General features: G+C 42.0%; 5 protein-coding genes across 11 annotated transcripts; 2 read left to right on the top strand and 3 right to left on the bottom strand.

Moving 5' to 3' along the window:
• Positions 1–13206: 13206 nt before the first annotated feature.
• On the bottom strand, positions 13207–14761 carry ier2b (immediate early response 2b). The gene has a single exon (XM_082535509.1). The coding sequence runs from the start codon at positions 14597–14599 to the stop codon at positions 14048–14050; it is 552 nt and encodes a 183-aa protein (XP_082391635.1). The 5' UTR covers positions 14600–14761; the 3' UTR covers positions 13207–14047.
• Positions 14762–22580: 7819 nt separating this feature from the next.
• On the top strand, positions 22581–37565 carry stx10 (syntaxin 10). The gene is made up of 9 exons (XM_082537028.1): positions 22581–22686; positions 23197–23272; positions 24132–24225; positions 26349–26443; positions 28765–28827; positions 31887–31988; positions 33353–33459; positions 34164–34258; positions 34864–37565. Exons 1-9 carry the CDS (start codon positions 22652–22654, stop codon positions 34938–34940), a joined length of 744 nt encoding a protein of 247 aa, XP_082393154.1. The 5' UTR covers positions 22581–22651; the 3' UTR covers positions 34941–37565.
• A 2169-nt stretch (positions 37566–39734) lies between these two features.
• Positions 39735–77284, bottom strand: nacc1b (nucleus accumbens associated 1, BEN and BTB (POZ) domain containing b; the record flags this gene model as incomplete). Of its 6 annotated transcripts, none has more annotated exons than XM_082537689.1 (9): positions 39735–52941; positions 54215–54312; positions 54474–54771; positions 55864–56323; positions 59417–59638; positions 61374–61616; positions 63643–63793; positions 72479–72671; positions 76030–76427. In XM_082537689.1, the coding sequence occupies 8 exons, from the start codon at positions 72499–72501 to the stop codon at positions 52613–52615; spliced, it is 1824 nt and encodes a 607-aa protein (XP_082393815.1). In that variant the 3' UTR covers positions 39735–52612. The 6 variants fall into 6 exon arrangements, with proteins under 6 accessions (XP_082393815.1, XP_082393817.1, XP_082393814.1 ...); XM_082537691.1 differs by lacking the exon at positions 72479–72671 and adding an exon at positions 74700–74852 and having other exon boundaries at positions 76030–76425; XM_082537688.1 differs by lacking the exons at positions 72479–72671; positions 76030–76427 and adding an exon at positions 77052–77284.
• Positions 77285–80253: 2969 nt separating this feature from the next.
• On the top strand, positions 80254–99127 carry trmt1 (tRNA methyltransferase 1). 2 transcript variants are annotated; one of them, XM_082537696.1, is made up of 17 exons: positions 80254–80459; positions 80586–80642; positions 81367–81732; positions 85182–85371; positions 87617–87804; positions 88030–88145; positions 88865–88977; positions 91001–91149; positions 91415–91498; positions 91802–91871; positions 94848–94982; positions 95170–95255; positions 96351–96459; positions 96645–96721; positions 96832–96951; positions 98016–98130; positions 98852–99127. In XM_082537696.1, exons 3-17 carry the CDS (start codon positions 81380–81382, stop codon positions 98924–98926), a joined length of 1980 nt encoding a protein of 659 aa, XP_082393822.1. In that variant the 5' UTR covers positions 80254–80459; positions 80586–80642; positions 81367–81379; the 3' UTR covers positions 98927–99127. The 2 variants fall into 2 exon arrangements, with proteins under 2 accessions (XP_082393822.1, XP_082393821.1); XM_082537695.1 differs by lacking the exon at positions 80586–80642.
• Positions 99128–99512: 385 nt separating this feature from the next.
• On the bottom strand, positions 99513–113148 carry man2b1 (mannosidase, alpha, class 2B, member 1). The gene is made up of 23 exons (XM_082537686.1): positions 113016–113148; positions 112152–112254; positions 110214–110387; positions 109944–110137; positions 109377–109509; positions 109132–109277; positions 108395–108594; positions 108144–108264; positions 107547–107625; positions 107108–107217; positions 106835–106942; positions 104968–105084; positions 104593–104775; positions 104403–104500; positions 104198–104318; positions 103875–103993; positions 103309–103410; positions 103026–103113; positions 102509–102589; positions 102179–102403; positions 101406–101555; positions 101162–101264; positions 99513–100047 (listed from the first exon to the last, which is right to left on the bottom strand). Exons 1-23 carry the CDS (start codon positions 113124–113126, stop codon positions 99944–99946), a joined length of 2970 nt encoding a protein of 989 aa, XP_082393812.1. The 5' UTR covers positions 113127–113148; the 3' UTR covers positions 99513–99943.
• Positions 113149–114929: the final 1781 nt, after the last annotated feature.

Below are 114929 nucleotides of genomic sequence, written 5' to 3'. Positions count from 1 at the left end.
GTCTTTCCATTCAGCCCCCTGTAGCTCAATACTTTTCATTTCCATCAAATGATGTGGGATCCAAAGACATTACCCAGTTCATATAGGAATAGCTATCTGTCATGATTCTTTTTCTTACTGAGAGATTGCTCTCCGTTAACTTTTTCTTTAAATTTACCTGAGGACTTAGACGTCATTGATTCTCATTATGAAAAAACACCAAATAAATGAGGCACGTGACAACTCAGGGTTAAACCTTTAGCTTCCAGATCCCGAGAAGAACAACAGATGAATTACTCTGTCCGTGCGAGAGTTTTCTGAACTTTCAGGACGTATGTTGTACGATCACATGTAACAGGAGTAAATAAATTGTGTGGTGATTTAAATACGGGGACAGTGAGCACTGTAACCAGTGGCTCTTCTTCTTGTACTGTTTCATTACTAAACCAAATTATGGATGACAGAACAATGTTTTAGAAAAGTCAGTACAACAATTTTAAACTATTATATGCATTTTTAAACCATTTATGTTAGTTTGTACCAGCTGTCTACTTTATTCACAGTGTCACAGCAAGAAGACAGAAACAGACGTCACAAGATCAGAGCAACTTGGTATGACAGAGTAATATGTGAATAATACAGTGTTACACACTAACAGGATGACAGCAGACACACGTGCTCACAGTGAAACAGCAGGAATGATGTGGTGAAACTTTTACTTAATCTGCATTTAGTTTAAAAGCAACAAACAGTATCAGGGAAACTAAGTTTGTGGGATTTATTTACGCTCACACAACTTATATTTTCACACAAGACCACATAGCTTTGGATAGCTTTTCTCCCTTGAGAAATGAAATCCTCACTTAAAAACTGTATTTTGTATTAAGTGTAATGATAGAAATGATTTGATGAACTGAAACACTTAAGTGGGAGAAAGATACAAAAGAGGAAAAATCTTTCTCACAGCAAAAATTACTTTGAGCATTCATGTCTACATTGTGGTCATTTATAATCTAAGCAGCTATAAATGTAAGTGTTAATATAATGATTATAATCTTTTCATGCTGTTAGCTATGAAATGACCCAAATACAGACACTTGGAATCAAACTATAATCTAACAAAAGGCGAGCTGTTTATTTGTGGCTGGGAGAAAGTACAAAACAAAAGGCCGATCCACACTGAGGCAAAACTAACTAGAACTAAACTGGGAAAAACTAAATGCTAAACACAAGAGACAAAGAACAAAACATGAAGTTGAAAAAAACATGAAAGTGAATAAAGGCAGACAGAGGACATGTATACTTAGAAGAGTAACAAGGGAAGTAGAAACACATGGGAAACACAGCTGACACAAATGAATGATGATACAGGGGAAGCAAAACTAAACACACTGAACATGGAAACACAAGAACGTAAAAATAAAACAGGAAACATAATGAGATGAAAACTGTGACAACACGAGCTTGACAATATGACTTGGAAAACACAGACAGGAAACACATAACAGTCTGGGAGAAGGACTGATACACTAGAGGAACGTGAAACAGATAAAGGGAAACGAGGCACATACGTAACTAAAAATCACACATAAAGGACAAACTTACACAGGAAACCGAAAATTACACATAAACAAGGGAGCGTGGATGAAACCAAACCTAACTAAGACACACTAATAATAACACTAGAAATTACCATTACATCATAAGAAATCAGACATACATAATAAACTCAAAATGCTGGGTCACAGCCCCATTGCCCTGGCAAAAAACAGGTAATTTTGCCCATTGTTAGGTGGTTCCTAGGCAACTTCATGGCATATTATTATTCATTGAAATCATTACAATATATCGTGTAAAATTCAACTTTTCCAGATATAAATTAGTCGTTACTCTCTTGAATATGTTATAGGTGCATAAATGCTACAAATAAGTCAGTTTGGCCTGTTGGTAGGTGATTGCTAGGCAACATGATCTGATATCGATAAGAACCTTCAGAGATCTGTGAAGCACCCTGTGCCAGCTTTGGTTGCGCAGATCCGGATCATACGTGAGGAGTTTCCGGACAAACAAACAAACAAACAAACAGGCAGATTTATTGCACAATATTAGAAATTTAGAGTTTTGCAATTGCTAAGCAATTAAACTGCAATGATTCAACAGCATCTGTCATCCAAATTCTATCTCTTAATGAGTCATTCTTTTCAGATTCTCTTTTTTCTCTATATTAGCTTCATTTCACTGTGGAACCTGGAGAGGGCTTGATTTACTACCATCTCATCACTGCTGTCACTTTAATCACTATCAGTGTGATAATATATACGTCACTGAGATGTTCCTGAGTATCTCCTGCAAACTAGATCCCTGAATGGATGAGCGAGTTAGTGAATGAAAAAGTGGTCCATGTATGCAGCCAGCTCATCACAGGTGTGATTACCCTGAAAAAAAAAGCTGCCTCTCTATTTAGGAATTTGAAGCATGTTGAAATCAAACGCCCCCTCACCGAGCGTCCCCAGAGTGCCTCCCTCCTGTTCCTCCTCCCACTCTCTGTCTACGTCTGGCACTACGTCACTGATGGCAGCCGTGGAAGACACACAAACATACACACCTACATGTTCGCACACATGCAGCCTTTGCTGTGTCCTACGCTCCCCTCCTCCCCACGGAGTCACGTTTTATTGACATCCCTCCTCCCTTCGTCTCTCTGAATGCCTCTTCCTGGAGCCATCCTTCTTCTCACATCTATCCTTCCTCCTCCTCTCTGTCTGCCTGCGTCTCCACTCACATGGATGTCTTCCACCTCCTCCCACACACACACACACACACACACACACACTAATATTCACTGGGTGGCACGTGACAGATACCCAAATAGACTAAAAACATGAGAAGAGTTGCGTCTTAATTAGATTTTTATGAAAAGATACAATGATCTGTGTGCTTTAAGGACACTTAAAGCATACCCACAGGCCATTAGCCTGCCTACTGCATCAAACACACACACACACACAGTCACACAAGGCCAGATACATTAGAGCGCTTTGTCCTTCTCCTGCAGTCTTAAAATAGACTCCTCCTACACAATGTGTTGCCCGTCGGCATCATTTCCCATCTCTGCCAGCTCTGCTGCTGCCAGACGTACGCACGCACACACACACGCACACACACGCACGCACACGCAAACACACACGCACACACACAAACACACACAGGCTATCTTACTCATTCATGCTCATAGTTCCTCTGCTTTAATGAAACATATCAGTCAGCACTAATAGAGCGGGATATCATGTGTTCACAGCCTTTTAACATGGACTCATCGAGCAATCACACGCACAGAGCCGCAACTCCTAACTACTTCCTCCTCCTTCTCCTCTCTGGAGAAGCCCAAGGCCACTCACTAACCACATTTTGACAGAGCGGGACTCCCTGTTCAAAGAACTTTCTTCAGTTTGTTCAGCAGGGGGGTTTTGGAGGACAATGAAGTGTTTAAAAAGTCATGACAAGTTTTGGGAAGGTAATTTCCCCCAAAAATCCTGTCTTTGAATTACTCATATGGCTCATATGATCTCTTAATTGCTTGATGCTTCACCCTTTCATCGCAGAAACATTAAAAAAAAAAAATCAAGAAAAAAAAAGCTGAGGCCAGATAAACTTTTATTTCCTGCCAATCACGTGGGCTTCTGTTAAAAATGACCTGTGGACAGTTGTTTCTTCACCAGTAATGGAAATGCAGCATAAGGCGTAGGTGGTGCTAATTCTACCATCAGGTGTAATGAAACATTGCACAAGTAGAGCGTGCAATTAAAGTGGTAGCTATGAGAGGAAATAGCCATTTATGTTTGTTTCATTTGTTTATTTGAGAAAAAGACAGCTGATGTTTTTGCATGTTGCTGCGTTTGTCACGTTTCTACCATCATTTTCATTTGCACTTTCTTACTTCCATGATCTGCCAGTCCAGCAAATCCCAGTTGTGCTCTGTTTGACTGACATCTGGTGACTTTGTGTAATTTTCAAGAAATCGCTTTGGATTTATTTGAGTTGTGTGACATCATGCTGGAGGATCTTTACAGTGTGGTCATAAAGGGATGGACATGGTCAGCAGTAACACTCAGATACTTTGATGTTTAAATGAAGACAAAGAGTCCAAGGTGTGCCAGAAAAAGTCCCCCAGACCATTATAGCAGCCTGAGCTTTAGTGTGGAGGACCCAAGCGCAGACATATGGAGGCAAGGTTTCACAAAAAGCAAACCATTTATTAGATAAGGGAAGTAAAACCAAAAGCAAAACACAAGTCACCAGAATAAAGTAGGAAATGTGAAAGCAGATTATCTTGACCATGTGTCAATGCCTACATTCACTGAGTTGCTACCATGAGACTGGCTAATTAGATATTTGTGTTAACCAACAGTTTAACAGGTGTACCTTGTATATCTTATGCTGATTTTGTGACTATAACTGTAACCGGAAACTGTAGCAGCTAGTTATACTACTATACCTCAGTCATTATGTAACAAATAACATGCCCTCCTGTGCACTTAATTGTACTAACAGACCTTCTGAGGTGTCTGTAGCCTGTGACTGTATGATGTGCTAAGTGGGCTGAGTGACTGTCATGAAATCATTAATGTGTTAATGTGGTGAATGCCAATGTTTTATTTTAAGATATCAGAGACTGTCAGTTGCAGTTCTATCCCGCTCTGTGTCCTGCTAATGTTTGCACATGCATTGTTTTAACATGTCGATAGCTAATGTGCTTATATAAATGTCAGATACATTAATTGAAACCATCTAAGCAGTGTAATGCAGCGCTATAATGTGTAGAATATCTGTATTTACGCCCATGTACACGATCACACAGGTTATCTCCCACCATCACAGGCAGCGCGGCGTCATTGGACGCATGCATACATCCTGTGACATTTCCTGCCTGTTCTGTTTTTTTAGCTCCGAGCTGCTACAGCTCTACGTCATGCCTCTGCCTGGCCTCTGCACTCTGCATTTTAATCAGGCAGCTTCTTACATGGCTTTCACAAGGCAGCACTGATCCAGGGAATCCATCATATCTCTTTGCTTTGCTGCTGTAGCAACAGCGTGATATGTAAGAGCTGTGTTTACCTCATTCATTTTGAGAACTAGGCCTGGACATATTCTCTTATTATTCTTACCATCAAAATATAATCAATTAACAGTCCACAGAATGAACTGATCCTTTAAATGATCAGTGGAAATAAAGCCAAAAAATAGCTCTTTGCATAAAGGTCCAGTTGATGCACTATAAACACACAGTCTATTGTTTAATTTGTCCAGGTCTCGGTTACACAACTGCTCTGCCGGAAATGCTCACTAGAACAGCAAGCGAGGATTAATCTGCAGCTGAAAATAGTCCCCAACAAATGTACTGTTGTTTACTCCCGCATGAGTCATGGTTGCTAAAAATAGGTCCCAACTCTCATAGACAGTGTTTAGAAACGTTTAACTTTATATTCATGTATTTGAGGCATTTTAGAAATATAATATTAACGCTGGATCATTGTTATATCTTCAGTTGAAAATCAGCGAGAGCTTAGAGTTGAAAACTCATGAACGATACATAATATGACTAAACTGAACTGGCATTAAATTTCTCCTTATATTACCTATAAAATGTTTAATAAATAAAATAGTTACCTATAACATTCCATTAGTGTCAGCTTTAATTTGTGTTTATTGCAACACACTACGTGATGCCATAAAGTCTTATCCTTTAATATATATTAGCATGCTAATATATAGATATGCTGTATAGGTCTCCATTTACAAGACTGAAGCTTATTCAAACAAACAAATAAAAATTTAATTGAGTTTAGTTAAATTTTCATGTAATTAAATGAAAGTCTGAAAAAAAATTAAATGTTGCTGGGACCTAGCAGTGCTAATATACCCACATAGCAAGCTGGTCTGGCCCAGATCTGGTGTCAAGCCGGCACTGCTGACTGACCGGTAAGTGGTATGTCATCCAGATATGGGTCAGGCCTGACGTAGGTGGCATTTTTTTATGTGATGGCATGCCACATCTGGCCCGATTGTGGTTTGGTGTATGTGGCCCAGGCTCATAGAAAACAGGTCTGGCCCGGATCCGGCATCAAGCTGGCACTTCTGACTGACTGGTGTCATGGCAGGGTGTATGTCAACCAGATGTGGGCCAGGTCTGGCAATGATGGCACTATCTATGTTCCTATTTTCCTATTTTAGTTTGAAGACCCAAATTCCATGTTGCAATCAATGTTCCCTCTGCGCAATTGCGCACTGCTGGCACGGTCTCTGCGCACAGAAAATCTGCGTTGCACACACAAAAAAAAAATCTAACCTGAATTGAAATTAAAATTAATACTTTAAGAATTCTGTTTTGCAGTGTTAGTCAGTAAGTGACTGGCTGCTCCCGTATGGGATTAGAACGACGCCACTTTAACCTATAGTCCAGCCAATGATGCGATTCACACTCATATATACGCAGCTAATCAACGTCGTTGACAGGCTATGACAGCTTCCTTATGTGCTGACACTGGTGTTTTAGCTAGCAAAGCGGCGTGGCTGATGTGGAGTGAAGCCACGTTAATGACAACGTGTACAACCATTGGAGATGTGAGCAGAACAATTGACGGGAAAAGTGTGGACTTTATACCAGGCCAAGTAAAACCAGAGTTATGATAAAAATATATGCAATGTTTGGTTTTCTTCCTGAATACTATCATTCTTTATATTTACTGCAGGAAGAAACGGTAAAAACGGTGTTTTATAAGGAAAACCTCAAAAGCACTCTCCCCTGTGAGCAAAAACAGCCCTCCCAACTCCCCCAGCCTTTCCTATTGGTCGAAAAATGTACCATGTCGACCAATCACAAAAATGATATGGCAGTATGGCATTTAGTTGTTTATGCAGGGGGGAAGTTTTAGGAGTGACGGCGGTGTTTGAGATGTGAGAGATTTTCGATGTTTAGTGCAAATCTTGTGTAGTTAGTGTGTAGTGTAGTCAATAGTTTTGTTGTGTGTGTCAGGACAATGAGGCGACTGCTGAATGTTACAGGAGTGATACATCTCCTGTTGCCAGGCCTGCAGGTATCAGGCTGTTGTTCTCCTTTATCTCATAGTGGACAGAAATTATTTTTTGGAGTGACACAAATGATTTGTGTGGCATCAAATTTGATGCAGAACAGCTGATTGTTCTGTAAATATTTTGAAATGTTTATTTAAAAAAACGCCTTGGCTGCATTTTTAGGTAAACAGCTGCAAAAAACTTTGTTGTTTGCATAACTCAGTTACTTTATTGAAGAAGTAACTATATAATTAATTGCCCAGCATTGGTCATCATGTAGTGTATTTTGCAGACAGAGAGTTACAGGACCTTCTCCCTGACCACAGACTCATACTCATAATACAAGTCAGAGCAATATATATATATATATATATATATATATATATATATATATATATATATATATATATATATATATATATATAACAACACCCAGCACGCCCCTGCGGGCGGTTTATCCTTCAAGCTCAGGTCCTCTACCAGCCTGGGAGCTTGAGGGTCCTGCGCAGTATCTTAGCTGTTCCCAGGACTGCGCTCTTCTGGACACACTAGACCTTTATGACTAGAGAGAAGATTTTCTGGATAAACTAGACTTACCTAAGCAGACAGCTAATGCTAATCATTGGCTAACTCACCCTGATCAATCACCTCCATGTTTGACAGTTAGTTTAATCTTCCGACCAGGCTCTGCATCAGTTTCCTAACTCAAAGTTGAGAAAGCGTTTTAGAGTCATTTTATATAATCAAAGAACTCAATTGTTTTGTATCTCTATGTATCCCTCATGTTGGATAATTCATCTCTAACAGACAAACCTTTTAAAAGCCTAACTGGTAAAGTGAACTTTCACTCATTGGACAGTTCATTAGTTACACCCAGCTTGTACCAGGTTGGAACCTGCTTTGCTTTAGTTCATGGATTCAACAAGAAGCCAGTGTTGAGCCTGTATGAACTGCAGCTTCAGTGTCCTTACAGGAGTGCCATCGGGTGTCTTCTGCAGCTGTAGCCCAGCCACTTCAAGGTTTGATGTGTTGTCCATTCAGAGATGCTCTTCCGTATATCTTGGTCATAACAAGTGATTATTTGAGTTATTTTTGGTGTCCTATCAGCTCGAAGCAGTCAGGCAATTCTCCTCTGACGTCTGACATGAACAAGGCATTTTTGCCCAGAGAAACCAAAACCGTGCTACCTTCAAAGTCACTTAATTCATCAGAGTACAAATACACTAGCTTTAAAGACTAAAGGTTTAAACTGAATCTCTCTCAATATCAGGTTTTGATTTTATATGTTAAACCGTGATTTAACTGTGCTTGATTCTTTTCGCTATAGGTTAGAAGACTTCCTCTATTACTGTTGAGTGTATCAACATAATACAGTAATTCATTGAATTCAATTCAAGCTAAAACCTCTAAACATCCTGACTTAGGTCTTGAACACTAATAGGATTATAAAGCATTATCAGCTGTAATCCAGGACTTCCACTCACGGTCAAGTCAGACACTAAGAAACGAGCAGGACGTAATTACAAGGAACAGAAAATTGATGTTGATGGTCCTTAGATTGAGCCCAGTTTATTACCTTTTGAAGTGCTGGGTTTTTTAGAAACAAGCGGTACATTTGTGTACCAGCTTTTCTTGCAGAGGCACACTGAAAGGAAAGAGACAAAGAACTAAAAACATGCAGGTTCACTTAAAAGGAAGATTTGCACCTCTGACTCCATTAAGGCACCTCTCAGAACAGCGTGAACACACAAGCCTGCAAATTTATAAGATAAACAGCGTGTGAGGTGAAAATTCGATTTAGTTTGATGGAAGTACTTATTTCAGGCTTCTATTTTTTTGTTGTTGTTATTAAATGTGTGTAATGCTGTTTGATTGGAGCACACGAACTGTCCAAGGACATGTTATATTCTTCTTTAAGTGGCTAAAGTAGAACACTGTGTACCACAGCTGTTGTACGCAGCTGTGGAAAACGTGGTGTGTTCAGGTACGCATCCTCTGAGTAGAAGGTTTTTCTCTTGTCTAAAAAGTGAAGTTGCAGGTATTAAAGGACCAATCTGGACTGTGGTGGTGGCAGGGTGGTGTGTGAAGAGTTAATATGAGCCTCCATCAAAACTAAAGTGTGGGCAAGCTTTTTCCTGCCTCATACGGTATGATGAAACTATGACAAGGATTGAGAAATATGATGACTGATCAGTGCCTCGGTTAGTCAGCAGTGAAAAATGTGGCTGACTGGCATGACATGTAAAATTTTGGCGGGTATTTATGACAGTCAGAGAGCTAAGACCACACCTCTGTGGGGGGGTTTCATTCTCATGGAACTTCACTTACCCAATAAGTGGCATTGTTTTAGCCCATGTTTTAAATTACACAGAGCGAGTTAAGTCGTTGTTTCACATGGCGATAAACACACACACTGGAATTCACTCTGGCAGCATAATTATTGCAGCTTAAAGACGGATTTATACATGAAAGCGCAGAAAGCGTACACATGTAGGGTTTACTACGTATGGTTTGACCCAGATGTGGAAGCTGTTGTTGGCAGATCAGGGTCACTGTGATAAAACCCTTATCCGAGAGCTTATACAAGCATGCATATCTGGTGGCAAAAACACTTATAGTGTGATACTGAAGCTGCTGAGCCCTTTTGAAGGAAAGCAACTGTGATAGCTGTAAATATGAATTATTAGAAACCAGAGGGTCTGAAACTGAAGGTCCAAATTCTACCACAGAGGAGTGGTCACCACTTAATTAAGGACGAACACAGTTTTTTATATATTTTAAAGACTTTTCTTATTTTGTCCTTTTGTTTCGTGAAATCTTTTCAGCTATTAAAAAACAAACACCTTCAAATCACTCTGGATGATCTCAAGACATCAATCACAAATAGACGCTCCTTCTTTTTAGGGGTGGAAGATAAAAGAGATAAAAATGATCCCTCCATGTTTTTGATTTTGGATCTACTTGTGCTGAGCAGTTTAATGTGATTCACAGTTTGCAATATTAGATGTGTTTTTTACTGCACTCTTTCAGTTCATCCTCTGATTGAAACAAGCCATTTCAGCTCCATTACCCTTGCCTTTGTGCTAACTCTTTCTTCAGATTGGATGGACTATGCAAACAACAGGCCAGAGATGTGTGCTCGGGTGGCCAAATGAAGGATACTGCCTCTCTTTAACATCATAAGCGTAAACTCTTGGCTCACTTTTATATATGCTCAGAAAAATGATTTGAAACTATACCCATGTTTAATATGAGCACACACCATTATAGCACTATATTTATTGCAGAAAAATAAGAACAGTTCCTGTTAGTCCAAATCCGCTCACAAGAAAATAGCTGAAAGCAAATCGATCATTTCATTCATTTTTGAGGTGAAATGGTCCTTTCTGTTTAGACTAATTCATAACCGGGACGGCTGAAAGTAGCATGCTGCAGTCCTAAAATAATAACGATAATAAGAGCACTGAAATTATAAGTATACATTATAACACCCTTACATTAATAACAGTATTTTCTATATATTGATTTAATTTTCTTTGTTCTTTTTACACATTCTTTAAGAGGTTTGTAGTACAAAAATTGCATATCATTTGAGGAACATAGCCAGAATCAGACAAGTTTTGTCAAGCAACACTGCAGAGGTTCTTGTCCATGCATTTGTGTCTCAGGCCCTCGCTCTCCCGGGAAGAGTGATAGATGTCCCGGGCAGACCTCATGACCAGGGAGAGTAGGAGGCGCCGGTGAAGTGTCAGTCCTCCTCTCTGGGTCCTGGAGGCGTACAGCTCTTCTTTCTGGGCTACCAAAGAAACGTTTTAGAGGTCTACAGATGGTGCAAAATGCAGCTGCTCGCATTTTAACAAGAACTGGGAAATTTGAGCACATTACCCCTGTACTGAGATGTCTTCATTGGATACCTTGTCAGGTTCGAGCAGATTTTAAGGTACCTTCATACCTCCCTGACCTTTTACACCTTTATGTTCCATCTTGTGCTCTACAGTCTCAGGACTCTGGCCTTCTGAAGGTTCCTGGAGCCAGAAAAAAGACAACTGGAGAGCGTGCTTTTTTCTTTTCGTGCCCCGTTTCTGTGGAACAACCTCCCTCAAGATATTAGGCAGGCATGCTCTGTGGAGGTTTTTAAAACTAAGTTGAAGATGCATTTGTTCACCCTATCTTACATGTCTTAATTCTATGGCTTTTAGTTTTTACATTTTTACTGTTTTTAACTTGTATTGTGTTTTTTACTTGTATTGCTATGTGTCGCTTTTATTTTATTTATCTCTTTAGTTTCAAATAGTTGTACAGCACTTTGTTTGAAAGCGCTTTATAAATAAAGTTATTATGATTATGATTATTATTATTATTATTAAAAAACACATTTTGGGGTCAACTTGAAAGAGAAGTAGATGTGAAATGCAAAAGTGAGTGAAAAGTGGTGATATGTAGAACCCCCTTATATCATTCCCTATATGTTGTCAGTACAAACAATGGCATTATGAAACATAGCATTATTATCACTTTGACCTTGAGACCAAACTATTGATCTTGGAGGAGAGGTCAGAGGTCAAATGTGGCATGATATTGTAAACCTTCATGTGGTACTTTGAATATCTTGATAAAACACGCCACACTTGATACACCACACACGAATCATAGTTTCTAAGTGATAAGGTTATAAAGGTTTTTGTCAGTTTACAACCAATAAATCATAGAGTTTACCTTCAACACCTCGGTGGATGTAAGGTAAACTTACTCAAAAACTTTTGAGTAATTGTGTTTACAGACAAAAAGAATGACACACGGGTCTAATGTTTTAAGCTTAAGGTGTTCATAAACCTCATGTGGCTCCAGACTTAGCGGCTCTCTGGAACGTTGACAGCAGTGGAAAACGTTAGACAACTCTACCTTCGAATTACTTTCGTTTTTTCCAACGAATGAACTCTTCACACTTCAGGATGACATCAGACTGAAGGTCAAAATCTCTTTCTACTTCACCTTTTCCTCAACACCTTATAATAAATGTTCACAGTCATGTTAGTGCTCTCCATTGTTCTGCACTGTAGCTCATGTGTAATAAAGGAATGCCATGATCAGACTTCCAGGAACCTTGTTTTTCTTCACTGCTGACTTCACTGTGTACTAAATGTGGCTGCAACTATAATCAAACCCATGAACTCATCGCAATTGGTTTTTCAGCAAACATTCCACATACTGTGTCCGAGTCTTGTCAACAGGATATTTGTCACACTGAAGAATTACTCCAGTCTTTTACAAACAGCCTGGCTTATTTATAGCTCTGCCTCTCACACTTTGTTGCAGCAGTGTTGCCATCCTCTCCTACATTAGAACAGCATGTGACCCATAAGTGGAAAAAAATGGTAATGATTTGCCAGAACTACTAAATAACAGCTAAGCTGAGGAGTAAAAATTATAATTTTTCAGTATTTGGGGTCAGGGGGAGTTGTAATTGTGTGAGCTGTGTAAGTTCTTCTTTCATTTTTAATTCCTCTTCACCTCAGGTTCTGCTTCAATATGCGGTAAATGAGGAGGAAGTAGACGTGGGTGAAGGGTAATGTTAAAGGTGACAGGGATCTTACATGATAATGAGGATGATGACTGCACAACCGGAACAACCTGATCAGAGTCGCCTCCGTCGTTGAGTTTCGGGGTGTAGTTACACTCGAGGCAGCTGGCAGGAAGTTAATGATGAAGAAACCCTCAGGTTCTAAACACCACCTGCTGCTGTGTGCATTATTCAGCAGCGGCGTTTGGCCCCAGCTGCGATGTTGCGTAACTCTTCTAATACCCCCTCACCGAATCGGTGTCAGGTCATGTTGGTAGGATGTGATTCAGAATTCTGTCATAATCCACAGGAAGTGGTACAACCAGCGAAGCTGTTCATTTGTGTGTGCGTGTGTTTGTATGTGTTTTAGTGTAAGCACAAGATTAGTGACAGCAAGCCAGACTGGCGCTGGGCTGTACCATCCTCCTCCTGTTTTAAAGGATTGACCCTCTAAACTGTGGCCTAATGTTGACTAGCAGACCTTTTGATCTGAAAAGGAGGTGTGTGTGTGTGTGTGTGTGTGTGTGTGTGTGTGTGTGTGTGTGTTTGAAACTTTAAACGTCAGTCTATTAGAACAAAGATTTCAGGACAACTCATTAACCTTTCTACATGTTTATTAGAAACATTTACAACATTAATTCAGTCACATGAATTAAAGAGCAGCTTTGAATGTGAGGTAACATCATTTCACAGACGAGACATGAACAAGGTGGTTTCAATGACATTAAAACACACACAGTTTAAATTAATGGGCTTCCAACCCCACGTGGACAGCCATGTGAACACAGTATGTAGGACAGTCCCCCAAGCAGTAGTATCGATTTATCAAAGTCCACAGCAGCAGCAGCTGAACGTGCATGTAAATGTATGCGCAGCAGTGTGTCTGCCTCAACTGTCCTTCCTCTTAACAGTGTTTCAGTGTGATATCCGGGTGTAAAGGCCGGGAAATCCCTGAATGCCCGGTTTTGTGTGTATGTGTGTGTGTACTGGTTTATGGTCAACTGTTAACCACTTCACTTCTTCTCTGTCTGACTCAAGTCTCTTTCTGCTGATTCACACATACACACACTTTGAGTCAGCGGCAGTCACTTGTTTGGACTCATTAAACTGAAGGTGAATCACCAGGAAACAAAAAGCAACACAACCAGTTCCCCTTCGGGTTCTTCCTCAAACTTTCCGCCGTCTCTCTTGCCGGCCCGCTTCTTCTCCTTGTGTGCTTTGTTGTTATCTGTGGGGGCTTTACAAGCCCGGCAGGCACACTGTGATTGACCGGAGAGCTCGGACCAGTGCCCCGGTAATCCCACTGTCCCGGGACTGCTGATGTAGGTCAGCTCCGCGGTGCGCAAAGGGATCACAGCGCCCTTATAGGTTAACGAGGAGTAGAGAATCACTCCGCTCTAAAGTCCCCATAGGAGGCTAATTTCTCCCTCCATCTGTTCAGAAGGCAGGTATAACCCGATTTAGAGACAAAGTGGTCAGGGACTCCCCGGCGCGACAGCTGCCGAGTGGGACCTCATACCTCTCTTCCCCGGGCTCCAGCCTCGCCCTCTTACTCGGGAGGAAGTCAGGCGCCGCCGACGCCTTCCCTCGGCGTTTCCTGGACTGCTTGGCAGGGCTTAAGTTCTCTTTGTCCTCTATGATTTCGCTATCACACCCGTCCTCCGTGTTGTCAGGCTCCTCTGGAGCCGTTTCAGTTGAGTTAAGTACCAGCTGGGGTTCTGGCTGAGGCTCTGGTAGCCGGGTTTGTTCCCCTGGGCTGGAGCTGGTGTCCATCGGCTCCTCCGGAGCTGACTGCGCCCCGCTCAGGACCTCGCTCTCCCGGGAAGAGTGATAGATGTCCCGGGCAGACCTCATGACCAGGGAGAGTAGGAGGCTCCGGTGAAGTCTCAGTCCTCCTCTCTGGGTCCTGGAGGCGTACAGCTTGCTTATAGACACGGCCAGGATCCGCCTGGCTTCGATGTTCACTTCCATTGCTGTTGTGGCACTCATTGTTTTTCTGTGCGTAATTGCGCACCGTTGTTTTGGCACTTTAACCAAAGGCGAAAGGCAGAGTTTAACTTTAGTTTCTAGCTTGTATTCTATCTTAGCTCAGACTCCGGCTCTTCTCCGTTTGTTGTCATCTGAGAAATGAGAGCGTGTGAGTAGCAGGGTGGTGTTTTATTTCCTCTCTGACGTAATGTGGACTTCATTCCTCTGTAAGTGACAAACAGGCGCCGCCCACACCTGATGTAGCTGTAGCAGCAGCACACACACACACACACACACACACACACACACACACACACACACACACACACACACCATCTGTTCTGTCTAGCATTCCTTCCTCACAGTTTTGTCTTGTATTACTTGGATATCTTTCCCTTAGCTGTAATCAACTTGAATGGTGCTTTGGTTTCTAGTAACATATTTTCTTTTTATCATTTTCAAACTTTTCCATAAAACATTTTAAATATGTCAAACATGGTCTCAATGTTTGATGCATATTTTATTCAAAAATATTTTTATTTTATTTTATTATCATTGTAGGCTTAAATCGCCCTTTACTATCTATCTATCTATCTATCTATCTATCTAAAAAACTTGCTCGTGGCAACTTTACGAGCAGAGGTTTGAAACATGAGAGGCTATTGAGCACATCAGATGTCAGATGTGCTGCCTGGTGTTTAAGGATGTTTTTGAATGTAAAGTACCTTTAAAAAACAATAAATGAAGAATGGTAATTGAGCAGCGTGAGATTAACCGCTGTTTACATTCGGGTAAAAACCCAGGCAGCAATTCGAAGAACTGACGTGGGAAAAGGAAGTGTGTTCAGTTTCTCGTGAGTTTTGGCTCCTCCTCTATATCACACAAGCACACAGAGCAGCATACTCGTGACTTCAGAGGACATTCCGTTGACTTACATGACTAGCTGTACTGTAACCATAACTAGCCCAGAGTGCTTGTTGTCTAAACTTAGCCCCAGTCCCAAACTTAAACCTTCAGATCTGACCAACTTGTTGTGTGTTTGTCACTTTAGCATGAGCTTTAGGTCCCCACAACAGGAGTAACGCCTGGACCACACACTCATGCGCTCGCCGCGTCATTCACTCACACGTTCTGCCTCCATATATGGCTCATCCGGTAGCCTGGGAACGCGCACAGTGGAAAAGCCGTGACGCGAACGCGCAACCGCAGCCCTTCCTCCCCACGGTCCCCTCTGTCTCTGTGTGCCCGGTGGCGGTGGTGGCGTCATCTGTACTCCATATATGGAGTTATCACCGGTGTAAATAAGGTTACTTAGCAGCTGTACGACCGAAGTCAAACGGCAGGAGCCTTTCTGTCCGTGCTGCTTTCAAGTCCCATTGGAAATATGTTATCTTAGCCTAACAGCGCAGAAAAGCCTCAGATTCTGCAGGGAGAAATGCGTAATAGAAGTCTTTCCAGAGAGCAAACGGATGTGCACGCACTTTTATCAATCATTTTGTTATTTATCTCTCCCTTTATTTGGTAGGGACAATGAAATATGACAATAGGTGAAGGAAAAAGGCATAAAAGCTACAACGAGCTATTTCTTCCATTCAGATTGCAGCATCAGAGAAGTCAGCATGACAAAAGTAAATATTTTCACTTAGCCTACTTGTATCATAAACCTGTCTGAGTTTGCTTTGTTTTTTTTTTCTACAAAAACGCTTAAATGCAAATTCTGGGTATTTAGTAAAGGTCAGTTTAAGGTTAATACGTGGGGATGATGGACTGTATATAAAAGATGGACACAGCTTTGTGACATTATCAATATATTTGTAAATTTGTGTTTTAAACTAAACTTGAACTAAAAAGCAGAAAAATGAATTTCTTATACTTTGAAGCATCTCACTGTGTGTGTGTGTGTGTGTGTGTGGGGGGGGGGGGGGGGGGGAGGACAGAAATAGTAAAGCAATCAAACAAAATGAACTCATACACCTGAAATCAGGCAAATTCCATAACTTAGTACAACTACAGTTATGCCCTCTCGTCAGGCACTCATTTTCATTTTTTTTTACGCCCACACGTAACTCTGCCTGTCACACAACTGCAAGTCAGTGCAGTATAATCATTGGCGCGCCATCCCAATTACACTCGTTATCACTAACACTGGTAATCATCGCCCTCAAGTGCTGTAAAACATGCAAGCGGTAACCATGGAAACATTTCCCATCCCTGCTTTTCCTTCCCTGATGACGTGGACATGGCACCAGAAACACAAACAATATATTGGATACAGCTTGCACTGCATGCACTGTCTTCTTTGTTATTCCAACTATACAATTTACTGGACGTGTAAAAGAATAGGGGCAATAAAGTGGGCTGCAATAGCTGCAATATATTTTTATGACTTTGCCAACAAAACATTGTCGTTTTAGCTGGTTGCTTTACATTTGATAGATTTTACTTTACACTTGGGTAAAAGAATCGAATTAGAAGATCACAAAGATGTTATCAGAGATCGCTTTAAATGTTCAGAAAAGCAAATGATCAAAGTTTATTGCTACTTGCAAGAATGCAAGTAGCAATAAACTACTTGCATTCTTTCTTTCAACAATCACGTAAGTTTTTGGTCTGAATCAGTAAAAATTGTAAAAAAATAAACTGATTTGTTGTTAGCAGTTTGTTTTTGTTTTTTTTATAATCACATTTTACTCCTAGTATGCACGTTTAATGAGCTATATAAGCTGAGCAGATCTTAAGCAAAGAAAACAACTAAACATGACTTCACTTGAGGTCTGTGGATCCGTCGCTATGGTGACAATGTTATGTGAGATTATACTTACACTGCCTCTGCCTAAGGCCAAATGTGAAGCGGGGAGTGTGAGTTGGTGTGTGTGTGTGTGTGCGCAGCAGACTAGAGGGCAGGGCCTGCTTTTTCACTGCGCAGTAATTCTTTGTATAGGATACAGTAAACAGTGGTTGGTAGTGCTGGGAGATGACCTAGTTGGCAAAGCAGACTACAGGTGGAAAGCATAGAAACAGTTGCTACAATGAACATTATATAATGGCTGAGATTTTATTAACATATGCCTACATTTTAAAGCGCCATAGCTGCTATCGTCTATTTTTTAAGGACGGTTGTTAATGCTCTTCAGTAGGATATCCACAGTCAAGGGAAAGAGAAAGTACACCCTATTTTAATCCCAAAGTTTTACCTATCAGGACAATAAAAAATAATTTAGTCCTTCCCAAATTAAAAAAATATATATATAGATAAATACAACCTTAGATAAACAACAGTGCATGACACATATTACACCACGTCGTCATCTGACAAAAGCTGAACCAAAATGTGGAAGCAGTGTGTGAAAATCTAAGAAAAATACAAGTACACCCCATGACTCAATAACTGTTAGAAGCATTTTTAGCAGCAATAATTTGAAGCATTTGTTTTCTGCACGACTTCATCACACTCACACATTGTTGTGGAGGGCTTTTGGCCCGCTCTTCTTGACAGTGTAGCTTCAGTTCATTGACAGTTGCAGGCATTCATATTTACACAACTCTTTTAAGGTCCCACCGTAGCATTTCAGTCAGGCTGTTTCCTGTTGTAGATTTGCTGGTGTTCTCGAGATCATTGCCATGTTATATGACCCAGTTTTTTCCAACGTTTGCTGTCAGACAGATGTGACACTGCAATACTTTGGTAAACAGAGGAGTTCGCCGTTGACTCAGTGACTGCAAGGCGTCCAAGTCCTGTGGTTGCAGAATAGGTCTAAATCACCCCTCCTCCACTTTGCTTGACAGTGGAGGTGTTTATACTGATCTGCTGTGTTTAGTTTCCAGCAAACATTGCCCTGTGTATTATGGCTAAACATCTCCACTTTGGTCTTGTCTGTCCACAGGACATTGATCCAGAAGTCTTGTGATTTGTTCAGCTTTGCAAACCAAGCTGCCGTGGGGGGGTTTTTTGGGGTTTTTTTAGATAGAAGAGTCTTTCTCCTGGCAACCCTTCCAAACAAGCCATACTGGTTCAGTCTTTGTCTAAATGTGCTGTCGTGAACTTCAATGTTTCGCATACCGGCTGAGGCCGGTCTGAGAGTCTGAGATGTAGCTCTTGGGACTTTTGCAGTTTCTCTTAGCATTGCTTGGTCGGACTTTGGAGTATATTTGCTTAGACCACCACTCCTGCGGAGATTGACAACTGTCTTCAATCTTTGAATAATCTTTCTCATTGTAGAATGACAGACTTCATTTTGTCTGAAAATGCCCCATAACCCATCCCAAGCTGATGGGCAGCAACTTCTTCTTTAATTCCATTGTAGAGGTTTTTCCTCCTCGCCGTTGTGTTATCACACACCCAAATGCTCCAGATCAGCGAACTTTCAAAACCTCTGCTTTTTCTTAGTTGCTCACTCTTGCTGATGATCAGTTTGTCTTTACCTGATTTTAAGACCTGCTGAGAAACCTGCTGTAAATCCAAAAGCACACACACACTCTCTACTTATTAGGTTGCAGCTTTACAAACTCTATTTTTATTTGAGTGCAACTTTGATTGAACATTTCCTCCGGGTAAACAAAGTAATTACTTTAGGAAAAGATATAAATAAATCTTATAAAGTTTGTATCTGTCTTGTGTGAAACTTGTATGAAAAGCATACAAGAGTGAAAACAGATATAAGATCCCTTGAAAAATTATATAAATGAAACTTGTATGTTTTGGATACTTACTAAAACAATATATGAAAGTAATGAGAAAGTGGCCACTTTCATGAGTAAACCATATAAGCCTTATATGATTCAGTATAGGCCACATCTTATGCAAGTCTTTTATAAATTTTTACTATTTCTTTTCCATATGGGAAGCGGAAAATAAATCTGAATTGATTCTTATATGCAACAGTCGCACACTCAGGTGTTTCCTTTTTCCAGTCCCAGCATCTCTGTTGTGAACTGCTTTTGTCTGTTTCAGTAGGAAAGCTTCTATAGATTAGCACATCTCCTTCTGAGCTACACATTTCTTGTGAGGCCCACATGTACTGTCACTTCCCATCATGCGCTTCCCATGAGACACTGAAAACAACACACACAAAATAAAAAAATAAAGCAAAACACACAGTTATAAGTACTCTTGCAGTCTTCTGTGTAACTGCACTTCCTTTTCTTTGTGCTAGTGTTCGTAACAATGCAACAAAATCTGCAATAATACCTGCTTTCTCACGAGCCAGTGGATAAATGGCAGACGTTTAGACAGCTTTGAAAAGCAGATGCAGTTTCTCAATAGAGCTGATTTACACTTGGCTCTGATTCTTGACAAAGGATTAACTGTGTGATAACCAAGAAATCATTTTTTACTTTTTATTTTTGTTAATTTTGTAACCAAAAGCTGCAAACACCCTGTGGTTCCAGCATCCTTGACTTTAAATCAGTGCCTCGACAAAAACAAGTGGTTTAAATAAATCACCTCGGTCTGCGAGGAAGTGCGAACGCACTTAGCAGCAGCAAGTTGCATTAGGTCATTCTTACTGGGAGCACTTAAAGGCACCACAAAGGAATGGGTCAGACTTCTATATTTAGACTCGCTTCTCTGACTGTTTTTTCCTGCTTGTTGACTCTGAGCCAGTTTCCCTTTTTATACCGGCATGATTTGGTTGAGTTCAGATCTTGTTTTGTTCCGCTAAAGAAGATTTTCCTGCTACATCACGGTGTTAGGGTAAAAATGAGTCAAGGTTTCCATCAAAGGCAGATCTGCCTTCAGCTGAGCTGGACAGTACTGAAGCAACGGCGACAGATCGAGTGACAGAACGAATGGAATTTGTAAGAATCAGAAACGTGTCCTCGTATCAGTTTTTTATCAAAGGGGTTTTTGAAGGTATTTTCCTCTTATTCAAACAGAACGTCGAAGGATGGTGGACATGAAACTGTACAGACTACAACTAGTTTTAAAGCATATTTGTGAAAAGTTTGTGACTGTGTTGTGCTGTATAATCACTAACTGTGTGGCAGGGGCTCAAACATTTGTCTGCCTAATGATGGTCCAGAAATGTGTTTACATATGACGCACACATAAACAAAGAGCAGGGCTTCTAAATGCAACAGAGGGAGACAGTTTTCCAAACGACGAAAATGAAAGCTTTTTGGATAATAAAGGCATTCAAACTTTGATTCTTCTTTCTTGTGTGCGTGTGTTTACATGTGCAATGGTTACCTCTCTATTTGTTTGTGGAATTTGTAAATCTAGATAAGCTTTTATGACATCACATTTATGACACGCTAACTGAAAGCCTGGGATAGTACCGGCTATGCGAACACAACAGCACTTTAAATCAACTTGTGACTTGTGTGTAAATGTTGACTTGGTGCTATTACCCCTCAAAAACTTGGGGTCACTTACAAAAAACCCTGGTTTTAAAAGAGAAGATCTTTACCTAATATGATGTGAAACTGGTCAGAAATATTGTAGATGATGAGTAGTTATTACTGGAATCAGAATCAGTGATCGTATTCCATTGAAATTCTGTTTCAATGTGTTTATGATCCTCGGTGGAATATCTATGTGTACATAGGCCCGCTGTCTACAACCACTCCTGTGTTCCAGTGACACATAGCTAATGACCTCCCACAGCTAGTGGGAGGTCATCAAGTTAAAAGGCATACTGATAATCAGAAAACCCCCTTTTCCAACTATGTAAGCATGACTAAAACATGTTGTGATTAAAGATACAATTACTTGTATCTTTAAGCTTCGACGTTTGTGCAATTGATTGCAGTCGGAAAATGGACGATAAGAAGAGACTATTTTCTGACCTTTCACAATCAAATCAAATCTTCAAAACAAAGAAATGAAGTCTATTCCACAAGGGGGGAAAATACGATTTCATACTACAGTTTCATCTAGACGAGAACAGGATGCCTCACTGGTCTTTATTAAATGACACCTAGAAGAGCCAGATTTCAGTGTTTTTTAAAAAGGAGTAGTACACCATGTTTCCCAAACACAGGGGGGAAAAAACACACTTTTTTATTTTAAAAAATCTGGTGAGTTTTGAAAGCTCCTCACACCCTCCACTGATGATGCTTCAGATGCTTGACTGGGCAAATTTACTCCTCGTTTGATCAGCTTGGTAGTTTTCAGCTGTACTAAAATAAGAGTTTAGTCTTTTAAATAAGAACAGTCACCACGAGTTCAACAAAGTGTTGCAAACATTCCTCACAGATTTTGTTGCGTATCAACACGATAGCATCACACAGTTTGTCAGATTTGCAGATTTGTCATTGGCAAGCCGACAATGATGAGAATCAGCCGTGCCGCCACATTCCAAACGTGCTCCATTGGACTGAGAGAACCTGGAACAGAAGACGGGACATTTATAGCTATAGCTGTGAATTTTCTCAGGACAGGATGGGAGGAATTGGGGGAGTGCAGGATGACGACAGGAAGGAAGGAAGGAGCTGGGCAGGACAGGGTGGGCTTGAGAAAAGCCCACAGAAATAGAGACAAATGGGTGGGACAGGACGGAGGCATGCAAACACGGCTGTGGAGGATTTGCCGAGCATGCTTTTTTTCTCTCCCCTAGCAACACCCTGCTATTATCCCTTTTTTTTCTTTCACCATTTTCATGGATTGTCTCAAATTAATTTCTAATAGGACCTCCATAGTGTCCAATGACACATCAGCCTAGGTCAGATTTCCACACTGAGGTTGGCGAAAGCACTTTCCATGAAACTGTTGTCATCATCAGATGGACTTTGCCCCTCTTGCTCACAGAATTTTCCATTACCTTTTCCAAATCTGCAGTACATGGTCTGCACTTTGTACTTGAATCAATCAAATAATATATACTATGTCCAGCTCCCATACCTGTTTTATCTACCTGTTTGTTTATAACTGTTTTATTCTTGTCCTTTGTGTTTATGCTTGTGACGAAGTCCCAGCAAATAGAGGCTCGGACAGCGCCTGCATAGTTGTTACTGAGCTGAGTTATATAACTACCATACCACCCCCAACTCTCCACCTCCCCTCCCCGTCTTTTTTACGTCTGTGCGCTACCAGTGACGTGCGCATGCGCTAGGTGTGAAGAGGAAGGAAACAACATGTCGATAGAAGACCCATTTTTCGTTGTGAAGGGGTGAGAAATGAAAACTAAATGAGACGTGAAAGCTCGCGTTGTTATAAACTAACTACAGCTTTTAGCGTGTTGAATGTTAGTTACGCGGGGTTGTTGCTATTTTTCCCCTCAAAGCAAAGTTATATCAGAGAAGTTAGCCCAGCGGCTAGCTCTAGCTAGTTAGCATTAGTGCTACTGTAGCAGCTGCGCAGAGGGGCGCAGTGAGTTTGGGTTTTTTTTTTTTTATATAAGAGCGATGAACTCAGCACTCACTGAAATCCGTTTCTACCCACACCCCACTTGGCTGTCAGTGAAAACACGGGCCAGCTGTGGGACTGGCTGTGGTCAGGCACTTTAAAGTCGTTGCGAAGTTAGGAAGCATGGGAACTGGGGTTTGTTTTGGTTAACCGAGGGGCGTAGCTGCAGTGCTCAGTTCGGAAAACACCCCTGTACTTTAAATGATTAAAGGGCGAAGTCAACTGGCTATGATTTTCCGCGCTGATAATGTTCCTGTTGTGTGTTTTTGTTCAGGGAGGTGCAGAAGGCCCTGTCTCGAGCTCGGGGCCTGTTTGATAGATGGGAGGAGCTGTTGCAGGAGGGGACACAGGTGAGCCTCATGGGCTGACTCACGTGGTACAAACATGCTGCCAGGATGGCACACAACTTTTCAGGGTCATCAGGTGTTCATTATAGTTTTAAATATTGTAACTGGAAATAATCCCGCGTTTATCGAGCTATCATGGCATCTAATTCACTGCTGTTTGTGTGAGGTTTATTTTCTCGTGTTTTTAATAGGATGTGTATACTGCCCAAAGTTTTGCAGGGCCTTAAGGTATCTTGGACACTTAAATATTTCATAGGAATTAAGGGGAACTGGTATGCACATGTCCAATTTTTTTTTTCCATAAATGTTTGGACAAGTATTGCATTAAAATAACCTTTAAACCCCTGCCCCCCACTTTATTTCTGCGGAATAAAATTATTACTCATTCTTATTGATTCGACTATGAAAATGTTTTCTCTGTTTTTGTTTTTTAAAGTTTTTTCGAAGTATTAGTTTTATTTGTTTGTTTTTTAGCATTTTAACCCCCCTGTTATGTTGCGGATCAGATTGACCCAGAACAGAAGAGATGTCACATGTCATCTGCATCACTTCAGAAAACAAAAAAAATCAAAATTATAAAAGAATAATAATAATGGATTGCATTTATATAGCACTTTTCGGGGCGTCAAAGTGCTTTACAATTCCACTATTCATTCACTCTCACATTCACACACTGGTGGAGGCAGCTACAGTTGTAGCCACAGCTGCCCTGGAGCAGACTGACAGAAGCGAGGCTGCCATATCGCGCCATCGGCCCCTCTGGCCAAAAAGAAAATTGTAAAAAGAAAATTGTAAAATAATCAATGCCAGTGTTTCTGACACCTTTGGATGAGTAAATTTGCCCCGGGTCTGTTTGTTTCAGGTGAGTCGAGATGAACTAGACTGGAGCGCCAACGAACTGAGAAACTGTCTGAGGGCCATAGACTGGGACCTAGAGGACCTCAGTGAAACCATCAGTATCCTTGAAGCATGAACAAATGGCTTCCTAATGCCCCACAATGGCACTGTCATCATATGATGAGCAGTATTTTTAAAACAAACAGGTTCTTTGTGCACACTGTCTTCCTGTTTTCGTCCTGTTTAATCAGATTGGTCTCCTAAACTGGAACTATTTTAGTTACATAATAATTTACCATAGAAGTATTTGAAAAGTCGCTGTCAGCACTCAGGAACATATCAGGAAACACTGCTGATGGAAAAGAAGAGAAGGCAAGCTTTTATTAAATGCCTGAACTTCTTGTGGGGTTTTTGTCATCACTGATGGAGACGGATTAATAAGTGTGAAATGAATCCAGGGAGTCAAGAGGTTGTCAGAATACCTGAAATTTAATGCAATACCTGGTAGGGCTGAACGATATATCGCATTTGCGATAATATCGCGACATGATCAAGTGCAATTTTCTAACCGCAAAGGCTGCGATTATACTGCGATTATATTATACAATTCATGGGCTGCATCCTCCTGAGGCCGCATTTGTAGACCGATTACGTCACAGCGACGCGCCGAAGGCTGTCCAAATTACTACCATATCCCAGAATTCATAGCGCGGCCCAGCCAAACTCCAGTTTCCAGCAATGGCGGCCGCTACTAAGTTTTAAAATTACTCATACTAATCTTTCTGGGTCACAAAATAAACTTTTAACATATTTTCAGGCGAGAAAGTAGTTGTGTAAACATCAAATATCTGCTCGGTTTATCAAGATATCCCATATTTGCAAAAGTGCTTCGACGTTTTCAGAGGCGTCTGCTACCCACCAGCTCGACAGCTAGCCGGGAGCTCGAGGGTTACTGATGCGGCCGAGAACGGCACAACTCCCGGCACATCATTTTCAGATCACCGCGGAGTTTCGCTGCTCGCGTTAAACGTAATATATAAGTCACTTAGACAACCTAAAAATGTTATTGTTGGGCTTTTTTCAGTGTTTTGTTTGTTCGTGAGTAAATCGGTTTGGCTGAGATTAAAGTTATTAGATTAGATAAAATAAAACTTTATTAATCCCCTGGGTGGGTTCCTCCTTGGTTTTCACACAGCTGACTAAACGTCAAACAGAAAACTTATTAAACAGAAGTATGAGACAGTCGAGAATTTACACCAGTGTCTGGTTATATTTTAGATAGCAAGAAGCAGACGGCCGAGTTTATTAAACTCCACCGAGACAGCGGTGACGCTAATCAGAACTAGCCTTCTGATTCAGAAGGCTAGACCGTCCAATTTCACGCCTTTAAACTTTAAAGGCGTGTTTGTGTGTGTGTTTATACAATTGCTATTATGTTTGCACTTTATGTGTAATGTTACTGACTGCAGAGATCAGTAAGATGTGTGTATTTTTTATTTATTAGTTTTATTTATTTAATATTATTTTTTAATTGAATGACTGTCTAGTAGTTCACAGATGTCGAAAAACTGAGTGTGGTAAAGCCACTGATTTTTTTTATGTATATTTCTGCAATCTGCACATTGTACTGACTTTCATTTTAATGTTTACACCAGGGTTCCTTGTCAGCACTTTATGCTCAGATGTTTGTAAGCTAAAAATAAACTATTGTGTATGTTCAAATATACTGTTGTGATTGAAGAAGTTAAATAAAAATGTCAGTCATCAATTCATGCATCACCTCATGTCATCATAACAGAGGTCTGTCTTCCAGGAAAGAACAGTTTAAAATTAATGTAATATAGTATTGGCCATACTATATGATGTATTGCTTGTCTTTGTTTAATAATACAGAAGACAAATACCTTAAAAAATAATCGCATATCGCATCGCAATCGCAATATTGGGGCAAAAAATCGCAATTAGATTATTTTCCATAATCGTTCAGCCCTAATACCTGGTCAGCACCATAACACAAGTCCTTCTAGAAGCAGGTGTAATTGCACAGCAGTCATACCAAAACTGTCTCTAGACAGTGGTCACCTGAACATTCATGTATGAATCAGCCGCCACATCTGATTTTGGTGCTATCTTTGCATTTGTGAAATTCTCCACAAGGTTTGCGTTAAGTACCATGTATCACTCTTGTAAGAGATGTAGCACTGATTGAGCCGTTTTGTTGGTGGGTCCTTGACTGGTTCAGGCATCGTGGAGTCAAATCCAGGGAAGTTCAGACTGGGTGATAATGAACTTCAGGAGAGGAAAGATTTTGTGGAGCGAACCAGGAAGTCTGTCCAGGTAACTTCAACCTGAATTCATTTTTTTTCCTGTTTCCACACTCTTGTATATTCAGACATCAAGTCCTGTGGTCTTTTTTTTGTTGTTGTGTGCTCAATAAACATTTGTGAATGACATGAATAAAACATTGCAGATGACAAATTGTAGATGAAACAACATAGTTGTCCTCTTCTTAATTTATAGCAGAGCTATTTGATACGGTTGCTTTAAGTCTCAAAGGTGTACCTGATAAAGTGATATCTGCTTAAACATGATGATCTGGAGTTTTGTCAAAAGTCTCTCTGTATTTACCCTTGAATACAAAACATTTATTATCCAGCATGTTACACTGCTCACAAAAATGAAAGGAACACTTTAATCAGAGCACAGCATCAAGTCATTTAAACTTGTGGGATATTGATCTGGTCAGTTAAGTAGCAGCGGGGTTGTTAATCAGTTTCAGCTGCTTTGATGTTCATGAAGTTAACAACAGCTGCACTAGAGGGGCAACAATGAGACAACCCCCAAAACAGGACTGGAGGTGGAGGACGCTGAGATTTTTTAACGGTCAGTGTCATTACTGGAAGTATGAGGTGAGCCTGGACACTGCAGAGGTTGCACAGATAGTCCAGCTCCTCCAGGGTGGTACATTAATATGAGCCATTGCCAGATGTTCTGCTGTCTCCCAGCACAGTTTGACGAACATGGTGGAGACGTGGTGTCCAGGAAACAGGCAGTTACTCTAGGAGAGTTGGACAGGAATGTAGAAGGTCCGTAACACATTAGCAGAACCAATATCTGCTCCTTTGTGAAAGGGGGGACAGGACTATCACTGCCAGAGCTTCCAATGACCTCCAACAGGCTACTGGTGTGAATATCTCTGACCAAACAATCATGAGGGTGGCCTGGTGCAGGATGTGGTCTAGTGGGTCCTGTGCTCTCTGCCCAGCACTGTGGAGCCTGATTGGCATTTGCCTTAAAAGACCAGAACTGGCAACTCCACCACTGGCACCCTGTGCGTTTCACCCTGAGTACACGTGACAGACGTGAAAGAGTCTGGAGAAGCCAAGGAGAACATTACGCTGCCTGTAACGTCGTTCTGCATGATCTGTTTGCTGGTGGGTTAGTGATGGTTTGTCAGAACGTCTTTGAATTCAGCCCTTTGAAGGTTGATAATTTTTATTTCCATCAAACGATGGGGCGTCCTTTCATTCCTAACATGATACCCAGTATCAGTATAAACCCACATCCAGCAAGTTTTTTCTTGTTGAGATCTGATGTGTTTTAAATGTTCCTTTAATTTTTTTGAGCAATGTACTTCACTGTCCAAATTTTTGTAATTTCAGAGTTATTGTTCACTCTTGCCTAAACATAAAGCCCTTATCTAAATGAAAATGAGAAACTAGATTTACCAGTATTTTCTTTGCTTTGATGACTCATAAGTTGTGCTCTAATCTTCTGCAACATATTTACACACAAACACAGTATGACTAACAAACACTTATTATTTTGAACACACTGAGTAATCATTCAGTGGGGTTTTCCAAAAACTCCTTGGCGTCAGGTGATCTAGGCCTTATCTCATAAATGGTTCAGAAGTCGTAGTACTCCCAGATCCATCAGAAGCCTTTTTCAAAAGAATATTTTTCATCTAGTATTATAATAATAATTAAAAACAAGCTATTCTTATTTGATTTTAATTAACAAGCTTTAGCTTATACCTACGCTGAGGGTATAATGTTTTATTTTGAAATCGGTTTCCAGTAGCTACAAGTGTTCTTGATGGAGCGCAGACAGCTGCTTCCCTGGAAGGCCTCCGCTGTGTCTTTGCAGCTCCAGTGTTACCAATAAAGTAGAGGCAAAGTCAAACATTAGTCAAAGCAGCAGCTCCCAAAGCCGAGCAACACTTATTTATTCATTTTCCCTGTTTCTATTGTAACCACATACACAGTTTATTTCTACCTGTCGACATATTTAACCGCGCTGCAGCTGTTGAGCTCCTGACTTTTAATGAATTTAAATCAGTGTCCAAGCTGTAGGCACAATGGAAAACATGAGTCAGTTTTTATTACGACTTAACGGCAAAGGTGGCATTCTTAAAATAGGCCTGGAGAACTGAGTCACCGGAGCCAAACAGAAGAGCTCCGCTGTGAAGGAACAAAAGACTTTCTGACATTTTGATTTGCCTGACAGCGATTCTGGAGCAGCACAGAAAATCTCATTAATGAACATGTCTGCACTGAGGCAGCTTTTAAAAGGATTTTTCTGCTGCTATTGGGACAAATTGTGAAATGAGAGGTGTAATTATTTGTGTTTTGCTTTTTGTGTGTGTGTCTGTATAGGACATGAAGGATCAGTTGTCCAGCCCTTCTGCTGTGGCTCAGGCAGAGAAGAAGAACAGACAGGTTGGTGAAGATGTAAACATAAAACAAAACACACACACTGTGTACACATAACATATATATATTAGGGGTGCAACGATACACAAAATTCACGGTTCGGTTCGGTTCGATACTTTGGTGTCACGGTTCGATATTTTTTCGATACAAAAAAATGTTCATGCCTTTTTAATTTGTCATTTATTAAAATTATAAATATATATTTTAACTCAAAAGTACAGTTTTTAAATTTAACCCTAACCCTTGTGCGTGTTTTTTATTTTGACAGCGAATTCGCACCTGCGGACCACTTATGTGCAGCCCTGGTTATTTAGCTCGTCATATTGCAGCCACAGAAATTCTTTTGTCCATGAAACCATAAAGCTGTACTTTCTTTTTGCCTTATAGTCTGATTTGTCATAACTTCTCCGTTTTGTGGTAAGCTTTTCTTTGGCTGTCACTTCTTCACCCTGACCTGTCTTATTTGGCTCAGCAGAACTAAAATATATATATCCTGCTGCTTTTACACACGCACTCACATAAGCTCAGCGATTCTCTGCGCGATCAACCTCTCACATGTTTAAGCTGCGGGAGATTTCACTTGTCATGTTTGCATAGTAAGCTAACGATTAATAAGACGATGTCAGAGGAATTGGTGCACAAATTATCATCACTCACCAATCAGTGCTGTCGCTCTCTATACACAGTTCGCGCGATTGCAAAGTGAAAGCAAAAAACAAGCGCAAATTCAAACGCGATTTCAATATGTCACATATTGACAGTGGCTCACCGATGCCAATGACATAATTACCCAGCTACATTTCTGAAAGAATGCAAAAGCATTGACATATATTTTTCCTCCCTACAATAGCCCGACGGGCAGGGCAGAGATAGATTTTGGTAGCCCGACTGAAAAAATCGCTAGCTCCGGGACGTCGGGCTAGCGATATTGCGAGCCCTGTATCTGATTGAGGAATCACTCATCTTTGGAAAAGAGAGTTTATTACAGAGAAATGTCTCTTTCCAAAATAAAAGCTATACTATCCGCTTCTTCTGGGCTATATTCTCAGCAGCATAAGGAGACTCGTGTGCTAACAGCTGTCTAAATGACTCGGCTAAAGTTAGTAGCTTGCTTGTTGTTTTGGTCTTTGCACTAGGATGATGTCGGTGTAAATGTGCAGTCATATTCGTTGTGTTCCCACTAGTGCTTTCAGGTTAATCTCGTTGAAATGACCTTAACGCCACAACACAGCAAATCTCCGTTAACGAGCTACCGCCGATCGCCCCGTGCGTGGGGCTAGACGGCCAACACGTTAACGAGCTAACTGCGCTAACACACTAGTTCCCACCCATGTAATTGAGCATTGCATGGCACATCCAACATACTGTTTTACTTTAGTCCATGACTCGCTTACCTTCAGGGTCATATGTCACATGAAAACCAAAATAATTCCAAACGCCAGATCTGAATGAGGGTGGGGGAGGTCCATGTTGCAAGGGGAGCTTAACTTCTGTCTTGCTAGCTTGCCCTGCGCTCTTCCTTCTGACTATGCTGTCTGTGTTGAGCGCTCAGTGGATCTGCGCTCGACAGTGCAGCCTAGGCGGAGTAGTCGAACGCAGATTCACTGAGCGCTCAACACAGACAGCATCGTCAGAAGGAAAGTTGATAAAATAAATTACAAATTTTGTATTGTTCGATACATATGCGTACCGAACCGAAAGCACTGTATCGAACGGTTCAATATCGATACGAATATCGTTGCACCCCTAATATATATATATCCACACTACTGGGTAAAATGCAATTTGAGGTACAGGGTCTGAATTGTGGAACTCCAAATTAGCGTACTTCTACATCTACACCATCTGTTTTCACCTGTCGTGCACAGGACCAGGTAAAAATCTGCTCCTGTAATCTGAGCTACACTTCCCTAGAAATATGACTAAGCTATTGTGATTGTCTGAATCCTACATTGCATTTCCGTTTACTTTCTCACCTCAGTTTTTACCCCTCAGCCGTAAAAGGCTGATGGGGTATTGTCACCCGCTGGGTGAGCAGGTGCTTGGCCCGAACTCCCAGGTTTGAGAATACAATAACTCGAGAATGAGGTGATGTAGGATTTTGAACTTCATGTCATAGGTGCAGCTACTAAAGATCTCAGATGAGTTTAAATCTCAGTGACCTGGACCTCAAGGTCTAAGGTCAACTTCTCCAAAAAATCTTTCGAACACACAAAATAAATTGTGAAAAATCTCACCTAGGATTTTTAAATTGATTTCATAGCTGTATTTACTAAAAGTTTGCACAATTTGTCTTTTTGGTAACATAAGACTGAAGTTTGTTACACTGATGTAAGGCGTCTGCTCTCTCAGTGTGTAAAAATGTTTTTTTCATTTTTCTGCTTCCTTCTTCTGGTCCTGCTGTTTTTTTTCTTACTGTTTTTCTTTCTACTCTATTAGTTTCTTAAACTTTGAAAACAGGATGAACAGGCACACACAGGAAACAAAATTTGCCAGTGTCCAAATATCACAAATGTGCTGGTTTTACATGTGTGCTAATTCTTTGAAGAAAGTAAGAAGGTTTCTATGAACCTGGTAGTAAATGAAGTCCACTGCTAACTTTGGCTGCTGGAGCTTCATATTTACTTTCAATAACCTTGTTTTATGAGAGAGAGGACCTGACCCTTCACTTCAGTTTATTATGTTCTTAATGCCCATTCATTCATCACGAGCCGCACCTTACATAACTCACAAACGAGCCTCGCTGTAGTTCACGTGGACACCATTATCATGGAGGATTTCTTGTTTTTGTTCTATTGATGATAAGGCACGAGCTATATTAATGGAGCACAATGCTACTGCAAAAGTTGCTCTACATTAGCTGAGAAATCCTGACAGACAGATCAGTTTCCATCTGCCACAGAAAATGAATAACTGCACCATCTTGTGTTTTGAAAAGCTGTCAAACTCCTATTATTCCAACAATAATTCTCCTCTGGAAACTCCTACAGCACACAGACACACAAACATACACGTACACTCCCAATTTTCTGCAAAGGCTGAGTCTCGTGTCTGTGTTTGTCCAGGCTCTGCTGACTTCATCGGGCCAGGACAGGTCAACAGGATTGGAGGCTCATCTGGTGTCTGCAAACTCCAGATACATCCAGGAGCAGCAGGAGCAACAGCAGGTAAGAGACCAGCTGAAACTGAACAGATGTAGAGCCAAAAAAGAGGAAAGCAAAAGCCTCAGATGGGGGAAGCATGAGAAGAAATGAGAAGAAAAAAGGGAAGGGACTAAAGGAGATATTGTTGTGTGACAAATGATTACATGTAAAACGAGGATTCATGAAAAGTCCCATCGGAATATTTTGTTTGTTTGTCATGTGATAGATGACAGGAAAGCTTTAATCAAAGGATCACACAGAAGGAGTGAAAGATAAGCTCGTCAGTGAAGGATTGCTGCTGCAGCGTAGCAGTGAGGTGAAGGAGACGTGCTGCAAAGTATCACACTGTGAGTGAAGTGAAAGACAGTATGAGCTGTGGGTTTCTACTTCCTGCGGTGTGCGCTGATATTGGTGATGAAAGTGTGTGATCACACATCCTGTGTCAAGTTGTGGTATTTAGTAAGAAATAGTGTTTCTTCATGTCTTTTTTTTTTAATGAAAGAAAAGTTTGACCTTTTGTTTCATTACCTCAGCAAGGATGTGGTCTCCTCTGCGTTGACATCACTGCGGGGGGTTTGTAGCAGTGTATGATTTGATTCAATGAAATGATTTAGTGGAACTTTTTTTTTCTTTAAACGGTTAGTGTAGAGATTCTGAAAAGAAGCACCCTCGATACAAACTGTTCACTGAGACACAAAAAACATGTTTGTTTTTTAAAGGTTCAGATTTACCAAGCAGGGAAATAGAATTTCAATAATTCCCAATACTGTAATTCTGTACCAAGAGTGGGTCAGAAGCAGTGAGTGACTGAGGCTGAACCAGTGTGTGTGTGTTGGTTTTAAACTGGTATTTCTGTATGGAAACAGCAATGACATCCAGACCAAAGAGAGGCAGCGGAAAAGAATCAGTCAGTTCTGACACAAGAGTGAATCTTTGGGGGGGGGGGCTGCATCTTGGAGGTTGGGGCAGTTGTTCTCTCAATGAGAGCTCATATGTCCAAAGACATTCATTTAAATGTGGTATAGAACGGAAAATACAATACACGAAAGAAAAAAATAGTAATGATTTGTGATGTTTCAGAGCTCTGTGTTCTCGCTGCGGGTGGAAAACGTGCAAATGGAGGTTCTTCTTTCTCTCTGCAATTTTCATTCCTCAGAAATGTGATTTAAAAGAGAGCAAACTATAAAAAGTAACTAAACTTTACCGGGAACACATTCACGGCCTGTATGTCTTTCTTGTGTCCCCACAAGTGTTGGCGTCTACATCTAAGGGTGAAGATCTTTAGGCTAGGATTAGGTTCAGGTTAGTTGAAGGATTATGGAAAACCTTCAGTAAAGAGATGTAAGTCTGTCCTTTGAAGTGATGGGTGCGTGTATGTGTGTGTGTAGTTGATCATGCAGGAGCAGGATGAGCAGCTGGAGTTGGTGTCGGGCAGTATCAGAGTCCTCAAAGACATGTCTGGACGGATCGGAGACGAGCTTGATGAGCAGGCCGTGTGAGTACACATGCACACCTTTGAGAGCTTTTCCTCAGTTGGCTGAGAAAACACAATAACACATAAAGGTGTGTCCCAGTCATCATATGCTCTTTTTTTTAGATGCCTATAAAAAATGTCACATGTGTGACCGCTGAGTTAGGACTGAATACTGAATGCATTCGTAGCCCCACAGTGTTTACATCCATGTTAAGCAGCACTTCAGGATTGTGGGTTTTGAACACACACACACAAACACCTGACAGTCTAAACCAGGTTCAGGTTTTTGTTTGATGTACTTGATCTAAATCCTGACTGGATTACAGGCTCGGGTGTGTCCAACATCACCGAAAAGCACCTCTTCCACTAAACTTTTTACAGCTTTGTCCATTTATATAATAATGTCCTATCAAAAGCCTGCTGTAACTCGCTGTAATGAATCCAAATGTTTAAAACAAATCGCCAAAATTTGTTGAAACTACAAATGTCTTGAGCCGCAGTCCAGTTTGATCAAGACCAAGGTCAAATCTTTTGGTCTTGATCTTTCTCAAAAGCCTGTCGTTTTGCCTCAAATTAAGATGATATGCCTTTTAATCGCAAAGGCAACTTTTCATTGATCCTCTTATAATCTCGTCCACATCCCTGCAACAGCCAGGCCTTTGTGAGGTCACAATGTGCAGATGCTGATGTTAAAGTTCTCGCGGTATCGCTCGTTTTGTTTTTAGGATGTTGGGGGATTTTGGAGATGAGATGGACCAGACATCGTCCCGCATGGACTCTGTGCTGAAGAAGCTGGAGAAAGTGTCTCACATGACCAGCAGTGAGTTTACACACAAGCAGTTATATTTTCTACATTCACAGAAAATTTACCTTCAATTAATTTAGTTAAAGTGACACTGCCTGATTTATGAATTAAATCAGTCAGTGCGGGCTGTGAGAAGTGCATTTTAACTGTGACTCTGTAGACCCTGAAACATTGCTCTCAAAGTTTAGCCTATCTGCTAGTTCCAGTTTCTGCAATGCTGTTTAGCGTTGAGTGTTTCTCATTCATTTCATCTCCCCTGTTCTGTCTGTTATAGCAGACAAAACTGTGAGGAACACAGCTTGTGTCAAAAAGAGTGACAGCAACCACAGCAGTGTGTAAAAACAGAAATGAAATGAAGAAACAGGAAAGGGAAGCGCTAAAAGGCCAAAACATTTCCTGTGTGACCCTCAGTATTATGCTGGGTACTTGAATCAGCTCTCAATCATCAGTCGTAGCCCAATCAGACACAAAGCTAGTTGGAAAAAGAAAATAAGCTTGACAAAAACTTGAGTTCCTTCCAAAAAAGAGCGGTGTGTTTACTGTAATATTTTATGCTGCCTAAGGTCGTTTTAAGCTCTGCGACACTGTAGCGCAATGATGTCCTGTGCTGTGTCCATCAGGTCGGAGACAGTGGTGTGCCATCGGTGTCCTGGTCGCCATCCTAATCGTGGTCCTCATCCTCTTCTTTGCACTCTGACATAAGCAGTCTATGACCTCTCGACCCCGTTCACAGACTCCTCCCTGTCTGGATGGCTGGACGGTTACAGAGCCCCTCCCATCACTCCCTTTCTTTGTGCTGAGGGGAAGCTGGTGATCTGCAGGCTATAGTGAGGATGGATCCTCCACTCCACTTCAGCCATTCTAGTGGAAAGGGTGCTGCTGGTCTCTCAGCAGCACAGTTTAGCACGGGGAGGGGGGGGACCCTGGTGGTATTATGTCTTTTATTTTGATGCATTTTGGTTATCATTGGAGTTAGAGGGACTCGGGGAGGACCGCTCCTGTTGGGTTAAAATCACAAACCTGCTAAAGTTCGCTTCGTTTTAAGCCAACAGCAGTAGCATGGGGGAGGATTTTCAGTGTTGCCTTAAATCTATTTTTATACCATGTTGAAATGTGCAGTTTGTTTGTGTGCCTAGATGTAAATCATGCTGGGAGCTTACTCCTTGCTAGCAGTAATCAGCATCGGGCAGGTGTGCAGGTTTTCCCTCCACTGATGAAGAGTTTAGTGAAAAGTGCTGCTGAGCTGTGTGTGTGTGTGTGGGGGGGGGGATCTTATGGATCCTGGTTTTGCCTGTCAGATTCATTCCGAGTCTCTTTTACTCAGCAGACATAAATGATTCATTTCCTGCTCTGATAGTGATCTGCCACAGAGAGGCAAAGGCCACCTTCCTTCGCACCCCCGCAGACATTTGAGCACACGATTGGCTAAGGCTTTGTTACCCTCACTGGTTGAAGAGAGAAAACCTTGGCTTCAAGCGAATGGCTCTGCCTCTCTTTTTTTATTGAAAAGCTTCAGCTAATGAGCAGAGGAATAGTTGCTGGGCAGGATGTCCCCACACAGCCTAGATTTAGGCTTAGAGCTCCCTCTGCTGGAGCCTGAGGCTCATTTCTATTCTTTTGTGTCACGTCAGGCAGTACTACCCACACTGAGGTGTGTTGCAGCACTGTGTAAATGCTTTGACTTGCTTTTTGTGTGTAAATGGAAATTATTCTTGTACAAAGCATCTGATTTTTAATCCTGTGTGATCCAGATATCTTCACTCAAGCTTTAATCACCCAGTTAGAGAAAATGAACTCTTTGTTTTGTAGGTCAGAGGTCAGGTGCCTTTGCCTGTTGCAGGAGTGGGTAAGGCTGAAAGCACCTTTACTGCCAGAGCTTTGTGTAAGTTAATGTGAGCTCTTGTCCCAGCTTCAGAAGGGCAAGTAGCTCAAAAACCGGGAAACGTGTCAGTCTGAAACAACACGGAGGCGCATGAATGTAAAGGCACATGAAGGGTTTTGAACAGAGAGCTTCCTTTTACTGTTTCACTTAAACCTGGGAATTGTTTTTACATGATTATAATGTAACGGCACATCAGACAGGTGCTTGACAGGTTTCATGTAGTGATGGTGCTGAATTGATTGCAAAGCTGATTGTGCAATTACAGCACTGGTCATTGTTAACTAATCTGATCTGTGCAAATTGAAGTATTAGATGATCACTCCCACCGATCCTGGTTTTTAAAGCTGGGTTAGATGATATGGTTTTGGTTCATTACTCCAAAATAACTGTACAGCGTATTATAACTTGCAGGTAGTCAGAGAAGAGACTGGACCCGTGCACGTCCTGTAGTTGTGTTTTGTGCCATCAGGACACACGGGGGTAAGGAAGTGGGGAAAGGGACAGGAGGAATGAAATCTGTGTGGAAGTGGAATGTGGTGGACTTCTGTGAGATTACTGGATTTAAGCAGGGGACTTGGAAGAAAAGGGTGTGAGTCCTGTGGGAAGCCTCAACTCAATGTTGTCTTGTTTTTAACCCAAATGAAGCGCACACACCCGTGTGCCTCTCGTGGGAGGGGCTTTTGCCCAATGCAGCTTTAATGGTACTAGCAGTAGATTATTTCAGATTATAATAACTGCAGTTAACATCAGTGCTGAACTCCATCTAGCACACATTTACACTAATCAGCCACAATATGAGGACCCCCTCCCTAATATCACATAATATCACATAGACACCTTGTGCTGTCAAATCAGCTCTGATTCATCGTGGCATGGACAACGGGAGTCTGGGGGATTAGGATCTGGGGAGATTGAGCTTTTTGTTGCCCTCTCAGAGTATCAAAAGGTGGATGGCACGAGTTAAAATATCAGCCACACGAGCAGCATGGCTAAAGGTTTAAACACGATTACGTCAGTGGTTTTTACTAACCTTTGGTTCAAAACTGCTAATGAAAGTAAATATTCAAAGTGCCAAAGGTCACATTTGTATTTATTCTGTGTGAATGATCAGCTATTACAACGAGTATGTTTTGGATTTTTGGATGTAAATGTGTAAAATACAGTACTGGTAGCCATCGTGTCCTCTTTTTCACACATGATGTTTGAGTATGTCATTGTGTTTTTACTGCCTCTGCTAAAAAGAAAAAAAGGGCAACATTGGTGACAAAGTGTAAACTTTTCCTGTCATATACACTATATACCGTATGAAGAACAAGTGAAGGGAAAAAGCAAACTGCATAAAGTGAATCACACAATTGTTCTGTTACTGGCATCCAGAGATTTTTTTTAAAATTGCTGATTGTGGTTATAAGTTTCATTAAACTTGAAATGACCGAATAACGTCCTGAGTGTTTATCTTCTTTGAGGTGCTCGCTCGGCGTCTCGGCTGTGTGTCTCGAGGATGGCAGTTTGGCTTCCCTCTTGTGATTTGTTCCTCTGATAAAAGCTTTCACTGGATTGCAGATGTTTGAGTTTTAATTGAGAAGCACTTTGCAAAATGGAAACATCCCTGCGTGTTATTCTGAGAGCCACACGGCAATCATTATGTAAAATTACATTTACTTTAACTGCGAGGAGCGCGCTGCTACTCCCCGGAGGCTCTGTGAACTGCACACATCTCTTAAAATAACCAGACGGCAGTCGGGAGACCGACACGTTCGTGCGTGTTTCAGACATCCTGTGAAACTGGGAGAGGAGCTGATGGGTTTTATTAGTCAAGCCGAAGCTGCTCAAACTGAGCACATTTTTCTGTGACAAATGCTAAGCCACCTTTCAAGATGGTGTTATTTATCAATTGGGAGAACTTACATTTTAAAAAAAAAACACACAGGAAATGGGACACTTCAATGTTAGGGAGAAAAATATTGTGCCTGTTCTTTCCACTGTAAGAAGTGCATGTCCATCTCATGTGTATAAGTGCAGCTCCAGATGCTTTTCCACCAGCCTGCAATATTAAACATACAATAGCACTTGCTATTTATCATTGTATTTCCATGACAACGAGTAATAAAAAGCATTGCCCCTCATGTTTGTGTATTTCGGGGGGTGCAGCTGCTTACCTGTGCACACAAAGGCCTCCTCCCACTTCAGATGCATCCTGGGGCAGTTGCTGCTCAGATTGTTTATTTGAATTCATGTTTATTTTCAAAAGGCTGCCTAAACTTGGCTAAGAAATAAGGAGGAAAAGCCCTATGTTCATAAAATGTGTGCAAACAACTGAATTTTGTTGGAGAATAAGGTGTGGAGCATTTCTGTGGCGTAATGAGTTTAGTTTAGGGTTTATTTAAGACGTGTGGTAATAAAGTTGACCCCTTGGACTGCGTTCAAACCTCCACCCCGCAACTTGAATTTCATTTTCAGACGAGTACAGCGAAGGCCAGAAAACCTATGTCTGTCCAGTGTGCTCCATGCCTGCTCAACTAAATGCAGCTAAAGCGAATTGCATCGACTCTTCCCCTTCAGAGGCCTCACAGTGTTACACAACACCTCTGTGACAGTTTTAATTTAGCCACTGGACAAGTGTGTGGATCTGCTGAGGGATAGAACAGCTGTGAAGGCTGTGTTCTCTGAAGAAAGAAGTGGTTTGCACATCTGTGGGCACACATCACACATCAAAGAGTGCAGATAAACTCAGTTATTTTTCCTCCTCCCTCAGTTGACCACAGGGGGGCGCCATAGGCAGTCACATGATTGTGTGTTTTATTTGCCCGCTGCTTAAAAGTTCAGTGTAAAACTGACTTCATTAGCAGCTTTGGGAAAATAAATTATTGAATGTTTCACTACCCAATGGCAGCACATCTTCTGCTGTGTCTGGGAAACTATTTATTCATTTCAGTTTCATTTAAAGACCACACTAAGAAGTAAAACACAGCAGAAAAACAGTAAATAATCATGGATGTTGACCTCTGGTAGAGCAAGTTGTGATGTCATAAACTGTAGGTTTTACATCTGCATCTTGTTACTGTCGCTGTTACCATGCCCAGACTAGCATTTAGTTCAAAACGACCACTTTTACAGATGCACTCTCTCACATTATCTAGCACAATTGTTTGCTGAGTCTCTCACAAAACCCAGTACTCACATCATATTACTAATAAGTATTTACTTGATGGAGCATATTTCTGTTAGTTCACTACCTAAGACTCCAAGCTTCTGCTTTTATTTCTTATTTCTAGCCAAATGTAACCTCTTGAGCTGAGTGCAGATTTCTGTCTGCAGTTCCTCTCATGACCACTTGAGGCTCCCCAGTGACACCCATTATTAACTTAAAGTTTACATCCTGGTACAAAAAAAAAAGGTTTTAGTCTCTAAAGCTAATTTCAAATCTCATTTTATGAGTAAAAGATGAGGTTTTTATTTGTATGATGTGAATATGATAAACATGGGACCTGGATATACAGTAGTGGTCACACTGAATGAGGTCACATGTTTTTAAAGTAACCACCTTTTCAGATGGTGATGCATTTTGGACAAAAGTAAATCGCAGCAAATAAAGACACAACGCCGCTGTAAGGTCAGTCCTGTTTGTTACAAACCTTTTATTAAGATATTCAGATTTCTTCCTCATTTTTAATCAGTCTGGTTTCTTTTTCTCTTTACAGTAGTTAATGTGCAATTATCTTTATTACTGGGTCACAGTTAGGAATTCACAAAGTTATTGGCACTTGGAACACATGAGGGAAACACTGGCATGTACAAGGAGAGCAGGGTGGGGGGTGGGGGCTGATTCGAGGGAGCATCTGGGCAATCATCTGTATGGAGTTCAGGGGGAAGAGGGGGCAGGGCTTGGGTAAAGGTCTGTGGGGAGAGGTGTGTGTGTGGTGGGGTGAGGTTGGGTATTTTTCTTTGACATCAGTAGATGCTACTGCATTGTTTTTGTTATTTTTATATATTTATATATATTTTTTAAACTTCCAAAAGCTGTCATTTCACTTTTCCTTTTTTTTCTGGGCTATGAAGAATAATAAAGAATAATACCTCATGCTGCGAGTGCACATCTAACAATCAAACTTTGATAGTGCTTCTATGTCATAATGTACAGTTTATATATTTATATATTTATAGTGGAAGAAAAAAAAGGAGAAAAGAAAGATCTGCAGACTGTTTTCACCCAACAACACCAGAGACAAGAAATAAAACTTAAAAACAAAAAAAAGTCATTCACGGTTGCTATGATCATATGTAAGCCCCGCCCCCGTTTCTGAAGCATGATTCTGAGGTAAGACTGTGTTGACATGGACTCCCAGCTTGTGTCCCGTTTCTGTAAAAACCCTGCACTGTATGCATTCAAATGGCCCGAGAGCGCTCTGCTGAGGCTCCTGGGTTTGTTCCTGAAAAACAAAAAAAGTATGTACCTGCTTTGTAACGGCAGCCACAGCAGTTCAGAAGCTGCTCGCAGCACTGAGATATCTGTGGGGATTAAGGTCTGCTATGGCTGAGAGCTCCCGAGGTAAACTGGTACTTTTTCTTTTTTTTTCTTTTTTTTTTGAAAAACTGCATCAGCGACACGAAGACGCACACACGCACACGTGTCCTGCAGCACCTCCAGAGAGTGTGCGGGTGCGAGCTTCGGCATCTCAGAGGTTTGCCTGTTTTGTATTCATGTATACATATACAGTATATATATAGATATTTATGCATCTGTGAGCATGTGTGTTGTCTCTGGTGTGTGGGGATTTGGGGAAAGAGAAGAGTAAATGTTTCTGATAGACGACTACAGACCAGCAGACAGCAGGAAAAAGACTCGCGCAGCTCAAGGACCGTATCGGAGGTCGGGAGAAGGGGTGAGAGAGGTCAGGTCCGCTACGCCGAGGAAGAAGTGGAGGAAAGCTGGCTGAGCAGAGGGATGGAAGGCGAGACACAAACCAAGAGGCTTCACTTCAGGATTACAATCTTGTATAGTCTTGCGTCCACTTCCTGTTCACTATTCTCAAGTTTAGCCCGTTTTTAACCACACAACAAAAGTGTCGACCGTCTCAGCAGGGCCCCTACACAGGAAAAATCCACCCTCGATTTCTACAACTTCGACTTGTCAAGTGTTCAGACATCCTCTGTCTTTTGGGGGTGTTTTGGCCTTTTGTCCATCAGTTTTTGTTTTCCTTTCTGGAATATGTTATGGCTTTGTACTTTGGTTTTGTGAGTCTATAATCCATACAGTTTAAAAAGAAAACTTTGCTCTTCAGCATTAAACCTGCACTAGTGCAAATTTGTTCAAATAGTGACAAACCATCAGAGAATTATCTCCCTGCTGGGAAGTAACTTATTTAATACTCTACTTTTAAACTATTTAGCTTCTATTTTGTATTCTTGCACCACAAAACACTTCTTCACATTTACACTAACAGGTGCACTCAAAACTGAAAATGAGTAGAGACACCAAACATTTGGTAGCCAAGCGGAGGATATGTTGTTAGCACAGATAATGATGCTACGGCTAGCTAGCTAGCTAGCTTTTTCCCCATGAGCATTAACATTTAACGTTAACATCGCATGTGCAATGTTAATGCCCTGTTTGGTATTTATGTGTTAAATAGTCCTGACTGTAAAAGAATTTGGTTGTTAGCATCATTAGTGCAGATACTGACAATTGTGCTAGCTAGCTAAACAGTACTTTTTTTACTTTAATGCATTAATGACTGTTAAATTGTTACAGTGACTGTAAAATAATATCATTTTTCAGCATTTCAACTATTTTTAAATATCTTTTTAAAAATATTCGACATATCATGGCAGGTGCAGTGAAACACTGGAATCATCATTTTTGCTCACAGCCCAGACACAGGCTTTGTTTAGCAGTTATAAAGCCAAAATTTTCAAACAGTAGACCAAAACCAAAGCTAAGAAAGTTGGCACAAGGGAGGATTTTTCCTTTCGTATTTTGACCGCACATTAAAAATTTGTTGAACAAAAAGTGAATACAAGTGTCAAAAAGATAATACAGTGTCCATGCATCAGATAAACTGGATGGAATTTTTAGCCCAAAAAGACACTCGAGTACATCTGAAAAAAATCACTTTCTTAAAAAGTTCTTAATAATTTGAATACATATAATTGGTTTTACTTTCAAGCTCAAAACTCTCGATTGACCCTGAACCAGTAAACCATCAAATTCTTATTGTACGATCGTTCCTCTATTGGTGATTTCTTTTGTTCATTTCCACTTCCATATACGTGTAGGAACCCTGTTTGAATCAGCAAGACCAGACTTCACCCTTTGTTGGTAACCCTCACCCAACTCCCACCCACCCACCTACCTACCCGCCTGCGTTCAATTGCAATCCATTCCCACATGGGTGAAGGATGATCATCATTTTTACACTTTACAAGAGAAAATAAACATACAAAATAAAAAGGGAAGTACAAAAATGTAAAAACAATTCAAATAAGCCCCCCCAACCCACCCCAAAAAACAAAAAACAAAACAAAACTCACATTACATCTACAATTGTCAACCTTACATCAACAAACGTCCCTCTTCTGATGCCGACATCCAAACCACAGACAGGAAGTGACACGGTGAGTGTGCTCGGAAAGGTGCAGAGGGCTTTGGCTCTACTTAACAATTGAGCTCTTGCCCAAAGGTGCTTTTCTTTTCTATTTTTAAGGGGAAAAAAGATGACTCCACTTTCTCCATGTCACTTTTGTTCCTCGCTGTGGATCGGACGCCGAGACAGAGATCAGGAATGAAAAACATGTGGAGTGACTCGTGGATGGAGGATGGAAGCAGGAAAACGGCTGCAGTGCTCTTTTCTTTTGGAAGTCATGTCGGCAACATTTCAATCTGCTGACAGCTTTTATTTGGCATCGCAGACATTTTGGCAGGTTTGAATTGGATTTGTAAAATGAGCAGCAGTAGCCTCCAGCAGGCCTGCTGTTAAGGTGCTCGGATAAAAACAGTGATCGAGACTCTTTGATTACAATCATAGCTTTTGTGGGATCACTGTTTCTTGGGATCCTGCCACCTGGTGGTTTTGGCACTTACTGCAGCTTCTGAGCCCCCCCTCACCAATTCTCTGAAGCTGCAGTAGCTGTAATTAGCCCCCAGGTGACGTTTTAAAGAGGAAAAAAAAAACATTCAAGCAACAATAGCTTATTCTTTGTGGAAAAGCTGGTCAAGTAAACTTACTTTGGGTCGATTTGTGGTGTAAGTTTATGCAGGCTTGGCAAAGACTCTGATCTGAATTATGCAAAGACAACAGCGAATAAGCTTTCATCCATGAAAGGACAGTTTTTTTAAACAGACATTCAGACGCATTGCCTTAAAATGATGTGAGCCCGCCACAGTTTTGTTTGCCTCAGCTCTCCATCCATTTTTCAGTCCGTCCTGATCATGTCCCGACAACGGCTGCAGTACAGTAAAAAACAAACATCTGGTCCAGCATTACACCGCCTCTCCAACCCTCCCCGCCCACAGCACCTCAATCATACAACAATCGCAATGCAAAAATATGTGGTTCTCTTTCTCTATTTTACAGCTAACCAGCTTTGACTCTTTTTTAACACAACTTGGCAACTCTACATACAGGTGTTAATGTCTTATTAGTAGCATCTCCTTTAAAAATAACTTTCAAAAACTACAGTACGCTTGCTCGAATGTAAAAAACAACAACAACAAAAAAACAAACAAACACGATGAAAAAAAAACCTGTAAAACTCAAACAACCAAGCTTTTAGCACTTTGCTCTGGCCCCGCTCAACCTCGAGTTAGAAAACTGTGCTCAGGCATAGCTGCCCTACAAAGGGGCAAAAACTACAACCGACTTTAAAAGGTCAAAGGTGACAGATGATCTTTAAATCTTATATGCTAAAGAAAAACGACAATAATAAAAAAAAAGATATTCTGTGATATACAGCCTATCATACTAGGACGTCCGAGGCTTACTGTTCAGGTTCATACAGTTTTTTTCTCTTTGCACGTCTAAGAGTGTTTAAAACTTCTGTCTCGTCTCTCCGTAGCACTCGGCTACTTGGTTGTAACATTCCCTCCAAAACGAAGAGTAAATAAAACAGATATGAATAAAAATATCCCTTAGCTCTGCTCGCTGGAAGTACGCCAACTTTACAGGAACTGTGAAGTTCTGGACCGATACCCAATAACCCATTCAGATATTTTTTTTCCAACTGTTAATGTTTTTTTTTTATTATTTCAATCTTTGTGCCAAAAATCATTATAAAACATAACTGCCCTCTTTTAGAGCCTTTCAGCTCTTCAGTGTCTTTTTGAACATCTTATCAATGGAAATTAATCGGACAACAAATAAACATTGATCACTGATATCTGCACCTGCTGTTACCAGTCAACAGGGTTGATATCAACCATTATTTGTATATTTTAGAGCATCCATATGAATCTATCTTGAGAATCCTGGTTCTGAAAGCCAACTCGAGCCTCTGTGCACCCAGCTGACTTCCCAAACCTCCAGATGACCAGGTCAAGCACCATCAGACAGCAGAAACTCCATCAAAAAGCTTCCCTCTAATCACGACTCCTGCACTTTGTTCTCCTGCCTGCCTCTGTGGAAAATTTAAGACATGCAGACTGTTGTGTTAAAACAACGCTGTAGGCTAACGGCTGCCTCAGTAGCTGCTTTTGGACCAAACCAGACCTACCAGTCTTTGATCTGGTTGCATTTGCACCAGTAATACAAACTCTGAAGTGATGTATTTCCCAGGCCAGTGCTTGGTAATTTCCAATCACCTCCTGTTGTGGTCTTTTCATTTCCTGTAATCCCACTCTATCTAGTTTATCACTAGGCAGCAAGTTGAAGGGAAATGCTAGCAGGGACTATGTATTCACATCATGTTCTTTGTTTCAGAGAGGTTCGAGACAGCCTGGACTTCACTGTCAGTTCACTTCTCTGCGTTTTGGTCCATTTTTAAGGCTAATATAAGGAGCTGTTCTTTACATGCCTAACCTTTTACCACCATTTACTTTTGCTGGCCCTGCATTTGCATGTTCAGCTGCTCAAAATACACTTACATCCTGACTAATCACATTACATTTCCCTCACTGAAAGTTCCTCGAATGTTGCGGAAGAACTTAATTCCCAGGAGGACATAAAGAAAAAAGACCTTAAAAATGGAGCTCTATGAGCGACGAAGGACCCGCAATTTGTGTAAAAAGTGGGGTACATCATCCGTTGTTCCCAAAACTAAGGTACAAAAGCAACTAGTATCTCCCAACCTATGACCCTGTGTAGGATGTTCTTATATGAAAAGGATACAAAACCTCTCTCTGCTACATAATTACACATATTATTGCTTTTTTCCAAATTCTGAATAATTCAAGGACTACGTCTAGAGTTCTCCTTTTTGATGCCACTTCTGGGACAGTCTTGATGTTTCTACAAACAATTTGGAATATATATATATATTTTTATCCAATTTGTGTCAGGAAAACAAAGAACTCTTCATTACAAGCTTTCAGCTTGCTATCTCATCTTTTAACATTTAGCCAGTGCAAGATTGATGGAACGACAGATAAAGATTGGCCGGTGCCATCGGGAAATGTCATCTTATTTGTGGATGGGCCAATGGCGGTCAGCAAGGCAAATATTGATACAGTGGTGCATCCAGAGCCCTTTAAACTGCCTTGTTCAAACAGTCCAAATATCCAATGATATTCAATTGAGCATCACCGAGGAAAGGACGAAAACAAGCAAATATTTACATTTGGAAGCAGAACAGAAGTGGGAACCAGTGATTCTGATGATTCAGCTGATAAACTAATTCATGCTATGGTGATCGATTGATCATGTCAGCTCTGGTTCTTGCACACAGTTTGCCATATAATGAAGATGGAGGTGATATTTTGCTTAAAGAGGTCACATGTAGAAAATAAAGTTGTGTTTCAGTGTACTGTGAAACACTGTAAACTCACACTGCCCCTTATTACGAAGCTCAAATGGTCTCACACTGTCACACCATCACACTGCAGTGCTTTAAAAGAATTCAGCCAAATCCGTTTCTGGACATTAAAGGTATTACTTAAATATTTAAAAAATTAGTGCAATTTTAACTTTGTGGGGTTAAAAAAAAAGGCGCTGAAAGGTCACGTCTTTATCTGGATCCCAGTCGGCGTCCACTAACTGGGTGCTCTTCTTATCAAGCCTTTTTAAGAGATTTAAGCAAATCTACCGTTTATTCATTCAAGCCCCAACCCCACCCTTCTGCAAAATGTCACGCTACATAAACAAACAAGCACCTAAGTATTTATCGAGGTGGCACAGGGCCACGGAGAGACAATCACCACATCCTCCTCCCTGTCATTAGTCTCCTCTCTCTTCCTCTCTCCTCTCACTCCTGTGTCTTTGTCTGGATTGAGGCTTTGCTCGTGTGACGGCAGAATGCCGCAATGCCTCGTCTGTCCTGGGAGATTCTTAACAAACATCTCCTCCTCAAGAAGAACAGCAGCACCGCCGCCGCCTCCCCCTCCTCCTCTTCCCCTTACTGCTCAAGTCTTAGATAATTATAATTATTTCTCACTTGGTCACTTGGTTCAACAGTCTGGTTGATATTCACCTCATGATTGGCTGCGTCTCTCATGTGGACACTCTGATTGGCTGGCCACAGCAGCCAAGGGAATATGGGGACAGATAGACCTTCCTCATCAATAGTGTGATTATTAAAAGGTGCGGTTAAAACAAAAGAAGACAGTCGGACCACGGCGTCCACGCGCGCACACATACACACACACACACAGCACTGACGTGCTCGGTCAAATGTACCTACGCCCAATTAGTTTCAGATTTGCATTCGAATAGCTCATATGTATGCACACACGCACGCATGCAGCAACATATTTGGCAGCCTGTTCTCTTGTTGTTATAGACAGCTCACCCACACACACACACACAAACACAGATTTACACACACAGACCCACACACAGAAGTGGATACAGATATACAGGAGGGGAGAGTTTGGCAGGGATTTGCATTCTGTGAAGAAAATGGAGTCGAGACAGAAATGAAGCAGTGGTCGATGGAAAATGATGGTTCACGTAATGAAGCAACAAGGGACCCACACTATTTAGCTGCTTCCTTTGTGTGTGTATGTGTGAGAGCGACCTAGGGCGGCAGCAAAGAAGAGAGAGAGAGAAATGTATACATAAAGAGGCGGCGAGACAGAAAGATGTAAACAAAGAGAATGGAAAACAGAGAGACAGGCGAGGACACGGAGAAAAGAGGGAGGGAAGAAGACGAGAGAAAAAACAATTGGGGAGATGAAGAGAGGGGTGGGGAGAGGAAGAGAGGGGGGTGGGAAGTGTCAGAGTCCTGGCTGCAGTTTTGCTGCTGTCCCATGCAGGAGTACAGGATGTTTAAAAGGCAGCAGCAACTGGACATCTGGGAGGAAATTTGTAGATTAAAAATCCCCTACTGCAAAAAAATCTGAGTGTTGGAGATTTGCGTTACTTATAAGGGATTTTTATGTTTTTAAAAAAATATCCAGGAAGAGTCGAGCTGTAGTCATGACATGCAGCGTGCCCGCAACACATCTGCACGTTTGATATCATACACATATACAGACTCTGTGCTGTGTATATGTCACTCTGCAGGTGTGTGTGTGTGTGTGTGTGTGTGTGTGTGTGTGTGTGTGTGTGTGTGTGTGTGTGTGTGTGTGTGTGTGTGTGTGAGACAGGGGGAAAAAGAAAGGTATGCCGCTCTCGGAGGCAGACAAAAACAAACAGCCACTCATCTCAACCTCTGTGCACATACCACCCACACACCCACACACACACACACACACACACACACACACACACACACACGTACAGACCTTGCAGAACTGAGCACCCAAACCACCCACACACAGTGACAGACATGCGCAGTCGCCCCATGAAGCCAGACACACACGTATGCAGCACATAGATCGAGACGCAGACCCAGCCTGGCATAGGCATGCGCATTACACACACACACACACACACACACACACACACACACACACACACACACACACACACACACACACACACACACACACAGTACCACTGTCAAAAGCTCTTTCTAGTGAGGAGGCAGACATTAACATGCCATAAATGGAGATAGAGGGAAGCGAGAGGAGAGGAAAAAAACTGCATACATACATTAATATGCGCACACACACACACATTAAAAGCACACCCACACATTCTGTTCGCCCACAGATACACACACACACACGCACACACAAAGCCTTTACAAACAGCTCCCCAACCCACCCTGCAAGAAACCACACACACACACACACGTACATACACAGCCGTATGCATGCATGCATTCACACCAAATCATCCGAGCGTCCCAGCCACCACCCTCCCCCCCTCTTCATCCGTCCCTCTTCTCTATGGAGGCTTACACTGTCCTCTCCTTCCCTCTCCATCTCTCCCAGATTCTTTTTGATTCCCTCATTTAAGACAGTGCTCTTACACAAAACACTGCGAATGAGCCAACGCACAGAAAAAGAAAGCAAAACAAAAAAAGTGCAAACTGTCCATCCCCCCCCCCTCCCTCTCCATCCTATATCTTTCTCTTTTTCTTTCCTTGTTCATGTCTCACACTTGTTCTGTCCCCAGGTATCGAACTTGGTAGAGTCTCTGTGGATCGTACCATGTGGTCCATCACAGAGGGTGGGGCAAGGCGCCTCCCCACTTCCTCCTCTTGGCCTTTAGGTGCTTGTCTCAAGACTAAGGGTTCTTTGACTAAAAGCATTTGATTTACATCTAAATATGTATATTAAAAAAAACAAACAAACACATAAACATCTTTCCTCATAAAACAGGTTTTAAAAAGCAGACAATTTTTTTTCATAACACTGATCTATAAAAACTGGTTTCGTTCAACGCGCCCCAGAGGTTGCTTTTTTTGGTTCCACACTAAGATCTTGTACAGGGTTGTTTCTGCGTTTCGCTTAAGAGACAGTCTGACTACAGACTCTTTGCTTTGCGTGTGCGAGCGTGTGTCTGTATGTGTGTGGGCGGTGGGTAGAGTCACAACAGCAATATGAAACTGTGACAATGATATTAAACAGTTCAAATAGCTCCACTTGCCCACTTCACTAGCATTAAGGTGCTTCAGGTTTCTTCTATCGCAAAAACACGGGCCACGTATGATTAGGAAAAAGAAATAAAACCTGTGTCCCGTTTGGGTTTTGCCGTGCTCAAAAAACAAAAAATCCACATTTTTGATGTGTTTGTCACAGTGGAAAATTGAAAGTAACGCACGCAGGAAGACAGGAATTAAGAAAGGGGGAATATTTAAAGTGACAAAAGATTTTAGCAAAGCCTGACTGACACTGGGATTTAGAGGAACAATGAAAACTGAGATCAAAGATGCATTAATCTGCTATTTAGGTTTGATTGTGGGCTGATCCATTTGGTTCCATTCTTAATTGCTCTGTGTGGAGGCATTTCGAGCCTGCTACTCTTAACTTTGACTAAATCTAATAAAAAGTTCTTCCGTCACTCTCATTAGGTTTGCTTTAACAATTCTTAGAAAGCTTTTATTAAACTTGGAGTAATGTAACAGGGTTATCTCCATTAACTCCATTAATATTATTTGACCTCACCTGTCTCTTGTCAGCACCAGTCGCAGCACTATTTCAGTCTTGATTCAGTCTCAAGACTGAAAGAGTAGCATCAGTGCACACCTGTGCTGTCTATTCAATTACAAGTTATAGCAGGATAAAGATTTTCACATATTTTTCTGGATGTGCAGGTATATACAGTCTCAGTCCTCTCCATTGCAGCACCAACTGTCATACTGCAGTTCACCTCACTGCCAACTTAGTGACTTTGCTGGAACATTTAGCGCCATTTACTGACCTTTTCCTCAAAAAAAAAAAAAAAAAAAACTCCTAGCAAAAAGCGCTACTTCACAGATCTTCACCACCTACAAGAACTCCCCTCAGAGTCAGATGCATCTCTCTCCTCCTGCTGCTTAGCGAAGCACCAACCAAAATCTGAGCTCTGCGTGATACAACAATGCATTTCACAAACTAGCACTGCGCTCTGAGACCGCTAAGAATATTGTAAACAATAAAGTGGAAGTCGCTCTTTCCATTTCTACATCGCTTCAAGGATGATTTTCTTTTTCAATAAAGAATAACATATATGGAAATACAGATTCATCTGTGATGCCAATATTGCCCAATCAATATGTATCAGTCAGGCTCTAGTTATTAGTTCATTGTTATTGATTGCCACTGCTTTGATTTGAACAGGCAAGATTAAAGGACTGAAATTAAAAGCTGGTTATAAAACACACTGAACATCCATTTCAGGCAGCACAGTGGCATTGATGATCAGAGTACCAGTGGGACTAAATCAAACGTTCCTCTGGACCTGCATTCAACTTCAAACTGAACAAGAGCAGAAAGCCCTTTCCAGGGTTTTCTTGATGACTGTATTCAGCTGCGTTGCCAAAGCTGAAGGCCAGTTTTTTTTAAAAGAAAAGATCTACTTCTGCACTCTTGTTCTTTTTTTTCTTGAAAGCTACCACTCACACACGCAAGTACCAAAAGCAACCATGACTGCAACGACTTTCAGGGTTGTTTCTATGCCAACATTTCTCTGACTTCTATCATTTAGCAGCTTTCCTTTTTTTGTCATTATAAGCACTTATAAAGCCAGGAATTTCACTTTCAAACAGACGCGCACAACTTTGAGCCACTTTTCTATCTGCTGCATTCTCCTCAAACACAAAATGTATCTGAAACGTATCGCTTCGATGCGATTCCCCTTTAATTCCCACGTCGCTCTGGTGTACTGTAGCCGATGCAGCTGACAGCCCCCAAATGCGTATTAGCGCATGTATGTGTGCTCACTGCAGTGATGGGTGAATGAATCGCCCAAGCGTGTGTGAAACGCTCTGTCTGGCCTCCCTCTCTCTCTCACACTCTCTGCGGCAGCACAAACTGTGCGGCCATTCAGACGCACACCTACATGCGCGCACGGAGCCGTGCTGCTCGCCATGTACCGCCGTCTGAATTAGCACCTTTGTCCGTGCCAGGCGAGCACATATCCAGGCGGGCAGAGCCTGAGGAAGCCCGTTCCGTTAATATTCTCGGAGAAATCAATTTAAACATGAGCTGACATGAAAAGAGCACCGCCGCTGTATCCTCTCTCTCACACACACACACACACACACACACACACACACACTCAATTTGTCACTAAGCTCACAGGCAGAAACTCGCTTTAAGACAATTCTTGACTTTCGTTCAGATTTTTTTTTAAAAAGGGGAGAGGGGGTGTTAAACAAACTTAGAGATTGGATTCTAGCTTTTTCTTATTTTTCTCTTTTTTGCCTTTTTTAAAATAAAGCCACACCGTTTTCTCAGTCCGATACATACAAAAACTTAGTTCGATTGTACTCATACCGCAGGAAATAACACAGTGCATTTATCACACGCAAACTCTTTTACAATCATCGGTAACAAATTTCCTCTCCTTCAGGAGTCTCGGCAAACATCACACACAAAGGTGACAAAAAAAACAGAAAAAGTAAACAAACTGATATTTTATTTTTTGTTTTTTTAGAGTTTAACGGCCAAAATGTGGGGAAGGTTTGGGAGGGGGGAAGGTTATTGATTAGGCTTTAAACTCGCTAACAAATCTGAACATATCACCAGCCAATCGAAAAGCTGCTGTCCAAGTCAGAGCATTTCTCTGAAGACCAGTAGGTCAGCTTCCCGGCATGGCCAGCTGGGGTTAAAGAGCAGGCTGAGGTCGAGGAGATCATAAACCATGCCAATATACATATTAATATTCATTTCAACCCCTGACCTCACCGAGCCCAAACACTCAGAGAAGCTTTCATCTGGCAGATGAAACAAAGCAAACCAAAACAACAAAACAAAAAGGGCTCGGCGCAACCTCACTCAGCTGCATCTCGAATGCTTCGCCACGCATACATTCAATATCAAAAACAACAGTGTTACCGAAGTTTGGAGAAGGAGCCTTCTCCAAACTGGATTACCCCTCCCCGCCCCCCTTCCCCTAGGGAATGTCTGTGATTATGGTAAGAAAAGGTTTTTAGTGACAGTACACACTCTTAAAAACATAAAAAAATAAAGGCTGAAATCAGGTTTCTAAAGGTTGCAGAAGGATGAGGAACTGGGGGGGAGCGAACCTCCTTCTGCTACCTTTCACCATCTCTCTCCACAAGAGCATTCAAGAACAAACTGCAGAGATTCATTCTGAGCTGTGGAGACAGACAGAAACGTGGACAAACAAAGGAAGGCAAGCAGAACAAACTGAAGAAACATATCCCCAAACATAAAGCGGGCTAGGGGAGGAGTGATTACTGTCAAGACCAGAGTGGCCATCGTTCTGTTCTCATCACCCCAGAGATATTCCACCCCTCCTTCCATCAATCTGTCCATTCTATCTATCTGTCCGTTCACTCACTCAAAACAAAGTGCTGCTATCTCCCCCCGCCCCCTGCAGGCCGTCTGCCGGCGTGGCTCCGCTTCCCGCTTCGCTGTTGTTGGCTGCTGCCGCTGCAGCCACGGCTTCCAGTGAGGCGGGGTCAAAGCCTTGCTCCGTCCCCAACGCGTCGGCCTCCATCTTCACGCTGTCGGCCAGGAACGCGGAGTAGGCGTCGCTGTCGGCCATCAGCAGTTTCAGTTTGGGGATCCAGCTCTTGCGGACGACGCGGCGGGCGTTGGTGCACATGTCGGCAGCGATGGCGTTCATTTCGCTCTCCTTGAAGCTCGGTGCGAAATTCTGGCAGTAGACTGGAGCGAGGCAAAGAGTATGTAAAGGGACAATAAGAGGAAATGATGGGAGAGAAAAACATATGGCAGAGAAACGCAGAAACGCATTAGAGCCTAAATTCTAAAGCTGCAGCTTTGCATACTGACATGCAATCACAGACTGTATATAAACATAGGCCAGTGTGATGTCATTGATTTGTAGACTTTAATTTTGAACAAAGGGGAACCTTTGGGTACATCATACTATTTATTCATCTCTGGCTCTCTTCCACAGCATGTTTTTTGTTCTCTCTTCCTTCTCTCACCCAAACTGGTCCCTGAGCCTGGTCCTGCTGGAGGTTTCTTTCTGTTAAAAGGGAGTTTTTCCTTCCCACTTTCACCAAAGTGCTTGTTCATAGGGGGTCATATGATTGTTGGGTTTTTCTCTGTATGTATTATTGTAGAGTCTACCTTACAATATAAAGCACCTTGAGGCGATTGTTGTTGTGATTTGGCGCTGCATAAATAAAATTGAATTGAATTGAACTGAACTTGAGGCTGGCTCCAAAAGCAAGTATCATAGACTCCCAAGCCCAATTTGTCTTCTGTAGCTAATGTACATTTTCATAACAACTGTTATAGTTTGCCCTCATATTTATTAGCGTTTAAAACTCTGGGTGTGCTTGCTTTATGTGACTAGTTGATGCTGGTAAAGGCGACTGTAGCTTCCAGCTCTCTGCTCGGCCTCAGAGCCACTAATTTGAGTCACTTAACTGGATGTCTAGACATGGAGTTTTGGTGTTGGTGTACTGTGAGGAAATTCTACTATAAATATCTGACAAGTCTCCTTGCTTTCTGTGCAGTCAATTCAGTGAATTGAGTGAAATTTTAGTGCGTTATTTGTAGGCTATTTAGCATTAATTAGCAGGTATCTGTACCTGGGCCATGTCAATGACAATCCTTTGTGCTAGCGTTAGCTTTTAACTGAGCACATTACCCTCTTCTTTAAATGTGGTCACTTCTTGCTTCAAACTGAAACAGACAGCGGTGACCAAAAAAGCTAACATACCATTTCAAAATGGCACTTCACAGCACAAAAGGTTACAATGGGTTGTGTACATCTTTTATATACAGTCTATGATGCAGAAGCCTGAACTTTGACATTTTAGTCACCAGAAAGCAACATGGTCTGAGGTTTAAGGCAATTTCATTTTGGCTTCACTTTTCCAAACCGACGGGTACGTCCATCTTCCTTATACAGTCTATGCATGTAACTCTCAGTATACATACACTGTACGTCTTCTGTATGACTCACATTTGACAGCGTGCAGCACTCTGTTGTCCAGAGGTTTACGACTGGGATCATTGGTTGAGGAGCGGATGCCGGTTCCACAGCTGTTAGCCAGAGTGCTCCTGAGCAAGTTAAAACAAAACAAAAATACACATCAACACATAAAATACTTGAATGGACAATGCACATCTTTGTCTGCTGTCAACAAGCGCAAAAATGATCAACCATAAAATCTTTATTATATCAGTCTTACAAAAATAACCCCCCAAAATCAGACACTGACCTGTCGAAGAACGCCGCCAGAAGGCGTCTGAGCAGCACTTTGTGGCGGGTGCCGGCGCTGACGTGGCAGTTCATGAGCTGGGCGCGGGAGATGAACACAGAGGTGCCGCTCACCAGTTCCAGCTTCTCAGCCGGGTCTCCTTCCTCATACAGCTTTGGGTGGCAGCGGTTTCCGATCTGGCTGATGAGCTCGGCGGGCAGCGATGCTAGTTCCTGCCGGGACCGCCCCCCTCTGCCCCCCCGCCCGCCCCCTGAGTCTGGGGCTAAGTCTGGCAGAGCCTCCACCCGCTCCCCGACAACTGAGGAAGGGAAAGATCGAGTGTTACCTTTCTTTTTTTTTTGCAATGAGGGTTAGGGATCATTTAAAAATTTTATATAGTAGCAACAGCTTTTCAGCAGTGATACAAAACTTCTAAAGGGAATTACAAAGGGGGCCAGCTCTCAGATGTTAAAAAAACTGGATGCAGGCCGTTCAATCATACACGTTAGCCATAAACTTTTAACATCCAGTTCTAAATGTACTTCTGTTAACCCTTGTGTGGTGTTCGTATTTTTGTTACTCAGCCAGTGTTCATGGGTCTGGTGGACCCGCTAGAGTTTTGGCTTTCCAAATTAACACTATCAAACAATTTTATGTTAAATTACTCAACAGATGTTTACTTCATCCCAATTACAAGACATATGAACAGCAAACATGGTAAATTTTTTCCCTTTACCTTTGTTAGATCACATTTATGAATTAATGTGCTTCTCGTTTTTCTTTTATATAAAATGTTATAAATAAATCAGTTATAATCAAGTGGAGTGAGTGGAAAGACACAACACATTTACACGTGAAAAAATAATTAATTGTTTAATTTTTCTTTTGAAAAAAACTGAACACGGGTCTCACAGACCCGAACACCATACAAGGGTTAATGGTCCTTCTTGTTTGAAACCACTGCATATTTACTGTAAGCACATGACGCTGCTCCTTCGAACTTTTCAGTCTCAAGTCTGATCCTAAAACATTCAATAAACAACAAACCTCGCTGTGCCCCAGTTTCCAATTCCTGCATGTAACAAAATACCGTTCGACCAACTTTATTCACCATCGTTCCATTCAAACCTCCATGTGATTGTCCTCAAACTAGTGATCAAGCAGACCATAAACAGCTCACAAACTTAAAGCAGGACCACAGCTTTCAGCGGTTTCAGTGTTTTGAACATTTCGCTCTCGCTAACATCCTCCACTATTGAGAAAGTTGGATAAACAAACTTTCCACCATTCGTACTCGTAAACACACTACAAGCGCTGCAGAGATCAGAGGAGGAAACTTTTAGACGGAGCTGCACAGTAACCCTGGAATGAACTCACCCGCTGATGCATTTATCCTGCTGTCAGCGCTTACCTGCTGCTCCGGCGTTCAGCATGCTGTACATGGTGTACATGTTGCAGATCTGTCTGTACTGCTCTTCAGTCTCATCTGCTATATCATCCTCCTCCTCATCGTCGTGGTAACTGATGGGCGAGTCGCTGGTGTACATGCTCAGGGTGCCCGGGCTCGTACCCTCTGGGGTCCCGCCGTTGTTGTTGTTATTGTTGTGGTTACTGTTGAGCACAGCTCCTCCCACTAAAGCGCTGCCTCCGCTGCCCACCAGAGAGGCGTTAGCGGCAGGTCCGCGGCCAGAAGCGTCCTGGGTTATTGTATTGGAAGAGGACGAGGAAGAAGAGGAGGAAGAATAGCGTGCGGCCTTCCTCAACCCGCCGCCCCCGCCCCCTCCTGACCCCCCTCCCCCATCACGGTTACCCCCCTCCCATAGCCGCTTGGCCACAGGGGTGCAGACCACAGAGTAGGGAGAGCCCTCCGGCTGAGGAAGAGAGAGAGGGAGAGAAACATGCTGGTTATAAACCAGCGCCTGACTGGAACACTCAATAAAACACAGTAATAAACAAATGTCATTTCATGGTTTCGTGGCTTAGAGTACAAATGGTACGTTTCCCATCTCAAGCAGCATCAAACAAATATCACTGGAGGTTCTGGCAGCACGTTTTTAATGCACATATATTGAACAGAGGTGCCGGCCTCAGCTGAAACAGAGCACACATGCTCGTTATTAGAAATGATTTGACTGTAATGAAGCGAGATGGGTTTGAGATAAAACATTCATTCAGCCACTCATTGTCAGTTCGTCAAATGCCTCCCACTGACCATCTCAGACAGGGGAAGATGTACTTCTTACAAGTACAAAATTCCAGGTCGCTATGGTCATAAGTTTATCAAAAAAGGATTTCAATAGATGATGGTGGGTTTTCTTTTTAGTACAATAGAATTCAGCTATGTAGAAATGATCTTCGGTGTCAAACTCAGGACCTTCTTTCTGTGAGGCAACATTGCTAACCACTGCGCCACCATGCTACCCTGCATCCCCGTTTGTAATTCAAAAAATCACACTGAGAAAATGACAATAAACACAAATCACAAATTCTGCATATATTATGAACTGAGTTGTTCTGGTACATGGTGTCATACCTGGGCAATGTCACACTGATGGTGGATGCTTTTTTCTCTATTCTAGCTTTAACCTCTCAAGCCTTTATCAGTTTTCAAGAATATTATATGCCTCGTGTGTAAGAAACTGTGAATTCAATATCAGTCATCTAAAGGCCCCCAGATCTGCTGATAATGATTGGACATCCTAATATTTTAGGGATTCTCCATACTCATGAAGACATAATACCAGCACCGCACCCATCTCTTAAAGTATTTTTTAATGACAGCATAGATCTGAAATTTTGCATAAGAAGAAGAATCTTTTCCCAGGAATTTTTCAGGTCAAGTTAAGATTTTTTTGTTTTGTTTGTTGCTTTTTTAATTGAGATGAATTGAGATGGAAGGGCAAAAAGGCACAATTTCACACAGCCAATAATATGTAACTGAGCTATCGGGAGTATCAAATATATGACCCAAAGGCCAGAATCAGCCTTCCAAGGGGGGGGGGGAATCCAGTCCACTGAAGGCTTTGCAGAGAATGAGAGCATGAAAATGAAAGATGCGGTTACATTTTCTGCGTGTAGTTTTGGCAGCAGAATGACAAAATGCAAATCTCAGGATGTTCATTTGCTTTATATAAAGTTTATTATTTAAAATTCCATCCATCCATCCATCTTCATCCGCTTTATCCGAGGCCGGGTCGCGGGGGCAGCAGCCTAAGCAGAGAAGCCCAGACCTCCCTCTCCCTAGCCACCTCATCCAGCTTATCCGGGGGAATACCAAGGAGCCCGAACCACCTCAACTGGCTCCTTTCGATGTGGAGCAGCAGCAGCTCTACTCTGAGCCCCTCCTGGATGGTTGAATTTCTCACCCTATCTCTAAGGAAGAGGCCAGCCACCCTTCGGAGGAAGCTCATTTCTGCCGCTTGTATCCGCGATCTCGTTCTTTCGGTCACTACACACAGCTCGTGGCCATAGGAGAGGGTAAGGGCGTAGATCGACCGGTACATTGAGAGCTTCGCTTTTACACTCAGCTCTCTCTTCACCACGACATACCGGTGCAGCGTCCGCAGCACCAATCCGTCTTTCGATCTCCGGCTCCCTTCTCGCGAACAAGACCCCGAGATACTTGAACTCCTCCACTTGGGGCAGGAACTCATCCCCAACCCGGAGTGGGCACTCCACCCTTTTCCGGCTGAGAACCATGGCCTCCGATTTGGAGGTGCTGATCCTAATTCCTGCTGCTTCACACTCGGCTGTGAACCGTTCCAGTGCGAGCTGGAGGCCATCATCCGATGAAGCCAACAGAACCACATCATCCGCAGATGATGTGGTTCTGACGAGTTTCTGAGGCCACCGAAGTGAAAGCCCTCCACCACTTGGCTGCGCCTAGAAATCCTGTCCATAAAAATTATGAACAGAAATGGTGGCGGAGCCCATCATCCACCGGTAACGAGTCTGACTTATTGCCGGCAATGCAAACCAAGCTCTTGCAACGGTTGTATAGGGATCGAATGGCCCGTAGCAATGGGCCAGACACCCCATACTCCTGCAGCACCTCGCACAGGACACCCCGAGGGACACTTATTATTTAAAATTAAAATTAATTACATTAAATGTGTCAATAAATAATCAAAATGTACTTCTTTACACTAAAAGAAAAATAGGAATATTTGTCTCAAATATGAACTCCAATGATGTTAACACTCCTGATTTAACAATCACATAAATAAATCATAACACAAGCTGTAACAGAAACTGATTAATTGGGCCCAACTTTTATTAAAATAATTATATTTAATAACCAGCCCTCTTGCTATTTTTCTAAATCGTCTGAAAATATCTGATGATCTGTTTTCTTGGCACTATTTCAATATTCAATATTTCAGTCTCTGTTTGTTTGTTTTTTGTTGTCTTTTTAACTGTGAAAACAAATCAGTGGTGGAAAAAGTCTGACGTCTACAGGTTAACATTTCACTTACAGAAATGTTAAGTGAAAATAAGAAGTAACATGCAATATATCAGCTTTAACAAGATCGCACGTCTCACACACAACTAACGTTAAATCTGCCACTGATGGGGAAACACTACACCTGACAAATATGATGATGTTTGCTTATCTATACCAAAAGTATGTGATGATGATCACACTGCCCCTAAAGAGATATGCAGATTAGCAGCACTTGACATCACATGAAAACTATTTTTGGAACTCACAACAGATGCTTTCCTCCATTTTCAATGAAAAGAAATGAACATATCCAGTATATATACTTCGTTATTAGGGTAATCTGACTCTACCTGAAGCTGAAGTAACCGAATAAGGAGTCTGACCTTTAAAAAAATTCATGTTCCTTCCTCGGAAAGTTTTTGGACTCTTACTTCATTTCAAGATTATGATTCATCCGCCAAAAAAGAAAGAAAAGACAAAAGCATGTGGGGTTGTGTAGCAAGGCCCAGACCAAACCTACCTGCTGTGGCTGTGGAGCTGGCTGAGGTGTTGTGGCTGTATGTTCAGTCTTCACCTTGGACACGAGGGGAAGGGGTGTCAGGCAGGAGGCAGGCCTCCCTACAGTGGCAGCACCGATGCCAACTCCGCCCACTCCCACTGTTTGAGTGACGGGGCTCTGAGGCTCAGAGGATGGGGTCTCCTCGGTGTGGAGACCCTGGGAGTCACAGCTTGGAGAGGAGACCTGGTGTGGGGAAAGTTTCATGAATATGATCAAAACATATTATGCCATTAGAAGGGTAAATCTACTGTAAACATACTGTATGTCTGATATCTACTCAAATCTGACGGTAGCACTGAAGACAGGTAAAAAGAGACAGCACTATTAAATATATACATATATTAAATATTTACTGAGGGAAACTTGGTTGTTTGATGGAGCTGGGCTTAACATTTCTCAAATAAGGTATCAAAAATGTGTCCAGCACTCTGTTTTAAATCTCAGGCAACACATGGCAGCAGTGGTGTAATAATTTAGTAATAAAGAACGTAAATGATGACATTAGGAAGCATCCTGAGCTTGAACAAATGAAGCCAACACTTGTATTACAAAACCTGCAGTTCCTCTAGTGGACAACAGAGGCTCGCTCCAAAATTGAGTTGATCCTCTGTCCGAACATACCCAAATATTAAATTTCCGAAAACAATCCTTAAAAGGGTGATTCAACAAACAGAGCTGGAGTCTTTGCATCATTGTTTTTATGAGGCGGAGGGGGGGGATCACTGATCTATTCTTTTTCTTTAAGGCTTAAAATTAGGGGTGTAGCTTATGTTATCAGAATATTTTGTCATTTTATTAGAAGTAACTAATAAAAAGTCTGTCCAAGAAGTTTGCACTTGGCCTCAGTTAAGAAGAAACTTCTGTTTTATTTGTATGTTACTTAGCACTAGCTAGCTAATCTTCTATACACAATCTATGGAAATGACCAAAGTAATTCACACCTGAAGTTCATGTATAATGGTACAAAGAAGCCAGAAACAAATGACCATACAAGCCATCAATGAGCCAGTGGAATGCTCCAGTAGTAGTTTAACAATAAAATAGTAATATCTGAAAAATATGTGCTGATTAAAAGGTTAATATGTTCATGTTATTGTGGTTACAATCTAAAGCAGTATAATCAAATTAAGCGAAAAGTCCTGGAGTTCAAAATTGACAGTCTCCATATTATAATGCTGAAAAGAATTCTCCTTAATGAAACATTCACACACACAAAACATATAAGGCAACTTTAAATCTAGTAATCATGAATCAAACATGGACATCCTGGCTATTTAACATCACAACACTACTGGGAACTAAAAGATCGTTCATTTTTAGCACTATTTGGTCATTGTATTAACAATTCTATCAAAAATTTCTGCCAAAATAGCTGATGGAGTAAGAAAACTACAAATAATGAACATTTTAGGAACAGTAAACTGTGATTGCACGATATGACTTTTCTAGTATCAAATCTTGTTGTATTGATCGTTTTTCTACTGGTCTACTAGCACATAGCTGGCATTTTATCAACCCTGTGTCTAGAGGTGTTAAGTGGAACTTTCAAGGAAATCAGTCCCCCTCATTAATATGCTAATTTATGCAGCCAGGCACTCCAGATCTAATCAGATCATCTGCTACTATAGAGGGAACCTGTAGTGTCAGTACGACGTTTCAATTATTCTCGATTCACGAGAACGTGTCTACAAACAGAGACGCCCCCATCACAACATAATGCCACGCATAATGTCACGCACAACAGGTAACACGGCGGCAGCACGCAGAAACGGCTATTTTTACATCTGCTTCATTTTGATTACATTTAAATAATCCTCATATTCACAGAAGTGTTCCTATGGATGCTCTTCTACATTTGCATTCAACTTTAACAGACGTTTAAATGACTCGATTTGTGATTGCTTCATTATCAGCTTACCTTAAGGAAAAACTCGGTGCCTTTCTCCATGATCTGTTGGATCTGGAGGAAGCCGGCGGTGTACATGAGCAGAAACTGGTCTCCCACATTCATGCTGAGGCGCCCCGTGTAGCAGAAGGCCAGGATCTGCTGGAAGCTCTGCGGCTGCACGGCCGGGGGTAGCTCCACCACCGAGCTCTTCCCCCCAGCATTGAACAGGTCCCGGAAGTAGGAGCTGCTGGCTGCCAGCACTGCACGGTGGGCCTGAGGGGTAAACAGCAGGGGTAGTGAAGTCGTAAGGGTTTAAAAATACATAGACTCCGATGCAGTAAACAGTATATATCAACATCCATATCCGGAGATTTGCACTTGCTCATGTTTGTTGTCAGTAAGGCAGAAGACATAAACAAACAGGAAAGTAGTAACAGAAGAAGACTAATACATTTTTATTGTTAATCTCTGGTTGAATTTATTTTAATGCAAAGCATGAAAATTGCATCCTGTTGTAAAGGAAACTTCACGTATTGCTCAACAGTAACTTTTGAAGCACTGCCAAAATTAGTGTCTTCAGGTTACGATGTCAAATTGCACTAAACAGTCCAAAACTAAGTTTATTGACTGATCAGGAGAGGCAGACAAAGGAAGCTCAAAAAATGTTGAGACTATTAGTTTTTGACCCGAGGCATCGTTTTTTTATCCTACCAAGAGATTCTCACCAAAATCCTGACACTACATGCACAAACAGTACTCCAGGCAATTCATCTGCACATTCTGGCAACAAGGAAACACGAGGACCTAGAATTACCAGCTTGTCGCTGTGTCTCTCAGTGAACTGAGTCAAGCTGCATTTTACATCCGTGCTTGTCTAGACTCATACGTAGAAGACTAAGGTTGCAGTGGCTGAGATTTTTCCAGTTCAAATACGACACCTTGGCTTGGGTTATCTTCCATTTAGTGAGTAGCTGTCAGACACCAATGTCAAAATAATAAGCTGTATTCACTCTGAGGAAGAGACTGGGAGTCAGTCTTTATGTGTAAGCCAACATGAGGCTCTACTTAAACACTAACTTTGTAAAACAAACTGTGGCAAATAAATACACCCAAGAATAGAAATGTATTGAATTGGTATGTCATAGTAATTATTAGCATGTGGAGTGGAACTGACAAGAGACAGATAATGTGAAAATATATTCATGGAGTGCAAAAAAAGCTCCCCAACAAGTGTTACACTGAACATAGTGAGAGAGAAGGGACGGCAACAGCCATGTCGCTGTCAAAGCTTCTCAGTCCCGTCAAGTTATATGTCCATGCTGTGCAGTTTGCATTAAGTCAAAAGTTACTGCAAACTTAAAAGAACACTTACTGGTGAAACGTGTGAAATACCTCCAAACATACTGCCAAAAGTATTCGCTCATCTGCCTTCACGTGCATATAAAAAAGAGTTCTTAATCCATAGGGTTTGATATGATATCAGCTTCAATTTATCTGGGAGGGCTTTCCACAATATTTAGGAGTGTTAATGGGAATTTTTGACCATTCTTCCAGAAGTGCATTTGTGTGTTCAGACACAGATTTTTGGATAATAAGGCTCACAGTCTCTGCTCTAACTAATTCTAAAGGTGTATGAGGCTGAGGTCAGGACTCTGTGCAGGCCAGTCGAGTTCTTCCACACCAACAGGAGCAAACAGAACAACACAGAATTGACTGCAAAGAATAGATGACTCCCACAGATCAGTTCGCTCACCTTGATAACAACTCACTAACAACTACATCCCTAAAAACAACTATAAAGGAATTTGATAGGCTGACACCAAAGATCAGTGTCACCAGGTCATTATCTGTCCACTGATGAAATATGGCCACAATCTCTTCTTCTCTTTTTCACTTATGACGTTGAAAAATTAATAACACTAGTGCTTTTGCATTTGGGTCATCCGACATAAATGTTGTCATAATCAGTAAAAGTTTTCTTGAGTTACAAGCAAAAACATCTTTTGAAATGTCACAGTGACATTGAGATCCTTTCATACTTTAGTGAGAGTGCACATTTCTGCCAAATTTGGAGAAATTCAAAGTAAATAGATTACAGTAAAGAGTTGTATTCAGCATGGATGGGTGCACAGACAACAAGAATGTGTTTGGCAATGAGAGTAAGCTATGTGGAGACATAAAAAGATAAATTACTTTTAACTTTAAATATGCGCTTTTGATTCTGCCTGTATTCAGGTCAAACAAAAACGGCGTTAGCTATATTAGTTTGAATGAAGTCGTCAAAAAACTTAATTCTGACCTTGAAGGCATGTCCCTTGACGACCACGGAGACGTCACAGTAGAGGCCCTGCAGCCGCTGCTCGTTCAGACACTCCAGGACATTGTTGCCAAAGTTAGGGATCGCCATCTGCAGCGTCTGAGCCATAACGCTCTGCCCAGCACCACAGGGTCTGCAGGAAGTAGAAACAAGTTAGTGTGTGGATAACAGGAGCACTGGAAGGTTAAAAAGGAAGGAGTGGGTGATGGAGGAAAGGAATTATCTGGAAGGACGGTAGATGACGGGATGATGGGGACATACAGGTAATTGGCAGGAAGGTCAGGAGAGTTGGGAATTGGTACAGGAAAAAAATGAGAGACGTGATGGAAAGGAGACGATAAAATGAGGCAGCGTGACAGGGGCAAAGGAAACCAAATAAATGAGTTATGAGATAAGAGCGCAAAGAAGAACTGGAAAATATGCAAAAAACACAAGCAAGGCAGAGTTAAGGAGGGACGAAAGAGACTTAAAATAAAGAAATGGGGTAAGTAAAGTGTGTGATGATTAATGAATTAAGTATCTGGTAAACAACTTTAATTCAAAACTCTATCTTTCAAATGAAACAGAATTTGGGGCCACCAGCCACAGTTACATAAGCCTTTATCTTTTTTCTTTAAAAAAAAAAACCCCTTGTTTCATGACATCTAATTCTCAGTTAATAAACTGTTTTGGTGGTTTTTGGCCTACTTTGTTATTTTCTTGTCGTTGCTTCCCAGTCAAAACACAGCCTCTTACATAACTCATCTATTTCACTCGTCTTCGTCACCATCCAACAAAGAAGCTTGTGATCAAAAGTGGAAGAACTGTCAAAGTACAGAAAAGGAATAAAATAAAGCAGGACTTTATCTCTAAAATCGGTGTTTCTCATGACTGAAGTCATCACTTTTTTGGTTTTGTTTAAAAATGCACAATACAAACACAGAACGACTCGAACGCCAAGTATGACAAAGCAGAAGTAAACAGACGAGAGCACAAGGGTGAGTCACGACTCCACTGAACAAATACGTTATATAGAGGATCGTGGCCTCCGAGTGATGGATGGTGGCCGAGCTTAGCTGACACCGACAAGTATTTGGAGCGCAGCTTGTGGTGAGGAGCTGATGATGATGAGCTCCTACCCTGGCTACAAACCCAAAAAAACCACTAATAGGAAACTGATTAGCCTCGTTCCTCCACTAGGAACGAGGCTCACAGACCAAGCCTAGAACCTACACACCAGCTTTCTAACTCCGGTTCTCCTCATACATTTGCGGGAGTGTGTACAGTGATGCAGCAGCAGACACTTAAAGGTTAAAAAATATCATATATACAGCTTTTCTTGAGGTTGCTCCCTTCTGGGGCTGCACCAGCAGATGATCTGCTTCCCTCTCACCCTATTCCTAAAATCTAATTCTGTCACACAAATACACAAACTTCATGTCCTCTTTCACTACATCCATGAACCTCCTTTGTGGGATTCCTCTTTTCCCCCTGCTAGGCACCTCTATATTCAACATCCGTTGTCCAGTAGATCCACTGTAGGTGTTTTTCGAACAAAGACTTTTTGGGATTCCCAAAGGGTAACTACTTGGGGTCCACCGATTTTTCGGCGGGCTGATATTGTCGGTCAATATTAGCCATTTGGTCATCTATTGGCAGACAAAGGAAAATACACAAAAACTAACTGATCTGCGAAGCATGGGACAGAGCATTATAGAATAAATAAATTTAACAGGTTTTGTTAAGATGTGTCTGAAATAATAAAAAACATACTTGCAGATACATCAGATTTTTAAATCACCAAATCCATATCAGTCTTAAAAATCCTTTATTGGTGAGGATCTAGGAGCTGTTCCAAGACCTACTTACCTCGGACAGCGTTTTTTCTGTTTTCATTTTAACCACTAATAAAAATGCGAACATGACAAAATGGCATTTGACACTGCAGCAGCAACAACAACTGCAAGGAGATAAAGCATGAAACACCCAGTATAACGTCATTACGCTACATGTGGCGTGGACAGAATAGTGTAGCATGAAATGCAAGCTAAATCTTTAGTCAGTGTTGTGTGGTTTGTTTTTTTTACTTTGGTCAGCTACATGATGATTCGCTGGTATTACACAGCTAAACTTTACATGGATTATTTTTGTCAGTCATCAGCAGTGTTGGTCAAGTTACTTGAAAAAAGTAATCAGTAACTAATTACTGATTACTTCCCCAAAAAGTAATCCCGTTACTTTACTGATTACTTATTTTCAAAAGTAATTAATTACTTAGTTACTTTTTAAAAGCACGATTTGCAACATGAATAGGTAATAAAGCGATAGATCTTTCAGCCCAATTCTACTTTTTCTACATAATCCATCATACAAAATGTAATCAAATGGAAAAGTCTCTTTTTTTAACTTGTTTTATCAGTTTTAATCTTTTAACTTTATGCATCAAGAAAAAATTTAATTATATGCAACATTCTCTGACTTGAATAAATTAGTTTAACATTTAAACCTATTTTCTACACATTCCAGCACATAAGGAACAACTTGTGTTTCTAAGGCGAATATTTTTTTTCATAGATTGTCTCCTGCTTTGTGAGTAGCTTGAGTAGCAAGTCAACATCTTCCACACAAACTATTGCCAACTGCAACAACCTGCTAGCAACCAAAACAACAGCACCAAGTGCCTCTTTGAAGCAAGGTTCCCATTAACAACTGCGAGAAAAACCTCCCCAGCTTGTCATAGAATACACATTTTTTCCTTGCGAGTAGAAGTTACCAGATGGTTGCCTAGTTGGTCTCTAGGCCTGTATGACTGAGGCCTTACTCAAAGGTCTCGCTTGTGATGTAAAATACTTTCCCTAAAGTTGAAACTAAAAAAGAAAATGCAAGAGGTTCTCAAGGGAACTAAGAACCAGTGCCACTTGAGAAATAGCTTCAAATGTTTTAAAGTATCAGATTTCTATGCCTCTGAGCTTATCAATTCCTTTATCAATGCCTGCAGGTGCTGGCAGTGTGCACTTTGATTGCAAAACAACCTCATACACATGTCTAGTGCTACCACATAAAGGAGTTATGGCAGAGAGGAAGAAGAGGCTCAGAGCATGACTTGATTTCACTAAGAAAGAGGAGAACAGTTGTGTTTACAAAGTCACAAAGTGATTATTTCAGGTAGGGATGGAAACACCAGCAACATGCTGAAACATCTTACACACAACGTGAGCTTCACTTCCATGTATGTGACGCTCTAAATACATGCAGAACAAGTGCTGTTGCTACTGTCGCCCAACAGTGCTGCTCAGTGGTAACTGGCACTAAATAAGCTGAAATATAATAACATTAGCACCATGCTTAAAGCTTAAATTGAGGGTTGGGAAGAGGGTTCAGAGGGTTGGGAAGCTCATCTGTAACCGGAAGGTTGCCGGTTCGATCCCCCTGCTCTCTCTCTCTTGAGCAAGACCGCCTGCTGGTGTTGGCCAGAGGGGCCGATGTTGCGATATGGCAGCCTCACTTCTGTCAGCCTGCCCCAGGGCAACTGTGGCTACAACTGTGGTTTACCTGCACCAGTGAGTGAATGAATAGTAGAATTGTAAAGTGCTTTGGATGCCCAGAAAAGCGCTATATAAATGCAATCCATTATTATAAATTAAAACAAATGCCACACAAACATGCTCTCATTTCCTCCACCTCAGATGCCAGCTAGCATTAAGCAGTACTCTGTTTGGGACTTTAGATAATGAAGCTGTTCTGACAAAAAAACCTCGCTGTACTCATTTTCTCACATAATTGAGCCAAGAATTGATAAAGAACCAGATCAATAAGCACATCACATTAAAGAAATCTACAAAATCTTATCAATTCCCATCTCTAGCCTTGACACAAAAAACTACCTGCCATTCAGAATGGGAAAAGCGTGACTGATCCATGTTGCTTATTTGAACTGTCACAGGAATGTTAATGGAAACCTGGATGTAATAGCATAAATCATCAAAGTGCGCCGATGCAAAGAGCTTCTAGGGTAGGTACTTCAATTTCTGGTAAAAGTTTTCAATATCTGGATTCAGATTTTTTCATAACAACTTACTGCCAAACACGCCTGTCCCTAGCATGTTTCAAAGCCTTTCAGTGACTTTTTAAAAAGTCAAAATCATTGACTCTGGGACAATGAATCATGTACTATTCTAGTCTTCTTAACTCTGATCTAATATTCATCACACATCTGACAGAACTGCTGGATCACTTCATCAGCTGGAATCAATAGAAAAAACATCTTGATAATAAGAAATTGCTCACCTGACGTATATTGTAATCTTGAAAAGGTCTAGAACTCTGTAGGTCATTACTTCTTAAAGTCTGATTAACCTCCCTCACTTGAGGTCATAAACAGATTGAGTACAGTTTTATTATGTAGACACATCATCAAATCACAAAGAGCTCATGTTATAGAAGAATATTTATTCATCTCTGGTTTACAATAAAAGAAGACAATTTGACTGTCATTAGCTACTTTATAATACAGGTTCCTTCACCCCCACGCCACATGACCTGCTAATTGTGGCTTTCTTTATTAATTTACATCACCTGACTTACTGTTTACTTTACCGAGGAATGGCAGAACTGGCTTCATGCCTGAGTACACACCGTACTCAGGTCTTAGGTAAATGTTAAAGGATTCAAAATGCCACCATCACACAATACAAAAATGATTATTTGGAACGTAGGGTATTTTGCCTTAATAACCAAGAACAAACTTCTGGCAGACTAAATTAAGTTTACCTTTTATATGACAAAATTGATCACATGTGAAATGTTAAAACTGCAATCCAATTGTTAAGTGATGACGTGACGAATCCTACTTCCGGGTCTAAAGTAGTCTGCGTTTAATATGGCTTTTGTGTTGTTAACATGTTTAATGTTATGTATTTTCTTCTATTTAATCTCAAAAAGCTCCTAAAACAGTCAGTGATCACTGTTGACCTCCCTCGGCTTTTATTACCGCTAATCATTTATTTAAGCTCAGTTTTTAAAACCTTAGGATGTAACTACAGCCCAGCCCATGCAGCAGTATATGAATGACTAACCTCGTATTGTGGATGGATTATCTCAGTTGTTCTCCTGGCTGAAGTTTGGTCCTTTTACAGCATCCTGCCATGCGATTACATTTGTTCCTGACCACCAACAACACTCACGTTAACTTTTATCCAGTGGGAAAAAAGTTAGCTTGTTTATATTATGCTAACATAGCTGTGTAGCTAGTGGTCACGTAGCACATCATTATATACCAGCTAGCCCAACTTCAGTAACCCTACAAACGTCACTGCTGTTTAGTTTCCTGTCTTGATTTATGCTGGAAGTGATAGCAGAGCTGTACGTTTTAATTTGTTTCCAAAACCCCGCAGTCAGGACATGCTATATTGTATTTAGATAGAAGCTAGCGAGCTAACTCCCTGCTAACTTCTAACTCCATTAAATGTCATAAATTCCGTTTTCATGGATGCCTGGATGTTAAACTCAATTGTTACACCTGGTAGAGCAGAACGCTGATCATTTTATTAAAGATGAAAGACTTTAGACAGTTTTCCAACTCTCAGTAATGCCATAGTGATCGTTTGATATATGGACCTGCAGCGGAGTTTAGGTCCAGACACGGCTAGTGACGTCAGACTGAACAACCGGATAAGTAGAAATCAAAAACAGGCAACCCCCCCCCCCCCCCCCCCCCCACGAGAAAAAACAATAAGAAAGACAACAAACATAAGAACCACAGCTTTTCTTCACCTTTGTCTAGTAAAAAGCCATGGTTATGCACATGCTCTTATGCCATGTCATTTGCCTTCGAACAGTCGAACAGGACTCAAAGCCATTCTGCATTAAGTGAATTTAAAAATGTCTTTGCACAGTGGATTTTATTAAAATTCAATTATAATTTTCTAGTTAATGTGAAATATTCTACAGCCTGGCCAGAAGTGAATGTGGGCTTTTAGGAAGTGAAAAAAAGCAATGGACAAGGGGTGCACTGGATTATCATACTGTTTTCATAATTGATGAAGGCCAAAGTAAAGTTTGATTGATTCCCCGGCCTTACTTTTTGCTATTTACTCTCAATCTGGGTTTGGCCAAAGTATTCCATCTAGATTTTCTAAAGCCAGAGGCCAGGCTTAAAACAGTAAGTCAAACTCCAAGTATCTCCAGTGATTACAGTCATGATCTGATTTAACAAGTGATTTGTTGTGCAGCTGTAATGAACAATATTAAGTCAGCAAAGACAAATGCCGAATAAGAAATGCTGATGCATAACTTCCCCAGCACTACACTTTGGTAGTTATCCATTCAGTCACGAGTGAACAAAGAAGGGCAGAGGGCTTATAGCCTTATAGTACAGTTTTTTTATTTCATATTTCTGTATAGTTTTTTTATTTCATATTCTGTATAGTTTTTCATATTTATATCCTGTTCATATCCTGTACATAGCTTGTACTCACTACAGCCTGTACATACATATAGTTATAGCATATTCATAACATACTTCATACCGTGTACATTATAACATACCATAATAGATCCATTTCTGTAATATACTCACATATCTATATTATTGCTAATATATATTTGTAATATATCTATATCATGGCTAAAGCACTTCTGGATGGATGCAAACTGCATTTTGTTGCCTTGTACCTGTGACATGTGCAATGACAATAAAGTTGAATTCTATTCTATACTATCATAAACAAAATGTATCCCCTTACAGGAAATTCCATCGCCACTTAACTCAAGCACAATAGCCCTTTTTAATGCTCATAAATGGCAAATACATGTTTAGTGGGTGGAGCTCAGTTGGTGACAGAAAGTGAATGTTTTCCAGTTTCATATCTTGTGGGAAAACCCAGCAAATGTACTGAAGACAATTCACTGACGTACCAAATACAGCAGGAGGCAAGGCCATAGCATGTAACTGTAAAAGACGTAGGCTATGGACTTTCCACACACTACCTCTGTTCTGAAGAAGTAACAGTGAGGGAACAAATTGTGGACTTTTAGATCCCCTGAGAGAAATCCTCTATAACCACATAGTCACATATCACATTGTTCAGTCTACTGAAAGTGGCAGCTTTGCAGTTGCTTTACTAACTACATCTCTAACTGTTCCTTTATGTGTGTTTAAGATCTTCTATCTTAAAAATGCACTCAAATTCTGAATGGTTTTGTTCACTTTAATCTGCTTATTTAAGCGTTGGAACTAACATTATTCCTCATCGCTAACATTAAGATATCACAATGCTCTTTGTCTAAAAAGTGTTACCTTTCTCATGAAGTCCCAGACTGAGGCTGAGAAAAGGCAACAATGGCTTACACTCCAAATTGGTCTACAAACACAGATGGAAATCTTACAAGCAAGCACGACATGGTCCCAAGTCTGTAACTGACAGACTGTTGTGACTATGCTGGACAGCTTTTTCCTTTGGGTCATGCTGCTAAAGCAAGCCACCATCAGTTCGTTCTTTCTACAGGAAACCAACAACCAACTTGATTTGGTTCAAATGCAGTGATCTGAGTGTAAAACAGAATCTGCCTACTTCACAATGCACTTTATTCCTGAAAAAAACTATCATGCAACAAATAAACCTACAAAGGGATTGGAAGCACCACTTTGCAAGGAAACTGGACATAAACTGATGATAAATGGGCAGAAAACCCCCCAAATACTCATACAATACTGATACCATATGTATGTCCATGTTTTTCTCTTGTAGATAAAAAAAGCTGACCAACTGTCAAAGTGACAACAACAAAGTTTACATAAATTGAAAGTGAGTGTGTAAAAATTTGTCTTACACCTCCCAATTCAACTCCATGATTCAAGCTGCTGTAGGACAAACATGTTTTAATCAGCCAACATATCAAGAACATTAAATTTAGACTGCACCCCATGAATGCTGCGGCCAGCTGGCATGTTTCTGTAACAGTTTGGACCGGCTCTGCCCCGCAGTTTCTCCCTATCTATGGAAATCTATCAATCCATTGTTTACCTCAGCTGTCAATGCTGGTTGAAAAGCATCTACCCTTATTTAATCTAAACGAGGCTGTAAAACTTTGTGACAAAATAAGGATACAGGTCAGTGTTTCAAAGAAGCTCACTTCTATCTGATGACAGCCATACCGCCGTATTGTGGTTTTTGCCACAATAGCCGCTGGTAGTCAAACTATCCCTGAAGTAACTTTGTTGGAGTCTCTGGAGAGAATAAACTTCCATGAGATAGGAAAGTGTGATTTTTAGGGTATCGTGAGGGAACATGGTGACTTCCACAAACCACAAACCTACTCCTGTGTATTTTAAATTTATATTAATGATTTTTTTAATTGACTGATGTAAGTTTTTAAGTTTAGGAGAACGCATCAATTAGTTGGAAGACATAATTGTTCACTAAAGTATGTATATTGATGAGTACAATTTTTTTTTCTATTAAATAACCTCAAAAAATGACTAACTCCACTGTTAAGGGGTGGGTTGTTTTTTGTTGACTTGCTCTCTCACAATAACACAAAGTGGGTAAAAGGCAGACATACAGATTTCTATGCAACCAGATTCAGCCCAAAAATCGGATCTGCAGCAATACCTCTAACTTTGCTGAAGTGGTGACAACAGCTATAACTTTGTCATAAGAACAAGCCAAGACACATGACAATGCCTCTAGTTCCAAACCCACTTAATAACTGCACATTCAGCATACAGCCCAAAAGTGACCAACGCTTTAATCACCGGGAGTCCTTCTGGGAAACGTTGACAAAGAAGGTTTTGCAAAGGTTAACAAAACAAGAAAATTACAACTTTTCGCAAACTAACCTCACTCCTGGAATGGCTTCCATCGAAATTACAAAACAAATGTCTGGAGGTGGATTTTTCCCTCTAAACCATAACTCCTTCAGTTGAGCTTCTCCTTGGCCGGTAATAAAAGGCAGTGGCTGTATGGTGTGAAGCTTCCAGGTGTGAATGGTGGGTGCTGCTCTGGCATGCACGCTCAGCAAACCTTCACTGGCTGAAAAATAAAGGGTGAACAAATTGGACTAAAGCAGTCCTGAGCTCCTGCCTTACGCCTACATAAGGGCAGCGCTGAGAATAGGGGGCCATCATAATTAATTATGTTTATAGTGACTAATTAAATCTGATTGATGCAGGCATGAAAACTATGACAGTGGACTGAAAGGGAAGAGTAAAATGTGATTACTTACAACTCCACTGCCACACATTACATCAAAAGCATTTTAATTTTTGTTTTAATGAGGCTTGATCTAACCTGCACAGATCAGCCTTGGCTATCAGCATTTTTATATACAGATAGACAGAGAGATAGATTTCAACACTAGCCACCACATAAAGTGGAATATAATGCCTTAAAATTGCAAAATATTACTATGTTTATTAATTGTGTAAACTGCTCGACAATATAATTACACTTAATTAATTGTGCAGTCCTGTTCTGTACGAGGACAATTATGATCACAAACGGATTATTGGATTGGGAGCACTCTGTACAATTTGTTCTGTAAAAAACAGTCTCATTATATCGGGTCTCTGTTACCGAGTGCATTGTATATAGGTTAGTTTTCTCCTACCTTTTCTTTTTTAATCGATAAAGCTTTGGCAATAAGAAAGTTCGTTTGTGCCTTGCTATTGTACCTGGACACGTTATTGTGGCTTGACAGTTTGTGTCGATGTAAAGAAATCAATATGCATTGAATAAGTGCAATTAAAATTCAACTGTAGAGGCTCCGAGTGATATTTACTCAGCGCAGTTTGGGTCCTATACAGGATTTGTTTACACGCATTACTTCTACTTTAATCAGAACACAACGATCTTACTGGGAAATGTGGGTCGTTGTCTTTACAAAACAGTGTTTTGATAGCGAAGAAAGTCTAAAAATGACTGTTTCTGATTCTATGGCACTAAAAATGCACGATCTGCTCCGCTAACATCTGCACTTCCCATGGCCTTGAGCAAGCAATTGAACTGACAAATGTCCCAGTGGAGCATCTCAGCGACCAATGGTGAGATGTCTGTGGCTGTTTCCAGGTGTAAATATGTGCAGTCGTATGAATAATAAGAAGCTGCCAAGACAAAGCATGTCTGCTGAAAAAATAAATAAATAAAATCTCCCCACAGTATTCGAAGACAAAAAGAATAAAAATAAAGCAGCGAACGCATCGAGTGACAGTGTGCACAGTTGCTGATAATGACAATAATATGCTGGCGATGCTGATAAAAGTTTCAACATTTTAAAAGCAGAACATTTTTTTTCATGCAAGCTGGTTTCCATTCACACTGCTTCATTGACATGTCATGTCACACAGGGATATGGTACCAGGCACCTTTTGCTCCTCACAGGTCAGAGGTCACAATAACTTCCAAGAAACAGAAAAGGAGAGTTAACTCACACTACTTGACCCTTGCCCTGTATTCCCCATGTGCCCCACTATGTGCTTTGACTCCACAAGAAAAAAAGAGTGTGTGACTGCGTGTGTGTTTCAATCATCTGCAACTTTGAAAATTGTTTTCCAGCACCAAAAATAAAGCAAAAATATATATATATACTCAGGTTTATGCAAACTAACCACATGCTGCTGCTAATACCAAAACACCAACATCAGATTACCGCAGTCATTTTGCTGCCAGATAATAAACCCGAGCAACCACGTGAACACGGGCTTTTGATATCAATATCAATCACTGCCTAATCATATTCAGTTTCCTGGTTTGGGGAGGTTAAAGGTGGCCTGTTAGCAAGTAGCAGGCTAAAGCTAAGGCTAACACTGGCAGAAGTAAAAACAGTTCACACATGCACACAACTCACAAACAAGGCTCTAAATCACGTGTAATAAACGCCAGCCTTGGGTGGCCTTTAGTTTGCAGCCGTTTGGGCTAGAAATCCTGTATTTACCGAAACTCGTGAGCAGACAGGCATCACAATGTGGCTATAGTCGTAGCCTCCCTTGAGCACGACTAGAGCAGAAACTTCAAAACCGAGATATCATTTATACACATTAATTATACATCAATTAATCTCACATGAAAGTCTCGCAGAGTCTCGCTGGCGGACGCCTCGGAGAGAAACAGCCCGCCGCCACCAGCGGTGCAGCAGGGCAGTCAGAGCGGGCAGAGAGCTCTCGGTGCCCCGCCGTGTGCCAGCCTCGATGCCCGGTAGAATTTGGGAGTCCTCAACTGGCCCGGGCCGGTGTGTGCGTGCATTCAGCGGAGGGAGGGGGCGAGGGAGGGGGCGGCAGCGGAAAATGGACAAAAAAAAGGAGAATGAGAGAGCTCCTCTTTTTTATTTTTGAATGTCAATGATGGTTTTTAACTGCCCTCAACACACACGTTTATCGTCTGGGGGACCAGGGGTACGAAATATGGCACAAAAATAGTCGGGGGCGGGGGGTAAAATATTCAGCAGTTCCCGTCTCCCCTCCACTCCGTGCCAGCGCGGTGTGATGTCCGTTAAGACCGAGTTCCCTCCTCCTCCTCCGGCCGAATGGCAGCTACCAACATGGGACAGACACGCGTTGTTCCCCCTCCAAAATGTCGCTTATACTATATCACAGCGAATAAATGCTTTATTGCATCTCCACCAAAAAGCGGACTCGGGAACCACGCGGGGCTATCTTCACTCTGAGGAACTAAGATTCTTAAGGTATTTTTCTAAAGGAGAAGCGGGGGGTCTACAGCGGAGGGCGATCCTGGCACTCCATCTTTAGCCGACATCAACAGGTCATCCCGGGACACAAATGCGCTGCAACTGTGGGCGAGACAGACGGATGGATCCGGCATGGCGAGAGAGGAGAGGAGAGGAGGGGAAAGGAAAGTAGGGGGCTGGCTGTAAAATCTTAACCCATTTACCGACAGCAGCCTATGCCATGAGATTACACAAATAAGCAACTACCAGCGTCGTTCAAATGCAGCAATGTCTAAAAGGAAGAGGGGAATAAATGCACCCCTCGCTCAAACCTCAGGTAGTTTCTGAGAAAGTTCAGGAATGCTAGAGAAAGAGGAGCATAGGTCTCACGAGAAGACAGTCGCCCAGGGGTAGCCCGAGGCGACGAGTGAGTGGTGCCGGTGTGAAGTGGTTAAAGTTTTGGTCTGTCCCCAAGCACCCATCCCCCATAGGAGCCAGCACAACTTTACCACCCCACTCCCCTAAAAAACAATAGCCTAACCTCCACTTCAACAAAACGCCGAAGTCCCATACACCACCCCTCCATCTAAATTCACCCACAGAAATGTAAGCATATACAAACACGCAGTGGTGGGCACGGGCAACTAGCAAACCCGGTCCCCCAACCACCCTCCCCAACGGGCCGAGTCCGAACCGTTACACACGGTGACCCGCCGAGCTTCCACTCACCCCTCGGCTGTGTTCGCTGGAAAGTGTTTCAATGGAGGAGCAAAGCAGAAGTGGTCTAGTGTCTCCCTCCGCCTCACTACAGACACTCATTCTCTGTGACTGTACGCCGTGAACCAGCAGCGGAGCACGCATACACATACATTACTTTGCGAGCGCGCAGGATGTCGGGCGTGCACGCACGCACACACACGTGCCAGCGAGAAGAGCGCGGAGCTATCGAGGAGGACGCAGAGGAGCAGAGCGGGGATTTTTTTTGAAACTCTCCCAGGGGTTGCAGACAGATCGCAGAGCTACCGATGGACAGACAGACACACACACAGAGGCTGTATGCACTATTTTATTGGGCACTTTGTTTACTGTGTGCTATATTGTCAGCAGGTCACAGGTGCGTAATCTAAAATGACTAGCCCACCTATTGATGTATTATTAGTGTCTTTACATCAAAAAAAGTCAGAGTTGCATGATGTCATAACTTCAAACCAAAGTAAAATAAAAAAGTTTACCTCAGTGGTAATCAAAATAAACCTCACCAAATCTTTAATTTGTCTCCAAAGCCTTTAAAAACAAGTTAAGGGGTAAATTATAGGCTCGCCCACACACTCACTCTGTTTTCATTCAGTGCAGACAATGCGGAGCAAAGTTTACATTTTTCTGCATTTAAAGATATAGCGATTTTTTTTTCATGTCAAAATGCATAGATGTTTTTTCATCGCTTTTATTCGTTTTATACGAGGCTAAACTGTTTTGTTTTTTCGTTTTGAAAGATGGTTAAATAAGACAGAAATAATTTAGAAAGCCGGTAGAAATGCATAGAAATACAGAAATAGTCACACGGGTAATGTAAATACAGATGTAGCCCAACAGCAATAAAACTGGCGGTAATCAGATTACATCCGAAGGAATAACGGATCACGGGTTCGAGCCCACGCGCCGCTGCGGGCAGGTAGACTGCCAGCGTCCCCAGCCGACCCGACCGTCTGAGCCCCACCCACCAGTCCACCCACTCAACCCCACTCACTCACCGGCGTGTCTTTGGTGCTGGAACCAATTCCCCTCCGATGCCCGACACCGCACGGACGTGAAGCCTACCGGGCCGGCGGTTCGATCCCCGCTGTCTGATCTGTACTGAGAGTGCGTCTAGACTCCGGGCAGGTGAGCCCTCCGGGGCCTCCAGGCGCTGCGCACAGTGAATACTAAACAGGATGAGACTGCATTCAGGCACGGCACTGCGCTCCCCGCTCTCTCTCCCTGTCATGCCAAATACTATTAACTCTATAATTCTCCTGTGTCAGATGTATAGCGCCACGCTCTCTGGGCATTCATTGTCACAGCGCCCCCATCCAGATGTTCAGGCTCGTGTGCGTACAGTAGAAGCAGAACTCTCTATTTTTTATTTTTCCTCTTATTTACAGTCAACCATGTCCCATTTTGTGGAAGCTGGCTGCAAACCGCTCAATAAGCAGATGGTAGATATTTGATAGTGAATACGAGAAAGCCTGCTGTATATGCAATATATTGCTTTTCAGTGTAAGTCATTCGCTCTACTGTTCAAGTTGTAACCTATAAAATATTTGTAGCCAGGTGAAATTCCAAACAGCACAGAAAACAAAAACCATCTTTAGGTAATCAGGTATAACTTACACTTCACCAGGAGAGCTGGAGCTCTGTTTCAGGAATAAAATGGTAACCATTGCTGTACTTATTTTATTTTAATTTCAGGTTGTTGGGTCCCCCGCCCCCCCAAATTGCTTACATTAAAACACAGCGTGAGATCTGTGCCAAAAGCGCACATGCCCTCTCTGCATGTCAGCTAAAGGACAATCTCAGGATTGAGTTTGACAGTGTGTTCATTTAGACTGATGTAACAGGGAAATAAAGGAAATGTTCTTCTACCACACAATATTAAAATAATACAGGTTAACCCAAAATACAAGCTGAATCTAATCTGAGAAACAAGAACCAATTTTACTGTATATAAATAAATAAGATTGTGGGAATTGTATCAGATATTTATATATGGCATAGATGTTGCCCGAGGCAGTGTTTATGCAAAGTTTCATCAAGATTGGGCACTTGTCTAGGATGCAATAGTGAACACACAAACATACATATACTACAATCATCATTATCATAATTATTTATATTATTTATATTATCTTCATTATCATCATTATTAGTAGTAGTATTAGTAGGATTGTTGTACAATGTATTACAATGCAAAATGTGCAATACTGTAATAATTCAGTTCAGCTATTTTATTGTTAGCACACGCAGAAGACTTGTTAATGTAAAAAAAATATAGTGAGAGAAACTGTACTTAAACCAGTAATGGCTTTAGCAGTTGTTACAGTACTCATATAGCTACAAGCTACAACTGTGGTTTCCCTTCACCAGTGTATGAATGTGAGAGTGAATGAATAGTGGTATTGTAAAGCACTTCGAGGGGTCCCGAAAAGCGCTATATAAATGCAATCCATTATTATTATTATTATCATATAGAATGCTGTAGTGTACATTTCCATACATCTTATGCTTCAGTAGAGCTGTAGGTGTAGCAGAGCACCTTGTTGAAACCTGAAAAAAACATGCAAGTATTTTATCAAAATAATCTTGGCCTCAATGCAGGCTCGTAGTAAGACTCATAAAAGTTGCAATCAGCTGATTTTGAAGGCATTTTCTGTGGCACACATTCAACAACGTGTGGAAGCATTCCTCTGAGATTTTGGTCCATATTTGACATGACAGCATCACACAGTTGCTGCAGATTTGATAGCTGCACATTCATCATGTCAGCCTCCCATTCCACCAATCCTGAAAGTTGTCTACTGGATTGGGATCTGGTGACTGTGGACACTACTTGAGTACAGTGACGGATCTGAAGGATGGATCCATGCAAAGATGCCTCACACCAGACAGCATTTTTCCAATCTTCGCTTATCTCATTTTTTTGAGCCCCTGTCAACTGTAACCTCAGTTTCCTGTTCTTAGCTGACAGCAGTACAGTCTGCTGCTGCTGTAGTGCACCTTCTTCAAGGTTTGACATGTTGTGCATTCAGAGATGCTCTTCTGCATACCTTGGTTTTAACAAGTGGTTATTTCATTGCTGTTGCCTTCAGCTTGAAGCAGTCTGGCAATTCTCCTTTGACCTCTGACATCAACAAGGCATTTTCACCCAGAGAACTGGGGCTCACTAGATATTTTGGACATCAAACGTGAGCAGGCTATCTTGACCATATCTACCGGTGTGAATGCACTGAGCTGATGTCATGGGATTGACTGATTCAAAAACTGAATTTACAAGTAGATGAAGAGGTGTAGCTGATAAAGTGTCCAGTGAGTTTATGAATCACAATGTTTTCAGCATGTTTTATGCTTTTAAATAATGAGTACAAAGTGATAGGATTTCTGCAGTGGCAATAAAAGATAATCGAATAAAGGACAAGCATCTGAAATAGGACATAACTGTCTAGGAAGTCGGGCTTATTGTAGGGGAGATCATGCTTGCTAGGAACTGCTGGGTTCTAATGTTCGCCACATTATCTGAATACAAATGTCGTTTTTATCTACTGGGATATTAACAGACCCGCGTTTGCTGTGTGGTAATTAGATTGCCACAGAAGGACAAAACAGAGACAGTGACACAGTGACCCTCTTCTGGACTGCACTGCTGATATTGTGCAAAAAGCCCTTGTAGTTGGTGCGGCTACAGCTTTCCAGCATTGTTCTCTATAATAAAAATAAGACAGGAAATACATACTCACAGTACCCTGGGTGTGACAGCATTGTCATCTGCAAGAAAATGGCAAGAGCAGCACAAATGCAAGCTTTTAATTGTCTCATCATTGTCACGCAATAACGACCTACATTTCATTAACCGCTCCTGTACAACGCGTACAGCCGCACGGCACTGACCCGAGCTGACCTTATTCTCTCTAAGGCAGTTTTTATCTCCTCACATCATAGGTCTGAGTTAATCCATAGGCTATGTTTAGCCTTTTCATCAGAATGCATCACTAACTTCGGGCACGGTGAGATTAAATTAGATTATTCATGATGTGTTTTCCAGTTTCCTCGCATGTTCACTGCGGGGGAAAGTAGGCCAGTTTGCGCAGCGGCAGAGCGATAGACCCTCTCTCTCATGTGTCCTCACGTTACACAGTTTCCCTTACATTACATGGCTGTAGGCGGAGGTTAGGGGAGGGGGCGGGGAGCAAGCCTTTTTAGCGCTCTATTTTCTGCCCGCGCGGGCCTCCGTAGAGTCGCTCGCTTCAAACATGGCAGCTTCCATGTGTTAATGTGAGAGCGAACCGCAAGCGGTGTGTAACAGAGAGTAAACAGCTAGCACAGGGGTGCCCGTTGCTTTGGAAACAAAATAATAAAACTTCTGAGAAAACAGGAGAGCCAGTGTCCACGCAGAGGAGGTGACACGGGTAAAAGCACTTAACCTTTGCTTATTTAGCCTAGCTAGTCAACATGCTAATTAGTTTGCGGCGATAATGTATGTTGTATGCAGAAACGTTACCGTAGTAACATCCGTTTCTGCTCCGTTTCAACAGAGCAGAGATTTACTCACTGTTATTTTATTGAACGACTGAACTGTAGAAGCTACAAAGGTGAGTTAAAAGTACATTTTAGAGGATATTTCATATTCAAGTGCTGAAGGAGTCTTAATCCATCAGTGACTGGGCGAACCTGTACTCTGCAGCAGCTGTGTAAGCCATTTAAAAAGTTAAAACTTCTTTGGGGACTCAAAGGATACCATTAACGTTTTGATGAGCACGATAAACTAGTGTGCTAAAATGCATATGAATGTGTTCATTCACACTCCAGTGAAAGGAAAGGCTCGGGTATGTGGCTTTTTGTCACATCACAAATGAAATATGAGTTTCCAAGTTCGGTCAGAAAACCTATTTACCGTTTAAAGCTTTTCTAAGAACACTAAGAAAATTGCACCTCTCACTTTCATTTATTTTTATTAATCAAAAAAGTGATTAACAGCTGCTTAGCTGCTCATTCAAAGAAATCAGCTAGAGATCATCTGGTTAATGGTTAATGGCAGAACACCCATTGATTCTTCAAAAGCATGAACTCCAGACGAGTCAAGCTCTACTGATGTGGTATTGTCATGGTTGTAGTGTGTGCTGTCTCACACAAAATAACCCATATTTTTTGAGATCTGATGACTGCCAAGGCTGTAGTGTACCATTAAGAATTGCATGTAACGGCTCTTTATTGAAGGTGTGCGTGATTCAAGTCTGTGTTGAGGAAACTGTGAGGTTGTTCTTTTTTTAAGCCAACATATTACTTAAGACATTTTAAATGTGTGTTTCCTTGCAGCCATTGTGGCTTTATGCTGGTGCGGACAGCCCGGCTGTTCCCCTTCATCATCTCCCATCACCTGCATCCCTCTCGCACGCATTCAGCCGGACACGGATTTCGGTGGAGTGCAGCTGCTGCTAGCAGGGGAGTGAGATTCATGGAAACTGAAGTTCCTGCCTCTAACCCTCCAGCTGCATCTGCTGAATCTTCAGCAGATGGCACGGGCCAGTCCGCCACTATCTCTACAGGTGACCAGGAGAAGATGCCTTCTGTGGGACTGTTACCAGGAGAGACAGTGGTTAAAGAGGGAAAGGCAGCCATCTTGTTCCCCAATGCCAATGAGGTGTTTTATAACCCAGTGCAGGAGTTCAACAGAGATTTAACGTGAGTATGAACTTCGCCTTTATTGCCACTTGCAAAGTATCCACAACTGTCTCCATGTTAAAAGAAAAACTGATGGAACAGTAACAGTCAAAGTGTGATTTAGATAAAATAAGGTGTCTAAATCCAGGTTTTTCCAGGCTCATTGAGATGTGATATAAGCATGTTTTGACTATGTCATTGACACTTTATGAAACATATTAAAGAGAGACAAGGCCCTACTTGTTGGGTCTATATGTCAGAGAGTTGGACAAGCTAAACTCTGTAGGTATGTAATTAAGACTGATTTTTGTAGCTCTGATTAAATCTAATAATAATAATAATAATTGATTGGATTTATATAGAGCTTTTCAAGGCACCCAAAGCGCTTTACAATGCCACTATTCATTCACTCTCGCATTCACACACTGGTGGAAGCAAGCTACAGTTGTAGTCACAGCTGCCCTGGGGCAGCCTGACAGAAGGGAGCCTGCCATATCGCGCCATCGGCCCCTCTCACCAACACCAGTAGGCGGTAGGGTAAAGTGTCTTGACACAACGACCAGGACACAGAGCCCGGGGATCAAACCGGCAACCTTCTGGTTACAGATGCGCTTCCCAACCCCCTGAGCTGCGGTCGCCCCTAGAATGCAGCTCTGTACCCACTCCTGTAACCTGTGCGGTAGCCTTAAGTATACCCTCCTAATAGAGCTGGGCGATATATCGAGTTTTTAAAAAATATCGATATATTTTTATACGAGATATAAGATCTGACAATATCCTTTATATCGATATAGTCTATGTTACGTTATAATTATACTTGTGGAGCCGCAAGTTTGCCTCTCTTTCGTCCACTTCCGTCTCTACGCAACGTTACTCGGCCTCGCCTCTCTTTCACTGAACACAACTCCCCCTCCTCCCCCATCGCTTCACCTGCAGGAAGCGACAAGATGGACACGGCAAATCTCCGTTAACGAGTTACTGCGCATCGCCCCGTGCGTGGGGCTGGACGGCGTCAATGTGTTAGCTAGCTAACCACGCTAACGAGCTAACCACGCTAACGCCATGCAGCCCAGAGGTGCTGCACGGACTAAAATCCTTTCATTTTCTCAAAAGTTGACAGCGCGCCTTATGTATGAATTCTGGTTGTGCTTGATGGCCGCGAACCGATTTTATGTGGAACACGGCGCTCAGCAATCTGTCAAAAAATGTTTTAGTACGACTTTGGTAAGCTACGGAGCTGCACCGCTTGATGGATTGTCGGAGCATTACGGCTGAGCCTCGCGGAGTGATACGTACTGTGCTTCAACGTAATATTACCCTACTGTGTATAAGGACCATAAATGGCACCTGTTAAGAGACGTGGTTGCGAAGCGGATTTCAAACTCCAGGCTGTCAGTCACGCAGTACAAGTTGGGAACAGAGCAGCTGTGAAATCTGTCTTTGTTATTGTGCTCAGCGTCTTTTAGTTTACATTTTGACTGCACAATTGTGAGCTTTTTGTTATGCACAAAAACAACATTGTTTTCTTTTATTTATGGAGCATTATTATTTAATAAATGCTCATAATTTATTTTTGAGTAAATTTTATGTACATCTGCTCTATGTTAATAAAAGTGCCTGTGTGACATCTGGGACACAGCTTTGACTAAGAACTCTCTTCTTGTTCTTACTTTATGGCTTTAAAAAAATATATCGAGATATATCTTATATCGCCATCCAGCTAAAAAATATCGAGATATGAATTTTGGGTCATATCGCCCAGCCCTACCTCCTAACATTAACACTAAAGTGACTCAGTGAACTGTGACATGTGCGTTTAGTAGGAATATGTGGTGTAAATAGAGCGTTTTGTTTAGCACAAGGATATTACTTCTGTAAAACAAATTACAGCAGGTGGTAATTGTGTCTAGCATGCCCATTATACTAATAAAATAGTACGTATTCCCCAAACATATGCACTGTGAACATATGCAGTTTCTTTATTTTCATGGCTCAGATGATCCATGCATTGACTCTGTCCTGAAGTCTCACTTCTTCCTGTGTTTCTGTTATAGTAACTCGTGTTTAATTAATTATCCAGAGCAACACAGACACAAACCAGTATATAATCCCAAGTGCAAAAAGTTGGGACCCTGTGTAAAATGTAAATAAAAACACATTGCAGTGCATAAACTGAGACATTTTATTAAATTATTTGCTCATTTTGAATTTTATGGCAATTGCACGTCTTAAACGTTGGGCTGTGGGGAATAAAGGCTGGAAAAGTAAGTGATACTATAAAGGATCACTCGGACAAACATTTTTCAACTAATTAGGTTATTTGGCAACAGGTCAGTAACATGAAGGAGAATCAAAAAAGCATCTTAGAGAGACAGTTTGTCAGAAATAAAGTTGGCCACAGGTTCACCAATCTGAGAAAAATCAAAATCCAAAAATTCTGTAAAATTACAGAAATCTCTGTGCGGACTGGACAAGGCCATAAATCATTACTGGATGCCCTCAGGCAGCACTGCATTAGAAACAGGCATGTTTTGTTTTAGGGGCCAAAGCCCATTTAAAATGGACTGAGCCAAAGTGGAAAACTGTTCATAATGTGCAATTCTGTTTGGGAAAACGTGAACACTGCATCATTTAACATGGTAGTAGAAGAGTCCCGGTGGTGAAGTGGCCTGCCTCGGGGCAGGATTTCACTTTCATCAGACGGTGACGTCCCTGTGGCTTCATCCATCCTTTATGTACAGTAATAATCTGCTTTTCCTGTCATTTCATTAACAAAAGTGTGTTAATTAATAGAAAAAAAGTCACAAAAACCCCTGAAATGCTGGTGACTTTACCTGGTCAGGGAGAAGATTGTTAGAAATCGCTTCTACAGTGGCCTCAAAAGTATTTGCATTGTTAAACAATCAACAAACTTCCTGAGCTTTGTTGACCTTTCTTTTTTACAGGATGAATTTTTAAGAACTTGCCATTAAAACAAAAAACAAACAAAAAACGAACCATAACATATATTTTTTACTACTGGCCACATAGTGGCACAATCGAGACCTGCTCTTTGTTCTCAAGAAACCATCTAGATTCATTAAATGTGTCTTTTTGCAAGGTAGTTTTGAGAGACGAACACTTCAGAGCAACACTCAAGACTGAAAACCTAAAACCTTCAGCAGGACACGGCTGCTCTCTTTACAAAGAAAACTCATCACTCAGTTGCTGTTTGACAACCTTGTTTGAGCATCTTTGGAAAGATCGAGCCACAACTACAAGAAACTACAGAGCAGGATTTGTGATTTTTTTTTTTTTCTCTCTCTAATTTTCTTATTGGTCTTTCATCTGTGTGGACACATCTCCCGTGTCACAGGAGATGTGTCTGAAGGAGAGAGAAAGTCCTGAGAGTTACTGCTCTGCCTGGACCCCGTTCTCATTTTTCTCTCACGTGTGTGTTTATAAGTAAACATTCCCTTTCTTCTTTCCAGATGTGCTGTGATCACAGAGTTTGCGAGAGAGCTGCTGGCTCAGCGAGGGGTGAAGGTGGTGGTGCCAGGCGAACAGGAGAGGGTGGTGGTCTCTCTGTCAGAGGAGACAAACGAGGCCGAGGCACAGACGGAGGAGAAAAACGGATCAGAGGAGCCAGCTGTAACGGCAGCTGCGGGGGAGAGATGTGAGGTATGTAAGAGTGATTTATTTATGTATTTTTTAGTGCAGTGGCACACCAACAGGCTTTTATTGCTATGTATGAATACAAATGCAGGATTTTAATGGTACATGTATCCAGCTTCTAGTTTAGAAGGTTTTGTTCATGCGTACGATCCAGAACCTGATTTATTCACGTGTGGAAGTTAAATTAAATACCATCTGAAGACTTTAGGATGATAATGAACATGAACAAGGCAGAACAAGTGGTGTACTTGTATTTCTATGTGAATGGTTCTGTATCTAAAAGCCAGGTATTATTACTGCCCAGAGGGACCTCCCATGCTAAAATCATATGCACTGGTTCCAGTGGAAAATCCTTCGATAGAGGCCAATTTCACACTTTGGGGGCCACAAGTGGTCGAGAGGCAATTGGATCATTTTCAAGAAACTTCAAAACATGTTATGAAGTTGATATAATCTCATTAGTGTCATTAGACTGAAGGTTTTTGTCTTTGTTTTGTTAATTAGAACAGTTGCTGGTGATCCCAGCTTTCCCTGAATACAGCTCTCACATTTTTTTAATTAGTTTCAGTTTCACTTTGAGTTGATTAATTCTCAATAAGGAAGGAAAAACATGAGAGCAGCGACCAGCTTCAAAATGAAAATGTTTTTTTGGCTACGTTCACACTGCAGGCGAAAGCACATCAAATCCGATTTTTTTTTTGACCCTATGCGACCCATATCCGATCATGGTATGACAGTGTGAACGGCACAAATCCGATTTTTTCAAATCCGATCTGGGTCACTTTCGTATGTGGTACTGAATCCGATACATATCCGATGTTTTAGAAAGCGACTGCTGTTTGAACGGTCAGGTCGCATTAAATCCGTCTTTTACGTCACTGACACAAGACAGACGCCAATTATCAGCGCCAGAGAAGCGCCAGAGAAGCGCCAGAGAAGACATCGCGTGTAGATGTCAGTGAAACTGTTGGGAAGACGATGTTGGAGAAACGTGAACATTTTATTTGTACTGTATAATCTGCAGATTCTGACAGAAATCTGCAACTATCCTTTGAAGCACCGCTCCTCTCTAAAACAGCAATAAGGATCATTATTAGGTTATTTACATTATTATGTAAATAACAAAATAACTTAAAGCAAAAATTGGGAAATGTAAAGTCCGAACTCTTTATATTAAGGGCCATCAGTCAAACAATACTGTTTGCTCTGGGTCTAAACAGAGCGCGTTGTGTGTGAAGTCTTCTTTTGCGCATGCGGGCCGCTTTGAGCGTTCACACTAGAGCGCGTTTGCTGTCGCATTTTATTTGTAGTGTGAACACGCAGACAAAAAAATCGGATTTGATCAAAAAATCGGAATTGAGCATTAAGACCTGCAGTGTGAACGTAGCCTTTGAGGGAATATGTACACAGAGGGAGCAACGTTTTCACATTTTCTGTTCCAGCAGTTGTGAATTGACCTGAGAAAAATAAAGAGTTGTTCCATATAAGTAAACATAAAATCCTCCTCAGCACTGTTTCTGTGTCTTCCAGTCAGTCTTTGCATTCTTTTGCAGAGTCGATGATCAATCATGAGCTCAGTGAAGAATGTTGTTGTTAAAGAGTTGGATTCTTTTTTTATTGTTATTATCGAGTTATTGGAGACCAAAATGAAGCGAAATGAGAGTAAATCTAGTTGTAACTGTAAACTTGCTCTCTTGTGGGAAAATCTTACTCAAGGTTTAGGAGTGCTTATGGGAATTTTTGAGCATTCTTGTAGAAGTGTATTGTGAGGTGAGACACAGATATTGGATGAGAAGCCCTGGCTAACAGTCTCCACTCTAATTCATCCCGAAGGTGTTCTGTCGAGTTGAGGTCAGGATTCTGTGAAAGCCAGTCAAGTTGTTCCAAACCAAACTCGCTCATCCGTGTCTTTATGGACTTTGCTTTGTGCACTGATGTGCAGTCATGCTGGAACAGGAAGGGGCCATCCCCAAACTGTTCCCACAAATTTGCTTGTTTTTATACACCTGTGGCCTTGGAAGTGATAGGAACACCTGAATTATATCAGAGACTACTACACCATATATTTGGAAGATGTGGTGTATATTCAAAAACGTAAAGCAACTCTTTGATTAAAGAGCTCGTAATTTTTGGCCGGCAATGTGTAATTTTCGTTTTCAGGACTTGTTTCTGTTGCTGCCAAGAGGCCAAAGAGTGCGTGTGTGTGTCTTTGTGGAACGTTAAGTGTGTTTCCCCAAACCTTTTGTGTCAGCGTGGTCTGCGTGTCCTGGAGGGCCTAGCAGCATCTGGTTTGCGCTCGGTGCGTTTTGCTCTGGAGGTCCCAGGCCTGCAGAGCGTCACTGCCAACGACTTCTCTGCTAAGGCGGCGGCTCTGATCGCCAGGAATGCCCAGTACAACGGAGTGAGCCACCTGCTCCAGGCCAGCTGCAGAGATGCCAGGTATGACTAGTCAGCATGTTCTGCTGCTTTACTTCCCACTTTTATCAGCTCCACTGTTCAGTACCATCTTCTTTCCCCCCCATTACTTCTTGTTTCATTGTTCTTCACTTTTGACCTTTGACCTCCTGTTCACATTTCTCATGAGCATCTTTTTTTGTTGCTTTTATCCAAATTTACCATTTAAGATAAATAAATAAAAATTTCTCTCTCGGGTTTTAAACACAGCATGCTGATGTATGACATGCGAGCGAAGAAGGATCGCTATGACGTCATTGATCTGGATCCCTACGGTAGCCCGGCCTCTTTCCTGGATGCTGCCGTTCAGTCTGTCAGTGAAGGAGGTGGGTAGTTCACCGTAGCAGCTCCTCTAGGTTTCATCACTTTCAGGGATGTGGAAAGTTTCAGATCACTGTTGTAACTGCAAATATTCAACTAGTGCAGAGGCTGCTGACACATGCATGTATGCAGTCTTTTAAAAAGCCAACAGCATGGTGCATGTGTGTGATAGACTAAATGTTAACTGGCTGAAAGTTTCAATTAAATGTGATTTTTATAGCAACAAATCACAACAACAGCCACCTCTAGGTGCTTCATATTCTAAAGTAAAGATCGTACACTAAGGAGCTCGGTAAAGTGCTCCTTGCCAGCTTAATGGCCTGTTGTATGTAGCCCAATAATGGAGGTAGAAGCTGACACCACACGGAGCTGTTTTCAACACTGCGTTGCATCTGAAGTGAATTCAGATTACTTTTCAAAATTCACCATAAAATCAGTTTGGCAGCTGCTCAGAAGTGGGCGAGAGATTGTTAGTGAAATAATTCTTGTTTGGTTTGATCCACTTTAAGTGTCAAAATCACTTTGTTTGTCACAAAGCAGAGAATAGTGTGTGTGTGTGTGTGTGTGTGTGTGTGTGTGTGTGTGTGTGTGTGTGTGTGTGTCTTTTTGTGTATATGTATGATGCCTAATCTACACGGTTAAGCTGCCACTGCAGGTTTATAAATTTCAGTCTTTTAGATTTCTCGTCTTCTCTCTCTCTCCCCCCCCCCCCCCCCCCCCTCAGGTCTTTTATGTATAACCTGTACAGACATGGCGGTGATGGCAGGAAACAGTGGAGAGACTTGCTACAGCAAATACGGTTCAGTCTCCATCAAAGCCAAATATTGTCATGAAATGGTGAGGGCACAGAGTATACACACAAACAAACACTCTCCACACTCTGGCTCACTCTCAGAAATGTGAAAATGACACATTGCAGTACATGCACAGTCATGTTTGCATTAGTGTGTAAGCATGCAGAATGTATCTGAGTGAGACGGTGACGCTGTAAGTAATCGTACGTTCAATTTAGCCAAGTGAGTTTTCGTGACGTCAAAAACAAATGATATTTTATTCTTGTTGCGATTGTCTGAGGTTATAATCCTTCAGTGTGCACACTTTGGGAAAAGAAATAGCAGAGCAATGATTGGCTACCTCTCCAGAAGTTCCTCTTCTTGTGGATCATCTCCAGCTCCTCCATTTTGGACCGCAGATGGTGACTCTACTTTCTGTTCAACCTGAAGGCATCAAGCCTGCACTTGCTTCAGGTACAGTGTAAGTTGGACCTCCGGCTAGTAACGGATCACCGGGACAGCCATCACCAGCTGCAGTCCAAGATGTTGGAGTCAGTTTCGGGATGAGAGACTCAGAATTGACTGTTTTATTACATGTAATTAGAAAACTCCCTGAAAAGCCTTCAGTTGATCCAAAATGATGCAGCGAGAGTACTGACAGGGACTAGAAAGGAAGAACATATTTCTCCTGTTTTGGCTTCTCTTCACTGGCTCCCTGTTAAATCCAGGACATAAAAGATCTTTAATAATCATCCCCCATCTTATCTTAAAAACCTCAGAGTACTGTATCACCCCAGTAGATAACTTCACTCTCAGACTGCAGGCTTACTTGTGGCTCCCTTTCCTGTTGAGATTTGGGAGACAAACACTCTCTACCTTTAAGATTAGGCTTAAAACTTTCCTTTTTGATAAGGGATAAAGTTAGGGTTGGATCAGGTGACCCCGAATCCTCCCTTATATATGCAGCAATAGGCCTTGGCTGCTCGGTGCTTCCCCTGATCCACTGGGTGTTTCTTCTAAACTCATTATGTGTTTAATTATTAGTAATTGATTAATCTTTGGATCACGTTCACAGTATGCCTTTGTCTCGTCTCCCTCCCCTCATCCCAACGGGTCACAGCAGATGGCCCCGCCCCTCCCTGAGCCTGGTTCTGCTGGAGGTTTCTTCCTGTTAAAAGGGAGTTTTTCTTTCCCACCATCACTAAGTGCTTTCTCATGTTTTGTCAGATTTGTGAGTTTTCTCTGTATTATTGCAGGGTCTTTACCTTTATAATATAAGGAGACTGTTGTTGTGATTTGGCACTATATAAATAAAAATGAATTGGATTGAAATGAAATATTAGTAAAATAACAAAATATATGCAAAAAATACAGAAAAAAGTAAAAGACATAAAATATATACCACACAATTCTACATGTTTGAAAAGCAGAAGGATAAATTTTACACTTATTTGATGAGTGAAAGTCACGACTGTTACCTGCCTGTAGGGAAACATGAGACAGGAAGACTGTAGGTGGCTTTTTAAAATAAGGGTGAAGGGCTTATCGAGTCATCTAAGTCAAACATGCAGCTGTCTCAGTGGGATCCAGATGGATAACAATAAATTACACAGTATGCTTGGGCAACCATCCAAAGAGTCATCGTGTAGACAACGCCGTTCTCGTTGAATATTTTCTTTGGCAGAAATACAAGAAAAGAGCAACTGGTGAATGTGTTTGCACCACAGCCAGAACATGTGTGGTGTTCTCATAAAGGTCTTTTCTTCTTTTTCCCACCTTCTCATGTGCTATCATGATCTGATTTCATGCTGCATATAGCACAAGTAGTTTTCCACACAGTAGTGGAATTCACACAATCTCTAGCTGTGAGTGGCAGTAATGGAACATAAATGCAAGGATCATTAAAAAAAACTCATAAATTCTATTTGATTTGATGAAAAAGAAACCCCTCTGCAGCTGAATAAAACTTCTTATCCAACATAATTTCCTCACATCCCTGTAAACAGATCCGAGATGTTTTCCAGATTTTCACAGCAAGAGAAAAAAAAAGTGCTGAATACGTGCCTCTCTCCATCTTTGAACTCCAGGCTCTGCGTATCATCCTGCACAGTTTGGACCAGAGGGCAGGAGTGTACCAGCGATACATCCAGCCCCTGCTGTCCGTCAGCGTCGACTTTTACATTCGAGTCTTCGTCCGCGTCTTCACAGGACAGGCTACAGTCAAAAACTCAGCCAGGTGCTCGCTCACACACACGCATACACTGTCTGCTAACAAAGGCTGATCTATCCTGTGTGATGAAAGATGAATGATCCTGAAACTGGGTCACTGCAGGAACAAATGCACAAAGTAACAGCAGCAGGGGGATTTGTGAGGGTAAAAGTAAAGTGCTAATAGAATAATAGAAATCTGGGTACGTGACACTAAAAGATGATATTATGACTGATGTGCATTTGAAACACAAAATGACACTGCAGTTGCGTCCCGTCTCTCTTTGTTGCAGTAAGCAGGCGCTGGTGTACAACTGTGTCGGCTGCGGGGCTTTCCACTTGCAGAGAATGGGCAGGAGAACAAGCAACGGAAAACAGTGAGACACTAAACACTCTGCTGCTGCTTCTAATGAGGTTCTGTGTGTGATGGTTCAGTCGAGGTGTGCTCATCAGTGAACTGGCGGCTTGAAATAAAGTCCTCAGTTTATGGTGTTTCTGTTTCTTTTTGGATGTAAAAATCTTAGGTTGAACTCAATCAAAAGGTTGACTTCAAGGAGCCATGGATGGATACGTTTGGCTAAATGCTTTACTATTAAATGTGAGGTTTGCTGTTCAGAGAACCCCTCTGTGTTACTTGATGATCACTGCGTGCGGTAAAGTCGATGTCTGTTTGATTTCAGCATGAAGTATTCTGCTGCCACCGGGCCACCGGTTGGACCAGAATGTGAGCACTGCGGACAGAGACATCAGGTGATGCACAAACACGTCACGTCAGTGTGCTAGCATTCGCTCTGGGTTACAGTTTTTGTTTTGGTGGTTATGGCAGAAATGTCCCACTTCTCAAGCATATGATCACTGATACATTCACAGTACTTGGCTGGGCCTCCTCCTTACCACATATTACTGTATGGAGGCGATCAGCTTTTGGCCCTGCTGAGGTGTTACTGAAGCCCAGGTTGCTTTGACAGCTGCCTTCAGCTTGTCGGGTGGATCTTCCTCTTGAAAATACTTCACAGATTCTGTGTGGGGTTTACGCTAATCGAGCACAGTAATAACATGGTTGGCAAACCATTTGGTACTAGTTTTGGCACTGTGGGGAGGTGCTAAGTGCTGCTGGGAAGTGAAATTAGCATTTCTATAAAATGTCTTAGCAGATGGAATAATGAAGTACTCTAAAATCGCCTTCATTGACTTTGCAGCACAAGTTATCAGACTGTGGAAACTGTGGATTCAATTGAAAAACATCAGAATGTCGAGTGTAGTGCTGGTTCATGCAGGACTAACACCAATCACATCAGCTGATCTTATGTTTGTAATACAGAGCACAGTTTTGAAGCTGTTTTGTCCTACCTAGAGTTTGTGGGCATCTGTAGGTTGCCTAGCAACCCAACTCCACCTGTTGTGCTGTGTCCAGTCAAATCAGTGTGGTTGTGTTGTCATTTACAGGGAGTGCAGAATTATTAGGCAAGTTGTATTTTTGAGGAATAATTTTATTATTGAACAACAACCATGTTCTCAATGAACCCAAAAAACTCATTAATATCAAAGCTGAATGTTTTTGGAAGTAGTTTTTAGTTTTAGCTATTTTAGGGGGATATCTGTGTGTGCAGGTGACTATTACTGTGCATAATAATTAGGCAACTTAACAAAAAACAAATATATACCCATTTCAATTATTTATTTTTACCAGTGAAACGAATATAACATCTCCACATTCACAAATATACATTTCTGACATTCAAAAACAAAACAAAAACAAATCAGCGACCAATATAGCCACCTTTCTTTGCAAGGACACTCAAAAGCCTGCCATCCATGGATTCTGTCAGTGTTTTGATCTGTTCACCATCAACATTGCGTGCAGCAGCAACCACAGCCTCCCAGACACTGTTCAGAGAGGTGCACTGTTTTCCCTCCTTGTAAATCTCACATTTGATGATGGACCACAGGTTCTCAATGGGGTTCAGATCAGGCAAACAAGGTGGCCATGTCATTAGTTTTACTTCTTTTATACCCTTTCTTGCCAGCCACGCTGTGGAGTACTTGGACGCGTGTGATGGAGCATTGTCCTGCATGAAAATCATGTTTTTCTTGAAGGATGCAGACTTCTTCCTGTACCACTGCTTGAAGAAGGTGTCTTCCAGAAACTGGCAGTAGGACTGGGAGTTGAGCTTGACTCCATCCTCAACCCGAAAAGGCCCCACAAGCTCATCTTTGATGATACCAGCCCAAACCAGTACTCCACCTCCACCTTGCTGGCATCTGAGTCGGACTGGAGCTCTCTGCCCTTTACCAATCCAGCCACGGGCCCATCCATCTGGCCCATCAAGACTCACTCTCATTTCATCAGTCCATAAAACCTTAGAAAAACCAGTCTTGAGATATTTCTTGGCCCAGTCTTGACGTTTCAGCTTGTGTGTCTTGTTCAGTGGTGGTCGTCTTTCAGCCTTTCTTACCTTGGCCATATCTCTGAGTATTGCACACCTTGTGCTTTTGGGCACTCCAGTGATGTTGCAGCTCTGAAATATGGCCAAACTGGTGGCAAGTGGCATCTTGGCAGCTGCACGCTTGACTTTTCTCAGTTCATGGGCAGTTATTTTGCGCCTTGGTTTTTCCACACGCTTCTTGCGACCCTGTTGACTATTTTGAATGAAACGCTTGATTGTTCGATGATCACGCTTCAGAAGCTTTGCAATTTTCAGACTGCTGCATCCCTCTGCAAGATATCTCACTATTTTTGACTTTTCTGAGCCTGTCAAGTCCTTCTTTTGACCCATTTTGCCAAAGGAAAGGACGTTGCCTAATAATTATGCACACCTGATATAGGGTGTTGATGTCATTAGACCACACCCCTTCTCATTACAGAGATGCACATCACCTAATATGCTTAATTGGTAGTAGGCTTTCGAGCCTATACAGCTTGGAGTAAGACAACATGCATGAAGAGGATGATGTGGACAAAATACTCATTTGCCTAATAATTCTCTACTCCCTGTATGGCTGCTCTGTTCTCTCACCTGGCTTTCCATATGACCGGTCCCAGAGCAGCGCCAAGTGGCCACATAAATGACTGCTGATGGAACAAAACAGTCTGACTGTAGAGGTTCTGACTGAAATGTGATTCTATTGTATTTGGGAACAAATATAAAGGTAGCTGACTTTTTTTTTCTCCATTAAAGTTTTTTTAAAATGACTTTAAAGTCAAGGGTGCAGTGGCCCACTTAAAACCAGAAAAATCCCACAGGGACCTCCCAAAGTTTTCACTCTAATCAAAATACAAGAGAGAAAGATGGATTCATTGAAATTTTCATTCAAGAAACATAAACGACTCTGGCTGTTGGCTATTAATTGCTAATGCTACCCAGTCACATGCACCGTGTTAAAGCAACACACCTGCCAAACAGGGCATCAACTTCAATATAATAGCAGTGAATTTAGGTTGGAGTAATGAGTAATATCACAAACTAACCACCTGGTATTACCAGCTTTAATTCACTTTTTTATTGAAATAAATACATTTATATAAATGTATTACTGTACATAGATGTAAGTTCAAGCTGACTGCCTGCATTACCCTTGCAACTCACCAGGGGTCCCCAGCACATACTTTGGGAATCACTGACTTAAATGGTTTATATGTCCATAAACTGGCCTGCTTGTTTCTGGTTGTTACTGTGTGGGCATGCATAAAACTCCATTTGAAGCCTCTACCTCTCCTCTTTGCAGCTGGGCGGTCCGATCTGGGCAGAGTCCATCCACGACCTGGAGTTCGTCCAGAAGGTTTTGTCTGCCGTGTTGGGGAACCCTTGCAGGTTTGGGACATCTAAACGCATTGAGGGCGTGCTGAGCATGGTGACTGAGGTACTCATTCCCTTTCTTATATATGCTCTCACTGCTGGAACAGGTGCTATTTAATGGGATTGTCCCGTGGGTGTGGTTGGTGGCGTTAGCCGGCTTTTTGTTGTGTGAGATAGACTGTGATCACGTTTCAGTCGTAGTTTCCTGTCAGACTGAAGCTTCATTGCCTGTGACGTGCTCTGTGTTTCAGGAGTTGGAGGATGTGCCGCTTTATTACACCGTGGACAATCTGAGCAGCACGATGCACTGCAATACTCCATCCCTGCTCCAGTTTAGGTACACACACACACACACACACACACACACACACACACACACACACACACACACAGTTTGCATCAACTGATGGTCTGTATGCATTTCTTAAAGACTTACAACTCATGCTTTCTTAAATTTAGTTGTAGGTCGTAAGCTGCGACCGCACAGGAAGTGATTCACTCGATGCATGTCACTTTGAAGCAGTTGGCAGCGGTTATTTCACCCGCAGTCATTTTTGATCGTGGAGTGTTGTTCACGCGCTCTCTGATTGCCACTTCGCTTCGCTGGTTGATACAGCTTTACTGTGAAAGAACTCTTTGCAAATGTGTAATTGTGTAACTACACACAGACACTGTTAGACACTACTGTCTTTAAAAAAAAGTTTTTATTTGATTAGAGAATTGTCAGTGACAGCAAAATGTATTCTTTAGAAAGGTGTCACACACCCAGAAAGGTTACAAAGCACTGTGTAACACACACACACACACACACACACACACACACACACACTTTGCTGATAGAAGGAAGTCAGCAGTAACTTGAAAGAGCATCTCTTTCCACACGACATGTCAAACCTTGATATTGAAATCTGACACACGGCTTTGACTGAGGCATACCACCTGTTGTTGCAATCTTTTGTTTGCAAGGGTCAGCCAATCAGAAGAAACAATCCTGAAAGGGGAGAGGGGAAGGCAAGGGAGCTGAAATGGCTTCTTTCAGACAGACGATGAACTCGGCTGCTGCACCAAAGCCCTGGATCAAATTAATAAGAATATTTTGATTATTTTAAACTGTCAAGTATACAAAGCTCCAGTATAATCCTTAAATAAAAAATATGGAGTTGGAAATGAGCATAGCTGCCCCCGCTTTAAAGCTCTCATCCATTTATATCTAACACGGAGTCTGTGGCATCTTCTACCTTGTTGTTTAGGTTATTCTCCTGCTGTGCATGTGTGAATGTCCACATTTGGTTTTTTTCAGTGATTCCAGGAGGAAAAAAAATATCTTACCCGTGGCTTTCCGTTTGTCTGTTTGTAGGGAAAACCTTCCTCCTCTCACATTTCTCACAAACTGAATCATCAGAGCATCCTTCCTCTATCTCACTCTTTTCAGGTCTGCTCTCCTCCATGCTGGCCACAGGGTCTCCCTCTCTCACGCCTGTAAAAACGCCATCAAAACAGACGCCCCTCCTGCAGCCATCTGGGACATCATGCGATGCTGGGTAAACTTTACAGGAGAAAAAGAAAAGCTATTTTTTGTAATCCTGAACACAGCCACACGCTGTTGTTGCTTAAACATTTCCATGTCCTGCTGGAAATGTCGACACTAAATAAAAAGTGAACATGCTTATTCAGAATCGTGTAACACATTTAAAGTCACACATGCATGTTTGATGATCTGCTGCAGGAGAAAATCAACCCTGTAAAGAGGGAGAAATTATCTCCGACCAGCCCCGCATTCAAGATCCTCTCCACTGAGCCCAGGTGAGCCACTTTGAGCCATCAGGAGCACATTTACCGCTTTAAAAGATTCCACTGTCTCTGAAAAATGCACAGCCCTAACCTGCAGATCTGTAATGTTTGTGTGTTTGTAGCTTTGAGGCCTGTTTCACTGTAAGGGAGGACGCCAACCCTCAGTCCCGTAAGCGCCACCTGACCCGGTTCCAGGAGAATCCTCAGGCCTTCTGGGGACCCAAAGCTCGCGCCAAAGCTGGGTAACCATAACAACAAGTTTGTTCGTTTTTTTTAATAGTCCAGAGGTCACAAGTGTCACATGCTGATGTTTCCAAAGCAGCTAAAATGTGTGTCAGTTGAATCAAGAAGTACGGTGGCCTTGAGTGGTCAAACACACTGCAACTTCAGAAAAAACTGCAAAGACGCACAAAACACAACAGAAATACGAGGGCAAACCCAGAACTAAGGTCTCCAAAGCAGTGGTGACGTAGAGAAACCGTTCATACGGCTGTTTGCCACACTGTTGTGATCGGTGCTTCCTCCACTCCCGAACAAGCATGCGCAGCTTCGCTGGGACGCTCCATCTTGGCTTGGCAGCCCTATGAAAATGGAGCTCTCGCTGAACGCTACCGCCAAGTGCGTGCAGGGGGTATTGTTGGTTGACTTTCTGCCACAATAAATGCTGACAGGTACTGTGAAACACTGAAAAAAAACTCAGAAGGGCAATTCAGAACCAGAGAAGAGGAATGCTGAGCAAGGGCGTAAGCATTCTCCACGACAACGCGCGACCGCACATCGCTCGTCAAATTGTCACTCTCCTGCAAAACTTTGGTTGGAACTTCATCACCCACCCATCCTACAATCCGGACTAGGCACCCAGTGACTCCCACCTGTTCCTAAAGTTGAAAGAATATTTGTCCAGAAGGTGATTGTGTGGCGCCAGCAAGCGGGTATGACATGGGCATTGTAAAACTGCCACAGCATCTGCAAAAATGCAGCGAGTGAAATGGTGATTATGTAGAAAAATAAATAATTCTTCAACCTTTAAAATGATGTAAATATTTCTAAAACGATAGGTGACCTTACTTTTGAGATTGCCCTCGTAGGAAAAAACCCCAAACCTTAAATACCCTGAATTAGTTTAGTTACTTAAAGTAGTCCTGAGTTTTTCTTTGGAGAGAAAAAAAAGCTGTGTCCATGTTCTTCCAGTGTTCTTTGTTTCTTGCACATGTTGCTCCTTCTATCATCTCCACTTATTTATTTTTTTTATTCTCTTTTCTCTGGTTTCCTGTTAATCTTTCTCCTCATTTGTTCTCTCCTTCAGTGGTGGAATCTCTGCTGACCTGCAAGACAAGAGGAAAAAGTTCCAGAACAAGAGAAAGAACCAGATCACAGACTCTTCTCAGCTCAAGACCTTCCCCTGCAAGAAGTTCAAACAGGTCAGATTTACTAAACACAACCTAAATACACTTTTTTTTTTTTTTTACATTAAAAACTCTTAAATAGTGCTTTTACCTGCATCCCACTCAACTGAAGGTGAAAATGGTGACTAGCTGGTGAACATAGCATAACATTTTGGTAATGACTTGGTGGAGACCAAAATGATGCTGTTCTTGTGGCTGCTGGGCATTTAAAGCTAAGAGGCCATCTGTGCAAAAGGCTGCCCACCCCAGGCATGGTTCTGCTCAGAGGGGTTTTCTCACAAACTAGGAGTACGTGAAAAGGGTTTCTGCCTGTTTAACATTTAGAACTATGTTTGTGCACAGCACAGTAAAATGAGAGGAAGAGCAGAAAGCATCGTTACTGTTGCAGCAGCTGACGGAGTCGCTGCAGGTGAGGATCGCTTCAGCACGTCGGGTTCTTTATCATACTGTTGGCACACTCAAGTCCCTCTGAATTAAAGGCAGGCAATTACCTAAATACTAATTAGTCCCGTAAAGTCTCGATGTCCTGGGCGGAAAATGAAACGGCAGACTCGTGCTGACGAATTAGTCTTCTCCATAGGTTGCTTTGGCAGGTCGCCACACACTGCTGGTTTCCTGCCAGAGAAGCTGCGCGCTGCCTCGGCAGCCACAGCCAAAACATACTGCTGGCTGTTCAGACGTTACTACATCAGAATCCAACAGCTTTCATGAGTATTTCTTTATTTTTGTCTTTCAGGGAACATGTACCCACGGAGACGAGTGCTGCTACTTCCATGACTCGGAGCAGACAAATGAACAGAAAACAGAGTGATGACTCTATATTTTTCCTTTATTTTAAAATAATCTTATTTCTGGAATTTGAATGGATGTTTGAATGTTGCGCAGCAGACTGTTTTGGCTTTTAAAAGTTACTGTACATAACATTTCCATGATTTAGTTCTATACCAGAGGGTTTTTTCTTTTTGACTGTCAGCCTGTGTTCACACCAATAAAGTCATTGCTGTGAGACTGTTTTTGATATTCATAAATAACATCAGGTGGACGATTATAATCTGACACACCTTTGTCACTCAAAAGGTCAAATCGTTATGAAAAGCACCTCTTTGTATAGTTTTCTTTACGTTTCCACTACAAAAACAGTTGCTTGTATAGCACCTCAGCAGCCATTTAGCTTCTCACACTAAAAAAACACCAAAAAACCCTTTTTGATCATCCGAGGCTTCACATCGCTGCGTGGTTGAAGACACGCTGGAGACAGCAGGCACAGATGACTGTCACTGGAAAAGGTCTGCAGCAGCAACAGCACAACATCTGTTCTGATGTCAGATTATCAGCAGTTAAATGCTGCTTCACTGATTATACACAAGATTTGTGGCACAAACACGAGGGCAGGACAGTAAGGAGGATTGATTTTTATTATTAGCTGCTTCTTGATAAGTAGAAAAATCTAAGTATACACAACATGGCAGAAATGCAAAGATTATACTTTATTGCACATATCACTTTGTGGGAGACGATATTCTGTTACTGCAACAGCACAAAAAATCCCCACAAATATAAATGTTCTCAAAAATGTTAAAGGCAGCTTTCACAAATTCAATCTTATTCAGACATTCTGTATCAAAGGCTGAAGGCATCCTGAAATGACTTTTGCCCAGGTCAGTCCGGGCTACAGCTGTGATCCGATTTTAAGTCGTAGGCAGCGTGAATACAACTTCTCATTCATTTTTCCCCTAAAAATCCACACTTTATTAAATCAGCAACGTAAACAAGCCACAGGAATGTCAATATACGATAATTCATCCTATAAAATCTCATGTGTGATTGGCTATCTAAGGTTGACTTTGAGAAGAAACGTTCGGATCTCCATTGGCCTTAAGGTCACCTCCCACGTGGACGGGTCTTGAAATGTCTTCAGCAGTGGCTTTTCTCCTGGAAAACAGACACATTATGTGAGCACAATCACAAACGACACAAAGTGTTTTTGGTTGGTTAATCTTTAAACACACCAGCAGTGTGAATGTGTGTGTGAATGGGTGGATGACTGGATATGTAAAGCGCTTTGGGGTCCTTAGGGACTAGTAAAGCGCTATATAAATACAGGCCATTTACCATTTACCAGTGACACGGGTCAGTGATCAGCAACCAAGTCTCCTCACAAGGAACAAAATAACATGTTGAGCTCCAGAAACACCTTGTAGTATACATTACATTATGAAGCATATCAATCTGTTTATGACGCTTTATGGCTCCCTGCTGGCTTAATTAGCACCTGCAGGGAAACTGTTAAGTCGATGACTACAATCAGAGATTTCTATCAGCCCAGCGCTCCTTCAGTGCATGGTCACCTGCCAGATGTTGAAAAATCCAGATGTTGCCAGTCTTTATATTACTATATAAAATATTATAAATAATGTAATGAAATTGTGACAACACTAAACGAAGGCCAAAATCTGCAAATATCAGGGAATCCTCACTATGGAAGTGTGATTGAAGAGCAGTGTACTACAAAGCCAGAATAACGGATTACTGAATTATGTTAAGTGCAGTATATGTTTGCAAATAAGTTTCGTATTGAAGCCATACATTAAAAAAAAACACTGACTGAAGCACAGACTGTGCACTTCATTGTCACTGGATTATAAACGTATTCAGTTGATGATGCAGAAAATGTGTAAATGTTTATATACTTTATTTTGCTGCTGCTACATTTCTTTCACACAGCTGGAACTGCAGCTACGAGCGCACAGAACATGCATCATTTAATCTATTAAATTATTTTCACTTTGATCTGACAACGAACCAAAGTGATTTCCACAGAAGTTCATACCTGGTCTCTGAGATTTTACCACCGACCTCCAAAATGCACAAAGCTCAAAGCAGCTGAGTTGGAATCCATATTAAAATAAGCCCGAGGAGACGACATTCATTGAAATTTAGCCAAATTTAAATCGAGTCAGACTGGAGAACACATCCAGCTTTGAATCTAGGGTGACGTTCAAAACTGCAGTGGTGAACTAACTGACACAACACTGGTGTCCTGTACCTTTCTCAGGAGTCCAGTCAAAACGTTTCATTTCATCTTTCCACTGATTGGCCGACAGGTTCAACTCAGCCACACCCAGAACCTCCAGAGTTGAAAACAGCTTCTGCACAGACAGGAAAGACGATGGGATTAGTTACAGCAAAACGACATTCCACTGCATTGCAAACGAGAAACGACTGAATGACAGATGACCGTACGGTCGCTTTGAGTGTAACAAGGTTTAAACTGTTTCTGAATGTCTGACCTGCAGGTTGACTGTGACTGGCTGAGAGCTCACTTTGCTCTCTGAGCTCTGGTACTGATGCTCCAGTCTCAGCAGCACTGAGTCTTCATTCCACTGACTGAGTGTCAGCAGGTGGACAGCAGGGGGCAGTGCAGCCAGGAGCCCTGAGAACTAAAAGACAAAGACCCCTCACTCACAGAAACCATGCCTTTAAAAAAAAAAAAAAAGATTATTTAATGTATTCCAACCACATTTTCTATAAAATTACTACATAAAGTTGATATGAATTTCGACCAATCGCTGGCTCTGAAAACATGTCAGCAGCAGTTGCCGCTAAAGGCAACACAGCTTAGCTCAGTTCCCCTGAGAGCGAGTGAAACCATGTCTAAAAAATGCAAATATGTACACAGCAGGACAGAAATGGGTTATAACCAGCAGCATAGACAGTTGGAGACAATGACTCAAAACAAGCAGCAGACTCTCACAGGAACAGCCTGCAGTTTGTACAGTGCAGGTCACAGCACTGTACAAAGCTTTTCTTAAGCTTACACACAGGAGTTTAAGGTGTTTGAACAGGAACCTGCAAGATGGAGGCCAGCTGGTTCTTGCACTGCTAATATTTCAAACACAGATCACATCACCGTGACTTCTGAAACCCGATTAGTGAAGTGTGTTAATAACATGTCTTTAAAATACATGCAGTATTTGTACAAGTACTGTACGAATGTGCATGTGATTGGGTGAATGAGTAGAAAGGCACTATACAAGTACCAGTCCGTTTACCATTTACATACCTCCAGCTGAGTGTTTGGCTTCAGATCTCCATCAGTAAACGTAAGCAGCGGCTGCAACACCATCCCCTCTGCGAGGGGGCGGTGCGTGTCGGCAGCAGTCTGCGGGGGATCGAGGGTGAGGAGGAGGCGGCCGCGGACCACCAGCCCGTCTGGGAAGATGCCAGAGATCTCGTTGAGAGGTTCACCAACACCACGGAAATCATCGTGGAGCAGCCGTCTGTGGAGCTGAGGGTGAGGAGGTTGGATAGAGAGACTTTAATAAGAACTCCTTGTGTGCGCTTAGATGGGGTCAACATGCTAATGGTGATGAGCTACGACTTTATGCCTCACCATGATCTCCAGTGAACCATTCTGGATGCTGCCTCCACCCTGAGAGCGATCCGTTACCACAGTGAGTTGGTCCACATCATCCTGAAGACACACAAGTGAAAGGAAAACATCACTTCATAATAATGGATTGGATTTATATAGCGCTTTTCACACTCACATATAGCGCTTTTCAAGTCACCCAAAGCGCTTTACAATGCCACTATTCATCCACTCTCACACACTGGTGGAGGCAAGCTACGGTTGTAGCCACAGCTGCCCTGGGGCAGAGTGACAGAGGCGAGGCTGCCATATCGCGCCATCGGCCCCTCTGGCCAACACCAGTAGGCGGTAGGATAAAGTGTCTTGCCCAAGGACACAAAGACCAGGACAGAGAGCCCGGGGATCGAACCGGCGACCTTCCGGTTACAGATACGCTTCCCAATCCCCTGAGCCACGATCGCCCCGTACTGTCATAGAACTGACAGTCAATGCTTTTTGTTGCCTGTCTCTCCAAATGGAAGCTAACAAACACACAAACCTTGATATAAGCGCGAGAGTTGATTGGGTAGTAGTTTCCAGCAATGGGCTCTGACTGTTTCAGGTTCCAGGTGGGCCGGAAGTCTTTCCTGTTTGGGGGGGATGGGACACACACACACTAAGTGTACAGAATTGGATTCTTTTAATGTAAAACTATCACATAACTGTACAGCTGTCTTACTTTGTATATAATCTGTAAAATATCAAAATCCAAAACAACTGCAACAACTTTAAAAGGTTAAAGTGCATTTTCCATCATCAAAAAACAAAAAGCAAACTCTTACTTCCTCTGCAGAACTTCTCTGCCGTTGGAATCAGTGTAGAAATATTCAGAGGTTTTGATGCTGGTGTCCAGACGAGTGATCACCTCCTTCCCCAGGCTGTCACTAAAAGGTCAAGACAGCAAGTGTGACGTGGGTTAAAGGTGGGTGGTGTGGGGAGCATTTTGGCCAAGATTCCTCACTTTTCCTTGAATTTATTTCTCTCGCTCACAAATAAAAAATAAAAAAAATGGCTAAAATAGACCTGAAATTATGAGCTAAATCTATTCCCCAGTGGGTGTGCATGGAATCTTATGGTCTAAAATTCCCTCTTTCCATGTATTTATAATCTGACATGGGGAAAAAGATAACAGCGATCTAAGCCAATCACTTGCTATGATATGAGGAAATATTTAGAAGGGCAAAGCTCTGCCACAATATTGCCCCATATGAGGTTTTTCTCCCCTGAAAGATCAGTTGACATTAAGGCACTGAGCTTTTAGAAAGGTTGAAGAGAACAGAAATTTCAACAACCACTTATCTCTAAAAACATCTCCATTACATATGTAGTGTGCACGTGTTAAACTCACTCTATCGGCACAGGTCCCACAGTCCACTCGAGCTCCAGAGCTCTGCTGTCAGCATAGAGACGAACCACCTGAGACACCCAGGGAGCAAACCACTGCCTCACCTCCTGCACCACTGACGTCTGAGGATGAGAGCATTGCAGTACAAAATTAGACGCTGCATATTACCCTCAAAACAGGGAGGTAAAACATGTTGGCACGTTCATTCTGACACCCACACATATAAAATGACAGCAGCCTATAATTTAGAAGTAAACTGAATAACAGTGTAAAAACAAAGCTTTGATACTAGGAATCTACGTCTGGATATGAGCAAACATCTCTACCTTAATGATCTCCGTCTTGGCCGTCCGGCTGATGATGAAAGGTGTGGAAGAGTTGGGTCTGAAGATGTAGGCTCCAGAAGGCTGCCTGCTCTCTACGTTGTTACCGGCACTGGCGTTGTACCTGGGACGTTTTAACAACACATCATTTGGAAGCTCAACTTTAAAAAAAAAGCGTGTTCATTTTGTTATTTTTAGAAACACTAACCAGTAGAAATTCTGTGTCAGTTTGATGATCTGTTTGGTCTCCTGATTGTTGAGGCTGCTTATCAGGCCTGTCTCAGGGTCAAAGGTCACTTGTAGGAACTAGAGTGCACGAAAACAAACAAAAACAGTTCCTTTTTCAGAAGATTTTGTTTATTTATTTGAATATTTTGGACTTTCTTCTGTGTTCTGACCTTATTCTGGATCACTGGGGGTGCGCGCTGCTGTGCAGGTGCAGGTGGAGGTCCGTCCTGGATCAGGGCCACCGTGTACGTGGTGTAGCCCAGAGGAGGTGCCTGAACCTGGAACACCAGCTCATTGACTGCAAAGCCTCGTTGTCTTCTAACTTCGTGAGTGGCCTGTGACACGTGAACCACCTTCAACGCAAACACATTATCGAGTGTTATCTTTGTTTATATTGAACATGTTGAGTGATACAAAAAAACCAGTGCTGTGAAAAAGTATCGCAGACTTCATTCTCTGAGATGAGATCCATCTATATCTTGTGTCTGACAACTGCACAGCTTGTTTTGGATCATCTCATACTTGCTGCTGGCACACATACTGACCTGGCAGTCCACCGCTTTGCCACTAGCATCTGACACGCTGTACGCTGTTCCATTGACCGGCAGCCTGACGGGCCAAGTGACGGGCCGAGCGAGAGGGTTGTACACATTGACTGAGAACTGAATGACAGACAAAAAGACAAGCGAGAGAAAGGCAGCGTCAGCATTCAGTCTTATCTGTAATTACACAGAATGTATTTACAATAACTGTAGCCCAGGTTTTTTAGGCTGTACACCTTGAATACACTGTTTGTTCCGAGGATAAATCTCAGAGGGTCAGAGTGTTCAGAATTACATTTAAGATGACAAATTGTGGGTTTTTTTTATTATGTTACCGGTGGATGGTTGTTAAACATGGTTTAAATGACAGGATCAGTACATGTACAAGTAAGACTTATGAGCCAAACCTTCAGATTTTAAATGCTCACTTTCAGACAGGATAGTGACTCGGGCACGCAGCTGTGACTCTAACCACTTGCTGTTCAAATGTCTTGATGCATCCTCAGTCATCCAGGTAAGGAACTCTTAAAAATTAATTCTGTTCATCTGGACGTAGAGTTTTCAGTGGGAGAAACATTTCGTCACTCATCCAAGTGACTTCTTCCGTTTCAGCTGACCGCAGGTTTCACTGATCACATTAACTGGGTGGACCATCACATTAGGTTCACCTGGGAGGTTATGGCAGGTTAGCCTTCTTAGACTGTGAGATTTACACCAGTAAAGGGGGACATTTAAAGTTGATGTGTACCGTAAACAAATGCTCACGGGTGAGTATTTAAGGTTTGACTCTCATCATCCACTGGAGCACAAACTGGGTGTCATCAGGACGCTACAACAGACACAGCGGCCAGGGAAGTAGAAGAACATCACATCATGAAGGCCCTGAGTAAATATGGTTATCCCAGCTGGACTCTTGTCAAAGCTTGGAGGCGCCAATCAATTCAGGAGAGAAGCAAAACTGCTGCCTAAGCGAAAACCCTAAGCGATCCCGTATGTGTCAGGAGAAGCAGAACATTTGAGATACATTTTTTTCTAAACACCGGGTCTCTGAGGCTTTTAAACCCCAAAACACACAATGCAAAAATTGATCCACCCCAAGGATCGGGTCCCCCGACACAAACAGAGTAACATAGTGTACGCTGTTAAGTGCCAGGAGGATTGCCAGGATTTATACATCGGGGAAACCAAACAACCTCTGGCGAAGCAGATGGCTCAACACAGAAGAGCCACCTTGTCAGGCCAGGACTCCACAGTCTATTTACACCTACAGGCCAGTGGACACTCTTTCAATGATGTACACATCCTGGACAGGGAGGAACGCTGGTTTGAGCAAGCAGGCCAGGAGGGGGCCTAAGGGTACATCTTTCACCATCTTACAATGCTGTGACTGCAGCCATTCCCCAACTTTCTGTGAATGGTACTCATGGTTGTTGATCAGTGATTGTTGATCAATGGTCATGACAATTTGCATATTAATGATCAAGAAACTGACCTCACAGCAGATTGCACAATGACTGAAACCAGCCCACTGAAGGAACAAATGTACTGTTTATAAGATTGGGGAAACCTGCGTCAGCTGAGTCTGAAGAATTCACTTGGATGAGTGACGAAACGTTTCTCCCACTGAAAACGTCACATTCAGATGAACAGAATCAACCTTTTTGGGATTGCTGTTCAAACCTTTTGCCAGTGGGTGGTAATCAGACAGATGACTTAAATAGGACTCTAAATTGGGCTGCACCAGTGCAAAGATTACTAAGGATTTCACTGTAAATCATGCAAATCTACTTTAGTCAATTCCAAAAAATAAAGATGAGTTGGAAATGAGTAAAGCGGGTCCCCTTCAAAGTCTATTTTCTGTGTTTTTTACCTTCTTGCTGGATTCAGTGAGAGGACACACGCTGACATTGAGGTTATCACAGTAGATTCGCTCAGCAGACAAGCCGCTGAGAGCAGCCAGACTGTTACTGACTAAAACCTGAAAGAGAGACAACAGTTAGACAAGAAACCTGTGCAAGAAAGTTTGGACTGAAGAACACTTTCTGCTAAAGACATGATAATATATTTTCCTGTACAGAAAATGACAAATTTAGCACAAGTAACTTCTGTTGGGTAAGATAATGTACTGTGAAGCCTGGAGTACCTGACAGTGTTGCCAGCCGTTAGCAAGCTTCCTGGCGTAGTCATTTGCTACGTGTTGCTTTTCTGTGCCCGACACAGCGTCATGGTGCTGAGCCACAGCCATGGCTTTCTCTACCAATGAAAGCAGCCGTCACTCAAGCTCTTGTCTGACATCCAATTGGTCTTAGTAACACAAATACAACTTTTAAAAAGTGTCCATATTCTTAACCGGTTCACCAATTCACAGTTGTGGGGAGGCTGGAGCCCATCCCAGCTCTCCTACATCCTGGACAGGTCCATCACAGGAGTAGCACTTGAAGACAGCCAACCATTTATGGTCATGCTATTACATGTTAACCTAATACGTAAGTCTTTAGACTGTGGCAGGAAGCCAGAGTACCTACAGTATGCCTATGCAGAACCCACTAAGGAGACACAAAAAAGATTCAATCAAATCTTACTCATGGTCTGGCTTTCACCTTCCCCAAAGGGTCCTTTCCTGGAAGCTGGACCACCAAATACCTCCAGCTGGTTACAAGTCTATTAAGAGGGAAAAAATGAACACAATTTAAACATATTAAAATAAACACAATTTAAAAAGTCTCACAGGTATAAATTTTCCACCATTAAACCTATATTTCCACATCTTAAGGTAGTTCTATAGACGCAGGATACCAGTGATAGCTTTATTAAGTGCCAGCTAACAGTGTGCTTCATGCTATATATTAGCATTTATTTGCTTACAGTTCATGTTAGGAGTTAGATAAACTTTGTTTTCACAGAACAAAATTTAAAGCTTGTTAGTGTAATGTGACAATGTTATACTTATCTAGCATATGTCATGCTAACATTCTTAAAGTTTGAATGTTAGCATGCTAACTACCATCTACACTAAAACAATTAAATTTTTCTGAAAGCTCTAAAGTTGTGGGACAGGACTTACAGTTACAGAGGTAATTCTAGAAAAGCAGAAATTTGAATGTTGTGATGTCGTCGACACAAAGTGTAATGCTGAGCACACTGTAAAATCGCCCCGCACAAAGTAAATCTCAGAGTACCTGCAGGTTGCTGTTGCTGATCCTCTCATATCGCTTCAGCGCTGGTCTGCTTGTAAAGTAGCCAGTCCAGAAATCATGAGCGTCGTCTGCATAGGGGAAGAAATCATCTGTCTTCAATGGCCTGGATAGAAAACCAATGGATTTAGCTGACATTAAAATGCAAAAGACGACACTTTTTACAATAGAGTTTAACACCAACAGTGCTGCTAGAACAAGAAAACATTATCCTGCCCCTTTAAAGTTCACAGTACCAGGTGAGGTTTGCTCGGTGCAGCTCCTGCAGGTAACAGGACGGTGTAGAGTAGAGCACGTTGACTTTGCTGCCATTTGCCTGCCGGGCATTTACATAGTGGATCAGCTTGTCCAGGTTCTTGTACCACAGGTTGGCATTCTCATATTGAAAGTCTGAGCCCATGGTCATGATGATGTGGTTGGTCTTATAGACCGTAGACTAAAAAAGGAAGAGGAAATAATGCTTAACAGATTAAACTAAACAAAAAGGAAGAAAAGGGAAGAGTGAAATTAAACAATTCACACATCTCTTCAATCACACACACCTCACACTATTCAAAGCACATTTATATGATGGCTAAAGTGGTGAATGTGGATTATTAAAGGAGGACATTGCATTACACTATCTGTAGATGTCTTTATTATTGTGATCATGACAGGTTCATAAAATAAAACCAGACAGGTTGAGAAAAGATTTATGGGGACCTGCATGAAGATATGCTGACATTACTTGAAACAAGAGGTTCCTACTGAAATTTTACATGTCATGTTAGCTAGTCACAGCTGTATATGGGCTGGGATAAAAAGCACAGTATCCCTTCTGCTTCCTCTTTTTCTAAATCAGAAAGCGTTGTTTGATGTCTTTTGATTTAACATGAGCATTTTTTTCGTACTGTTAGTTAAACATGCGGTGTTAAGAACACCACGTGACTGATAAATCAGTGTCTCTGTGCGCCAGTGTGGAGTTGTGTCCAACCTGACTGTTGGCGATGACAAGGAAGCGTCCCACCACATCATCAACATTATAGTCTTCAAGATCAGGATCGTCTCTGATAGGTGGGTCACTGCAGAGCTGGTCCCAGCAGAAGCCCTCAGGAGGGTTGTAGCCATTAGGAAGGATCCCTGTTGGGGGCAAACGGTTAAAAAAATAATGTGACACCGTCCTGTTGCTGAGTCCAGAAGTCATTAACATAAAGGGATGAAGAAAGAAACTTTGCATACCAGTAAAGAGGTCAGCCATTGGAGGAGTGAGGCTGTCGGAGGCTCTCCATAGAAGCTCCTGCTCCTTATTCCTCATCCTGCGAGCCCGGTCTTGATAGTCTAGACGACCAAAGAAGAAGCCATCGAATCCCATCTGCAGCAAAAGACAGACAGTTAATGGTTAAAGGAAAGTCAAATGGAAAGCCAGTGAACTAAATTGTGCCTTCATGTAATAATGCAGCATTCTGGAAATAAGCCCATTTGATTCATTGCAGAGCAGCAAATCTGATAATGACGATACAGCCAAAAATTTGTAATGAGAAAACGGAGAGTCTTTCTCGACGTGAGTGCTACCTTAACTCTAATTAGCCTCAACTCTCTTCTTTAACTGATAAATTCTCCCATTTTAAGTCTCACTAGAAATCAGGCCTTCCTTAAGGTGACCAATTATGCTCATCCTTCTATTCTGCCCTATACTGCTGATATTAAACATGGCCAACGTTTGAAAGTGTGACAGTGAATGAGCTGAGCAATTCTGAAGTGTGACTCGTACAAAACTCGAAGAATAAACATAAAGAGCTATGCTACCTGTGCAAACATGGAGGCGTGTTCCCGGGCGTGGCCAAAGGGGTCGATGTGCCAGGCGACGCGGGGACGGCCACAGGCTCCAAAAGTCTCATTAAGGAACCTCAGACCAATGGTCATCTGGTCAATGACGGCGCTGTAGTGTGTGGCAGCCTCGTCGCTCATACACCAACCACCATTCACAAATTCCAGACGGCCTGCGGGAGGAGCAGCTTTTGGTAAGGATGCACTGAAACACTTAACGCAGCTGTATAGTACTGAATGGGTATTTACCTTCATTAACCAGCTGTTTGACTGTCTGCTGCATGCTGGAGCTCTGACTCTTCCACCAGCGGTAGAAAAAGGCCGTCTCCACATAGATGAACCTCCTGTCTGGATTCTTCAACAACTGATCCACAACTGAGTCCAGGATGTACTGAACACCAGCGTGCTGGATGTCATTACGATCTACGCACACAAATGTGCACAGATTTAGGACAAAAGAGACATTATTTTGTAACACAGAAGTCAATGCTTCAAGAAGTGGTCAGAATTTAGTTGCTGTGTGTCACAGTTTGAAAAATATTTATTTACACTAACGTATCTTAACAGCAAGAAAGTATATGTGCTCATCTGCATTCATGCATATGCCCAAACAAACCACCCTCAGTGCAGATGAGTTCTGCTTACATATTAACCCAGACTGGAAATCAATATCAGATGATGGTCACCTGCACAACACCTGGCCTTACAACTTACTATAAACAACATGTGACATTAAAATAAGCAAGCTCGACAATCAATTGCACTAAAAGCATAAAACTCTAAAGCAATGAAGAAGTAAACTGTTGCAGTAAACAGTACATTATGAGGCAGTGTGAAATACACGACAGAGTATAAAATGAAACGAAGGTGTTTTAATATCGTCTTCTGATACATTTCAACAGTGGCTCGGGCCACTTCGGGGGTGGGGTGCCCTCGGCCTCTCGGCCTGGGGCTCGGTCACTCTGGCGCAGCTGGCTGCCGGCGGAGCTCCCGGGCACGTCACTGCAACCCCCCCTGGCTTCTGCTCCACAGCTGCTGAGTGACCCCTCATCTGGGGCTCTCCTCAGCTCTTTCTGGGACAGTGGCACAGCTGCCCCTCCGTTGGTCTTCCTTGGTCTCTTGTGCTCTGAGGGCCTCTGAATGTCTGGAGTCTTGATCTCCTCCATACCTGCTTCATGCCCTGGAGGACGGGGCTGTGGCCCCCCACACCCTCTAGCAGATCATTACATGAAGGAACCTTTTAAAAACAAGCGCGTCCATGCTCACAGGTGTACACACGGGTGCTCACACACACAAACTACACCCTTTTTGGCTCCTACCTCAAGGCACACTGTGCGCTGTCGATCTTACGTGCTGCACAATAATGTTTAACATTTAGTATTTACTGTTATATTGCCATAGATCATCATGATGTTGTTTATTCTATTGCTCTAGTCTTCTTCTGCTTGTTTTCTTTTTTCTTTCTCAACAGGTGATCCAGGAAAAGAAAAAGAGAAAAAAAAAGGTGATGAAGCAGATTTTCATTGTCTTTTCTCTCTATCTCTTTTCTCCTTTTTCTTTCCCTCTCCTTCTGTTAACTTTCTTCTGAACTTTTCTTCTTGTTTTTCTTTCCCGTCCCCGAGTCCAGTCTGGCCTGATTACAATATCTTAGAATAAAAATAACTAATAAAGATCAAATAAACTATGACAATCAAGTGGGCCAGTATAGCAAAAGGCCCACTTGGGAAAGTAAATCTGTTGGGCATTTTTCTTGGCCTTCAGACAATAATTCTGATTGCTACAGTGCCAGACAGGACACAAAAAAAAAGAAAAAAAAAAAGATACATTTCCACATTTCGCACAGCCCCAACAACAGAGAGTAGTTCGAACATGAGTGATGGCTGTCACTCCAGTTCACATTCAAATCAAATCCAGAGATCATGTCCATGAACCACCATTAAAACACATCATAGGGCTTTAAAGCAGGAGGATAACGCTGCTGGTCACAAGACCCACAATCACTTGTAGCAGCAATCAGGAAGATATTTAGTACCAGTCAATAGAGCAGATTTACTTGCATCAGTTCTGCTGATGCAAGTAAATCTGCTAGAGTAAATAGAAACATATGCAAACATTTGACAGAGTAAACACAGAGCAGGAGGTTGGCTAATAGCTTCACAGTGTTTTTTCTGTATGTGTCACACTGACCTCCATAGAAGTACTGGTCCACGGTCTTGAGCCAGCCAACGTCATCATGTGTGTGCGGGACCAGGTGGACATTCAACATGCCCGGCTTGGTGGCATGACATGACTGCACACAGACACACACTCTATGAATACAGCTGTACTGCTCTGTCGGAAGAGTCATAATGTCGACAAATATTAACTCCAAAAAGTGATCGTCTGCCAAAAACTGATTTCTGGTATTTACCAAAAAAAGGATTGCTCGCATTTAAACTGCTATACATAACTTGTTAGTCTATAATATGTGAAACCTATATCAAATGTATCCCTCATGAATGATATAAGTCATCTTGAGCCACAAACAACATTCCTGTAACAAAGTAGAAGCTGCAATCAGTTTTTGGCAGTGACTTTTATATATCCTTTATTTATGCAGTTAAAAGAAGCTTGTTGACATTAAAAATGTGTTTTAAAGAAGAATCTGGCCAAGAGGACAGCAGATATTGAAAGACATCTAACAATAGTTCTGTAAACATATTTTAAGTGGACAAAAATGATGGAATTGGTTGTAATGTAAGTGCAATAAGACAGAGTTGAAAAAGATGTAACTGTAAAATGTTATATCTAGCCCCTTTGTAAAGCCTGTTGACCGAAGTCTATTTGCCAACATAGGTAAAGATATTACACATAAAAACACAGGTAGACATTGGAAATCAGTTTTTGGCAGGCGGGCACTTTTTGGCACAACACCAGCACTTCCTTGTATGTGAGCACAGTCATGTGAGTGAAACAGAAAGTAGCGCTAACAGCTCCATTGAGCTTTTTGACATGTACCTTAACCCTAACACATGTAAATAAAATACAAAAGCGCGACATAAAGTAGCTAACCTCGTATCCGCAGGTTGGAACGTCTGTTTTCTTCTCGCCGACAGGAAAACTTAAAACTACGCTGAGGATAAACAGGAGAGCTGTAGCCAGCTGCTGCGACCTGCCCGCCATGTTGGAAAACAACCCGAAAATCATGTGACATCTGTTTATGTTGAGCTGGGTCACGTGACCGTCACCCTGTCTACCGCATGGCTGTGGAAGCTGGAGAGCACTGAATTGTTTTCCCTCCAATCTGACTTGAAGGCACTGGGGAAAAGTAAGCGACAAACCGCGGAATGAGAGGACTCAGCGAAAATAAACATAAGTTAACATGACAAAGACTGACATTACATTACAGTGATATATATATATACATATATATATATACTCTCAGTGTACTCTCAGTGGCAAGGGAACAATAAGAGAACAGCACCACCAAGGCTGGAGACGGAGCAATACTGGAAGAGCATATGGGAGAAGGATGCAACCCATAACGGCAATGCTCAGTGGCTAGAGGATCTGAGGGCAGACCACAGCGACCTCCCTGAACAGGGTCCAGTAACCATCACAGTGGCAGATATCCAAGAAAGGGTCTCCAGTATGAAGAGTTGGACAGCACCAGGGCCCGACATGGTTCACGCCTACTGGCTGAAGAAGCTAACTGCACTCCACGAGCGTCTGGCAGCACAAATGAACCAGCTGCTAGTTAACGAGAGACACCCGGAATGGCTAACTGAAGGCCGGACGGTCCTGATCCCCAAGGACCCCAAGAAGGGACCGGTCCCCTCCAACTACCGACCAATAACCTGCCTCAGTACTACATGGAAGCTCCTGTCAGGCATCATATCGGCTAAGATGAACAGGCACATGGGTCAATACATGAGCGGGACACAGAAAGGAATTGGCAAGAATACCAGAGGCGCAAAACACCAGCTACTGGTAGACAGAACAATCAGCCGAGACTGCAAGACCAGACTGACCAACCTGTGCACTGCCTGGATTGATTACAAGAAGGCCTATGACTCAATGCCCCACAGCTGGATACTGGAATGCCTAGAATTGTACAAGATCAATGGGACCCTAAGAGCCTTCATCAGGAACTCAATGGGGATGTGGCGTACAACACTAGAGACTCCAAGCCCATAGCACAAGTCACCATCAAGTGCGGGATCTACCAAGGAGATGCTCTGTCCCCACTGCTGTTCTGCATAGGCCTGAACCCCCTCAGTGAGATCATTAACAAGACTGGCTACGGATACCGACTACGGAACGGAGCAGTTGTCAGCCACCTCCTGTACATGGATGACATCAAGCTGTATGCCAAGAATGAACGAGACATCGATTCACTGATCCACACTACCAGGCTATACAGCAATGACATTGGAATGTCGTTCGGACTGGAGAAGTGTAGTCGGATAGTAACAAAGAGAGGGAAGGTAGTCAGAACTGAGGGGATTGAACTACCAGAAAGCAACATTGCAGATATAGAGGACAGTTACAAGTACTTGGGGATCCCGCAGGCGAATGGGAACCATGAAGAGGCCGCTAGAAAAGCTGCAACCACCAAGTACCTGCAGAGGGTCAGGCAAGTCCTGAGGAGTCAGCTGAATGGTAAGAACAAGATCCGGGCCATCAACACGTACGCCCTGCCCGTGATCAGGTACCCTGCTGGGGTAATAGGCTGGCCAAAGGAGGAGATAGAAGCCACTGACATAAAGACAAGAAAGCTCCTTACCATGCATGGAGGGTTTCACCCCAAGTCCAGCACCCTGAGGCTGTACGCTAAGCGGAAGGAAGGGGGCCGGGGACTGGTGAGTGTCAGCACCACAGTCCAGGATGAGACAACAAACATCCAAGAATACATTGGGAAGATGGCCCCAACTGACCGAGTGCTCAGTGAATACCTCAGGCAGCAGAAACCCAAGAAAGAGGAGG

The sequence above is a fragment of the Aulonocara stuartgranti genome (genome assembly GCF_965226115.1).
Source record: "Aulonocara stuartgranti genome assembly, chromosome: 6".
NCBI classification, from domain to species: Eukaryota; Metazoa; Chordata; class Actinopteri; order Cichliformes; family Cichlidae; genus Aulonocara; species Aulonocara stuartgranti.
The sequence above is the reverse complement of the archived record's forward strand: the minus strand, read 5'-3'. Positions and strand labels throughout refer to the sequence as shown.

Coding starts and splice junctions, on each gene's coding strand:
- ier2b (XM_082535509.1), bottom strand. CDS start 14,599: ATGAGTGCCACAACAGCAATGGAAGTGAACATCGAAGCCAGGCGGATC.
- stx10 (XM_082537028.1), top strand. CDS start 22,652: ATGTCGATAGAAGACCCATTTTTCGTTGTGAAGGG. Junction 26,444..28,764: donor GAACCAGGAAGTCTGTCCAG/GTAACTTCAACC, acceptor GTGTCTGTATAG/GACATGAAGGATCAGTTGTC. Junction 34,259..34,863: donor AGTGTCTCACATGACCAGCA/GTGAGTTTACAC, acceptor TGTGTCCATCAG/GTCGGAGACAGTGGTGTGCC.
- trmt1 (XM_082537695.1), top strand. CDS start 81,380: ATGCTGGTGCGGACAGCCCGGCTGTTCCCCTTCATCATCTCCCATCAC. Junction 85,372..87,616: donor CTGCGGGGGAGAGATGTGAG/GTATGTAAGAGT, acceptor CTTTTGTGTCAG/CGTGGTCTGCGTGTCCTGGA. Junction 88,978..91,000: donor CCAAATATTGTCATGAAATG/GTGAGGGCACAG, acceptor TTTGAACTCCAG/GCTCTGCGTATCATCCTGCA.
- man2b1 (XM_082537686.1), bottom strand. CDS start 113,126: ATGGCGGGCAGGTCGCAGCAGCTGGCTACAGCTCTCCTGTTTATCCTC. Junction 103,994..104,197: donor CCAAGACGGAGATCATTAAG/GTAGAGATGTTT, acceptor TCTCATCCTCAG/ACGTCAGTGGTGCAGGAGGT. Junction 102,590..103,025: donor ACTCTCGCGCTTATATCAAG/GTTTGTGTGTTT, acceptor GTGTGTCTTCAG/GATGATGTGGACCAACTCAC.